The 144,179-nt window shown below is 45.0% G+C and overlaps 1 protein-coding gene, 1 long non-coding RNA gene and 1 pseudogene across 2 annotated transcripts in view; 2 read left to right on the top strand and 1 right to left on the bottom strand.

The window, feature by feature from the left end:
• Positions 1-56,783: 56,783 nt before the first annotated feature.
• Positions 56,784-124,425, top strand: LOC149856300 (uncharacterized). Its single transcript, XR_016438357.1, has 3 exons — positions 56,784-56,911; positions 117,678-121,641; positions 122,967-124,425. It is a non-coding gene; the product is annotated as an uncharacterized LOC149856300 (long non-coding RNA).
• A 14,942-nt stretch (positions 124,426-139,367) lies between these two features.
• On the top strand, positions 139,368-139,596 carry LOC149856299 (U2 spliceosomal RNA; annotated as a pseudogene).
• Positions 139,597-141,055: 1,459 nt separating this feature from the next.
• BOD1 (biorientation of chromosomes in cell division 1) overlaps positions 141,056-144,179 on the bottom strand; it is a 6,062-nt gene continuing 2,938 nt past the window's right edge. The window contains exons 3-4 of the mRNA XM_090020521.1: positions 142,934-143,133; positions 141,056-141,872 (exon numbers count right to left, since the gene is read on the bottom strand). Of these exons, the coding sequence (XP_089876647.1) occupies positions 142,935-143,133 (199 nt within the window). The 3' untranslated portion in view covers positions 141,056-141,872; position 142,934. The remainder of the gene's footprint in view (positions 141,873-142,933; positions 143,134-144,179) is intronic.

Here is a 144,179-nt window from a genome sequence, read left to right as displayed (position 1 = left end):
GTACGTGCCTGTGGTTGTGTGAGGAGTAGGGAGAGGTGGGAAGGGTCTTAGGCCACACATCCTAAATTAATGCTTTTCCAGCATCAAAATATATGATTCCTAGAATATGAGGAATTTGGCAGTCCTATGCCACAAGGGTTGTGGAACCAGCAGAAAGAAGCACTTTTTCTTCATCCCACTAGAGGGTGGGTGCAGTTTGGACAAGGCTATATGGTAACTGGCTGCACTATAACCAGCTTGGCAAACAGCACAGTGGGAATGAGAGCACTAATTTATCAACTAACAGAATGGTGGAGTTGCCAGGAATGGCATTTGGTCCTTAAAAAATATTTAGCTTTGAGATGGACACCAGCATACTTTTTTTCTCCTATAGCTTAAGCGCCCTAGTCTGAAGACACTATGGATTTGCAAAATAAACAAATAAAAGGAATGAGCTAAATGTTTCCACATTCCAGTCATTTAAAACAAAACAAAATTTTGTGTAAGTGATTTTTTCCCCCCCAAGTGATACAAAGTCCCAAGATTGCCATGTTCCATCAGCATCACAGCCATGGAGCATCTGAAGTATTTGTTCCACTGGTACACGAGAAACTGGACAAATTGTATTTTTGATGGTCTTTTCGTTTGATCAGCTAGGAGTGTTGCAAAATCAGGATTTGCAAAAAACAAACCAAACCAAAAGAAAACAGCCTGCAATCACCAGCTCCACTTTGGATAGTTGAATGTCACTTTCCCATAAAACAAAATTCTACAACTGATGATTCATTACTGAGAAAAATGATGAATTACTTTACCACCATTAGAGTCACCTTTCTTTAGGCCTACTTCAGGTAAATTAAGCTAAATGTTATAATTTCCATATTTTATTTTTCCCCTGATCTATTTGTATTGTTAGCTGTGTGGGAAGAGGGGAGGGTGAGAAAAGGATTGCACTCTGGGGGTTGAGAACAGAATCAATAAGACAATGATAAACAGTTCAATTTTTTGATGCTTTAGGTTTGTCCAATAATATATGGAATGGAGACAGAAGAGAAACAAAATTGAGTAAGTGTGTAGAAGTTGCCTCAACAGGAGATGAAGGCAGGTAAGGCAAGGAAAAGGGGTTAGAGCTTCGTGAAGCAGTGAATGATGAAGGGAAAGGAACCTGTGCAATTTTTTCCATAATACCTGAGCCTTTTTTTCTGGGAGGGCCATATAGAAATCAAAACAGTCAAGACAAGATGAAATTAAAAGGCTACATATTTAAAAAGGATAATAGAAGGAGTTACCCTATAGGGCAATGCTGAACTGATTTTTAGAAGCTAATAATGTAGGCTACAGTAAGAATCCAACAATTTAATATTTATAGGAACTAGAGTAATATGTCTACAGCTAAATTAATCTGGATAAAAAGGAAAAAAAATGCTATGACAGGGGCTATCAATCCTCAGGCTTCAGGGCATGCATGGATCGTCAGCTGGTGTCAAGAAGAATTTTTTTATGGAATTGCAGAAAAACATTGCACAATTTTATATAATTGTAGAGTAGCATTGCACAATTGCCTTGGTGCAGAGTATAGTATTGCACAATTGACCTAGGTGCATTATGGTGTTTATTCTTTTTACCTTGCTTTTGAAGTACAGCTACTTCTGGAGGCAGAATGCAAGAGTAAGTTGGATCATTGGATCTGACCTGGCATTGCAATTTTTATGTTTCATTCAGTTTAAAGGATGGCCATAAGTGAAAGCACTGCCAATATAGGGCCACTGCCAGTTTATGAGCAATTGCAATGTGTTGCTGGTTTATCCAACTCTAGCTATTTTTGCTCTTATTGGAACTGAACATGACTTTGGTCTACATATTTGTAAGACTCTCACTTTTGAGGCCAGATTCATGCCTTGTGCAGCTCTAGTGAAGTCAGTGGCAGTGTACCAGGCATGAATTTGTCCCCTTGTATCAAGCAAGCCATTGTGGGGACTCATCAGGATTGAAGCATCTAGGGACTCATGGAATGCTTTCCTCCTGATGGCAGATCATGCTCTGTGTCTTGAGAAAGGTGCTCTACAGCTCTACCAATCCGTTTTCCTTCACGCTAGGTCTCAGGCAGTTATTTGCATCTTATTAAAGAAAAGCAATACAGAGAGCAATCAGCTGGAGCAGCAATTATGTTCCAGTTGGATTTTAAAGATGTGTTTGGCACCTGCCTGTCACCTTCTTGTCTTCAACACAAAAAGAGTTAGTTTAAGATAGATAAGGGATTAACTGGTTATTGGCAATGAGCCCACAGTGGTGGTAAACTGAATTGAAAGGAGAACTGAACTACTAAAGGGTCTTTTTTCACTTCACCCTTTGTGATTTAGGATAGGGATGTATGAACAATTTACCACGGAGTACCAGGGGGTGGGGCTTTACTGCGTATCACCTACTTTGTGGTAATTGCCCACCATATAAGAATATGGGAATGCAACTAGAACCATGAAACTGTTGTCTTGTTCCTCTTGGATGTAACAGAGAGCAATGAAAAGACCTTCTTTAGAGGAGCTTTATATTCTGCACACACCGGGAGAAGGGTTTTCAGAGATAATAGGCCTTTCTTTTTCCATATTTCATTTAACAGAAAGGCAGGTTGAGATTTTAGTTTTTCTTAGGGGGGAAGGGAGATGATGGGAAGGGACACACACACACATCCATCCATCCATCCATTGGCCTAAGGGATGAGTTTATTCAATGATAAAGTGAAGAGGGAGAAGGGAAAGGGTCAAGGATGAAGCCCTCGGGGGCCACTGCTGAAAGCGGATATGTGGACCAGGAGAACCAGCAGAGACTGAAAAGCTGGAGGAGAACAGAGATAATGGAGTCCTGGTGTCTTGAGAAGAGGAGTGTGTCTGGCTGTGTCAAAAACAGCCAGTAGGGTAAGCAAGATGAGGGTGAAAGATGTTGGAGGATGAAAGATGTTCAGTAGGATTAATTGGAAGTCTCTGCTCCTCTCCAAATCTTACCAGATTAAATTCTAATCTCCCTGTTTTACTCATTGAGGGTATAGTCACTCTACCTCTGCAGCACTCCTCAGAGCACCACTGAGAAGCCCAGTCCTGTCCATCTGCTCCTGCTCCTCATGCTACAAACCTGGAAACAAGGCAGTTGATATGCTCAGAGTTCATACCTCCCTGCCCCTCTTGAGCTCTCAGTCTCTAGTATGTTTGAGGGCAGCTGCAGGAGTTGCCTTTAGCTTTACTATATTCTTTCCAGAAGCGATTCCAAGCTTCTCAGCGGTTCACATAGGAAATTTATAGACATGCTCTTAGAGCCAGAATTGAGCTTTACTGCTACTGCTGGCACTTTGCTAAAGGGACTCCTGATTCATGAGTGCAGGTGACAGAATGTGGCCATTAAGGAAGTGAAAAATCACATCTTAAGTTATAGCACAGGTGAAATTGGTCTGCAGGCCAAATTCATTCCTACCACAGCTTCTGTACAGCCATTGGAGCTACATTGGGGAAAAATTTGACCCATAGAAGTTGAATATAAGGATGGACAGAGTGCATGCCATCTTTAAACACAGTCTATTTTATCCCTTTGCACACCTTGTTTATGTAAATTGATTGCAACATCCCCAGACTAGTCTTCTCTTGATCTGGAGGTCATTTTGGCTTTGCATGTATATGGTTTTCAAAGAGGCACCTCAATCAGCCACCAAACAGAGCTGTAGAAATAAGAAAAATAACAATCCATCTTTCTGGAAGCCAGATCAACCTGAAGTGAAATACAGATCTCTGACAGCCATCCAAGAAACTGAAAACAATCAGTCATAAAACAAATGCCTTGAAATCAACAAATCGAGAACCAAAGAAATATCAAGTGAGATTAATTGCTATCAATTGTTCCAAGTTTTATAAAAAGGGGGTAGGGAAGGGAATTAATCTTGCAGACTTTATGCACATTTTTTTTCTAAAGGCAGCAGTTCTCCAAGTCAGTAAAAATGAGGTAATTACATTGCAAAACTCTTTGGATGAGAATGAGTCTCACATTCTAAAATCCTAAGCTACATCTACCCACAGCAGAAAATTGCTGGAAATCAGGAGAATAGCAGCTTGCGTGTTTATTTTTCCTAGAAGAAAACAATTGACTCCACAGAACTCATTTCAGGATGACTGAAAACAGATGGCTTTGGAGACGCTTTGCAGCCCAGAAGCATCAGGCTGATTATGGATTCCTGGGGGCTTGTGTTGTACTTGCCTGCCTCATGCTTAAACAGACAGACAAGCTGACAGGGAAGCAAAAAGCTTTTCAGGAGACAGGAACTCTCAAGCACTCATTTACCATGCGAGAGAGTGGAAAGATGGCTAAATTCTTTCTTCAGTTATGAATATTTATTATTTTATAATGGCCTGAGGGCCTTAGCCCAACCGTGCCTGGCACTGTGTGAGAATGACATTCCCTTCTTTGCAGAATTTATCATTTGCATTTAATTCTGCAGCAGGAAACTAAGCAAGAGGAGGCTGGGGAAGATCCTAAGTAGAACCTACAGAGTAAAGCCGTGGAGATACAGATTAGTGTTGGGAGTGTGTTCTACTGTTTTCCAGATGAGAATAAAGTTCCTTGTTCAGACTCGGATGCTTTCCTAATGTCATTGGACTAGAATGGAGACCACAAACATCCAAGGAAAGGAAACAGGGCTTGAGTTTGTTACAACTCAGAGATTTAGTACAAATCTCATAAATATGACGATGTTGGAGTCCTTCTTCAAATGCATCCTGTAGAACACAGAGAATCTATCCTAAATAACCACCAACATATAACCCTCTTTTTCCAAAACACCCAACCAAGCCCATTATTTTTAAGATAGATTGAGAAGAGAAGTGGATCGAACATTTAAATTCCTCTGCCTTTATCCAGATACTCTTCATATATGCAGAGCTACTGGAATGTCATGTATTTTATATAGTTGTCTTTGTATGTCTATTTTCTGTCCTCATGTGAGGTTTGTTGTTAATAATTCTTAACACTAATTTTTCTCATTCTGCCAAAGCAGATACAACCCATGCTTAGCTGATGAAGATTTTGCACAGTATAGTCCACAATCAATTTCTTCTTCATAAATTCCTCCTTTAATTAGGAATACAACTAGAGGGCCTATACAACACCAGCAAACACTTACATGCATGCTTAATTTCAAGTGCATGAGTTGTCACATTCAAGTCAGTGGGGATGCTTATGTGTTTAAAGTTAAGCATGTTCTTAGGTGTTGTGCTGGAAGTAGGCCCAGGTTCACACAATTTTTTAAAGGTGCTGTTACTCACAAAAATAACTTTAAAGTGACCTTTGAGGTAGGTTCCAAGTCACACTGCTTGACTCACAGGGCAAAAGTGGATTTTTCTAACCAGTAGAGTAACTTGGGGGTGAGCGTTGGTTCAGAGGTGGCACCAAAGTGGTCCATGCTGCTACTGCCACTGCCATCACACATCCCTATTTGGGGAGCTTGCACTGAGGCAGCAGCTGCTTGCACCACCTCCACAACTGCAGCAGCCCCTGTTTTCCAGATCAGGGTGTTTGCTGCCCTCTTCCCTGCCCCTCTATCCACCCAAAATTTAAAGTTGCACCTATGTTTCTAGCTGCCAACACTGCAAGTTCAGCTTGGAATCTGAAAATGGAGCTGTGCTCTTTCAGCCTCTTCCATCCTCCCGAGTTACCTAGAACATTACTGTGGGCAGCTCCCACTCTTGTTTGCAACCCGCATTAACATGCATGAGGATGGCATGAGACTGTCATAGGCTTGGCAGAGGATAACTGAAAACATAATTTGCCCCATGCTGTCCAGGTTGATAAGCCCCAGATCTGAACCTACTGTTTCTTCCTCTGAAATAAGAGCCTATTCTTGTTCTCAGTGAAGTCAGTAACTAAATTCTCATTCTGCATTGCTTAACATTCATCTTATTTTTACTTGTCTCTCCACAAGTTCAGGATTTTCTTCACATTTTCCTTCCTCTCTGTAACAGGGTCTCCATTAAGGCCCTGTTGCTAAGGGAACAGGGGCAGCTGAAAATAATTACCGCACAAGGGGGGGTGGGCCCCGGCCCTTAAGGAGCCGATGGCGACCAGCCTTCAGGGGATAAGAAGAGAAGGAGAAAGAGGGATGTCTTCGGGCATCACAAGAAAAGAGGAATTAAGTGGCTGGAGCGAGGCCCCAGAAAGGAAGATCAGGGAGAAGAAAGCTCAGGACCCAGAAAGGAAGATCAGGGAGAAGAAAGCTCAGGACCCGACCCAGTTTGAACTTACCCGGAGGCTACCAGGATGACGGTGAGTGCTGGGAGAAGGGGAGTCGAGCCGTGGGCAGGAGCCCTAGCTGACCCCAGTACTCTTTCCTGCCATGGCAGGGGGTCGGACTAGATGATCTGCTCAGGTCCCTTCCAACCCTTGAAACTATGAAACTAATGTGAAGAAATAGGCTGACTACATAAAGTTGACGACAGTGGGAGCAACGACTCCTGCCCTGCCCCGAAGAAAGGGGAGAAAACACTGAGGACAGAGAGGGCCAGCCTGAGCTGGAAGGAGCCGTGGAGCCTATACGCCGGCTCTGCTGAGAAAAGCTACAGGCAGTGGCCGCAACAAGCCACTAATTGAATAATTAGCGGCAATGACGGGACTGACGGCAGCCGTAACAACCTGTAAGTAATGAGTAGTGAGATGTGGCGTGGCATAGTGAGATGTGGCGTGGCATCTATTTACTGTATCGCTAGAATGGGGCTGGCCAGGAGGCTGGAGACCCCAAGATTAATCCATTGGACCGTGATCTCCCACAAGGGGAGTTTCTTGTTAACAACAGAGAGCCACTGAATAAAAGCACTAAAAAAAAGTAAATTTTATTCAGCGTGGTACCTCCCATGGGTACACTTCCTTATGTAACAAACACTTCCTCCCTATTTCATTTCTTTAAGAGCCAAGTCGTGGCAGGCGGGAATTACAAGGATAGAGCGGGTACTTGGCAGACCTGCTGACACTCTCATAGTTGCAACTGCTCATGGGAAGAACAGTTGCCTCCAGGGGAAGAAATGGTGCTACTGAGGAGAAAAGGTGGTGCTTGTGCTCTGATTTATTTATGACCAGGGTGAAGCTCCATCTGAACACAGTTTTGGCTAGGAAATCTGTGGTAGGGATTACTACAGTACATGAGGCCCATGGCTATGATTCTGAGCATAATCAGCTGTACTGTCTTTGTAGAACACAGTTGTTTTGATATAGGTGTCGATAGCCCAGTCTTCACCTGTAGATTAACAGCAGGACTTTGAATGTGGGTGTGCAGAGAAATAGCCTGCTGTGTTGGAACTACTTGTTGTTTCCCTTTGCCACACTTTTACCACTCCCACATAGAGTGAGATGCAGTAGTCTAAACTGGAGACAGTAAATAAATGGCTCACAGTTGCAGGATTTTTATGATGGAGGAGACAGATGAATGCCCTCAATCAGTGGTGATGCCAATCATTGTTCAGTTCCTCAAAGTGTTTCCTTCTGCATGTCACTGTTACTTATCTTTTCCCTAGGTTCAGTTTCGGTGGGCTGCCCTGAAACTGCCCGGTTAGTCCTCTCAAGTTTTGGGATACCTGGAGGAGGACAGAGGCTGAGGCACTCGAGAAGCTATAAAACTGTGTCAGCTGCATCTTAGTGGCACTAGAGTCCATGGCTCCTCACAGACTTCTGATCTGTACAGAAGGGAAAAGTGAAAGTATCAGCTCTGGTATAGGTTGCAATGGCAAACAGGCCCGAACAACTTGGGGATGTTCGAAATTTGGGTCAAAACTGCATTTGGAGTCATCTCCTAATAACAGGTGTTTATGTTTCATAAAATTGAAGGTTACTCTGAAATGAACTCTGGACAAAGCTGGAGTGTTTTGGTTGGATGTTGGAAATGCCATAGGCTCATCTATAAAACCCAGTAAAAATATGACATTGTTTTCCCTATGTTAATGTTCCATTGAATAATAATAGTTCGGCTTTCTAGATAGTCCATTTTGTGGCGTTAAATGAACTCCTTGGGTGCTCAAGGTCAATAACCTTTAGCCTCAGCCCACACCCAAGGCAAAGTATAATCACTCACAAACGTGCTCCTTGGCATGTCGTATTGCTTAAGCACACTGCAGGAATGCAGTATATCACCGGATAAATTATTCACCATGATATCACTAGAACTGCAGGTTTGACATTTAATTCCAGTGGGGTACAGACTGTTTCAAAGGGCTGGCCATTAACACTTGCATTTACCAGGAAACCTGGCTGAATGATATACATCTGTTTAAAAATAATAAAAAAGCAAGCCACAAGAAGCCTGAGTGGGATCACATGTTGGTATGTAACTCTGTATCCTTCCCCTGAGCACATTCCCTGCTATATGGACTTTTAGCTTGGCTGAGCTGGACAGTATGCCATGTCTCCTGCCATTGTACTGGATATAGAAACAGGGTCCCACACCTGGTGGCACCTGGTGTGTCTGTAACATAATGAGAAATTGTAATGGACAGGATTTGGAAGTAAACAAGCGTGGATCCAGGGAATCCCAAATTGAGAATCTCTGGGGAGCTTCAAGTAGGAAAATGCTGAAATTTTCAATTTGTGACTTTTAGAAGTTTATTTTTTGAAAAACATTCAAAAAAACCCAACAAAGCAACAACTCAACAACAGCAAAGCATTCAGGAATGAAATGGAACACCTCCCTGGTGAGTCTGTCTAGCCAGGCCAAAGCTGGAATCCTAATTGTATTTTCTGCATCCTTAATCAAGCAAAAGTTATCCTGATCCCACTGAAAGTTTGATTGCATTAAAATAAAGCATCATCTGGACTGTTGTGCCAGAATAAATTGTCAGTGATGAGCCAGATTCCCTTAAAACTTCAATGAAAAGAAGCACCAAAACCCGAGAATGCAAATTTTCATGGGGAGAATTTGCTAGCATTGCCATTGTAAAACACAATACCAAAACAGGATACTTAAGAACATCAGAACTGCCATTTACTGAGTCAGCTCATAGGTCTGTTTTGCCCAGTATCCTGTGTCTCACAGGGGTGGCAGTATGCTAAAAGGGAGAGTAAATAGGGTATGACCAGGATTTTTGCCACTGGTCCTCTCTCACTTTCAGCCTTCAGCATTTGAGGTCTAGGACGTTCTGGTTCAGAGGCTGTATCTCTAACTCCCACGTTTAAGATCTACTGACGCCCTTTTCAATAAGAATTTGTTGAATCCATTTTTTTAATCTGGCTAAATTGTCAGCTTCCACAACACCTGGTGGCAATGAGTTCCACACTTTAATTAAATACTGGGCATGTCTACACGTGTCAATTTAAGGTGCTTTAGCATGATTTAAGATACATTAAGGGTGCATGTCTACGTGTGCATGCCCTTAATGTGCCTTAAAAATGGCAATTTTAGCCTATATGCGCCTAAATTTGATACCTATGAAAGCTTAATGCTGGTAGACATATTATGCCACATTAACACGGTGTGTGGACTGGCCTGGAGACTAACTTTAATCCTGCATTAGCCCACACATACTGCGTTAATGTGCTTTAACACATGCACATGTAGACGTGACTCTAAATCACCTTAATGCACATTAAACTAATGCCATTAAATGTAGGCATGCCTAAATGCACATGTAGACATGGCTGCTATGTGAAAAAGAATTTCCATTTGTTACTTTTAAACTCTCTAGCTACTAGTTTCATTTTGTGACCCCTAGCTCTAGTTCCTCCTCAATAAGTAGGTATACTAGGCTCTTGTGTCAACGTCCTGTCCACAGTGAGATAGGCCAAGTTGCCCTTATCCTCTGCACTTTTGACTCCTGATACTGTAGCAATACTCTTTGTGGCATCATGGTACTCGATTTTCAGATTCCCGGCACATGTTCTTACTCTTATTTTCTAAAGCTTCTTGTTTAAGTCATTTTTCTCCTTTCTCTTCAACTATTTGTACATCAGTAGTTTTCAGCAAGACTATTTTTTGTCTCTTCCTGATTCTTATTCTCTCATTCTCTTCCTCCTCCTCTTCATTTCTACATACAGTTCCTCTCCTGACTCTCCATTCTCTCCCTTTCATTTAGCACCTTCTTGATTCCTTCACTACCATTCCTCTGTTGGCTTTCTCTCCACCTATTCTGGCTTCTTTCTGTCAGGCTAACAGGCCATCATATCTATCAGAGCTTGTTGTCCCTTCTTGCTTGTTGAATGTTAAGGTTTCTGTTCATGCATCTGAGCATAGCTAGCTGGGGATTCTCCATGCATTATGCCCCAACAGACACTTCAGGTCCCAGAAAAAATTCAGACAGAGTCTATTCTGGAGATGAAAGACTTGGTCTGTCCAAGGACCAGAGAGAGAGAGGATAGTCCATATCCTTGATGGAATCATGTCTGCTGATTGCAAGAATTGGTCCTGAAATATTCCTGTTAGGAAGTTGTCTCTCTTTTGCACTGGAGACAGAATATAATACAAAATAAATATGCCACCCATATGTGGCAGTTATGCCCTAAATACTGGTCATGGTTTCAAATGGGACGGCCTTTATCACTGAAGAGAATACAATCCTAGTATTCTAGGACTGAAGTGATCCTAGAGCTGGATAGTGGGGATTCCTAAACACTACTGAAGCCCTGAAGCCCAAAAGCTCCAGTGTATTCAGAGCAAAATGAAGTGAAATATCTTGCTACTGGCTCTGTTCTGGACTCTGCAGTACCGTAGTACATTTCACACCTGTTTCCGAAGCAGTGGAAAGAGTAGAGATGAGCCTGGTGGAGTGCAGAAGAACATGAGCTCACTCTGGAGATCTGAAGAAGCTGTTTGTTAGCAAAATGTAATTCAGACAAATATTTATAGTTACCTCCAAGTGACTTTTTCTAATATGAAATGACTCATTACTTTCCCTTTAACACCATGAAGCATCACACTGACACTAAGAATATTTTTATGAATGCCTTATAAAAGTCGACAAGCCAGAGGGGGAAAAATTAAAAGAAACTTATACAAACTGTGCTTCAACTTAAGAACTAGAACAAAGAAGGTCATATTTGTCATTAGTTCGCAGGCAGGAATAGAGCCAAGAGGGCTGATGAAAGTTAACACAAGACCTGCCTTACTTTATTTCTCCACCTAATAGAAGTTTATTTGGGTGCTGCCAGTGTGACAAATCCCCTTGCAGGCTGTTCTTCTGCTTCTCACCCTTTCTAATTTGTTCAAGTCTCTGCTTCTTTCCATCAGCATATCTGATTTTAGCAGATGGACAGAACAGAATGAGCCACAAGAATCAGGCCTGCCTGATTGCTTTAAGGGAGGAGGGAAATACCCTGTCAAATGGAGTGGAGTGTTGGGATGCTTTTGATTTGTTTAATCGAAATTCTTTTAGAAATTAGATGAAAGGCTGTTGCCATACTTGTGTGTGATCCATAGTTAGTCAGCAGGACAAATGTATTGCCACTTGAAGCCAGAGACGGGATTAGCCAGTAGTAGTTGCTCTCTTTGGATTGAGCTGTAGCTACATTTTATGCATATGTGTCTGTAAGGGACACTAATATTTGTTGCGACTCTTAGCAGTCTCCAATTGTATTTGAGCATGCATATAGAAGTCAATGAAAGTCCATTGACTCTAGAAGGTTTTTAATTAGGATTCAGAGGTCCAGGCATTTTGAATGATACAGTCTGTATGCTGACCCCTAAATTCATCATATCCCTTATAACTGCAAGGGCTGTATTCAGTAAAGTTGGTCAGCCATTAAAATATTTTGACTTTTTAGGGGAAATAAAACCTCCATAAACCTCAGTTTCAAACTGACACAGTGGTATAGAGGTCTGCAAAACCCACCCGATAAGCTGGGTGTATATTTAGCTGGCTTGCCCATGCTGCTGTAGCCCCCCGGCTAGCCATTGAAGTTTAACACTGTTCCCTGGTACATATGAGCCACACCATCCCTTGTTAGAAGGGAAATATGAAAGACTTATTTAGAAGTATCAGGAAGATGCTTTTACAATTCATGTTTATGGTCAAAAGCTGTTCTTGGGTGCATGTGACTCAGTTCTCATTGCAGTGGAAGAGAGTGGCATGTACACATTTAAGGGAAGATTTTGGCTCATGGGGTTTAACAGCCCTGTTTATTAAGGCAGTTACAGGACATCATCATTTCTTTGTCTGTTGCCACATACATTTCAAACAAAGCTGGAAGGCTTGTGCCTCTGCAGAGTTTGAATGGAACCATAGGAGGAAAAAAACCAAACAAACTCCAAAGCCTTTAGTCATTTAAATAGAGAGGAACTGAGAAAACAAGCGAGAGATTTTTGAAAAGTTTGTTCCAGGGTTAAAGTCTGTTTGCTGCGGAGTTAGACTTTCTCCTGCTCTGAAATCATGTAAAAGTTAAACAGTTGGAGTATTTGCTGTAAATTGTTATCCAAGAATCCCAGTGCTCCTGGCTGGCTATGTTTTATCTCTCTGACTTGCTTTATCCTTTTGGATTTAAGGTCATTTTCTAGTTTATGGCATGACATAAATTGATAACAAAACCCCACAGCCTCCAAAGTGACTTAATCGTCTATTTGTTTTCTTTCAAACATTGTGTCTTGTTGAATTATTGAGTCTAAAGTAGTGACCTTGATGTAAACATGTACTTTTGAACCTATATGAGGATCAAAGACAAAGTTAGGCTAAAGAAGGCAAAAGTCAGGAAAAGGGCTGTGTAAAACTGGCATCACAGTGCTCCCTATAATTTTTCCCTGTGATGTGACGTCCAGAGTAAATTTGTTCAGTTCACAAGTTAAAACGGTGGATTTTTATAAACTATGGTGCTACAATCGTAATGGGGCATCTGAAAATCCATGTGTTTTTTTCCCCTGCTTCTGAGATCATCACTGCTAGGAAAGACTGCACAAATGAGCAGGTGGTGGGTTGATGGCACATGAGATAGGACATAGTCTAGCCGGGTTCCTCACTGCTGAGGTTTTAACAGGAGTAGAAGGTTGTTTTGACCAGTTAAAAAAGTAAATAGAACTTAAAGGCAGCAAGAGTTTTGAGAAGGAAAGTGTAATTTGTTCATAGTCCCTTTTATGATCAGGACTAGACTTCAAAAAGGAAGAGAGTGGGATTTCAGCAATCCCAGGCTGTGTTTACTTTCATTGGTTTCTTTGTCAAAGTGAAGAATGTGAGTAGTTGTCTGGTATCATTGCTAAACCGAGGAGCCAGAAAATATATTTACAAACAAAACCAGAACTCTGATTGGCTAATTTGGAGACATTTAAGGACACGTTTTACTGGATATATATTTCTCAGATCTAGTTTGTTCTGATTATTGTCATTCTTACCTGTAAAAACTGATTCATGTCTCTTGACTGAGATCAAAATCCCTGAAAACTGTACATGTTGAGATAAGAATCTGCAGAAAGACGTGAGTTTCAAACAGGGCCTCTAATATCAGGTGCTTTGCTTTCAGGTATTGAACCTGTGATACTCTGGGTGCATGTTCAGATGTGCCTAACATTCATTGACTTGGTTTGGAATGGTGAGAACTCCATGAATCAGACCCGTAGCGTTTCAGGCTGAACACCCAATATGAAGGACTGTTGTAAATATATGGCTTTGCAAATACATAATAAAGTAACTTGGCCAAGGCCAGTTCCTAAGCTGGAGCTAGACTTGGGGTCTGCAGGTCTCTAGAACTCCTGGATTTTAGCCTCTGAACAGTAGCGTGCCCCTTGTTATTTTGTTACAGCAGAAGATTTGTCATGGTCAATGTCATGAAAACGTCCTTTCTTTTAAAACCCAAACATGATGGCGGAAGCAATAAAATCTTGCTGTAGCTCTCATATCTCTTTTATAGGTTCGCTGGCTTTCCAGTGAGTATCTATAAATTTTAAATATTTAAGAAGTTGACTTTCTGGCTAAACAGCAGATAGGGTTTATGAAAAACTGATTCTTCAGCAGCTGTAAATCCCAAACCATAACAAAGAATCTGCTTTTTTCCCCAGCCACATAAGAGTCTTCAAAATGTTAAAAGTATTTTCTGTCTAATTTTATTTGCATGACTACTTTTTCCAGTTGTGGAGTAGGTCAACACTTTGGCTTTTTTTATTCCTAGCTGGTCATATGTTTTTTACATTTTATTTTATTTTGTTTTTTAACAAGAAGGAAGTTGCGTTTGACTTGGCTTCTTTCTAAAAATACATTCTGATCACCATTAAATGAGGTTGGTCACTTGGTGCTTGGACTGCAAAGAAATCTTTTGTTATTCTAAAGGCTTCTGAGAGATGTTTTTGCAGACACGAAATGGAGGATGTGGTGCTTTCAGTGTGCCATGTCAGCAGTAGGGTTAATATTTGGTGTCAGATTCTAACCACACTGATATAATCCCAGGTGTAAATCTCTTTGAGCTAATAAAGTTATTCCACATGTCAATGTGTATGTAACAGCGGAATTTGACTGTTTTTACAGATCCACCTATGGAAAATCCTCCTAATAAAGTAATAGCAAGGAAATCTGGGTGCAAAGGTAATGCAGCACAGTGATCCCTCTTTCATGGAGATTTCCAAGCCTGAAGGTGGTCACAACAAGCCCAGTAGTGCAGCTAACAATGAATGCTTAAACATTTTGCATTACAATAATTTTCTCCTTTACTTGCCCGATAGGGACAGGACTCAGGATTCTGTGCATCCTCAGCTGTTATTGATGGCAGCAATGACATCACTTTAGGTGTTAGTGGAATCCCATCCATTGTCACCATAGCAACACACAGCTACCATCTTGGGTGTTGACAGGCCAGAGACCTTCCAGCTCACTGGTAAAAGTGAGCCATTATCTATGAGAAGGACTTCCTGCTGTTCCTCATTTCTCTTGCCTCTTAACCCTCTGTAGTCTTCACTAGCACCACACATGCTACTATCTGCTGGGCCTTCTTCAGCTATTTTAATGCTTCCTGCACTCTTGTCATTACCGATGCACTGAGTGTGAGTCCATGTTCCCAGCTGCCACTTGGAGTCAATGGCCTTTTCTTGTTTGGGACAGCACCTGTCAGCAAGGCAAGGGACAGACATTCAAAAAGCCTGAGCCTGAATTGATTTAATCTTTGCATGCTAATTTAACCTGGGTAGGCTAAATCAGTTTGTAACTGTACAGACATCCCAGACATGCAGGCACACGCCTACAGTGGCTTAGGCTAGAAGCTGAGGGGCGCTAGAGCAGCCCTCCCTTCCCTTCCACAGTGCTGAGCTGAGGGGGGCATGACCAGCCCCTGACAAGACACTTTGATTAGGGAGGGGCTCCCCTCTCTCCTCACCAGTCTAGCAGGGAATTGATAACACAGTGTTTATCACCCCTAACTCAGTGTTTATAACCCCATTAAGAAAACAACAGAGGGCCATTACTATTTTGATTCTGCCTTTGTCTGGTCTGCCACAGCGCGGACTGTAGCCAGCATGTGGTCTGGTAGCTAATACACAGACACCTCCTAGCAAGGCAGAGGGAAGGGGGGAATTCCTGCTTAGCAGGGAGTGGTGAGGCGGGGTGGGGAGCAGCCTGCAGTGTCTGCCAGAGCTCCAGTTAGGGAACAGAGGGGAGAGGCCAGCCCTGCTGTGGAGCAGAGAGCCCTGTCCAGCCCTGAGAGCATGCCAGGATGCTGGAGGAGTCTGGTTTAACTTAAACCAGGAAGGGATCTGGGACACATTGTATAAACCAGTTTGAGCCAAGCCAGTTAAGTCTGATGTTATATTTAACTAGGCTTATCTCAAACCAGTTTCAGCCATTTTCAGACTGGTTTATGTACACTGAACATCTGTTCCGTTACAGGTTTAAGCCAGTTTCTGATCACTTAAACTGGTTTATGTGTAATGTCTGTCCCTAGCCCAAGGGGCAGGAGGTCAGAATGGAAGGGCAGGCTGGAAGAATCCACTACAAAAGAGCTTATCCAGGAGTCCTGGCATGACTTTTCTTTCTCTGTAGGTATGGCCTCTGGTGTGGAGCAGCGCACCCTTTATTCCTCCTTTAACCTCAGGGAAATGCCTAATCCTGAAAATGTTAAATGCCTTAATGAATGGCAAGTTTCCTAAGGATTAGCTGTGTTGAGACACATTGGATGCTTCGGTGGAATGAAGCCTCTCCCACATTGCAGATACACAGTTACTTGATTAGATATTATGTTTCAGCCTGGGGCTGGGCCCCCATGTCCTCCTTGGTGGCAGTGAAAGGGTTACCTTGGAGGTGGAGGAGTGATACTTTCTGGCACAGAGTGACACATAGCCCAGGCTCTGTCTAGAATTAGCCAGTGCTCGGCTCCAGCTGACTTTGCAGCACTAATGGTCCAGTCATTTGCTTGTAAACATTTTATGGGTCTGTTTTGTTTTAGTTTTATATAAAGCGATTAGCAAAGGGCATCAATTAAGTCATTCTTAAGAGCTTTACAACAACAAAAGAGATTGTAGGGAACAAAAGAGAAGACTGACATTTATTCCGGAGTTAATGTTCCAGTCCCCTCCAATTTATAAATGATGCTTGTTCATGGAGGATTCAAAGTATGGAAGTTGGTACTGAAAACAAACTGGCCGAGTGGACATAATTCTTTTGATGGAAAAATACATTCCCGTTGAGGTTGATAGCTCTGCATGTCCAGCACAAATGGTACTGGTAGAGCAGATTTACGTCATATGTGGTTGCATATGACCCTTTTCCCCCTAGCTCAGCACAGGGTTTAGAACATTTATAAATCATTGGCAGTGGGGCTTGTTGTGGAATAGTAGCACTCTACCTCAGTTTCCAAGTGACTGTTTTTACTATAAAAAGTAGTTGAATTTGGATCAGGCTTAGCTAACACATGAGCCTGAGCTGAGCCTGAGCTAAAATCAACCTTTTTCCTACTGTAGACTTGGGGTAATACTTTGTAGCTTGTCTTTGCTGGTCAAGTAGTAGTCAGTCCCTGCCTAATGGGGAGTCAGAACATTTTCTTTCAGACCATTTAGCATATGCTAGAATACAGCTTGTCTTGACTAGTGCTTTAAGAAGGTGTTGGACTGAGCTAGTTAATACACTCTAACAATATGCCTTTGAATCCTAATACAGATGAAGCCCATGGGAATGCCATAGTTGCCATTCCAATAGACTGGATTCCAATGTTAAACTGCTACGTTTCACTTCTATTCTGCAAGCTGATTTTCTAAAAAGATCAAGTCTTGGTAAAAACTCTGGGCTGGGTTCAGAGGTCATCCAGAATGTGAGTCTTAGGTGGTATAAACTACACTTTCTCACAGACCCACTTAATGACATATGCTTTATCTCTCCCTGGCCCATCTCTTTTGATCCTTACCTATTCTTTGTAAAGGAAGGTACTAGCTTGGCCTTCCTTCGATTCGCTTAGACCTATTACTGCTCGCTTCTGGATTTGGCTTCCTGTACAGTCCTGCACCACATAAAAGAGTTTTTTTAATAACTCAGTGGCTGGATAGTTAAACTGCCCAGTCTCTCAATAATAGAAATATGGAACTGCACATATCAGATTTGATCTTGGGTCCATCTGGGTCTCATTGGCCAAAGCTAAATGACTCAGAGTAAGAATAAAAAAGTTCACAGTCTCTCTTCTGCTGCATTTTGCTATAATTCCAACAGGCTGCAAGGCTAGCTCTTGCCAGAATGACAGACATCACCCTCAAATATCACCCTCCATGGTCCAGTGACCCGTTCAGATATCCTGTACTATGTGATCCTGGTATTACTTACAATTAGATCCCAATGGACATATTTGTACTGCCTCGGGCGTGCTATGGAGTGATGCAGTGGAACATGGAACAGCTGCTCCCTGTGAAATATCCCCTAAAATACATGTGCCAGTAGCCACATGTATTTCATGTGAGGTGCAAGGCAGGTACAAATTAAGTGTGCCATGCTACATTGTGATGCTCCATACCATGGGCCCCAGGCAGTGTGGTATTGCCCAATTAGTAGTAAGATCAGATGAAAATGTGGTAAAGAATTGCTAAATATATTTACAAGAGACAAAGAAGAGTAGTCAAGGTTCCCATTGCAAATAGCAGTGTTTTATATCTGTTTCTCTACAGATTACATTTTTTGTGCATCTTTCGTGTTCCTTTTGGTGGAAATTTATTAAAAAAAAAAAAAAGCTAAGGGGACTAGATGAAAAGGGTCATTTACTATGATTTGTAAGTGCAAAATCATATGACCACCTTGGCTTGGCCTTGGAGATACATTTAAGGGGAAGACAGATCAGCTGACGGACAAAGTTCTCGTATAAAAAAAGAGGGATCATCAATCATTGTTTCATTCACTAACGTTTTTTCCCTCTGCTGGTAGAACTGGGTTGGCATGAAATCTAATCTGCCTATCACAAGGCCAGTGAAAAAGGCAACCTGCAGGGGCCTCACTCTTCTTAGTCCTGCCCTGAGGCAGTGTTACAGCAGACAAGGTGAAATGGTTGAAGAATACCTTCTAGTTCCCTGGAGGTCGCATTCCAGACTGCCACATGATGTGCCTCTTCTCCTTCTCCCCTGCACAAGGCAGCCCCCTCTTGTAAGTGGGAGATGGGAACTGTGGTCTTTGCTCCACCAGCATGTTGTGGGAGGGCTCCACTGATTTTGACTGTGATCAGGAAAAAAGTCAGCCTCCTGTCTTAAATGTGTCCAATATAGCTCTGATTCTTGAGATGAATGTCCAGTTTTACAAGCCACGTTCCTCATGCAGAGAGAGCAGATTGTGCCTGAGGCGCAGAGGTAGAAAGTGCAGAAGTTCAACCAAGCAAAACCTCCCCACAACATGTGTTGAATGTCAGACATTTCGGCCAGACAGTTGAAGCTACCTCCATGCAGTCTCATTTGCTTATAGAGTCAAGTGGTAGCTGACTGACCTTAGGTCTGTTGACAGTGCTGTGGTTGTTATTGCTTTAGCTGCCATAGGCACTGTAACCATGACATTGGTTGGTATAGAACCAGTATAAAGAAAAATGTTATGCTCTGGCAGGCAGCAAAGTTTATTCTTGACTTTCCAAACCCTCTCCACTGTCCAGGGTCCCTTATGCTGGGAGGAATTATAGGAATTTGGAACTTCACATATCAAATTTGATCTTGGGTCCATCTGGGTCTCATTGGCCAAAGCTAAATGACTCAGAGTAAGAATGTCCATTTCAGGATTTCAATAACAAGCTAATTAAGGTCTTGTAAATTCCCTCCTCCCCACAAATGGCAGAAAGAAAACAGATGGCGAGGCTCAGTGGGGACAGGAATCTTCTGATTCCGATTTCCGTTTGTAGGAAGGCATCACTGAAGTCTGGACATGATGTTGGGGGCTTATATACAGCATCGCCAGAAATCTCCTTCTGGGAACTGCTGTCCCTGTCATAAAGAGACATTTTCATCTTGCACCCTAGGAAGTACTTCATTCATCTTTACTCTTCCGTTTACTTGGTCTCTATTTGATATAGAATTAAATTAACACATGTTAATGTGATTATGAATAAGTGAAAGTATTACACTTAGGAAGCCAGTGAAATGTGCAGATCTATAATGGGGAACAACGAGTGAGGCTGCAGTACTTCAGAACAGGAGTGGCGGTTGCAGTGGATGAGTCAACAGTGTAAATGTGTTGGAAAAACCTTACTAACATACTGGGATGTATCAACAAAGCTGTTAGATGCAAGTCACAGGAAGTAATTTTTCCTGTCTATTAATCTGTGGTGAGTCCCCACTTGGAGTACTGTGTCCAGTTTGGACATGGCACTTCAAGGAAGATGTGGACAAACTGGAAAGAGTCCAGCACAAATGGTTGGCAGATTGGCAAACACTACAAAAAAGGAAAGACTGGCTGAATTAGAATGATCTAGTATGGAGAAGAAGAGACTGAGGTGTAATTAGACAGCAGTTTTGAAATCTCAAAACGGTTGTTACAGGGAGGATAGTAATCAGTTGTTCTTTGTCCACAGGAGACAAGACAAGAAGTAAGGAGTGAATGTGAGACCTAGATATTCAAATCTGCTCACTCACAATTTGTGTCTGGGATTCTGATTGCTGGAGCTACTCATGAAGGGTAGTGGTTTAAATGGTACCTGGAACCTGCCCTTACCACAGCTGCACACTCCATTTTAGTAATGGTGCATGTAAATGACATGTGTAGTTTTTAAAAACACTTATCTCCAACTCTGGGCCTGGAAATCCATAAAAGAAGTTGGTAGAGGTCACCACAAATAGCAAGCAGAATTTGGGTGTTTAGTACTCAGTACTATTGGGGTTTAAAAAAGCAAAAGAGGAGACTTGAATTTTCACAAGAGGAATCTCTACAGCAATGATTCTCAACCAGGGTGTTGCAGCACCCTGGGGTGTCTTGAGATCCTTTCAAGAGTACCTTGGAGTGCCATACAATTTTAGCACTGTTAGATGTGTAAACATGATTCTCAAGATAAACCCAGAAATTTCAAATAGGAATCCCCCTGTGCATGTGCGGCAGCAAAACCAAAAGTGCCTTTGGCTTCTTGGTGCTGCTGCTGCGTAACCCCTGGGGCCTTCCACAGTACTCCAAAGGGTACACGTACCCCCAGTTTAAAACTCCTGGTCTACTACACAGTAAAGAGTCTCATGGAGACATGCCCAGTGAAAGGTCTGTCTGGAATAACAGTGCAGATCAATCAGTTTGACCTCTGTCTACTTCCCTGGGCTAACTGCCTCTAGCAACCACAGAGAGGAGGATAATAATGGACACACTAACTCTCATGTGCTTATCTACTTCATTCCTAAGACCACCTACACAAGGGGCCAAAGCTAGGGTTTTCTAATGACATATCTGAAGAATTGAATAATTAAATCTGATATTCTTACCTGATGCATGATAGATTTTGATTTTGACCATGGTTGGTGTGAAACGTAAGAATGAAAGAGGAGTGGGGAAGACATATTTTTATCTATAGTGGTGTGGCTTGCACACATATTTTGTCCTTATAAAAATAACTTCAAAATGGGAGACTGGGACATTTTCCAGGTGTCTTGAAAGAAGGTTGTTAAATACTGAGATGTTAGATGAAGACTTACCTAGGAAGAATGGGAGATGTGATCATGATAGAATGAGGTTTTTCTGATCTCTCCTTCCTGCTTCTGAGAGTGCCAGGAATGCTGCATAAGCAATCTCTCTGCCTCTTCTACTCAGGTCCAAATCTGAAATTGAAGCATGCACAAATGAAAGAAAATCCAACCCCAAGAGAGCTGTTCATGTTTTCACATTTTCTAAACATGTTTAGTTCTAATTCATTCTTACCCTTACCAAAGGGCCCATCTCTACTAAATATCATAGTAAAGCTGAGAAGATTAATTCATAGATTTCATAGATTTCATAGACATTAGGGCTGGAAGGGACCTCGGGAGATCATTGAGTCCAGCCCCCTGCCCAAAGGGCAGGAAGTCAGCTGGAGTCATAGGATCCCAGCAAGATAAGCATCCAATTTACTCTTGAAGGTGTTCAGTGTAGGTGCTTGAACCACCTCCACTGGCAGACTGTTCCGGGCCTGGGGGGCTCGGACAGTAAAGAAATTCTTTCTTATGTCCAGCTTGAAACGGTCTTGCAGGAGTTTGTGACCGTTCGACCTCGTCATCCCTTGGGGCGCTCTGGTGAACAAATGTTCCCCCAGATCCTGGTGGTCACCCCGATAAACTTATAGGTGGCCATCAGGTCACCCCTGAGCCTACGCTTTTCCAGGCTAAAGAGTCCCATGGCTCTCAGCCTGTCATCGTAAGATCTGTTTTCCTGACCTCTGATCATGCACGTGGCTCTCCTCTGGACTCTCTCAAGCTTCTCCACATCCTTTTTGAATTGTGGAGCCCAAAACTGGACGCAGTACTCCAGCTGCAGCCTCACCAAGGCCGAGTACAAGGGGAGAATGACGTCCCGGGATATTTTTAAGAATACAAGAATCCTTTTTAGGGAGGAATGGTTGAATGGTTAGGAACTAACCTGCTACTTGGGAGTTATAGGCCATTCTTCCCTGTGCCACTGACTTTTAGTGGGACCTTGGGCAATTCTCTCAGTTTCTCTGTGTTTCATTTTAATCTCTATAAACTGGGGATAATAGCACTCTCTCTGGCCTACAGCATGTTGTGGGAATACATGTATTATAGAGATTGTGAGAGACGCTGTAGGTACTTTTCTCTGGAGGATATGAATTTAGTATACAGGGTGCTTCACAAACTGTGAAGGGTTGAGTACTCTCCAGTTTCACCAAGATAACTGGCATCTGAAGGTGCTCAGAACCTGTGAAGTGCAAACTACTTATACTAAAGTGCCTGAATGTGGATTGAGATGTCTAGGAGATTGATCCTCTGAGCATCACGGAAATTAGTGGAAAATTGGCCACTGGGCTTCACTGGGAATTGGATCAGACTATATGGACACATCTACACAAGATGCTTAATGTGCGCTAGACATTATCATGTCATGGCAAAAGCCATCTAATGCACTAACGTGCAGTAGAGTTAGTCTACTGTGCATTAAGCATCATGAAAAGACTATGTGCTGGTGCTACTGTGCAATAGCACTGGCTACTGCTCATTATTTAGTACATCATTGTAATAGGGCATCTATGGAGCCTGTCACTATAGAATGGAGCGCGGACGGTCTGCCGATCGGAGGAAGAACCCCCTTTTCTTTATGGGGGAGAAGGAAAATACTAAACAAGTGCAGCACAGGCTGGTTTAGCTTTATTTAGTTCCATTGGGGCTGGTGACAGGGAGCTGTGTTGAAATGGAGCCACCTGGATGGGTTCTGGTGGCCAACCTGGAAGCTAAAAGCCCAGGGAGTGGATGAGTTAGTTTGCCCCAGAGAGGGGATGCCAGCAGGAGCCAGAGCTTGTGCCTGCCACACGAAGGTGTGGCAATTTACCTGACTCCCAGTCAGGGAGTTAGCAGAGGCTGGAAAAGGGAAGAAGATAGCAGAACTTACCTGAAAGTTGAAAGCTGGCATGGGAGTATTGTATGAGGGCTGGATTAGGAGCTTGACTGGTGAGTGCTGCTCTTCTCAGCCTTGGTTGTGAGGAGCAGACAAGAGGGCTTGTGAAAGGGAAACGTTCATGAAGAGTGGGCTTTCCCACAGTGGTGGGGGAGGAGCCATCCATAGGACTCTGTGTTATACTGGCTCAGGCTTACTGATTGTATGTCGATGAACTTGAAAGGAACAGAGCGCAGTGACTCAGACACTTAAAGGGGACACTGGCCCAGGTGAAAGCCTGTGTGTGACCTGAGAGGGATTTAACCCCTGAAGAAAAGGGGAAAAAATAAGAACTGAGCAGAGATTTGGGGAATTGGTGTAAATTAAGGAATCACCCAATTAAATTAAGCATGGGCTGTGCCACAATCAGTGAGCAGTTATTAGAAGCTCATTGAAGCTGAATGAATGTGCTAAGTTAGGACAGGGGTGAAGTTTTGTACTGTTGAACATCTCGTGTGGTAAGGTCAGGATGTAGGGAATGGAGGAGCCCTGTGAAGAGGCTGAAAGCCATAGCCTGGTTGCAGTGAGATCCATTGGGCACACCTTCCAATACTTACTTTCTCTTTTGGAATTTTTTTTAACAACAAAGGCATGGCAGGAGAGTACGAAAGAAGATGATCAGGTATTGGGCAATCTGGCTGCAGCTGATAATACACATTAGCCTCAGACTTCTACATTCACATTAGAGGTACTAAACTTAATGCAGAGTTGTAATGGCACATTAATGCATGTGTAGACATGCCCTATGTCAGGTAACCAGGCTTGGATATTTTGGCATAAAAATAACAGAGCAAGTGATTGGCAAAACCAGGGCTGAAGCTTGCTTTCCATTCCCTATCCCAGACTGCTAGATTCAGTTTTCTCTAGTGCAGAGGCAACTTTCTCTGGGAAGCATGTGCCATCAAGCAAACATATCCTTACTTGCTTTGTCCCTTTATGCATCACACTGCCTCATACAGCATGTTCCTGCAGCAATATTTCCTGCTAGGACACAGACCTTTCTGACTCACAGTAGTGGGGTGACTCTGCAGACAATTTAATATGTTACAATTCCCTCAGTTCCCTCAAACCTAAGGTAATACTGCTCTCACCATTTCTGCTGGTTTACTGGGAAAGTTCACCTCCCTCATGTATTGGTGTAATTGTTACTTAATGTGGTGCCTTTATTTTTGATAATATGAGTGAAGCTACGTATGCTGGTGGAGATACTATCTCCACAAAACCAAGAGGCTCAATTAGGGAAACGTAAAGACTGGGAGGGTACACACAGAAACTTATCACTGTTTACTCTAGCTAAATCTGAGCATAGTTAGGGTTCTTATCCAGTGTAGGCTGAAGTTACTTGAGATCAACTTGATCTCATGCAGTTGAGTAAGTGTGACATTCTGTCCAGCAGGGAGTGGTAGTATAAATCTACAGTTAGGGTCAGATCCTGCTGCCCTACAGGTCAATGGGTCATTGATATAATGGGGACCAGGGGCAGGCTTCTAGCTAGTTCTTTACTCTTTCATATTCCCTTTGACTGCTAGATCTAAGAATATTAAGTCTCTGAAGGAGTCTGAATAACTTTGCATACCATATACTCAATAATCAGGCTGTCCGTCTTTTGCATTTGTAAGATAGATGCTTGTGCAAGAGAGGCACAAAGGAGAAATGTGCATATTCCTTGTTAGTCTTGCTGCTGCTGTCTGAGGGAATGGCTAATCCTACAGAAATTGCATAAATTACGGTATTTGTAAAACTACCCTCCAGTTTGGCTCATAGCTAACTATGGCTGTGACAGCTGACTGGGGAAAGCATAGGTTGCAGTCTTTTATGATGTGGGGCCATTGGCATCTGCTCTGCATATCATTGTAGGAACATAAGGACAGCAAGTGGGCAGTTCAGCAGCTGGGGATGGGAGTTGGGAAGGAACTACAGGAAACCTTCATCTGATGGATATAGCAGAGGAAATGGTGGCATTTTGGCACATTGTTTGCAATTTGGGATGTTACTTCATAATGTATTAACTTGCATCAAATCCGTCTCTGTCATGTCCACACAAGCTCAGTTGCACACTTAAATGTGCACCAGCACACAATCAGAGATTTGCTTATGGAGGGAGATTTTTCTGCAAAGTTGTTCAAGGTCCATGATCAGGAAATACAAGTAACTAGAAAAATATACATGTGCATGCTAGAATACTAGTGCAACAGTATCAGCAGAGAATCGGCGAGCATAGAGGTTAGTGGGAAAGGTCTGGAGATGATTTACGTACCATGGCATCAGCCTTTATGATCAGTTATCACATAATTCAGCATTATTTGGTCTGACAGGGCCATAACATTGGGGATGATTTAAAATACTCTGAAGCCCATCCTGCTGTGATGTAGGAGCGCTGATAGGACGGGATGACCTGAAAACTCTTTCCCAGCACCGCTGGGTTTGTGTTTCCAGTTAGGCTTTTATCAGTTATTTAGGCACTGGTCTGTTTGGTTCTCTGTTTCAATCAGGTCATATTGCTATGTTTTTAATACAGGAACAGACGATATTCCTGCAGTTTGTATTATTCTTATAGGAGCTGAATGAATCATGTCTCATCTGTGTGGACAAGGCCACTTGCGAGTCACGTGGCTGCACTGAGGCCTAGAGTACTCTTAAAGACACAGGGGTTTGATTTGCTAAATGTATTATATGAAAATGCTTATGCAGAAATGATCACAGAATGTTAGATGCAGATTCAGCTGTTTGCATGTTCCCAGTTTGCCTATGCAAAAACTTGCCACTGGCCATGCAGTTTAGAGAATCAGTTCAATATTGCAAGAGACAAGGATTTTTGTGGGTGATATCTTTTACTGGATGGGCTATGTGGTTGGGATAAAGTTAGACAAGCTTTTGAATTCATGGCAACATTTCAGTAATTCCCAGCTGACATAACTAGTAACTATCCCACTGGATAGATATCTAGGAATTTGTGGAAGTGAACCACAATGTACAGGCTATTGCCTCATGTGATATGACTTTGTCTGTGCCTGAGATTAGCACTATCTTTGAATGTTCTGGGACAGCGCTCCCCAAACTATTTTCCAATACGACCCCATTTTAACACTTGAAAATTCAGAGGACTCCAGATGCCAACAAAAACAAACATCAATAAAAGAGCATGATGACAATATTCAGTATATAATTATTAAACTTTTATATTATAGAGCAACATATAATACAGCATATAAATATGAAAATCTATATTTTTAAAGTACTTTTGTAAGAGGATGTGGCTGTGTGTGGGGGCAATAGGGTATGTTGGGGTGTATATGTAGGAAGGTTGTGGGGGCAGGTGTGTGTGTGGGGGGGGTTTGTGAGGGGTGAGAGAGGGTGGGGAGGCATGGGAAGCCCTTCACACTCCCCTCTATGATGGACAGCTCCCACTGCCGGCGGCGGTAGCATCAGCAGCTGGCGGCGGACACTCAGGGTGCTCATGGGTCGTGCAGGCATTGCTGCCTGGTGGTGCAGAGCTCCAGCCAGCACTGCACATGGTGGCAAGGAGCACAGCCAGGCCAGCCTGCCTTTATTTCATGTGCTCCACATGGCTCATGTGCAGCTCCACGCCACTGGGGAAAGCCTCATGCAACCTCATGTGCTACCTTCCCTGCCCCTGCTGTGCAGGTCCTGGGACTCTACCAGAAAGCAGGGATCAGGGCTCCTTTCCACTTGTGGCAGAATCCCTCGACCTGCACAGGGGTTGGGGAAGGCAGCTGTCTCCATCACGTGGGGCTTCCCCCAGTGGTATGGAGCTACACGTGCACTGCATGATGGAGGCAGGCCAGCCTGGCTGCACTCCTTGATACCATGTGCCGTGCTGGCTGCAGCTGTGCGATGCCGGGGAGCAGCGTCTGTTCTGGCTACAAGCGCCCCGAGCGCCCGTTGCCTGCTGCTGCTGCCACCAGCAGTGGGGGCTGTGCACTGGGGAAGGGGGGAGTGTCTGGGGGGTCCCCACACCACCCCACTCTCCCTCACACCCACAGCCTGCACACCAGAGCTCTGCAGTCCTGCCACCCCATAGGCACCGGCTCCACACTGCTGCTGACCCCCCGCTCTTGCTCTGCACTCCTGCCCAGCTCCACCTCCCCCAGCCCCAGCCCCAGCATTTCCCTACCTGGAGCAAGTGGGATGCTGGGGAGGCCAAGCAGGCCCCCCGGTGATTGCAGCAGTGGCAATAGCAACCCTGCCTGGAAGCTGTGGGCTGACTGGGCTGGGCTGGGCCCTTCTGTGCATCAGGATGGGAGTGAGGTGTGTGGGCTGGGCGGGGTACAGTTAGTTGGTGGGCCCCCGTGAGCCAGATGAAAGTGCCTGGCTGGCTGTATTTTGCCCACTCCTGGATTAAAGTGATTTTATTACTTGTGACCCCCTCTGCTGTCTCTGGCTCTGGGGTCCCACTTTTGCCTCCTAATTTGACTTTCAGCTGGTTCCCTTGTCCCTCATATTACATTGTTTTTATAGGCTCAATTCAGCGAGGTAATGGAAGTTGAAGGTATTTAGCTGTTTACAGAACTGAGCCCTAGATGCTACAAAGTGCAAATGTGTCCTCCAAGTTTTGACATTAGCATGGATCTTTTCTCTTTGTGTCTCAGACTGAATTAAAGCCTTTTTTATTCTTTTATTGAGCAATTACTTCCTGTGTTACATAACTCATAAAAGAGCTATAATTCTGAGAGGTAAAATTGTGTTCCAGATGTACCCAGTAGCACAAAAAAGCTAGAGGAAAGAAAGGCAAATGTTGAAAAGAGAGAGAGAGAAAAAATCCTTTAGAATATGTGTACTCTTGGAAAAAATCCACCTGAATTTCATGCTTTACTTTTAAATCAATGTTATTAACTTAATATGTTTTTTCCCATAATTTATGCAATAATATGTCTCTTCCAACTGTCTTAGAATTTCCTTATGCTCCTGGCTTTTAAAGTTTTAAAAATTTGCTTTAAGTTTTGTTACAGATGCTTTTAAAAAAAAACCCTACAGGCCTTTTAGGAATGCAGGAAAATATTTTATTTGAAGTTCTGCTCTCACCTTCAAATGCTTACCTTGGCCAATGCTGTCTGCTTAATGAAATTCAGTAGATTCTATGACACTGGTTTTAATTTTGCAATACTACTTGGTAAGCTGGTAAGTCTTTTTGGTTCCCTTTTTATAATCCTTGCTTTGATGTGGCTGGAGGTGATACGGTTTTATTTCAGGTTTAATTTCAGTCTTGCAGTCACAGATAGGATCAGAGCAGGTGAAGTTGCAAAGAACTGTGTCAGTGACCAACCACCAGTGATCAGGACTTGGAAGCACGTGGTAGAAAGCAAAACTCTAGTCTGTGTGAAGGAGGACTTTTTCTTTTAGTGGACTGCAGGGTATATCAGTCAAGCCAAGAACCTGGAAGACATTAAAAGTAAAAGTGATTGTCAGAGACACTGCCATTTTGAAATATTTTCTAGAATGGAACTGCTGCACTTTTAATCATCAGGGGAAAGGGGCAGGAAGTGTATAGGTATGAAGGTGACATGTTAAATATCCAGAAACAGCACTAATATGAGAGCAGTTCTGAGTTCTTATTTGTTAAGTGTACTGGGAGGATGTGTAGCTATGTAGTGATGGTTTCACTAAAAGTAAAGCAATGGCATCCTCGGAGGGAAATCAAATATCTTCTCATCCTCACACTTGCTCTTTGATTGTTGTCTTAGGTGACTGATTGCTGGGGCTCTTACATGTATTTAATGTTTCTGATGGTATGTGTGCACTCCAAAGCAAAGGTATGATTGCAGATCCTGTAAACATATAGAAAGCTTTCAACCAGCTAGCTTGGGTGCCATTAGAAGTGTGGCTGCATTGGCACAGGCTGCAGCTGTTGAATACTTACCCAGAATCTTTGCTTTGTTTGTGTGGTTGATACTGTAACTCATGCTGCTGTCACTTGCAGCTGAGTTACCTCCTTTAAAACTAGCTCAGCTCTATCTACATGATCTAGGGCAGGGTTGTTTAATTGGCAGCTTGTGGGCCATGTGAGGCCTGGGCTGGGCTGGGCTGGCCACCGCTCTCCTCATTGCTCCACCTACTGCTGCAGGTAGTGCAGCATGGTTCAGCACTGGTGGCAGTGCCAGGGGAGCCCACAGCACAGTGCAGTGCCAGGGGAATACACAGCCAAGGAGGTGGGGGGTGGGGAGAGTCCCTGTCCAGCCATGCCTGTGGTGCAGCACTGGGTGAGGGAGTGGGGACACTGGCCCACATGGTACCAGGGAAGCTTGCAGCTGTGAAAGTAAGAAGGGGTGTGGTTCCCCACATGGTACAGCCCCTGCTGCTAAGAAGTTGTTCTACAGTCTCAGCTCTAGATTGCAGTGTAGACATACATCGGCCTTCATAGTCACCAGGGAGGGTCATGGCCATATTGTTTCAGGTGCTGTACAAGTACCAGAACACATAGTCCTTCCCACAAAGATTGAGCAATCCCTTGTTTATAGGTTGTTTTAGGTGATGTTCCAGCATCTCAGCTTGACCTCTTTATGAGCTGTTTTCCAGGTTGGATTCTGTTCCATCTCTCTTTTGACTCCAGCCTTTTCATCCCTTATGCTAGATTAGACTTTTCCTTTCCTCCATCGATCTATGGCCCTCACCACCATGATATCTGAGCACTCCACAATCATCCACAGATTTTATCCTCACAATGACCCGTGGACATCCACCACCCCCATTTTAAAGACAGTGAACTGAAGCACAAAGTAGATGAATCTGCTTACCTAAGGTTACACACGAAATTCATAGCGGAGGAGCAACTATGCCCTAGGCCGGGGGTGGGCAAAATGCGGCCTGCCAAGCCATTCTATCCGACCCGCAGGGCCCCTAAAAAATTTAGAAAATTAACATTAATCTGCCCTGAGCTGCCTGTCATGTGACCCTTGATAGATTGCTGAAACTCAGTAAGCAGCCCTCTGCCCAAAAAAATTGCCCACCCCTGCCCTTGGCTCTTAAGTCCTAGTTCCTAGCTCTGTCTCTCAGCCTATCCTCCCCACCCACTCTACACTGGTTTTCATAGTTCTTTAAAACCACCTCCACATCCACCCTAATCTGAGATACCTCATCTTGGACTTTGCACGCTGCTTTCTGTGGGTATCTGAACCTTTCCATTAGAGAAGGCAGGGCAGGATGACACACTGACCTCACATTAATATGGTCTCTTTCTACTGGATAGTGGTACAGTATAGTAGACTTCTTCTTCATTCTCATTTCAGGGGGTCACCGTGACATAAGCAGCATTGCTAGTTTTTCCTGTTGTACAACCATGATACAATATTTAGGGTTTTCCTCAAAGCCTCAGCCCCTGGAGTCCTGTGAGAGTTCCCGGTTGAATTCAAAAGGGCTGTTTCTAGCCTTCACTGCTGTGGAGAAAAGTTTAAAGACATGAGCCTGAAAAGCACAGAAACAAGGAGTTGGAATTAGAAGGGACTTTTTGCTGCCTGCTCATTCTAGGAGATCACAGTGCTTCCCGCTGTCAGCTTTGCTGTATAGCAACATGTACACCTGTGGCAGCATACTGTTATTACAACAGTACAATAAGTAAATATTTTTGTTCCATTTGCCTGTGTGTACCAGATCCTTTGTGGGGGGAGAAGATCATGTGATGGGGAGGGAGAAAAGTACATTTGTTTTTGTATTTCATGCTGAGACTCTAGTGTGATCACCCTCCCCCATTTTTGATTTCTCTGCATCCATTGCCCTCTCAAAACCCAGCCAGTGACAGAGAAAATGTTTCTCCAAACTGTTAGTAAAGTGGCAGATATTAGAAAAAAGTCCTGGTTGAAGAGTAGTCCCCATGATTTGTGGTTTCGTATACTGAAAAGCAGGCCAAGGCTGTCTGATTTCATTTCTGTAAAAGAATGTGACTCCAGTTCCTTGCCAGTTTATACCATTCCCCAAGCCGGGCAATAGATAATTTCTCATGGTCCCAAAGCTTTCAACAATACTCCATTATGTTTCATGACTCATAAGTGGGCTGGTGCCCATGGAAAGCCATGTGTCTCAGTGGAAGCAGTACAGCTCCCTGCAGTATGTTTGAGCTGATTTCATAGCCTTCAGACCTAGCACAGTTTATTATACTCATGACTTGCTTACTGTTCTCATTGTTGCTGAGAACGTCTTGCAAGACTAACGGAAATAAAATTAAAGGCCCTGATGCATTTCAGTGGGGAATTAAATGCACAATATACTAAGCAGCAAGTGAGTGCAGAGGGAAACAACATCAAACAAAGGCTAGAATGGGAGTTAGGATCTAATAGCGCCTTGAGGTAAGCAACTGGTATAAGCTGCAGAAGCAGCTGATAGGTAACAAGTTATTAGCTGAACTTATATGGGTACAGTGCTGGCTCATTTGTGTGTCTGGAGCTCCAGGGCAGTTGAACTTGCACATGTCCTTTGTATAAGGTTAGAATAAACTAAATAAAAAATGGTCATGATTATGATTTATGATCTTGGGTTTGATTCTGCAACCTTTACTCAGAGGAGCTGAAAGTATTGAAGCTAAACAGTACTTACACAATTACAGTTATTTATTAGTTGTTTGTGGCAGTCCTTACACTGTTGAGCAGTTTATAAACACTCACAAAGGCACAGTCCATACTTGTAGTCTTGAGCAACAGTTGAAAGTTTATGGCCTTTTGTGTAGGGGCTGATCCTGCTTTCAATGAAGCCAGTGGTAAAACTCCTGTCTGAGCCTTTTCTTTTTCTTTTTGAGAGTAAGTGAGAGAGAATCTGTTTTCTGTTTTGTTGTTGGTACTTAGAGTTTTAATCCTATTTTGATTTGCTAGGTCTTATGTTTCAGCCTTTCAGCCAGTAGGCCATGTGATATATGAAAGGTCTGTTCCAGAGATTCTTGCATAGACTGAAAACTAAACCCCAACCTCAGTTTGGAGGTGTTCAATATGGCTAGTGCTGTCTGTTAGAGTGCTCCATCATATGAAAATCATACTTTTAAAATTTAATCACCTGACACTATTATTACTGTACAAATTACAACAGATTAGTAAGAGTAATAGATTTTTTTTAATGCAATGTACTTTGCACTATGTGCTGTTTACTTTTCTTTTTGATTTTCTCTTGGTTTACACAATGAAAACAAACAAGTCCACCTCACTTACACAAGGCAATCAATTCACTTTGATGGTTTGTAGTCAGAGTCATGTTCAGGTTCTCATGCTCTAACATAATGCTATAATGTCTGTATTGCAAACTTTGTAGCATGAAAGCTTATTTGTTTTAGAAAGACATTTCCTTTTCTTTGGACTTATACATACACACATACACATATGTATGTATGTGAGTGCATGATAGAAGTGTTTCCACGAGCCTTAGATTTTTAAAGTTTTTTTTTAAATCTTGGTACCACATTTATACCAGAAGTGCATAAATAAAGTGGCTTAAAATACACATTCTCGCTGCAATTGCTCTTAGTTACATAATTGCAGATTAACTATTAGCGAAATGGCTCCTACGTTCACTTTCTGGTTTGTCCAATCATTAGCTACTGAAGATATGTATTTATTTAAGAGGGCTGAGTATATTTTGTTCTAGCACAAGGAAGGTGCCTTCTTTAAACAGATCTGTTCCTTTAGCCAGGTTTCATATATTTCATTATTTTTAAAGGCATCCCAGAAGTAATGTTGGACATGTGCTTTGATTTCTTGAATAATTACTGGTTGTTTTTGGTTACTGGTTATTTGTACAGAAGACACAGATTCAAGTTTTAGGAAGCTTTAAGTATGTGTAGATCTGCTGTGGTGCTGCATGATTCATTATTAGCCTGCGGTTAATGATTATGTGGAAGCTATGTGACCCTGTTAACCACAACTACCCCAAACACAACATAATGTAGCCTTGATTGGCATCAGGTAATGGACAGGCTGATATGTCTGAGGTACCACCTTCGGGAGGAATTGAAATTGATTCATTAGCTCAGGTTTCCTGGAGCTTGGTCAACACTTAACGTCTCCTGTCAATTTTAAGTCGGTTACAGTTTGGGAGATAGACCAGGCCTCAGTGGTTGCAGTGTATAGAGGACAGGATGCTTAACTGCTGGGCATTGCTAGAAATTCTCCTTCAGTTCACATGGATGAAGCTGATGCTTTCATGATGGAAGGACCTAGCTCCAGTTCTGAAGAAAAGGATCACAGTAGCTAGCTCTGACAGAAAGCCTAGTAGAAAGCCATGCAACCTCAAAACTCCTTCTCAGAGGAGATTCCTCAGAGTCTCAGCAATTGCTGAGGGAGATGGAGAAGCAGGTCAATCACACCTGAGTTCAGGCATATGACGGGGGGAATGTTTCCAGTGCTGTAGCTAAGCACAAAGGGAGTGGATGGACAGTGAATCTGAACTTGTGCTACAGAGAGCATTGACTTAATGCTTTTTTGATCTTTTGCTAGTTCTGGAGTGGGTTGCCTGTTTCTCCAGCTTCTAGAAGACAAGCTGTGGCAATCCTGTTTTGAACATCATTCTAGTAAGTCTTCCAGCTGCTCTGGAGTTATCCTGGTAATTGGTCCTATGCTCTAGTGTAGGGCTGTCCAGCTGGTGGCCCCCCAGGTCACATGCAGTCCGCAAGGGGTTAATCTGCAGCTCCCAACCCCACCTTGGCCACCACCACCCTCATTGCTCTGACTGCTGCTGCTGCATCCAGGGTCTCCAGGCTGCGGGTCTCCAGCTGCAGCCTTGTGTGGTGCAGCAGTAGTGGGGGAGCTTGCAGCCGGGAGAGGTGAACAGGCCTCTAGTCCCCGCTGATATAGTCCCCAGCTCCTAATAAGTTTCTGGCCTTCTCTAGTTTCTGGCCAGATCTTCAAATTGCCAGATGCTAAAGGGAATGGATTCTTGGGAAGGAAGAGCATTTAGTCTCTCCCATGGCCATACCAGGCTGAGCTCGCCACAACTTGTTTTGCATCAGTCTTCAAAGAGCTATGTGATGACAAGCACCTATTTTGTTACTAGTTAGCTGGGTCAGATCTGATAGCATAATTTGCTAGTGCCTCAGTACAATTAGTTAGAGCCTATATAATAGGGTATGAGGTGTATGAAAAATTACCTTGATGGGTAGATACAGATAATCATCCAGATGCTTATCTGTGCACTTGGGTATAGCTCAATGGTCTCAGGTTACAAAGATTTCTGCTGGCTGAGGATCTGGCAGTATATTTATGCAGTATAATGAAAATGTAAATTTCTACATGAATACTGTGCATTGTAAGAGGTAACAGATATTAAAATCAGGGCAAACAGAGGTTTTTAGAGGGTTTGGGACTTTGAGAATTCACAACTATGTGAGCATAAAGAGAGGACATTACATGTGCAACTGGTTCATTAGATGCATTGCCATGTTGTTCCTTGATATTAATGTGTCATCTTGGTGCTTGTACATGTGAGCTTGCATAAAAAATCCACATGTGCAACTGCTTGTTCCCCCTTTTCTCCCACACTTTTATATTCAGATACAAGTAATCTGAATATGCAACAAAGTATTTATTTGTTCTGACTACTAGTACCACTATGGCAATAAACTAATGTATTGATTTTCCAGTGTTTTCCTGGAAAACCATTGATATGGGATATAGGCATCTTTGACAAGAGAATGATGCTTCTGGCTGAAAAACTGAATACCTCTTTCATGCTTAATGTGAAAAATTTAAAAGACCCTTTAAGAGTCCTGCTCTCTTATTAAAGCTGCAGCGGCCCATGATTTTAGGGCTTGTCTTTGGCATATGGGAGGTTTTTGATGACTGCTTTGCAAAACTCCCACCAGCATCTCTGGGAACAGACACAAAATCTATTTTTCCATTCTTGATTATAATGGCTGGGAATGCTTCAGCCAAGGTATATTGACTTCTTTCACCAACAAATAGCTACTCTTTTCTTCCTGAACAGGTAGAAAAATAAAACTTTGTAAGGCTGTTTTATGGTTCAGTGAGATTTTTTAAATGTGTCTAAAACAAATTACAAAGTACTGTTGTTACATTTTGAAGTTGATGAGCAATCACTTGAATCCTGCCCAGGAAATTTATTTTTGAGTTTAGATTTGAATTCTAGAATAGCACAAAGTAATGTTTAAGCCTTGCTTTTAATAGGATTTTTCTGAAAAGCTTTTTGCTGTTACTACTACCAGTGACGCTGTGCTGGTGAGGCACCATTGTAACAGGGGGGACTGGAAAAGGTTGGTTTTTGCCATTGTGTCCACTAGATCTGCTCTGAACAGGTTTATCCCTTCTCTGTGCTCAAGAGATGCATTGGGTTAACCAGCCCTTTTCAAAACTGGTTTAGTTAACTGGTGCAGTCCCTGAACTGGGTTTCTCAAATCAATTTGATCTCTCTTGTATAAATCTAACTTAAGGCAATATCAGCCACGCTAACTGTTCAGTGGCCAAATGAAGGGGTCATCCCTTTTTGTTAAATGGCCAGTTCTTGATTAGCTGTACTGATTTCAGTTAACTAGAAATAAGCCAGATGTAAACTGATTGAAGTGTACATACAGAGCTGTCCCTTGCGTAGGGCAAATCGGGGTGCCCGCCCCAGGCCCCACGCTTTGGGGAGGCCCCATGGAGCTGGGCGTTGACATGAAGGGGGAGCCATTGGCATGTGCCTAGGGGTGCCACCACTCTGCATCACCACTGCCACATGCTGCTTCCCTGCTCCACCGGCTTCACGTCTGGCTGCTCGCCATGCTCCCCACCCTGCTCCATGCTGGAGATGGTGTGCCATTTGGGGCATGTGTGATCTGTGTGTGGGGTGAGAGCAGACCTTGGACCTGGGTGCCAAATTGCATTGCTGCAGTACTGGCTTAGCCCCGCACTGTAGAAGAAGCACAGAGACCACCCCCACACCAGCACTGGGGAGATCCCAGCCCATGCCCTGCCTTTGCAGGGGTCCCGCACAATGTTAAAGGGGCCCCACACAGGCTGATTTGCCCTGAGCCCTGCACCCCCCTAGGGTCGGCTCTGAATACATATACAGGTGTTGTGTTCATCTGATTACACTAATTCAAATGATTTAGTTATACCAGGGCACCTCTTCTGTATAGACAAGGGCTAAGGTAAGAGTGCTTAAAAGGCAATATTCTGTACTAGCACTTCTGCCATTATTTACCCCCCAGAAAGCAGAACCTGTGATAGTGATAGTGAAAAGGGCTTCGGAGAAACCTAGTCATGCAGGAGCCTAAGTAAAATGCAAAGTTCAGTGCCAAATACTTCTGAAGATGATGCTGGGGAGCATCAGTTACTTAGACACTCCTGAAAATTTGGCTTCAAGCCCTTCTGCAGCATAATTCTCTCGTGACTACAGGCTGTGTAGCTGTCCTGAGCAGTACAGTCCAGCTATCATCTCTGAGGCCTTGTCTGCCCTAAGGAGTATACCTGCTGCTGAGTGGGTGGCAGCCAGTAGACAGGCAAACCAGGGCAGTTAATCCATACATACAGACTGGTGCCAATTTTGTTACATACAATTTCAGCAACTGGGTACAGAATGCTGATTAGAAGAACTCAAGGATTACATGCTAAGGAGGATTTGGCCAGGACATGTGCTATCTCAGGTGGCATGCCCACACTGCTTCTCTGCATTATCTTATTGCCCTGAGCTTCTCAACCACTGATGCGCCGTCTCCATTATCATGAAGCTATCATGGTGGGGAACAAACAAGCGACTGTCACCTGACCCTGCTCCCCACCCCAGAATCATAGATTTCATAGGCATTTGGGCTGGAAGAGACCCCGGAGGATCACTGAGTCCAGCCCCCTGCCCCAAGGGCAGGAAGTCAGCAGGGATCATAGGATCCCAGAAAGATAAGCATCCAAATGTGTCTTGAAGGCGGTCAAAGTGGGTGCCTGAACTGCCTCCGGCGGCAGGCTATTTCAAACCTTGGGGGCTTGGATAGTGAAGTTCTTCCTTATGCCCAGCCTGAATCAGTCACAGTGGTGTTTGTGACCGTTTGACCTTGTTGTCCCTTGGGGGGCTCTGGTGAATAGACGTTCCCCCAAATCCTGATGAGCACCTCTGATAAACTTATAGGTGGCCACCAAATCACCCCTGAGCCTGCAATTTTCCAGGCTGAAGAGTCCCATGGCTCTCAGCCTCTCATCATAAAGTCTGTTTTCCTGACCTCTGATCATGTGCATGGCTCTCCTCTGCACCCTCTCAAGCTTCTCCACATCCGTTTTGAATTGTGGAGCCCAAAACTGGATGCAGTACTCCAGCTGTGGCCTCACCAAGGCCAAGTACAGTGGGAGAATGACGTCCCGGGATTTGCTTGAGAAGCATCTATGGATGCAAACCGGCGTTTTGCTTGCTTTACTAGCCGCAGCATCACACTGAAGGCTCATGTTCCTCTTGTGGTCAACCATGACCCCCAAGTCCCTTTCAGCTGTAGTGCTAACCAGCATAGCACTGCTGAGCCTATAAGGATGCTGCAGGTTTTTCATCCCAGGATGGAGAACCTTGCATTTTTCGGTGTTGAACACCATCAGGTTCTCATCTGTCCATTTCACAAGTCTGTCCAGACCTGTCCGGATCACCCTCCTGTTCTCAGGTGTGGATGCTTTACCCCAGAGTTTGGTGTCATCAGCAAACTTGGCCAGTCCACTTCTGACACCAATGTCCACATCATTAATGAAGATGTTAAACAGTATAGGGCCTAGGACAGAGCCTTGTAGGACCCTACTGATCACAGCGCACCAAGATGATTGGCTGCTGTCTACCACCACCCTCTGGGTCCTACTGCAGAGCCAATTCCCCAGCCAGCGGATCGTGGTGACGTCAAGGCCACAGTTAGCCAGTTTAGCCAAGAGGTGATCGTGGAATACCAGATTGAAGGCTTTTTAAAGTCGAGGTATACAACATCGATCTCTTCCCCCTTGTCCAGGTGATAAGTCACCTGGTCATAAAAGGAAATAAGATTAGTCAAGCAAGACCTACCAGCAACAAATCCATGCTGGGTATCCCTCTGGATATTGCCATCAGGTAGTCTGTTAAGGATGGCCTCTTTGATAATCTTTTCCAAGACCTTCCCCAGGATAGAGGTCAGGCTGATGGGCCCATAGTTTGCCGGATCTACTTTCCTCCCTTTCTTGAAGATTGGCACGACATTGTCCTTCTTCCAATCTTCGGGCACTTCACCAGAGCACCCAGATTTCTCGAAGATCCGTGCCAGGGGCTGAGCTATGATGCTCACCAGCTCCCTGAGTACCCTGGGGTGTAACCCATCAGGGCTGGCTGACTTGAAGGTATCCAGCCTTTCAAGGTGTTCCTTCACAAGGTCAGCTTCGATGGAGGGCAAAGAATCTCCCTCACCCGAGCCTCCCTGACCCATAGTGGGCAGGGCCGTACCATGGGACTGGTGAAAAACTGATGCAAAGTACCCGTTTAGCAAGTTCGCTTTTTCCTAGGCATCAGTTGTCAGTTGCCCCATCTGGTTCAGCAGGGGTCCAATGTTGCCCTTGCTTTTCCTCCGGCTCCCCACATATCTAAAAAAAGACTTTTTATTGTCCTTGATATTTGTAGCTAGCTGGAGTTCCATCGCAGCCTTGGCTTTCCTGATTCGCTCTCTGCAGGTCCAGACCAGAGCAGAGTAGCCCTCCTTGGTGGTGGATCCAGTCCTCCATCCTTTGTAGGTCTTCCTTTTAAGATGCAGGATGTCTGCCATTTCTCTGGAGAGCCAAGGGGGCTGCTGTGCCCTTTTGCTGCCTTTCCTCTGAGACGGGATGGACTTTGCTTGCGCATCCAGGACTGCTCCCTTGAGGAGCAACCACTCATCCTGAACTCCCCTCTCCATTGGGTTGTGCCCTTTTAGGGCCTCTCTGACAAGTCTCCTGAGCTTGTCAAAGTAAGCTTTCCTGAAGTTGAGGACTTCTGTATTACTGACTGATTTGCCAGCTTTGTGGCAGATGGTGAAGGTGATCAGTTCATGATCACTGTCACCCAGCTTCCCTTTGATTGTTAGGTTGCTGATTAGGTCATCCCCGGTTGACAGTACAAGGTTGAGCAGCGCTGTACCTCTTGTTGGCCTGTAGACTTCCTGCTGGAGCAATCAGCTGGAGCAATCCCTTTTTTTGGCCTGTTCTACTCCTGTGGAAGTAGGAGCTGCATCAGGGGTGGAAGGAAATGGACAGAAAGGACAGAATAGATGAACCGTTATATTTTGGTTTTAAAACATTCAGTCACATTGTCAGTTGCCATAAATAGGCCTGGTTTTAAACAGCTGAGAGTCCAGCTCATCTATGTAAGCTCAATCTTTGCTCTTCCCTTCAACATTTATTTTTCCATCTGTGTGGGTGATTATTTTTAACATTATATTAGTGTTGTACTGATGCAGGGGAAATTGACTTTCATTTATCTCCTGGAGTCTTGAGGGAGATGAAGGTTAAAGGTCTTCCTCATCTTTAGATTTATTTGGCTCTCAGGGACTCTCATGGATCCATAACTTCTCCAGCTTCAGGGAACAGGCAGTTCTTGACTGTTTTTGGAAACCCATTTGTAGCAAGTACTTCATCATTTTGACTTTATGATACATGTGTTCAGAGAAATGGAGAGACCCCATTTTAATAGCTTCAAGCTGTTCTAGGTTGACCTACAGAGGTAGGTACTGGCAAAAGCTGCACATATTACTTTAGTTACTGCTGTTTAAAGGACCTGGAGAGTTCAGAGGAAAACAGTGTTTTTCCTTGGACGGGCCTTTTTTGGTGCAAGGGAAGGAGCCCATGAGTGTGTGGGCACTTGTGCATTTGCAACCATCTTTCTTATGGCCAGGTCAGAACATGTAGCCCAAAGTGTCCAAGAGGGTGAAGGAAATAGTCTCCCAAAGAATTTCTCTGATTGGTGCCTTATGATGAGTAAGCTCCTTTTCTGCTTAGTCCATAACAATGGGGAGACTGCAGCAGTCAGCAGGATCAGGCGGTGAGTCTGCGAGCTGCTGTCAGTCTTTCCATAACAAGGCTCTGAAGAACTGTTGGAGTGACAAACATGAGCCCTTCGAATGGCTCAGCTAAAAATAGGACACTCTAAGTAACAGCAGATCCACTCAGCCTGTGGCATGTCTTTTCTATGATGCAACTTGTGCTGCAGTCTGTGGATGAGGCTCCTGCAGCAGCCTTTTTTCCTCCTCCCCCCGCCAAAATATTTTTCCTCTGGGGATGTTGATTTCACCGTCATGGAGGTCTGTGTTGTCATAAGTTAAAAATCATTCCTGCCCAGACACGGTTTTCTTGTTTATCTTCCCAGGGTGCTGTTCTCCCTCTGCAGGCTACAAATGATGTCTGCTGAATTGCAGGGTGGTTATTTCTAGGGTAGAGTATAAGACCCTAGTTGTCATCTCTTTTTTACTAAGCAGAGGCCCAAACCACTGCCTTGGAGTCAAACCACCCAGACCTCAAGCTCTGGGAAAATTAGAATCCAGCCTGACCTGAAACCTTGCAAAAGCCCCTATTCAAAGCCAAACTCCTGTTCAAATTTTGCAGGTAGGGTCTTTCTTCTACTGCATACATCCAGCTTGGAGCAGGTACCTTTGAATGGGATTGTGAGAGTGAAACAAAATATGAATAGCCAGTATGCACGTCTTAGAGAAACACGCTGTTCACTGGAGAAAGAGAATGTAAGTGTACTTCCAGGGGTGGGAAGTCTGGAAACTGGGGCTGTCTTCCAGATTCTGCCACAGATTAGCCCTTATCTCAATGGCAATTTTTTTTTACCTCCCTGACTCTCAGTTTCCCTATCCATAAACTAGGGCTAAGACTGATTATTTGTTAAACCCCAGCCACACTCATCTATCTCCCAGCAGTGGTGTAAGCATCAACTGATGTCTGCAATACTTTTAAAGATTTTGTTGATGAAAGGAGTCATGGACAAGTTAAGTGTTAAACCACTTACAGGGCATGTCTCCTATGAAAAAGTAATTGAGTGGAAGACAGATGGATTTCAAGTAAGAGTATTTATTTAAGACAGACCTTGAAAGAGAATAGTTATATGCTATGCTGTACTTATGAGGGATTTTATATTATATATTTAAAGAGGCCAGATTCCTTGATATTTGACACTGATAATATGCCAAGCTCTGTTTTTCCACTCTCCAAAGAGAAGCCTACCCAGTTGCCTGTTAAGGATACTGGGTAACATATTCCAAAAGGCAATTTCCTATATTAGCAAGTACTATTATTAGTACCTCTTCTAGAGGGCAGTCAAACAATGTAGGCATATATTCCTACAGTATATGTTATTTACTTGCTCAGAGGTACATTTTTAGGGGAAACGGGGCAGTATGACTAGAGGCTACTTCTCCAAATTAGACCTGGGGCATGTCTATAATGCTTTGTAGTGTGCTATTTGTAGGGGGTGCTCAGCACTGCTCTCAGTCTTGGGCATGCTTACTGTGTGCACTTAGCACGTCTACATGGCAGCTAGCTTACTGCTTTTGACATTTGGCAGGTGCAGCAGGAGTGGGTGGCTGGAGGGGGTTTTAATTATAATTAAGAATATCAGTGTTAATAGTGAGGGAACAATATTTGGCTCTCCTGGACTATAGTTGGCTAGTGCTCTTCTCTGTCACAGTTGACCCTAACAGACATGGGTCTAAATGTTACTGTCCATGGCACCCATGATACTGGCTTCCACAGTATTGTGATGGAGATTAGACTCTGTCAGCATAACATCAGCATTGCTGTGCTGTAAATAAATGAGGCTGGCCAGTTGATTTTATGCTACTATTTTTTTTAATTGAAAGAGACAGTTTCAGAATTACTATTTTTAAGACTTGTTTAATGGTCTGTTTAGAAAGCTGCAGGCCAACTCACAAACTTGTAAGGGTGGGTGTGGGCAGGAATATTAGCAGAACAAAGTGGCTGCTTTAGTCAGCCAAGTAGACTTGTGCAAAGAGTCGAGATACCTACGTAAACTAAATGAAGAGTATTTCTCTCACCCGTGACTCAGTGCAGAAATCCAAGCAAAGAAGCTCACTCACCCTTCAGTACAAGAGCCCCTGAAGTTGGGCAGGTTTCAAGAAGTTCACATCCATTCTGTCCTGGCTGCTGGGAATTGAAACAAACGACTTAGGTGGCATGTGTGCTGTGCCAGATAGCCTACCTGATGGGAAGCAGGACTTCTCCCTGCCACATGGAGAGTCAATGGATCAGGAGAAGATGCAAATCTGTAGGTATTTTGGGAGATGTTTTTAAACAGAATGATGATGATATAAATACTGTTGTAGAAGCGGAGGAGACTTGGGAGAGCTAAATCCCAAATGCAAGAAGAGGGCATGGAAGCTAATTACAAAGGGGCAAGGGGCAACTCAGCCATAAGCCAAGCTGGCAAAAATACATGCCAGGAGAGGGGATTGTGAGTGACCCCTAGCTAATGTACCATTGCTTAAATGTTCTTCTAGTTCACAGCTGTCTCATAGCAGAGAAGTGGTCCAGAGGCCAGAGTGCACAAGGGCACTCCACAATCAATCTCTGTCCAATGAGCCTCTCTCTGGTGAAATCAACTCAGCTTTGTCATTCAGATGCCTTTTCCTTTGGTTCGTTTATTAGAATAGCATGTTACTTCCCTTGGAGATTGTTCTAATAAAAGGACTGAATCTCTTGATAGGATTTTGGCTCTGTTCTGGTTTTGGTGAAAGTATGAAATGTCTTAGTCACATCTGTGTCTCACATTGAACCTTTGCAACATACAATGCTGAATAGACAAATGTCATGTCAAATAGCCCACTAAACATACTCCAAGGTTTTGCTTCCAAATACGCTAGCATTAGTTTAACAAATGGTGTATCTTTAGTCTCATTCACATAGATGCAACTCTGGGTGCACACTGTTAAAAATGGGTTAAGAGCAGCTTATCTCAGTTTAGATTAAATCAGTGCCTTACTTGCCTAAGCCAAATCAATATGAACCACTCTTAAACAAAGGTTGCATTGACCAAACAGTTTTTAAAGCAATTTAGTTAAGTTAGTAAAACCTTTGTATGTAGACAAGGCTTATTGCTATAACTTTTTGGGTCAGAAGCCCGATAATATAAGAAACAGCTATAAACACAAACATACCAGCCCAAGGGAATCAGAGGGGATAATATTAGGAAAGATCAAGAAAAGAAACCCTTTCAACTGTGAGATCTATTACATTGTGGAATACTTTCCTAATGAAAATAAAGATATTTCTTGAAACAATTATAATGAAACTGGACAAAGCAGTAGTACATACAATGTTCGGAAAACACTGGTGTTGGCAGAGGTGGGGGAGAAGATGCCTTAATGGATCATTTTTGTTGTTAACTTATTTGATTTGGTGAAACAACTCTTAGGTTTAGACAAGCTGGATTCCAAAATACAAGGTCACTTGGGAACCTAGCTCCTGTTTTTAGCCATTCAGCAAATTAGGAGCCTAAAGCCATACCTATATCACAAGCTTACTGTGCTTGGTGTCCTCCGACACACTGAGCAGGCTGCCTGCTAAATTGAAAGCAGGGTGGTTGTAAGCCTATGTGGCACTGTGAGTAGACCTATTATCACTTGCAGCACTGTAAAGAGGTGCCCACACTGCTTTTGGGCCAGAAAACAGCCCATTATAATCAGCATGGCATGTTTACAAGTACTGTTGATAGGTATAGTTATTTTCTAGTCCAAACGTGGCCTACATTTCTTAGATCTTGAGCCATTTTTGAAAATGGGACTGAGGCTTCTAATTCATTTTACTGTACATTTTTCAAGGGATTCTTCAAGGAATTCAAGATATTCGAGATATTGACAATGGCTTGACTGATTTAGCGACTAGAAGCTGAAAGCTAAAGATTTTCAAAACTGAACAGTGATTTTTGGATGTTGAACTCACATTCTCTGAAAATCAGCATTCGTTGAAGGTGTCTCACGTTGGCTACTTAAAAAGTGAGGCCATAAAACTGCTTGAAAAGTTTGACCTTAAAGTACATTTGAGCATACATTTCCCCAACAGGTTTCAGCCCTTCATTTTCTGTTGGCTTTGATGGGAGTAGCCAAACCACTTTTCATGCCACTTTGAACATGTTCCTTAAGGTACAGGATTCCCTTTAGGTTCTGAACGTGGCTAAAGGAATCACCCATCCTGCCAAAAGGTTATTCCGGCAATTACAGATGGGCCTGTAAAGATCAGCCAGGGGAGGGCGATGTTGAGCCATGGAAGGCCTTCTTCTGGCCTTCAGGGCTGCGGGTGCTGCCTTTTCCATAGAGCATTATTTTCTGGACATTTTTCTAAAGGAAATGTCTTTATTCAGTAAATGTCCTCCTTGCACAGCTGACAGTGGACTGCTCTGGTTTACATGCTCCAATCCACTTCTTCAGCCCATGTATTGTTTTGTTTGTTCAGAGGCTGGGATATAGTCCTTTGTATTTGGAGAGTGGTGGGCCTACATTTGGATCTGGGTTTGAACCTTGGGGTGTTGGGGACCAGGGATGTTTTGGACTCATCTGTGTACAAAAAATAATGGAGTGTGTATATGTATGTTCCTGTACGTGCGTGAAACAATGTGCAACCAGGTTACTCTTTATCTTGTTCCTAGGTATCCAGCCAATCCCTAGTGAGTTTTTTTAGTTTCCTGTAAATATTCATGACCTTTTCCCATTGCCTTTTTCTTTTTGGTTTATTTAGAAATGTTGATGTTGGTCAGCATTTGATCTAGTCTAGTCCCTATTATATAGAGAGACTTTTCCTTATAATGTCTGAAATCTATTCTGTGGCCACTACTGTGATTGAATATTTGCAAGGAAACAAGTACAAACATTAGCTACGAGACTGGGTATCACAAGGAAATCAAAATCTGTACATATTGTACATAAGTTGCATTTGCTTTTGAGAGAAGGGTGACCCTTGCTGTGATCACTTGCATTGAAAGCAACGCCAATGAGAACATTATGAGACTGTTTCAGTACCAAGGCATTTTAATTATCACTCCTGAGGGGGTAGAGGGGAGGAGCCCCTTCATAATCCTTCCCTAGCCAGTGTGCTAGAAGGAACACTATGTTCTTCTGAATATATGGAAATATGTAAGCACAGGGGAAAACCTTTGCTTTCTGGGGCACAAAAAAGGCAGTGATGACTGGTTACAACATGCAGGTTTACGTGGGAAGTCCAGACCAGCTTGTTGGTCTGAGTTTATATGCACATGAAAGTACAAATGTGCTGTTAAGATCCAGCAAGCACCAGTGGAAACCCAGTTCATCTCAGACAACACTATACCAGAGTAACCCCAAACAGCATGTTAACTTTGATGGTGCCCACTGGAACTTGCACAAAGACAACATTAGCAGAGAGGCCATAAACAAACTGAGTAAAAGCTTAGCTAATGCCACACAGAAGAGCTACTAAAAATGGATTAGTGCCTTGAGTTTGCTCTGAGTCATCTTGCAGAAGTATATACAGTGTGTATTTGGCTCCCTAGAGCCAGGCAAACGATTCTTTTTATCAGTCAAACTCCTTTAAAAAGTACATCTGCAGAAATGAAGATTTTAAAGGAAGCCCAATAAATACTGCTTCAGTTCTTAACCAGAAAAATGCCATCCGCAACCTAGCCTGGTAGGTTTCCCAGAAATTGTCCCTTTCCATAAAACATTAGTATGAAACATTGCTTTCATCGATCAGACGCTTGGGCTGCAAGGGACAGATTGTTCAGAGTGATCCCCTTGCTGGCAGCAGAATAACTCCCATGTACTCAGGTGTAAGTCTGAGATCAGAATCCGGACACTAGGCTTCCAAAACCACCACTGTAATAGTGAAACAGTGATGGTCCATAAATCAGCTGAAGAGCTGTTCATGGCTTTGGTCCAGGATACAGTTTAATCAACAATGCCTTCCCCCACCAAGCAATTCCGTGTAGCGTGGGGAACTTGTGTGCTTGACTCAAGACTGTGTGGAATGGGATTTCCGTCACCTCCTCTGTGGTTGTTCACGCATGGAGCCACCTGTCTCTTTGGTGCCTTGCCATGGTGAAAAGGAACTTCTTTCACATGTTCCCGAAAGAAGGAACAGGCTTGCGGGGGAGGGAAGGGGCAGGAAAAGGAGGGAGGTTTCTGACATTTGCAAATGAAAAAGAGAATGCATGTTGCAACAGCCCCAGAAGAGCCAGAATGGACTTAATGTTCCTAAATCTTTATGGTAATTTGCTGCAGGAATTTCCATCTTAACTAAAGACTTGATATTGATGCCCTTATTTGTATGACTTGTACCTGCCAGATCTGACCCTTATAGGACCCATGGCTGGATGCCTACAGGAAGCCTGCAGTCAACAAGGTAATGGCACATAAATTCCCAACAAGATGATATTTCTTTGAAACCTCTTTTCAAAAACGATGAACAGGGCATAATGACTACACATAGCGCCCAGTTCAGGAGTCTGGTGTAGGGTGGGACCTGAGGAGGGAGGCAGGGACTTTCAGCCATATTTACATTACCCTCAGGCTACCCGTGGTTTGGCCCCAGGGATATGGTGAAGTAGCCTCAAGGTTGCTCTAACTTATGGTTGGTTGGTGAGAGAACTGTTTCAGTGGCCTCGTCTTTTCTACAGTGGGATAAAGAGGGGTTAAAGTATAGAGGTACTTTTATGACCAGGATGGCTTAGAACAGACATTATGAGGACCTTTTCCTTCCACTGCCACAAGACCCATTCAGATCAGCTTACACCTCCAGTGTCTGCTGACCTGCATGTGAATTGTGGGTACTGAGCTCTGCTGAAAAGAGGCAGTTTTTACTTATGTACCTAAATACATTTCTAGGTTTGAAAATATTTGCCTTAGAATATTATGAACATGTGAATTATTAGGCTGACAGTTAAAGGGAACAAATCTCATCCTGGAAATTGTTTGTGAATTGTCTTTTTAACCGTTATTGTTTCTACCGCCAGAAGTCCCTTGTTGCTGTTGCTGCTCACTGTCGCTGCTCTGTGATAAAAGGACTGAATGTTTTTGAAGAGTATCGGCAATTGTGACTGCAAGGTTTGCTGGTTCATGCATTGGTCCCTGGCTCCCCGAACAAATATGGGTGTTGGTAGGCAAAATGGCCATTCCCCAGGCTGGTGTGTGAAACACCCATTTGAATGAATGTTCATAAACAGCAGATAACAGAGGGCATGGACATGTTTGGAATTTGAGAAGTGTCCAACACTTGCAATATTTAATCAACTCTGGATGCCAGAGACCGCTCTGATTCCTATTCATCAAGCTGGATGTTTGTAAGATTTGTTGTGCCAAATGCATCCCAGCAAGGCCAAAAGAGAGGAATCTCTGACCCCTCATGTGTTTGCTTCTGCCTCAGAGGGTTCAATCTTTCAAGGGCACCTCTGAAACTATCTGATCTGGCATCTGCTTGCTGGTATCTCCTAAAACAGCTGGATGCAGGTTTCGCCAGACCTGCTCATGAGTAAAGGGCTGGACTTTTGCTGAGTCATTTTTTTTCTCCTTTTCAGAATTCAGCATGCTCTTTTAAGTGAATTTGCTGCTAACAGGGCACTGGATTACAGCTCTGGAGACTGACATGCTCTGCGTGTCCTCTGAGCAAGCAGTGCTCCTGGAATAGTGGCTTCCCCTGCCTGTCTTGACTTGAAAGAACCACCTCTTTGGGTGTGATGTTAGTTCAAGCCTCAGGCTCATTCAGTACTTGTCCCAGATGCCCATTACAGAGGTGATGGGGAGGTGAAGGCTAATGCACAAGACAAGGTGCCAGGATATCTGGGTTCTGTTTCATGTCTTATCAAATGCTCATCATCTAGGACAGTGGTTCTAAAACTTTTGCACCTTACGTCCCATCACCGTTTTGTCAAAAACCCCTGGTCCCACCAGGTTAAAAACAAAACCCCACTTTTTCCAAGAAGTGTATTTCTGCAGAATCTCGAGCCTGCAGGCCCTCTACCTTTCTCAGGAATGCCACTTGTTTTGGATAAGTCCTACCTACACAACCTTCACGTCCTACCAGTGGGCCGCGTCCCACTGATTGAGAAACACTGATCTAGTACATGTCCCTGTGCCTCACTGTCACAGAGAGATCTGTGATACTACTTTGCCTCACAGGGGGTCTAGGGAGACTTAATATTTGTTATACCCTTTGAATTCCTTTAGTGGAAAGTCCTGTAGCTCATAGTATTATGTGGTCACCTGTGTACCATACATTTGATCTTGAAACTGCCAGCACATTTTACCTAGGCCAACAAAATACCATGAGAAGATAAATATGACCTTGGTCCTACTTATACCAGCAGCCTAGTAGAGAGAGAGTCATAGACTTGGGACTGGTCTCTGTGTACGATTGCTGTGGTGGGCCATTAGTTGTGAGGGTTGTTTTGCCAACTCCTTCCTAGAACACTGCTTGTCGACCATTGCCAGTCCTTGCTGGGAATACAGAATCTGTGTGGATGTTTTCTGAATCATACCCCTGATGTCAATTTTGTACATACCTTACATGGTAAGAAAACTCTGTCCTCTGTCCATATTTAAGTGGTGCATGTAATTGCATTCTTGCTGTGGACTTGGCATATGTTTATGCAAATACCACTCATGCACAGAGGGATTTGCATCCCTAGCACGTGTTGCCTGGGGGAGTGTTCCCTGCAGCGCATTCGTCCCTTACTGGGAAATGAATCTTGAATGTCTTTTTGGATGGTTTGAGAAGAACACAGCAATGTAATCATTTGCAGTGAGAGCAAACACCAGATATTATAAGCAGCACTCTCTGGATGACTCAGGGACAAGAATTACAACATGCTGTCTAGTAAGAATTCTAAAGCTTGTCTAACTGAGATTTTCCATTTTATAACTTACCCAAAGCCAAGGGTTGACCTATTAGCCTGCATTATGGCTAGAGGAGCAGCCACAGAACTATGCAACCATGTAGTTTAATGTTAGTCTCAAAGCCAAGCTCAAATAGAGGTTGAAGATGTGAATTAATGGTAACTGGATAATAGGAAGAGGCAATGTGGGAATGTTGGCTTTGGCAGCTTCACTCTAGGCTCCTGGGAAAAGAAGTGAATTGTAGACCATAATGTTCCTGTCTTTCTGGGGTCAGAAAGCCCAGGATTCAACATTTGTAAGACAAAATGTCATCATGGCTGAGAGAGACATTGATTCAGAGATCTCTGTGTACTACAGTTCCAGCTGTTTTTTTGGTCTGCTGAAAAAACTGGGATTAAGAAAACACGTTTTGAGTGGAAAGGCAAATTTTTGGACTTTTTTTTCCAGAATTGACAAGTTGAAAGCATTTCATATTACCTAAAACAAAGCATTTTGCTCAAGCCAACATTTCTTGTTTTATTTTTGAGCTGTTTTCAACTTTTTAAAAGAAATGAAACAAATTTAGAAAAAAAAAAGCATTGCTTTGAATTGAAAAAAAGGCTCTGACTTCTAAAGAATTTTCTCCTCATTTTTTTCCAACTGAAACGCTTCACCAGGATCAATACAAATTTCCAAAATGTTTTGGTTATCTTTAAGCTGCATTTTTTGGCCATAAAAGTGCCAGACAATTTTTCCCCCGGCTCTGTTTAACAAACCTGCTATATTTGTATTGTACCTATCATCATAACATTTAGGTATTGTGTAGATACCAGATAGTCTAAGCAGTATCTAATCTATGGTAGTTAATAAGTCTCCCAACCTTCCTTTGATGCAGGCAAGTATTATTATCCCTACTTATATTTTTATAGATGAGGATATAGAGGCTCTAAAAATCAAGTGATTGACCCAAGGTCTCAAGCATATTAATGCATGAGCAAGCCAGTTACAGGATCCAGGCATGCTGACTTCCAGTCGCATTCCCAGTATACTAGACCAAGTTGTATACATCTGCTCACACACGTGCGCACAGGTGCGCACATATGCACACACATGCACACACAGAGTAAATTGTAGTGCTGTGCAATTACAAAGTTGACTTTGAACCCACTCAGAGATTTGGGGTGGAGATGATTGACCTGTTAATAGTGAACAACTTATAGGATTGGTCTAGTGTTTGCTCAGCTAGGAGCTTATTCAGGGACTGGTCGCTACCCCCACCTCCTTCCTGTGAGAAATGTCCAACTTCCTGTGATGTGTTTGGTAGCCGTGTTGGTTTGGGACAAAAAGAATTTCAGAACTCTAAAACTCTTGGTTCAGGGATCTGAGTTTTAGAGTTTTGCAATTCTTTTTGTCTCAGACCAACATGGCTACCAAACACATCTCTTAAACATGGAAGATGCTGAATTTTGGCCAATTTTGGAATTATAAACTTTATTGCTAAACAACTAAGAAAGATTTTTATACCTCCCTGCCTTTCTGCCATTTGACACCACCAGGGAAGAAATCTTGCCTTATCTGCACAGCAAAGAGCAAGTAACACAAAGGAACTCTCATGGACCCAGAGGAATAGACATCCACCTTCAGTTTCCTCTGTGTAAAATGAAGTTTATTTTTTACCTATTTTCTTAGTTGGTCTGAACCAAGAGTTTTAGAGTTTTGCAATTCTTCTTCCTGTGAGGAAGGCAGAAAACTCTTTGAACTCAGTTTTACCAACCTGATCTGGGTCATGTCCTCACCTTCCACCATGGACTTTGTTATAGAAAGGGGTGGACATGGGAATGTCTTATCTGCCTGTGGATGGAGTGTCTCCAGTAGGTAGGACAAATCAAATTTACTGCTGCTGTTAAGCCTGGCTGCCTGGCACTCTTCAAAGCTGGGGTAATCTGAAGATTGCTATTAAAATCTAATTTTGCCTTTTTCCTTCCCCAGGAAAGCTCACCATGGAAATAATGAGGCTTAGGTTTACTAGATAAATTATTTTTGTAAAACTCTCTTGTGTTACAGTTGAGCAGAATATTCTTCCCTTCTTCTCCTAAGGTATCATGTGACTTGTATGATGTCTGTGCACGGTGGAATAATGGTTTGATTTCATCCCAGAGGTTGCTGATTATTTGTGGTGAGTGTGGAGATTCTTAAATACAAAAGACAGACATTTAATTCAGCTGCATATCATGAGAGTCAAGAAAGTGGTGGAGCTGGACATGTTTAAAACAGCAGGTCCAGATACAGGATCTTCACCCAAGGGTGCTGAGGGAATTGGCAGGGGTCATAGCGGGGCCCCTGGCACGGCTCTATGAGCGCACATGGGGCACTGGCCAGGTACCAGAGAGTTGGAAAAGGGCCAATGTGGTCCCCATTTACAAGAAGGGGAGAAAAGAGGACCCTGGCAATTATAGGCCAGTCAGTCTTACCTTGGTCCTTGGGAAGACCTTTGAGAAAATTATCAAGGAGCACATCTGCAAGGGTCCAGCAAGAGAGGTAATGCTCAGGGGCAACCAACATGGGTTGATTGTGGGTAGGTCCTGCTTGACTAACCTGGTTTCTTTTTATGATCAGGTCGCCTGGACAAGGGTGTTGGGGTGGATGTCATCTTCCTGGACTTTAAGAAGGCCTTTGACACAGTTTCTCACCACATTCTCTTAAAAAAACTTGGTGACTGTGGCACTGGTGCCTACACAGTCAGATGGGTGACAAATTGGCTAGATGGTCGCACCCACAGAATGGTGGTGGATGGGTTGTTTTTGACCTGGAGAGATGTGGGCAGTGGGGCCCCCCAGGGCTTGGTCCTGGGGCCTGTACGGTTCGACATCTTTATCGGCGATCTGGATGTGGAAAGCACGCTGTCCAAATTCATTGATGACACCAAGCTGTGGGGCGAGGTGGGCGCGTTGGAGGGGAGGGACAGAATCCAGCTAGATCTAGGCAGGTTACAGAGGTGGGCAGGGATGAAAATAGGATGAAATTCAGCATGGACAAGTGCAAGGTGCTGCATCTAGGGAGAAGGAACCAGCAACACACCTACAGGTTGGGGAACACCCTTATTGTCAACACGGTGGCAGAAAGGGATTTTGGAGTCATTATTGAATCCAGGATGAACATGAGCCACCAATGCGAGGAAGCAGTCAGTAAGGCTAACCATACCTTGTCCTGCATCTACAGGTGCATCATGAGCAGGTCCAAGGATGTGATCCTCCCCCTTTATGCGGCACTGGTCAGGCCGCAGCTGGAGTACTGCGTCCAGTTCTGGGCACTGCACTTCAAGAAGGATGTGGACAGCATTGAGAGGGTCCAGAGGAGGGCCACTCGCATGATCGAGGGGCAGCAAGGCAAGCCCTACGGGGAGAGGCTGAAGGGCCTGAATTTATTTAGCCTCCACAAAAGAAGGCTGAGAGGGGATCTGGTGCCTGTTTACAAACTCATCAGGGGGGACCAGTGGGAATTGGGGGTGGCTCTGTTCGCCCAGGCACCACCCAGGGTTACTAGGAATAAAGGCCACATTTTTAGGGAGAAGGTTCAGGCTGGATATCAGGAGACATTACTTTACAGTTAGGGCTGCCAGGCTCTGGAATGGGCTCCCAAGAGAGGTGGTGCTCTCTCCTACCTTGGGGGTCTTCATGAGGAGGCTGGATATTTGGCTGGGGTGATGTGATCCCGGCACTCGTTCCTGCTGGGACAGGGGGTCAGACCTAATGATCTGTTTAGGTCCCTTCCAACCCTAAGTACTATGATACTATGAAATGGGTAGAAAAACCCCAAATCTGGTGGAAGGACCTGCATGATAAACTGCCACGGCCCTGAGAGCCCACAACAGTCTTTATGTTTGTGCAGCGGAGAGATGGGTGTAGAAGCTGAGAAGTAGAGTATAGCAAATTCTACTCCAAAACTGGTTGGAGGACTGCTAGAAAATCCTCTCCTGCATGTTTTTTACCTAGGTGCAGAGCATGGCACAGGCATGCAGGGACATGGGAGGGCTCTAGATCTTCCTCGTGAGACATGCAGCCAAATGAGAGGGTGAGCAGTGTGGAAGGTCACACTCTTGCCTAAAGAAGGTATTCTCAGGTCTTTCCGTCCTATGCAGGGATCACTGCTAACGTTCCTTCTGACAAAATGCTAATTCTCCTGTGTGAACTAGTGGAGTCTAAACTTGATGGGCTCATGGCTAGGTCCCAGGAAGATCCCTCAGTCCCCTTGCTTGATTGACTTACAGGTACTTAGCCAGTTATTAGTCCATCCTGGGGAGCCAATGGAGTTGAGCGAGTGCATTGAGCATTATTAGTATAAATTGATTATGGGGCCACCTGGCTTCTGGGTAGGTCATTGATAACTACAAATCCAGATGTGTCCAGATAGAAAGGTCAACTGTTACTGCAGAAAGAAGCCACAGGCTATTTGAGATGGGTTAGAAGGCCCCTCAGGAGAGAAAACAATTCATACAAACTGTGTTAAAAAACTCAGGGTGAAAGAGCCACCTTGAGCAAACAAAGCCATGTGCTGTTTGTACTGTGCCCAAATTTAACTTTGTTTTGAGCTTAATTTTCAGAGCCAAACAGGGCTCATCTGTTTTATTTACTTGTGTAACCTTATTGAGTGTTTGGATATATTTGCTGTTGACCTGGAGTTTTGGATGGGCCACTGCTGGAAATTATTTTTTACAGAAATTGTTTTCTTGCTTCCTAAGGGAAGCAGAAATGTAACCGTTCTCAGAAGGGACAGCTACTGTGATAAAGCAAATAATAATAAATGATGATAGTTGAAATATTGTTGTCAAACCATTTTTTAAAGCAAAAAAAATGGCTTTAGGTCCAATGTGCACATTTTTGTTTTGGTCCAAATTCTGTAATTCATTAATTAGTTCTTTTTAGGTCTTTGTTGCCCATTACAGCATTGAGAGGCTTTCATGTTGAATTCACTGGTACAAGATTGAGCCCAGGAAGGAAAAGAGGCAGTGCTTTTTATGTTTGTCCTTTATTTGTTATCAAGCATCTGCTATTTTTTCATCCTGATATGTGTCAACTTTCCATGGGTATAGTTTCTATTCTGTAACCTGAAATGCCTCATTGTGATCCTTCCTAATTTAATTAATTTAATTTCCTAGTTTCCACTGCAGGAGGAGAATGTACATAATCAAGGAAACTTCTGGCTTCTGATGGGAGAGAGAAAGGGGGTACTTGTGATCGTGAAAATGAAATAGGGATGCTGTGGATTTATGACACCACTCATACAACATAACTAATATTGTCCATGATTCATTGTGCACATGTATACAGTGATGAGAAGGGTCCTCACCAAACATCCTCATTCTCCCCATCTTGGATTATGCATTTGATGCTGTTTCTAGATCAACGAGTACCAGCAGGCCTAGAAACAATTTTCCCTTAACAAACCCTGCTGAGCCACTGGCAGAAGGGCTCCTCACTCAATAGCCAACTGCCTCACCTGATAGAAGACAGTTCTCAGTAGAAAACTGGGTTCTATCCCTGCTGATGTCATAGAGAACAGATCTGGAAGTAACTGGAGCTGCCAAGAATTTTTCACAGAGAAAGAAAGTGCAATGGGGAGGGACAGGCAATGGAAGAATAAAGAAGCAAAGGGTAACCTAGATACTTTCATATCTTAAGGATAAACTTGCAAAATTTTCCAGGGCCTGGGGGGGGGGAGGGGAAGAGCTAAAAAGTGCCCCATGTATTCATAATGGAAAATCAGCACCCTAGATTTACTGTTCTAAAAATCCCGTCCCCAATATGTTCTGGTTGATTTTACTTTTCTCTAAATGGTTTTGGGGCCATTGTTTGTAAGCATGTAGAGATGAGAAACAAACATATAAATACTACCCAGAAAGAGTTAACAAAGTGAATAGCTCCACCACTGATCACCCCCTATCTGATCACCAGCAAGCACATCTTGATGGCTTTGTAGTTAGCTAAATTTTAGCTAATGAAATAAACTTTGCTGTTCTTTGTGAAGGTCACCAAACCATGCACTGGTTCACAACCAAGGCAGGGATGTCCACAACTGGGGATCTTTCACTGAAAATACCCAGCTTTGAGTAACACATCCCACAACTGCTCCAGTATGATGAGGAGGGTGGGCCAGCATGTCAGTGCATTTAGGGTCTAAGAAGAAACAAGCAGCACCGTAAATTGCATCCAAGTGTAGCCAGAGTTGGCTTATCCTCTGCAAGTTAAAAATGTAGTTTTGTTAATTACCAGCTCTGCAACCAGAACCTTGTACTAGATCTGGAAACCAAGCCATGCTGTTCTGCTTTGTACCATACCATTAGATGTAGTAAAGACAGGACCTTAACACTTCAGCTGGCAGGTCTGTTTATTATTCACGAGGTATGACAGAATGCAGCTTACTCTACTACGGCTGGCAGTTCTGGAGCCCTGACAGCAAGAGACTAGACTAGGGCCAAAGGAAGCGGTGCTGGATCTAGGTCAGGTTCAAAGGTGAATTAACATTGTGTACCTTCCTTTATAGGGTCAACCTTGAAGTTGCCCTCAGCCAACCCAAGCCCCATCTTATATCCTGCCATCCTCACTGAAGTTCTTTACAGTGTGCAGCTTAATTACAAAGCTGAGACCTTCTAGCAAGTGTTCTGTAACTATTTGGGTCTCTCTCTGGGGTTGTCTGTCTTTATGGGCAGTAAGCAATGGAAGTGAGGAAGTAAAGAGGAGGTAGTTAGGAACAGGGAGTTGTGTGATTGCTGCTGGAAATCTTCCTGTGATAAGAGGTGAGTGAGGTGGAATTAGCTTTATACCCAAGGTTTAGCAGAACTTCCAGCTGGAGATCAAGTAGCTAGGGATCAAGGTCAGGAGTCAAGTGAGATGAATGGTGGGTACAGGCTTAAAGATGACCTTAATGTCTGCCCTCACTATCAGTTTAGAGAGAACCTAAATTTGGAATTAACAGTACTGAAATAGTAATGTGAAGAGTTCCTTTTAGAATCCCTCCTACTAGAGGTGCACTGGTACATCAGTCCAATATTGGATTGGCACTGATATAAAGAAAATTGACTGTATGCCCCACACATGCACGCAGTCACAGTGCAACACATAGGTGGCGAGGAGCACAGCCTAGCAGCTTGGAGAGCTACGTGCAGCTGGTAAGTCTGTTTTGGTGGAAGGGAAGGGAAGAGGTGTGGTAGATCAAGGCCCCCCATGGTGAGGGAGGGAGTGGGGCTGGAGCAGGCACTGCCCAGCCACGGTGGGCACGTGATGGAGCTGCAGGTTGTCTGGGGGTGTGGGGTGGGGGGTAGGGGGGCAGCTCCTGCCACTGTGTGTACCCCAGGGAGCTAGGGCAGGTGGAGCAGTCATGGGGGGGCTGGGAGAGTGGGCAGGGGCCAGGGTACTCATGGTATAGCCCCCCACACAGCGTGGGACAATGGGGGGGCAACAGGGATCCCCCCCAGCAGCAGCCAGTGAGTTCAGGCTTTTTTTTTTTTTTTTTAAAGAGCCAGGAACTGGGAGACTGGGTGGGGCAGCCATTGAGATCAGGTGGGGGATGGGGCTGATTTGGAGATTTGGCCAATATGGCTGTAGCAGAATCTCCGAATCAGATTCAGCTGAATTGAATCGGGACAGTGATTCAAATCACCAAATTGAATGACTGTTCCCTGAATTGGCTGAATCTGAAGCAAATACTAGCCACTTCTCACAGGCCTAGTGTGTATACTCTTTGACTAGGTATAGACAGTCAGAGAGCCCAAGGCTGAATCGATTCAGCCCTTGCAAGTTACTATAAACTGCACAGATTAAATTGAAACAGAAGTGAACAGACATTTACCTTTGACACAGGAAATGTAGCTACCGTACATGCTCACAGTGTCAGGCCAGAAGCAGGAGGAGGGGGAGGGGAAGGGGAGCGGCTAAAGCACAGCTCTCTGGCTCTGTGTTAACTTTTTTTTCCTGCTACCTCTGAGGTTTCTGGGATTTGTAGTCCAGAATTACAGCAGCCATACTCTGCAGGCTTGTTCATCACTTCCTCTTCCCACTTCCAGGAGCCTGTGGAATTTGTAGTCCACAGCTGCAGCCAGCAGTAAGTTTGATTAGGGGAAGTGGTGTTTAACCCCTCCTCCCTGGCTCCAGACCCCAGCTGGAGTTTGTCTTGGGAGGGGGAGGTAATCCTCCATCTGCAGACTGAGCTGCATCCCCAGGTAGGCTTGTCCCCCACTCCCCTTGTTAGCCAGCCCTCACTCCTCCAGCTGGGGAGCAGAGGGGCAGGGCCATCCCTGCTCTCTGGAGCAGAGGGCACAGCTCAGCCCAAGGCTGGAAAGCATGCTGGGTTGCTGGGGACTGTGATTTAACCTGAACCAGGAAGGGGTCTGGGACAGAAGTTTCATAAACCAGTTTGACTCAAATCAGTTAAGTCTGATACTACATTCAACCAGGTTCATCTTAAACCAGTTTCAGCCATTTTGAAACTAGTTTATGTGCACTGAGCTTTTGTTTTGTTACAGGTTTAAACCAGTTTCTGATCACTTAAACCAGTTTATATGTAACGTCTGTCCCTAGCCTTGGATTTTCTACAGCTTCAATGAGATACACAAGATATTGACAAGATCTAGGGCTGCTCTGACTCTAGACCTTATTCCTGAGAGCCTAGTGACCCTTCATCAAGGAAAGCCACAAGCAGCTCGCTCCCTTGTTCCCACTTGAGAAAAGAGCAATAAATGGTTGCAAAGAGGCCTTTAAGTACTTTTTAAAGAAATGCTGGGAGGGTGTGTGAGATGTATGCTTGCGTGATGAACTATGAGAGTTCACTGGGTCTTAAGACACATCCATGAACATGTCAAGGGCTCTTCACCTGGCAGCCATATGGAGCCATGTGGAGCCAAATGTTGCCCTAGAAGAGGGAGGGTTGAGACAGTTTCCTGGAGTCTCTCCTGTTTATCCTATGATTGTTCTATTTTCAGAACACACATGGGTTGGAATATGATGATGGATTTTGTAAAAGAACTGACAGTGTGAAGGGAGGCTTTCCAGACTGACCAAGGGTCAAGCTTGTCAAACAGTGTCCAGGATTGTACTGCATTATTGGCAACCAAGCCATGCAATGTCCTGATTTGTTAGAAGGATCCCTAGGGAGTGCAGTAGTGGAGCAAGTTGGATTGTAAACCTAAAGGTGTGTGTAGAATATGGTTTGCTCTTCTGTGGACACCATAGCACCCAGGTTTACTTTCCTGCTTTCCAAGGTTGGGCCTATGACACAGCAATCACATGCCATGGCTTCCTGACCAGGCAAGTACCCAGAGAAACCTGTTGGCATGAAGTACAGACTAGAGATGACATCATCTGATGTGCTGGATTGCAGTCCTGACTCCGGTGCCATGTGACTCTGAAAGTGATGCAAGCTGAAGAGTGAACCCTTTCCTTTGCTTCCATTCACTAACTTTCTTCTTTTTTTTTGTTTTTCTCTCCTGTGTTAGTTTTTGTAACCACTTTAAGGTGCAAGTGAGAGTGTGTATGTGTTTTGAAACGATGGCCTGTGTGTATAAACTTATAGTAGGAAGATAGTTAGTCATTTCCTAACCCAAGTCCTAAAGAACCAGCCCCCCCGCCCCCTCCATATCCCAGAACTGTAAAATAGTGTTAACAGAACTGCTCTACTCTGAGAAGGGGAAGAAAGCTGTGGTGACCAACGTATATCGAAAGTGGCTGAATTAGGCCAGGGGGGAATAGTGTAGTTACTTATATAATTTTGTGGGACTATTCCAGGAATTAGGAGCATAAGTGTGATGTTGTTTCAACCTGTATGATTCCTGGAAAATCATTAGCGTGCTTACTTGTAATCCTTGTGATCTTAGCCACAAAAAACCGTTGGTAAAGCAGAGGACCTATCCACCTTTGTGTTAATGGTTTTTCAGGAACTCGAGCAAGATGCAATACACTTAGGTGCCTGATAAGTGAAGCAGTTTTGGCCCAAAGTACGTAGAAACTTTGGAAGAGTCTATGCAGTCCTTCAAGGGTTTGAGTTTCTTGGGTTGTGAGAAATGACTGTGGTCTATTAACCTAATGATTGAGGTGTTACTGTCTCATAACTGTTTCACGTGCACCTACTGGATAAATTAGTGGTGATTCAGTACCACTGTCAATTATCTGATTTACTGATTCAATTTTTGGGTATTCACTTGGTTTGATAAGTAGTATCTATACTTCATGTAATTTTCTAAGAAAAATTCTAACATTTACTGAAAAGCTTAGTGCGCTAGTTTATTACTTTGTAAAGAAACCTAAAAAAACCCATACAATGCTGGTTTTTCATGCAAAACTGTAACTGGATGAGTAATGTAATAAAGGTGCTTACCTCAGGTATTTGAGAGCCACTTGGCTCTGTCTCTAGATTAATACCTTTGTCCTTCACAGTGGTTTGGCTTTGGATATTCAACTGTCAATGTGAAATGGTTTCGATTTGGTGTTTTCTTTTCCCCCCTCGTTTGCTGACAAGATTACTTGCTAGGGCTCAGAAAATGCACAGGCAGCAACAGAACTGGGATTTATCAGAGAGCATTTTCCTTGTGGTGTCATTTCTCTGCTCATAATCACATATTAATATGGCTTTAGGGAATATTGATTTAGATTTGTGGGGTCAGAGAGCAAAGTCCTTTAGTTTTGTTTTTTTCCCCGTCAAGTATGACCTGCACAGGTGAGGACAAATCGGAGAGTTGCCAGTTATAAAAGAAACAGCAAAAGAGATTCAGTTTCAAACAAAAAAGGGAAAATCCTTATCCCAAGTCTCTGGGGTTCACCAGGTATGTAGTTTTATCACTGAAGTAGGCATTATATAAAAAGGCTTTTTTGCATGAGCTTAACCCCTCAGCTAATGGATAGAGCTGTTTCAATTTCACTCAGTCATTCTCACTATGGATTGTATATTCAAGGGAAAATCCTCCCCGCAATACTGGGCATGCCACACTCTTAGCAGACTGACGTTTATTAACTAATACAAAGTTGCAAATGATGTACAAACACAGCTAAACAAAAGAGCCCAGTGTTGAGCCTAAATCAAGGTCCTAAATCAGAAGCCGTGGTGTGACAAACTGCACAATGTTTGCCAGTACTTTTAAAATGGGGCTTTCTTGCCAGGCTGAGAATCCATAGAGCCTGGCCAAAGAAAACAGTGGGAGGGAGCCAGGGTTCTCCCAAGTCTTGGCATGAAATCCACAATAGTAGCTTTGGCTGAGGTCCATGGAATTGAGCACATGCCCCATAAGGTCACTTCAGAACACCATAATTACTTGATATTTACTTCAGTGGGTTTTGCAGACAAAAATAAAAAAGACACTAGTACACTTTAGGGAGCAGTTCACAATCCCAGACTTTTGCCATCTCTATGCCCCTAGTGATAGGAGACCTTGTCTTACGTCCCGCATGCTCTAGGGGGAGAAATGTGAGGTTCCCTTTTATAGGAGCAAGATAGTTGAGTAGTAGTAACACCAGTTACGTTGTGGTAGGGACTGGAAGGGACTTGGGTCACAGTTTCTACTCTAGTCCACGTCAGTAGGGGGTGGGTGCATCATTGCCATCTGATGGCTGTTTGCTGGCCTTTGTGAGCTACGTCAGTGGTCACGGCTCGGTTCATACGAAACATTCCAAAATCTTGGTATCTCGTCAATAGTCTCATCAGAGAGGTCGAAGACTGAATGGGCCATAGGGATCGAAGAATGCCTTGAACCAAAATCTGAGTTTGGAGGAACACACAATTAGGAGTCCAAGCTGATTTCTGAATGTCGGGGCCTGGCCTCGTGCCGGACATGGACTGAAACACAGTCCCTGACAGAAGCCTGCCCAGACTATATGTGGTTGTGATTTGGAGTTTCCAAATCCACAGGTAGATTTTAATTGAAACAGCCCTGTCCATCTCTCAAGAATAATGTTCAGTCATATCTGTGGAGCGCCTTTGCCCAAGGCATTTTTATGCCTTAAGAGAAGACCTCAGTCCCCGGGGCCCTCAGGCTGGCTCTTTGCACCCATAGGCACATTCACATGTCGGTATTTAACTTTTTAAAAAGAAACCACATTTGATTATGCAGCATTCTTGTTTTACACTTCGGCAAGGCCAGACAAAAGCAACATCCTTTAATACTTTAGCATTTTAAGGTGTGTTCAGACAGCAGCGTCCGGCAACCTCATGTTCTTTGGCAGCTCCACTAGTAGCCTCTATTCCTTCTCTGACCTTGTGGAGTAAGAGAGAGGAAATAAAAAAAAAAAAGCAAACTAGAGTCAACTCTGTTCTGTTTATTTTTGTTGACAGCTCCACTTGGGGTTTGTGCGTAGACACGGGATGAAGAGAAAAAACATTTGCCCCTCAGCAGAGTCCTTGAAAAACAATGTCACATCTTAATTGTCTTGGGTTGGCAGTGCATGCATTCCACACACTCTGGAATGTAGAACTAATGAAGACAGAAGTGCAAGAAAACATATAATCAAATCCAGGGCATACCAAGCATAGCACACCACAGAGCACACTCGTCTGAGATCATATGTACTAGAAGCAAAATCCGGTCAGTGAAGCCTGGACGACCAAATATTTCTAGATAGGTATTTTTTAGGCACTGTAAAGCAAAGCCAAACTGCAAAATGTTTTCAAGCTCTGTGTATTGCACTAAATACTTGCAATGGACAGTATTTAGAGAGATCAAGCAGATAGCTCTAAGCATGGTAGAAGAAAACCCAGTGTGTGATTCCAGCATTCGCTTTTGAAGGTGCTTCAGGAGCCATGCATTTGGCACTGCCTTGTGTGCCAGGTGCTTTACGTACATAAAGTGTATATTTATAGGACAGTGATAGAGACTAGAGATCCCAGAGGAGCTCAGAGTGTCATTGTCCTGGATTTTTACAGGCCTAGAGCAAGAGACAGTGCTTGGCCCCCAAAAGCTTACTGCACTGCCCAATATCATCTCATTGCTTCTTTGTCCTCCTTTGTCTGTCTCTCTCCATCTGTCAGACAATTGTATTGAAGTGTTTTGGGGATGAGGAGCATCTTTCTGGTTTACGTTTGTTCAGTGCTGGCACATAGGTCTCAGGCACAGCCTGGCACGGAAGCAATGTAGACATGTCCTTTGTCCCATATTCTGCCTCTGAAATGGAATTGCCTCCCCGTTCGTTTTACCATCTCATGATCACTGTATCAAAAAAGTGGTGAAAGGGGTAAACAATACAAGGCTGTTTCTTATTACTTTAGCTTTCTTTCTGTTGTGTGTGCATGTATTTGTTTTTCATTAAATCCTTTTCTATTAACTCCTTTCAGCTGCCTCATTGTTGTAATGGAGCCCTAATCTGATTTGCTCAGTGGTTCCTTAAAAAGACAAAGAGGAGTTAGGATGCTGGCCAGAGTTCAAGCCCCAGCTCTTGAGACTTCTGTAACCTGAAGCTGGTCACTATCTCTGCTCCCCAACTGTATAAAAAGGTAACAGCACTTTCCTGCCTCACAGGAGAGTAGTGCAGATCAATATGTTAGAGTGTGAGACATGTGGCTATTACTTTTGAGAAGTGTACCTTGCCTTTAATTGTTATGATCAAGAGTTTTTGCCCCTGCTTAGTCCAGCCTCCCTGTCCTGGCCTGTTCTCTGGTTTAGTCCTATCCTCATGTATAGTACTTCAGCCTTGTCATTGTCAGCCAGCCCCTCTCCGTCCCGTGTTTACGAGTTCCTCTTCTGCCCTCTGCTCAGGGTACCAAAATTTTCATGAGCTTTTTTTTTTAATAAAAGGCTAATTGATTTGTTTTAAACTCTGCTTTTTGAACTCTCCCCAACCTCTGCCTGTGCATATGTGACAATTTGTGTTGCTAGTTAACAATAAAAAGCATAATATGGGCCGTCACACCCTCAGAGTGCCCAGATCCCCACATCAACTCTACCCCCTGCTACACAACTCTGCTGTCCCCCGATTCCTCTTCAGTCCCTTCCTTCTCCTTCCTCTGCCCCAGTAAGCTCCTTCTGCAGCAAAGAGGGCAGCTCCAGGTTGCATCGTAAAAGGGTGTCACCAGGATTTCACAAGAGCACTCAAATCAGTGGGAGTCAGGCCTTTGCTTTCACCATCCAGATGCAGGGGAGTGCCCTGAGGCTCAGCATCCCCTCCTTGCACCTGTGGTTCTGCAGGTGCCACTTTCCCAGGTTTGCCAGGTGATCACTGAAATGGTGAAGATGAGTTGCCAGGCATGCATCTCCCTGTCTGTCAGCTACACATCCCTCTCAAATATGACAACTGATGGGGAAGCCATTGGTGGGAACCTGACAAAAGGGTACAGAGGTGTCAGATAAGGAGTAGCATAACATTGGCTTTTGCTTCACTGTGATAAATCAGCAGGTGTTTTCAAGGGGCAAGTGGTTTGAACTGAAAACCTGAAACCCAATTCTTGCATCTCAGGGCTGTCTTAGTAACTATGTGAAGCCTGAGCCTCTTGTGAACTTAGCTCTCGGCTCTGGGCTGCAGCTCAGTACAGTTGTTGAACAGATTCAGGTATCTGCACATCTGTAAATAATGAACGATAGCAATTAAGTGTTCTTTTAAAAAGACAAAGCAGCACATTGAAGGCTGTTGGCAGAAAGCAAAGCCCAGCAGGATTTATCTTAGGGCTGCTGATTTGAACACTCTGCTCTTTAAAAGGGCACCATCACTTAAATTCTCTTGCTGCCAAGCTGTGTGATTTCTTTGTATTGGCCACATCCTGCAGTCCTTGCTCAGGCAAAACTCCCATTAAAATAAAGACTGTCAAATGGCTTTCTTTCCCAGGTTCTTTTTCATTAACACCTCTCTGATACATAACACCTTTGGATCAAAGATCTCCATCCCAGATGGAAAAATGAGGCTCAGAAAAGGCTTGTGTTGCCTGAGATGACACAACCCTTGAGTGACTGAACCAGGAGTAGCATCGCATTCTCCTAATCCTAGGCTTAAACGCTAGAGGTGGCAGTGATTGGGTTTCTGAAAAATACATAGATGCTTGTGTGGGGGATCACTGGCTGGTTTTGTACTCACCGGCCCCTGTCCATTTGTGGCTTTTGAGAAGCCCCACACAGTGATGTTGAATTCAACCCTGTGGATTTGTGAGCATAAACAGCATTTACCTTTTGCCCATTTGGATCCCGGTAGCTTGCCCATCCCAGGACTTGTTTGTTTCGTGCATCTAAACTCTATCGTTATGAAGCAAGAGTGTTTTGGTGCAGTGAGTTCAGAGTCAGACTGTGCCAAAGCTTAATGAGCAATCAGAAAGGTGAAGGAACATTCAAAGTGCTATTTGTCACGGCTCCTGCTCTCCAGGGTGTCCTTTAACCCTCTGAGTACAATGTTAGATTATGCAAGTCCTGTTTTTGTGTTTACTGGAGTGTTTAATTGTCCCTTCACTGACTTGAAGTGCTCAGATTGTTCAAAGACCATTTGGAAAAGGAGAAAAAATACCCAAAACAAGCAGATAAGTGACTAATTTAGACAAAGTTCACACTGATTTCACTTTCTGTTTGGTTTGCGTAACCAGTGTTAATGTGGGTACCTCTTAGCTCTGCAGCAATAGCGATAACTGTACAATAGGTAACTGTTATCTTATGGGGGTTCCTAGATCCTTGAATATCCTTGTATTGCCTGATTGAGCCTTCCTGGGCATCTGTTGCAATTAGGTGACAATAGTTTGCTTGTATGTCTTTAACCTGACCTTATCCAGAGACTCTCAGTCCCTTCCTATAGCTTCTGGAAGTGAGAAGCTTAAGAGACTTTTTGCTTTTGATCACCCAGGAAGAGAAAAGAAGATTGTGCTCAGATTGGATTGTCATTAAAAGAATGACAATGATATCCATCCCCACACACGCTGCCTTTGCCTTCCCATATTTTATCAGCTAGGAGGATTAGATGTGATCATGGTATCCTCAGTGATGGTCTGCAGAATGAGTACTGGAGAGCGCATCTTGCTGTCTCCCAGTGATAGGACAGGTGCATCCCAACAAAATGGGCCCAGTGGCATCCAAGCAGGGGAAACTGCTGCAAGTATGGTTCTGCTCTGTGGATTATGGGAAAGAATCACACTGAACATCCAACATGCAGTTGCACCTGAGTGTTATTTAGGTGGTGCACCTGATCCAGGATTTGCTCTTAAGTGAAGAGAATTATAGGTAGGTGGAGAATTACTGAGCAATCAAACTTCCATCAAGAGAAGCATCTGCTTTGCTCATACCATGGAATTTATACTGAACTAACTTCTAAATGCTGGATAGCAAGGCATGGGCAAGTGAGCCACAAACAGCCAGGAACAGAAGCAAAGAATGCTTTGTTGATTAGGAAGAAGCTATTATGACAGTAACAGTCATTGTGCAGCCAGAAGACACAAGCAGAGATAGTACAAATAAGTGACTAAGCGTTGTGCCTGGACTCTTCATGGATGATGGCCTTAAAAACATGCATCGTGAGAGTTGCTCAAGCACAGCAAAGACTGTCAGAGAAAAGATGGAGGGATGTGTTGGGAATCTGGCAGGGCTGGCTTGCAGGCATTCAGCCCCAGATGGGGAATATCACTGACATCAGGGTGAGAGCTCTTGGCTCCAGTCCAAAGGCAGCTCTCGTTAAGGTGGTTTTGAAGGGCAGGCTTTGTTAGGGCTCTGTGACAGGAAGCATGTAAACTTACACCTGCAAAGAAGTGCTTTCAACATGTGGACTAGTTCAAACCCCATGGAAGCCAATAGGAATCTTTCCACTGACCTTCAGTGGGCCTTGGATTAGATCCATGGTGATTAGTGTAAAGTGACACACAGACCATTTTTGTTGGTCATTTGTTTCATTTCTATGTTTTCCAAGAATACCATTAAGAGAGAGACAAATGAGATTTCATCTCAACCTGGTTCTGTTATCTAACTAGTGTGGGTGGGCAAAATGCGGCTCGGGGGATGGATGAGGCCTGCCAGGCCATCTTATGCAGCCTGTGAGGCCCCTAAAAAATTTAGAAAATTAATATCTATCTGCCCTTGGCCCTATCTGCCCTTGGCCCTGTCATGCGGCCTGTGATGGCTTGCCAAAACTCAGTAAGTGGCCCTCCACCTGAAATAATTGCCTGCCCCTGAACTAGTGGCTGAGTATTGTACTTGGTATCACAGGGATCTCAGCACAGGCTGTAGAGCTGGGTTAGGGCTTTTGCTTTTTACACTGGTTGTTACCCAATGGACCAGGGGCATCACAGAGGAGAGTAGAGGGATCTTTGGAACCATTAATGCACTTGTGATTTACCTGTTTTGAAACATATGTCACAACGCTAACGGTGATCCAGGCTGATTTTTCTGAATTTATACAAGCAGCTGACCAGCCGTGCAGCACTTGAGGAATGGGGGTTTAATGCAAGTTTGGAGCACAGTGTATCAAAGGGGGGTTCAGTTCTGCTTTCCTCCAGTGTGCTTATGTTGGCTTTTCTTCCTAGTCATCCATCTATACTACTCAACCTCTTGAGGCCCAGCCTAGTTTTAAGATCTGTTGACTACGATTCGTTAGCACTGGAACAAGTTACTCAGAGAAACTGTGGAGCGCCATTACCCAGAGAAATGATGGAATCACCATCCTTGGAGGTCTTTTAAGACCTAGCTAGACAAAGCCTTGGCTGGGATGATGTAGTTGGGGATGGTCCTGCTTTGAGCGGAGGGTTGGACTAGATGATCTCCTGAGGTCCCTTACAACCCTAATTTTCTATGATTCTAACCACTGGACGCCCCCTGAATGTAGAGTCCTATGCTATGGTATATCCTTGTCACTCCTTTCTCTCCTTTGCCTATAGGAGGGGCGGGCAATTATTTTGGGCAGAGGGCGGCTTACTGAGTTTTGGCAAGCCATCGAGGGCTGCATGACAGGCAGCCAGGGGCAGATAAATATAAATTTCCTAAATTTTTTAGAGACCCCATGGGCCGGATAGACTGGTCTGGCGGGCCTCATCCGACCCGTGGGCTACATTTTGCACACCTGTGGCCTATAGAGTGTTATAGGACTGAGGATCTAGGTGGTCTGAGGGATTTCAGGGAATCTGAGGGATTCTTGCCCTGTTTTGTCCAACAGATAGATTGATTTGTAACAGTGGCATTCAGTCCTGATTGGGTCAGGAGCTACCTGAGCAGTCAGTGTTAACGAAATTGCGCATGGAGAGAGAGCGAGCGAGCGAGCATTGCATTATTGAGGAACGCTAGAACGCCTTGACATTTTCTGCAAAGGGCTACAGGTGCTAAGTTGAAGAGTCTCTTGTTGCTCACGAGTTACAGTCTGGGTGTCACTGGTTGATAAACTTTTCTTTATTGCTTTTCTGTTGGAGGCCGGGAGAGGGGATATATTCAGCATTTGCTGAGATAGCTGTAGAAAATAGCACCTGTGCAGATGCAGTGCAAGAGCTTAACTGGACATCTGGAAAGCCCTGTTGTTGTTTGGACTATGTAAAAATATTAGGAGCCAATGCTTAACTTCCAGTGAAGGTACCCAAGGCAGAGGGGTGTAGCTGGCCTAAGAAACATAGTAACCTTCAGATTGTCCTTTTAGGGAGTACAGAAAATTGCATTCTCTTGGGTTACTTCCTTCAACATCCCAAACCTGGACCTAGATCAACCAGAGAAGAGACTCCTCATGGGTTTGTCTTAGGATTTACATTATAAGTGCAAGTACAGGTGCTGGGGAGATTATGAAGTGTTGTGTGGATGCCCATAGGGTAAAGTCATGATCAGCAGAGTCCAGTGATGACATCACTAGCAAAACTCAGGGATTTGATTTAAGGTGTTCCCAGTAAAGGGAGAAATGACAAAGCATTTCAGGTAGCTGTGTTATCATCAGGGGAAGATTCATACTGAGAGACCCAAGAAAACAACGAGAAACATTTAGTCAAATATTGCTTTAGAAAATGTATTTGTGATTCTTAAAGACCCCATAATTGGTTTCAAACAAACTTGGTAAAAACTACCTTCTATCAAATTTAAATACAGCAGATATATTACCAGATGTGTTTGTTTCAAGTGGAAGCATTTTTTTACATGCAGCATTTGCAGGTCTGGGCTAGTGAGAATGCAAGACTGGCAAGAAACAATCATGCAACTAAAGGTTTGCATCAGTTGTTTGCAGACTGGGATATCTTGACTTTCCACAATTAACTTGTTCAGGCAGAAGGTAGTCTCTGTGGTGCCACCCTGTCTTAAGCTTCTGCCTGACTTCAGGTTAGCATCTGAGTACCTCTTCTTCAGATAACTGGCTTGTGTATCTAAGAACACCATGCCACGATCACAGCTTAACTCGACATGGCCAAAACACAGAATATATAAAGTTGGGAAAAGAAATGATTAGCAGGCTTAACTGTGGGCTTTGCCACCAGTGTCACCACAGGTGGTGACTCTAAAACACTAATAAAAAGCCTTGTAAACAGCATCAATCCATCCTGAGGATTAGGTAAAGACATTCATGCTAAGCATGTTGGACTTTGAGGGCAGGTCTTTGAAGTTGCCCATCTCCCCTATTCCTATTTGTATGGCAAATGTTAATATTTGATGTTTGCTGAATAACAGCTTCATTTTCACTGTGCAGTTCAAGTTTTATTCCTCCTTAAAGCCTGGCAACACCAAACATAAGAATTCATTTAAAAAAAAAATATTTTCACTCTTTTGCTAAAAGCTGCCCTTGGCTGGGAGAGAGTGGGGTGTATTGACTGCAAAAGAAATGTGTTGTGCTCTGAAAGAACTATTATCACTGCTCACATTGCAGTCACAGAGCTGGGCTACTTCACAGATTCCAAAACCATAATTGCTGGCTGTTGCCTATACTGTGAAACACTTTATTAAGTCTTCAGAGTCATTAAGACTATGTAGGGAATTTATGGGAGCTCAGGTCATATTGCCTGTTTGTTTACATAGCCAAGGGTTGGCCAAAATGTGGCCTGCAGAGCTCTGCAATGAAACCCACCCTCACCAATATATGAATGTGAGACACATGGAAGCCACCAGTTTCACTGTGTACAATGACATCTTCATTGGAGCTGTCTGGAACGTTGCATTCTGGGATATATGTGTGTTCCAATGGGCTACACTTCTGGAATCAGGGTGGACAGGAGCTGGGCAAAGTCCAGAGTTTCTTGATGGACACAGTCAACATCAGTCAAATCCTGGAAGCCTGAATCATTAGCTTCCCACTGACTTCCATGAAAGAAGCACTGACTTTAGACTGGGAAAACACTTTTGGGAATTGATTCCATGTGTTTTAATGGAAGATTGTTTCTTGTGTACTTGGTTCTGGGATACTGGAGAGTTCTGGTATTGTGTAGGCTAGCTGGAAATTTGCTCTTTGACAAACATCATGACACAGCAGGGTATCTCAGAGAGGTACTTTGGACCCAAACTAACTATCAAATCCAATCCTTTATTTTCAGTGAAATTTACACTCCACAAATACAGTGTAGTGCGATGACCCTATCCTCAAAAGATGCTGTCTTCTGTGGCTCATATTAAGTACACCAAATGAGACTGTCACACTGGCCTGTCTAGTCAATAGAGATGGTCACCATGAGCAACTGCTTCCCTACATCAAACTTACTGTTTCTGATAGACTGGTTTTGGGTGGAGTGTGTAGGTATTTGTGTTCCAGAGAGAAGAGGAGGGTGATACTGCTATTGAGAGCAAAAAGGAATTCTTCTGTAGCCCAGGTGTTGGAGACCCATGTTTTAAAAGCTGAAAGATAGGGCATCAGCTGTTCAGATGTGTGTGCATGCATCTTTTAATGCATATAATAATTGTGGCTTTGGTCTGCAAAGAATGCAGTTGTTACAACATTATGGAAGAGGTTACTATAAAGCAACTCAATCTAAACATTGTCTCTGTAACTGTACAGATAGATATTCTCTATATATCTTTTCTGTAACTATTTTAAATCTTCTGGTCTCTGTTTAGTATCATTATTTGTGTTTTCAGCCACAGACTAGATCACTGATTCTCAGCCAGGGTACTATGGCACCCTGGGTTGCTTTGAGATCCTTTCAAGTGTGACACAGGGTGCCATGAAATGTTTGTAAACCTAACAGTACAAACGTGATTCACAAGATAAACCTAGAGATTTCAAATACATTAAACTCAGGAAGACCACAACTCTGGCTTGTAACTGCAAAACTACTTTATTATTTTTCTGTAGTCAGAAATGAGTGATGACTCACACCTGGCTGTGACAGGGGGCCACTCCTGGGGCCGGGTCACAGTACTGGCCTGCCCATCTGTTTAGGGCAGTCTTCCCGGTCTTTCCTGCCATGCCTTTGATGTAATGTAAAATGGTATTATAATAAGTGGGAGGCTGCCCATTTAGACCCCAATGCCTATGACTCCAACCTCCCCATATCATGTATCATGCCTCGCGGATGGCATCCTTGAATTGCTCTATGCTCCACTCAAGGCTGGGCCAAACTCAGTCTCTTGCTAGGCCTCATACAGTTGTCTTTTCTCTTTGCCCCAATGGGCCTCATTCACACCACCTGCTTTCACTGGGCCTTTTACATGCTGCTCCACACAGGACCACACTCAACCTGCCCTGCTCCGTTGAGTGGCTCCTGTAGGACATCAGGCTTCTGTACTTCCACTCCTTGGCCTTCCGGTGCACAGCCTCTTGGGCCCCCTTGTGACCCTCATCTGCACAGTGACCAGCCAGTTTGCCTCACCCTGAGCAGAGTTCTGACCCAAGCCCCTTTCCAGGTAACTCACTCTCTCATTAGAGCCAATTTCTCGTCCCTTTTATCCATGATTCCCACTGAGCCACGTCACTCAGGCCCACTTGTGGCCTCAGGCATCCAAGGACTTACTTGGACCTAACTGCCCCCTTCCTGGGGCTTCCCTCCATGCTACTAAGACTGCCTATTTACTGGGGCCAACTTCACTACTATGCCCATGCTGGGGCCAACAATACTACGTCTCTCCTTGCTGTATGCCTACAAGCTGTTACACCCCACCCCCACCCCTTGCTAGGCTGGGCCTAGGTCTCTCTAGACCTTAGCCTTCTCCCTGGGGCTCAGGATCCCAGTGGGCCTGGAGGAGCCACCTGCCACCCCCATAGTTCCTCCCTTAACTCCAAGCTCTTCCATGAGCAGTAGCTCAGCCAGGTGTCGTTGCACTGGCTGCCAGTAGCAGACTGCTGATTCCTGAGCTAAAATTGAGGCAGCTTAGTTCTCTCCACCAATCACATGGCCCAGCCTGTGGCCATGTGATCTTCTCATCAAGGCTGGCCCATACCTGTCAGTTGCCCTGCTGTCTGCTCTTGCTCTTAAAGTGGCGGGCATTGAAGTTGCTCTACCACGCTGGCATTGTCCAAAAGGTGCTTCAACTCTATCTAGGTGTGTCTTGAGTCTAAAAAGGTTGAGAACTGCTGGACTATGTAGCTGCACCAGAAAAACATCTACCCACCCATTAAAACTATGTGTTTCTGTAAACTAGAAGGGGCAATTGTTGGTCCAATTCCCCATTTTTGGTGCAATTCCCTGGTATCCTTGTTTTAGCACTAATTATACTTAGCACTACTGCTACTGTGCATAGTGTTTTTCCTGTTTGTTATGCTTACAGACCAACGCTCGTGTCAGGCAGGTTAGTAAGTACATTAAGTCCGGCAGGAAATCAGAGCTCAAGGAAATACCAGAGCAAGATTAGAAATCTTCTGCTACTGCTTCTGACTCCCAGACCTTTGCTCTGGCCTCCAGTTTTTCAAAGGCTCGCTTGCATCCTTCCATGTCAAACTAAATCGCTTAACTGACACAAAGCAAGCATCTTCAGGAAAAAAGGCTTTATCTGTCTTGGCTGTTTGCCTTAAACAGCTCTCTGTACAGGAAAGTGAAATACACCATATGCCTCCATTTCCTGATTTGCAGGATATCAAGATATGGCCAGATTTTTATTTATACAGTGGGGTAAGAAATAAAAAGTAGGTTAAACGGAGTTCCAGGAATGTTGTGCCAAAAATTCTGTGCAATTATTGCACCTCATCCCGGTGGTTCCCTGGGCTTTATGAGCAGAATATGTCCATAAGAATGCGATTAGCTACAACAGCACTCCAGGGTAGCCTGGGAATTCCACTCTCAACAAGGAGAGAGGCTGAGCCATGGAAACTCTCTGTTCAGAGGGGAAATCCCTTTTTTTTGGCAAATTATAGCGGTGCACTTGGAATTTCTTTGTCAGGCAAGTGGAATGGAACTGGCCTGGGCTGAATGGCTGGTCTGTGTGATGTCCAAACTCCATTTTTTTCAGGTGCTCATTGCTGAGTTACATGAGCTGATGATTAGCATCTGCACTGTGGGGCTGGAGAGCAGCTGTGGCCATTCTGCTAAGTGCCTGGCTGGAGGGAGCCTGCTGGAGACATATTTCATCCTGCCAAGTTAGGACAGACAGGGGATGTTTCCAGGAACCTCTCATTGTCCACGCTGCTGTCGAAATGGCACCACCTTGGCTTCTGTTTTTGTGAAGGTCGTTGACAGGGATTTTGCCTGGGCAGAGGAGTGAGCAAGGCCGCAGGATTTGATGTTTGCACCACAAGTGTTCTGGTCTCTAAAAGAATTGGGTCCAGATCCTCAGCTAGTGGATGCAGCTCCACTGCAGCCTTTGGAGTTCTCTTGACTGATCCCATCTAACGATGTGGCCCTTGGTGCTCTAGAGGATATCTGTCATGGCAGTATAAGAGGAAGACGGTTGTACCTATTTGATATTCTGGTAAAATCCTTTTCAATCTGCAGTTCCAAGTGGCAGGAATAATTCCAGCAGCTCTGATAAAAGGAATGTTAAACCCTAAACCTGGCAACTGCTGGAGTGGGCTTCCCTTCCCCCCCCTCCACCCAGGGCCCCAGTGTAACATGTGGCTGGATAATGCACGCACGCACATACGCACACACACATTCACAAATGGCTCCGTTCTGTAGGGAAATTTACAGTTTGTATTTGACAGTGACCATCCATTATGGTTCGGTGCAGCTGTTCATGTGAAGACAGCTTTAAACTCTTCCAGAAATTGTTTGCATTCGTCGGCAGCCATTTCCCCTCCGCCCCCTTGCTGGAGCCCAAACATGGGAGGGCACCCCTCACAAATGGCCTTGACCCCCCCTGGCAGGAGTAACATGGAACATGCTGCAATCAGTTGTGCTGCTTGTTGGCCTTTTCTGTTATGGTCATGGATGTGAGAGCTCCTCCCTGTCCCTTACACTCTCTCTCTCTCTCTTGTCCTGGTGCCAGTTATCTTTTAAATATAACCTCAACATCTCCTTTCTCTGAAAGGCTCAATGTTGTGCCCAAGCCCTACACATCTGCCTATGTCCTCACAAACAGTCGTCTACTTCTGAAAAAACAGCCAGCCACAACTCAGCATTGATTTCATGTTAGGTCTTGGCCATCTGCTCTATAATGTGCCTGCATGGGATTGTCTGTCTAATTCAGTTTGCAGGCTTCTTTGTCTGGGTCTGTCTTCCTCTGTATGCCAGGCAGACAGAACTTAACCACAGGCACAGATGTATGTGGTTATATATACACTTGCATGTCCGCACTTACGCGTCCAGACCTAGTCACCAGTTCCAGTTCCACTGACTTTGCTTTCAGTGGGACTTGTGTGCCTAAATCAGGTAGGTGCTTTGGAAAATCCTATCCTTCACTGTCTGGTAGCATGAATTCCAAAATATAGTTTCTTTTCCTCTTTTTTCTCACTCCTGAGCTGTTAACTGTTAGTAAAGTGATTCCACAATGCACATGCAATCTGAGAGGGCAAGCTGATGAAAACACAGGCTACACTGCCAACTTGCTCATCTGATTTCAGACTGGCCCTTCATCTACCATGTAACCTTTGCAGTGGGGGTAGGTGAGGAAGTCCATAAGTTCAATTTGCTCAATATCTTCTCCATTGAAGAGATTCCCCACCCCACGCCATCAGGAGATGAAGTTGTCCTGATTTAGGTATCGATTCATGTTAGGATCAGTTTTGAACATTTAGCATTTCTCACTCTGTAAGAGGAATAATCTGTAACTCTCTGGGTGTGTCCACAGTACTTATGGAAGTACTAAAGCATGTCGCAGTAACTGCCTGTACTGCTCTGTGAGCACAGTGCATGGTTAGATTTTGCTGCTACGTCGCTATAGTGGCACGCTAAAACGGGAGTGCACCGCTATGTCACTGCTGATCACCTGTAGATCCATGTGATTGCTACATACCTGTGGTGTACTATTTGGCGACATAGCACATTACTACATTGCTGTAGGGCGACATGTAAACGCATCCTATGTGTAATATGGACCTCACTGTATAGTAGGATCTGCCTCATAGTCCTCAATCAGTTTATTCTTAGGCACCCCTATGTGGGTGGGTGGAACTATTATCCTCAGGCACCCCTATGTGGGTGGGTGGTACTATTATCCCAGTTGGGCAGCTAGGGAATTGAGGTACAGAGGCCACACAGCTGGAAAGGCAAGTGGAACTGAGTGCTCATCTGTTCTACCACTGGACAGTCCATTTTCTTTGCTGAACTTAACAAGAAAGGGAGGCGCTTATGCAGGCAGAAATAGGAATCAGAGTGAATTTTGAAAGTGTATCTTTAAATGTAAGCATTTAGTCTCTCATGTCCTGGGCTGGCTGTAACCTACATGGTTATATGGATGTCCTGGACTCAAGGAGTCTTGTGGCTACTGTTGCTTGGCATATCCTACAGTAGCATTCAAGAGACAAACATAGTCTGGGTTCCTAAAGACTTACTGTGCTTTGCACAAGTCCGCTGGGTTTGATTCCAAGACCAGTTTATTAACCCCTCAGAAGGAGCATCAGCACCCAGCACTGGTCCCTTCATCCAGTGAAGTAAGCCCTCATGACTCGGAAGGCAGTTGAGGGTGGCAAGGCCAAGGTTGCTCCAGGCTCTGTCTGGGACATCCAAGAATCCTGAGTGGGAAAAATATGGACAGCATATAGGCAAAAAATACACTTAAAAATGTAGAGCAACTCAGCTGTTTATAGCCAGGGGCTTTTACCCAGCTGTTGGTTTCCAATAGAGTATTACGATCAGTAATTGATACCCTAGGATGTCTCTACACAGTCCCTAGAGAAGAATGGCCCAGACAATATTTTTTCCCAACTTTCTGGAAAATTGAGCCCCAGCTGGGGCTAATAAGTGCTTTCATTAAAATACTGAGCTTAATCCAAAGCCGAGAATAATGTCCCCTCTGTGCTGCAGCTCTCCTCAGCCCTGACATGGGCTATGCTTTTTAACAAGAAATGAAAGGAGGATAAATAGACACTTTTCGCTCCAGCATTATAATAGCACCAATGTTAGGTCCCTATGAGGTCAATGTTTTTTTGATTGCACAGTGGAATGTGTTCTTGTTTTTTCCATGCAATGCACTCTTTCCAGAGATGAAGACAGAGGACTGCAGCCAGTGTGCCCCTTGTGGATCTCCTCCTCTTCCCTCATCCATGCCCATGGGTGGTCCAGAAGAAAACGGGGCAAGAAAGCTAGCCTGAGGGCTATGTACATGCCAGGCACATGTTGGCCTGCAAGGCAGAGTCAAAACCATTCCATGATTTTAGCACAAAGGTTTGTTTTGTCCTCCTGGTGCTTCATTTTCCTCCAGCCGCAGCAACGAGATTATTACTAATATTTACTCATGCGGCACTCCTCAGATGGAGAGACCATTTAGAAACCATGTGGCTTTGTCCTTTCAGGTCAGAATGGTGTTCTCCATTCTTACACCATCTGCGTACAAAAAATTCTCCCATCCTCCCTGGCCACGGGCTTTGGGCTACAAAGTTCTGGGAACTAAAAGTGAATCACCAGAGCCCCCTTTCCCCATCTTTGGACACAGAGCCCTGCTTCACTTCCAGAAGCAAGAAACTTCCCTTTGATCATTTCACAGGAGTGAGAAACCAGTTAGGATAAAATCAAGAGTCCCCACAGCCAAGTTCATCCCTTATCCCCTACTCATTTTTCTTTTAAAGGTGATTCTAGCTCTTTTTGATTAGTGCTTCTCTGCTACCACTGAGCTGTGGACAGGAATCAAAGCTGTGAGTCTGGGCTTCTGTGAGAAGGGACATTTTCATGGCATTTCTGGCAGAGATGAGAGCAAGCAATGCCAGCTGGAAATCTCAGGAGAGTTATTTGCAGACCCAACAGTTCAAGAAAATCAAGAAAGAGGGTCCTCTGAAGAGGAAATTATGTGACTCATTGCTGTACTTGGCACCAACGTGCTGGTGCTACTGCAACGAGTACTCTGGGCATGCAGAGGTGGGGGTAGCTAGGCTTTGATAGTTTAGGGCAGTTTTGGGAGAACATTAGAACTTAAGGCTGCTTCTCTGACGTGAACTGAGGTTCAGTTGTTTAGGATTCTTTTACTCCTTGTCTTTTCATCTTGAGATCTAGCTTTCTCCATGCTCCCTGCCTACAAAAGGAAAAGAATCCCAGGTAATTCAAATTACTAACAGTGCAGAGAACCCAGGAAATTCCTCTGAACATACATAGCCCCAGTAGGTACCATCTTGGAAGGCCTGTAATTCACTTATCCTTGTGAATAATTGACTTATTCTTATACTGCAGGTGGCTTCAGTACTCTGTGTTAATCTCATATTCCTTCTAGGATTCCTTCCTAGATTCAGTGATATTTCTTTTTCATCATTTAGTCAACTACGAATTGCAAAGGGACAAACTCTGATACTTCTATTCTAATTCTAAGTAGCACCTTATTCTATAAAGAGCTGTGCTGATTTCAGAGACTGTCCATGAGCAGGGATCCAAGTTTTCCATTTCCTACAGAAAAACAGAAAAAAACCATGGATTTTCCCTTTTAAGAGAGAAACAGATTTTTCATTTTAATGGAGATGGATTTCCACTCATGGATTTTCCACTTTTGCAAAGAGCCCTTTGAAGGCTGACAGCTTTCCAGCCTGCAAGAGCTTCTTGCAAAAAGGGTGGAAAACCCTAAGCTCTGTCCTGAGGGGGAGGGAGAGGAGGAAGCAGCATGGCCTGAGACTCTGTCAGCCAGGGCTTGGCTCAGGCACGCTTTCCCCCTTGGAGACTTTGATGTAAGTAGGGCTTGCAGGGGGCTGGGGGTCAGCTGGGAGAGGGTGGTCAGCTGGGGGGGGTTCAGCTGGGAGGAGGTGGGGGGGTGTGGGTCAGGGATGAGGGCACCAGCAGGGTTGGCAGGGGGCCATGTGGGGTGTGTGCAGGTGTGGGTGATGGCCAGGGCTGGGGGGCATTGGGGACTGTGGGAAGAGCCAGTGGGGTGGGTTGGGTACAGGGCAGGGGTGTGTAGATGGGGGGGCGCTGAGGGAGCAGGGTGGTGTCCACAGGAGACCCAGGTGGAGGGCTGGCTTGGCCTGGCCTGATGGTGCATGAACTGGGAGCTGTGCACTAACAAGCTGGGCAGGAAGACGACCATGGAGGCATGGAGTCGCACACCATCAGGCTGGGTGGGCTCCTGCTTGCCTCCATGGGCAGCTTTCCACTAGAGTGCTGGAAGCCCCACATGGAGCCATGGAGCCCACTTGGTCTGATGGCGTGCAGCTCCCAGTCTACGCAGCATCAAGCTAGGCCAGTTGGCTCCATGCCTCCATGCTGGGCTTTAAACACTCCAGTGGGAAGCCACCCATGGAAGCAAAGAGCCCACTAAGCCCGATGGTGCACAGTTGTTGCCTGTAGTGCCACAATCCACAAATGCTGGTACGGAGACAGTTTGGTCTGGTTCAAAGGCGCACACCAGCAGGCTGGGCCAGCTCTGTGCCAGCATGCGCTGGTCTTGGGTGTCATCCAGAGGCATGTGCCACCGGGGGCCACACCCGTGAGCATCCTAAGGGCCCACTGCTTGCTGCTGCTGAGCTGCCAGTGACGTGGGTTGTGCACCACAAACCCCACACCTGCCCACAAACTTCACATACTCCAATACCCACACCCCCTCCCACAAACCGCACATCCACCCACAAACCCCACATACTCTCATACCCACATCCTCTCCACAAAACCCACTTTCCATCTACTCCCCTTCATAACCCCTCACAAACCCTACACCTGCTCACAACCCCCCCACATCCCTCCACCACACCTTCACAAATCCCACCCCCCACACCCCCCCCCACCCTCCAACCATACAAAGTACCTCCATATATTTCTAAGGAAGGTTCAAATAGTATTACATTTAGTTTAATTTAAAAAGAAAAGAAAGAAAAAGTGATTAATTTTGAGTTTGCCTGTGAACGTGTTGAATTTTTCTGCGCAAAATTCCCTGGGGTATACAGAGTGGTCTCAGCAGGAGCTCTGATTTTCCACAGTGAAAAACCCAACATCAAATGCCAAAATATTTAGGTATTTAAAATATATTTTATTATAGTGATTCAGGCACTGGTAGGCTTCCAAATTGCTTTAAAACTATAAATATATCAATAAAACATTGTATTCAACTGACACCTATATTTATAGTGATCTTTTGTTTTAATCACAGATTTTGGGAATTTTATCAAAGAATTTGTGTGGGGTTTTTTTTCAATCAGAGAATTTGCTATATTTTTAGCAAAGAAAACCAGGATCCCTGTTCACACGTAAGGTAATATTTAACATGGCTAAGAGATATTGAAGTCTGGTTCCAAGTGTCATGATGCCTCAATAAATGATGCAGTTTAAAATCCTAGAAGTACATACCTCCCAGAAGGCACCTTGTAGGGAACTGACTTCATTGCCCTAATATCTAACGCTAGCTCTCCCTTTTCTACTTTATTTCACTGAAGCGTGTTGTCTAATCTCACCATAGATGAGGCATCACAGGCCTGTTTCTTTGTGATATTTTCATTCATCTTACTTTTCATGTCATTTCTTCTTACAAAACAGCACCAAGTAAAACTACTCTGTGCTCTACATTATCATTCTCTTGTGTGTACACATAATTTTTATCACCTTAAATTTTAGAGCTGTATCCACACAAAGATTTTAGAGCTGGGTCAATGGGCTTGACTCCAGTGTCACTTACTCCTATGTAAACCGAGTATAACTTCGCTGAAGTTCATGAGATGAGATGGCAAGCCAGATACAGAAAATGACAAAAAAGCTACATTAAAATCAAAGTTAGAGTTAGAGCTTTGGGAAACTTTTATAAGACAACCAAAAACAGGGTGAAAGATCAAATCTTATATTGCCTAGTACATTGGGTTCCTAGTCCAAAATTAGATTTGCTTTGTGGATCATAACCAATACCTTGAATTACCCCATGGAAGCAGACACATACCAAGCCCAGAGCAGTAATGATATGTGTTCCCAGACATTTATCACACTTGAAAGACAAGTCATTGCCACTGTCTGTAGATTCCCAGAGTCACCCAGGACCATGTATAAAACCTCAGCTGGATTGTTGGGAGACTACATTTTTTTATAACTTTGTCCCTGTTTCTTGGCTATTTTTTGCTTTTACCAGTATCTTTAGTGTAAAAGCTCTTTAGGGCAGGAATGGTCTTTTATCTTTGTCTGTGGACTGCCTGGCTTGGCCCAGTTATGGTTATTCTGAAATATTAAAGCAGAGTAATACTATTTGGTTCTTCCAAAGTCCCACTCGAATATGGAGGAGTGTCCCCTTTGCATTACACCAGGAAATGTGCCCAGAGTATCACTGCTGCAGCTGTGCCCCTACTGCCAGATGAAATCTGTTCTGATACTTAGCCGGCTGGTGGAAGACAAGCTATTCATTTAGACTGCTGTTAACCCTTTGCAAACCAGGGAGCAGCGGCTGAAACAGGAGGAAAGGGTCAGTCTCCCTCGTGGGTTAAGAAGGAGTCATTTGTTTTGGTAGATGTGTTAGCAGCGGGGTCTGTCGGGGTCTTTCTGCAAAGCCTCATGTACACCTGGAGGCCAAATCAAACCTTTGTGCAAACTCTTGCTCCACAAGAAGAAAAAGCAGCTCAGAGGGGAGTTTATGTAAACAAATACACTTTGGCTACTCAAAGTATTGCTTGTGTGTCAGAGAAGTGAGAACCCTGATGTGTTAGGTGCCTAAATGTCTCTTTAGTTAAACACACACATGGGCCACAGGCATGGACTGGTTTCCCTTCCTTTTCACTAGGGACATGGCATTTGGCTGCTGTTGGCCCCTCCATCACAGCTGCCCCTTTGCCCTCCCCCTGGATTCCCGGACGCATTTCAAGTGCTGCCAGAGGTCTGAGAACCTGCTCGTTCTTCCCCCAAACAGGAGCTTTATTCCAGAGTTGCTTGAGGGATCAGGTCATTCTTTGCAAGTTCTTTCTCACAACTGCAATGGCTGGGGTGGATGAAAGGCGTTTGGATGGAGAGGCTGGCTGTTTACTAGGGTGGGCAGCTTTGGGGTTTTGGATTACTCACTAATCCTGTATAATCCTCTCAGATTCCCAAGGCTTTGTTAAAATTAGCCCACTTGTCTTTCGGCTTGCTTACGTTCCTGATACTGAAATGTAACTTTTGTTTGCTAGCAGAATACTTTACTGTGTGCAGCCTAACAGGAGCACCATATAGTACCTCTAAGATACAGTTAAGGAGCAGACTCAGGATTTCAGTGATGTTCTTCCTTCAGGCAGTCCATGTCCATTTTTCTCATTCTGTATGCCCAAAGATTGTTCTTTTTTCTAGCAGTCAGAATGACAGATGCCACCTGGGATCTGCATATGAAGCCATGCTGTTCTGCCTTGTCCCTCATCTTGCCATAGTTTTATCACTAGTGTGTACACTGTACAGGTATCACAGTCCTCTGTTTGCGAGGGGCAGAACTGCTAAACTGTGTGTCATAGGCCCTATTCTGCTCACAGGAAGGGGCAGATCTTTGCTTCCAGGGTCTGTGATTTTGGAGCAGGAGGGTCTGAGTTCTAGTCCCATTGTTGCTGTATAATTCATTGTAGTGGCAGTTTATGGCACAGTCCTAAATGAGAGTGGTTCTTTATTCTCTTGATGATGTATGGGGCTGAATGAGATCTTTCTCCTGGAATTGTCTTGTAGTTATAATGGGAGCATAGTCTTGGATTTAGGAGGTAAATTCTACAGACATGACCCAAACATGTCTATAGAGTAGGTTGACTGAGTGAGGAAGAAGCACTAACTGGTCAAACCAAGCCCGTGGACTTGGACTGGGATCTGAATTTTGCAGTTGTGGCCTGTCGCTAGTTTAAAGTTCAGATCCTATGAAACATTCATTTCTCCTTTCTTTTTTGTGGAAGTGCTTGTCTGGGCTGGATGACTGGCAGCTGTCCTGGCTGCTAGAGTGATCCCATAATCCCATGATGCTCGAGAGCACTGGAAATGAAAAACTGGAAAAGACTGCATTAACAGCTGATAGAGCTCCATGGGGCTGGTTGTGTCAGGCCAGCACAACTGGTACTTCACTGGATTTTCTGAACTGGTCTTGTATGGAAAAATATGAGCAAATTATGCTCTTTGTCAACTTTAATTCACTAAAGATGATCATTTCACAGTCACTTTGTAGACTAATCTATTCCAGGATAAAGTATTTCCTCCCTAGATATGCAAAGAGAAGACCTTATGGCGGAAGAAGACTTATATGTTGTAGCAAAGTCAAAGTAGCTGTTAATAGACATGAGAGAATGAGCCACATGGAGGAAATATAATGATGGGAAGGACCTCAAGATAATTGTTTTAGATAGGCACTTAAAGGTTTGGATGTGTATCTGAACCATCTGATCTTGCAAATGTGGGCTGCAAATCTAAGGAGATGCTCTCTGTCTCTTGCCAGAAGTTTCAAGAATTTCCATCTTGTCAGCAATTTCAGTCATGTTGTCTGGATATGTATTCAGTTTGTTGGTGACTCTGCTGTCTGATTATGTGTAGGGTTAGTTGTGGGAATGTATATTTCTGTGGCGTCAGAACGATGGCTTCATCGTTGATAGTATTTTGTTTTTTACATCACAAAATGGTGACGTTTTTATTTGTGGAAAGTCTACAGATTAAAAAAAAATCAGATCCTTTTGACCGTACAGGGAATGCACATCTTCTTACATTGTCTGAATGAAAAGTTAATGATACGCTGACCTTTCAACTTTTGAACACCTTCATGGGGGTCATTTTCCATACGTAAATGGTGCTGATATGAAACAGTATGCTTGCTTGGTGCTCAGAGGGATGGTCTTTTGCATGAAGCATGTACCCAGAAAACAGGTGGTCTGGGCACTATATGCAGTCCATCACAAGCTGCCTACATGTCTTCTGGCAACTCCTTCCTCCTTTGTGTGCCTCAGTTTCCTTTTAGTTTCCTACAGTAAATGAGTAGCAATAGATGCTATGAGGTTTTGCTAACAGTGCATGTAATGTGCTTTGATATCCTTGTATGGAGACTGCATTAGAAGCTCAAAATATTCCTAATAAGACTAATATTACCACCATCAGAAACTTTCTACTGTACCTGTCCACTTAAGCTTTTTAGGATGCAAAAAATCTTCATGGCTTGGTCAGCTTGCCTTTCTTTTGCCTTTTCCCTAGAGAAATAACCCTCCTTAGATTCATCTTCGTTATAAAAAGAACGAGCTAGGAGATAAAATATTTGAGGTCAGGGATCTGCCCAAGCCTAGCAGCTCATTGATTACAGCACACCAGGTTTTGCAGCTAGTGGTACACTAAAGAACAATACAGCTAATGTCACAGGTGGTCACCTTTGACTACCTGGCCCAGATGACCTTTTACACTGGGTTTGGCCTTTGGCATCAGTCTAGAGGAAGGCTCTAACACATGTGTCTGAAGACTCACCAAGATGCCTTGTGTCTACCCTATGAAAAAGACTGTGACTAAGACAGGGCTGTCTAACATGGTAGCTCTCCCCAGCCTCTTTTCCCTGTTGATTCCAGCCCATGGGTCCACAGAACAACTGCAGCATAGGTTCCCTGCCACCAGCACTACTTTCACCTTGCGAGACTTTGAAACTCACAGTGAACCTAAGCTTCAAAGTTTTCAGGTGGATGAGATTCCAACAGCCCAAGGGTCAAGGGTGCTTTGATTCAAGGCTTTGCTTCAGGCCCGTCTTGAACTGAAACACTTCAGGGAACACCCTTTCTTCATCACAATTTTTTGTGTGTCTGATCTCCCATGAATAGGCTCCACTGCTTCTGCTCTGTGGCTGGGATTTGTCACTATTCATGATAAAAAAGAAGGGTGGGAGATTCTGGAGGGATATTTCCACTCTCCTTGACACAGATGATAGATTGTTTCAGTAGGAGACGGCACAGGAAGGAAGAGAGGGGAGGGGCGGTTGGAAACAGGCTCATCATGAAGACTCTGCATGAGTCTGCTGAAGTGTGTGGCCTGGTTTGTGCAGGATGCAGGCTTTCCTATGGATTCTCCTGAAATGAGGGAACAAACAGTACTCTTGGAGGGTAGCAATGAAAAAGCCCCCTCTTTTAATTCAGGGGTCCATCTCTTTCATGAGAACGGGTCCTTAAAAGCCCCTGTCTCTCTCTAGTAGCTGCAGTCAGATATCCAGCAGTGATGAGCTGGTTTTCTGTGTTTGCTTTATTTGTCATGTTGAGCTGGCAGGGTTGAGTGCTCCAACTGACTGAGCAGCCGAGCTGGCAGCAGGAGCATCCAGACAGTTCCTGAACAGCAGCATTAATGTATGTGCAGGTACAGTATGTAATGAGATTTGAATGCTGGTCTGTGTTCATGTGTGCATGTGTTCCTGGGAAAGTTGTCTGACTGAGTGGTTAATGCATCTCAGTTACACTCAGGTCCCAAGGAACAGCCTTGCAGAAAAATTGAAAATCTGTAAAGAATCCACTTAAGTTGGAAACACCATTTGGTTTCCTTCACCGTGGGACGCTTGTCAATATTGCCCTTTGTTACTATCAGAGGGTTAATGCCTTGGCAGTTGTTTCAGCCTCCAGATGCAGGCCAAGCTTTTTTTGAAAGATGATTTCTTTGCCATTGGGTTAATTGTCAAGTTTCTGCCTGACCTTGCAAGTGTCTTAACAGGAACAGAAAGAAATTAGTGCAAAGGGAACGGTCTTTTGGGGATTTTTTGTTTCCTAGGAATGAATCCGATACATACTTTATTTCTGTGAGGATGTATCATCAGAACTCCCTCCCGCCATGGCTCGGGTTTAGAACTCAGATCCTTTGAGGGGAAAGGATGGTACATTACTATGAATGTTTTGTACTTTTTGGAGTTGGAGGAAATGGAGCACAGAGGAAAGCAACTTGCGTAAGCCAGTTGCGGAGTCAGTCACTGTCATAGTGGAATGGGCATCTTAATTTCCTGACTTGAACTATAACGTGAACCATGCTTCCACTCAGACCTGGAAGGAAAATCTAGGAATCCTGTCTGCACTTCTTGTTTTAAGCTATGAGTGACATGCCTTTCTAGAGCCAAGAATATCATACATTCCTGACTCCCGCCCCACTGCCCACAGTACCCCTTTTAAGTGAAGTGATTGGCTCAAGGCTCCCTGGCAGGTAACCGAACCGACTCCATGTTGTTCTATTCCCATGCATGCCACTAGGAATTTCCTCTGGTACTTTTCAGTTCATTAGCGTGCTGCTGTCTGACACCACAAGCCCTCAGCAGCTGCTTCCACCAGTGCTGTTGCAGTGGCTGTAGCATAGAGAAGGGCACACCTGTTCAGCGCAAACTCCCTGTTCTTTAGGAGCTTTGCAACTCAACTACGGACATCTGCTGTGAGCTGAAAGTTGGCGCTAGAAACATTTGGCCTAGGAATGAATTTATTTACTTTGTACAGGATTTTTGTAATGAAGCCTAGGTTGGAACAGCTCACTGATCTCTTTAGTCCAATATCTTGTCTCTGACAGTAACCCATGCCAGTACTCCATAGGCAAGCGAACAATCCCCACCATACACCTAAGTCATTGATATAATACGTTCCAAAGTAGGGTAAAAAAATACCTTGCAAGCTTCAGCTGATGATCACATTTGCCCTAAAACCTCAGAACCAGCATCATTTTGTGTCTGGTTTCACAATATTTTTCAGGCTGGTTGGAGAAAAAGTTCATGCACTTGTTTAACAGAAGTCATTAAGTGTCTTAAAGTCATAATGGTTGCTTGTAGGTTAAAAAAAAAAAAAAAGCATCACTTTACTTTAAACTTGGTGCATTCCCGTGCAGAGCGTAGCACGTGCCCAGAAGAGACAGTGCGTTAGCTGGACCTGGCTTACCCAGCGTCTGTATAAATCAGGTGCTTTAGTGGGGCTTTTTTGGCTCTTTTATCTAATAGCTGATTGAATCAGCTATTCCCAAGAGGATCTGCTACTCTTCTCAAGAGGATCTGCCACTGGAAGCTTTATCCATGTCTAGTGCTATCTCCTGCCAGCCTGCAAGCATTCGAACTTGGCTAAGCATGCGTGTATGTCACAGGCCATTCCCTTGAGAGACTGTCAGCCAAGTAGATTTGATAGCAGCACAAAAACTCTGCTGCCAGAATTAGATGCGAAGGTTAAAAGTATACGTGTGCCCTCCTGGTGGAAGCTAGAGTGGAGCCGCGACTGATGTGTGGTCACAATATGGGTATGCGAGTATTTGGACTTTGGCTTCTCAGCTAGAGCCAAAATAGATGCCCATGTGATGTCACATCAAATTTTCACAGGGTCAGACCACAGCTACTTCATGGAGATTGAGCTTGACGCAGGACTTGTCATCTGACAGCACGATGCAGTACTCTGCCTCTCTTTTCATGAATTCTCCAAGGTCACTGTGGCTCTGGCTATAACTCTAGAAATACCTTTGCTAGTTTGCTGCATTTCCACAGAGTGGCTTAATGTGGCTGGAGAAGCAGGGGTAAGAATAAGAATGTCTTTGTCATTTTCTGAGAGCCCTCTTGATCCTGTTAGATGCCTGAGCAGCTGTACAGACCAGCACCTCCACTTATAATATTACAAGAGTGGGAGGGATCAAGTAGAAATTAGGGATGCTTCTAAATATGAATCCATCCAACTGTTGCAAAAAACTGTGGTCCGTTTCTTGGAGGCCACTAAAATCACAGACACACACTCATTAGATGGCAGAAAAGGTGTATTTGCAAATAGGGTCAGAGCAGAGTCAAAAACTCAGATTACTCTGAATCCACCAAGGAATTTTTGCAGGCTGTATTTATCTTTTTCCTCCTGGGCACGTGTGCAGAAACAGGAACTCTTACAGCTCATTTCCGTTTCATACAAACATACATGTGGTTACATCACTACATCCATCGCATGTACATTATAATTAACTACTTAAGTATGCAGGGCGGAGAGGTAAATATGCATCAGCTAATCAAGCATGCTCAGAGAATACTATAGGTCACCAAGAGTTTAAACCCCCCCGCTTTCAAGGACACAGTCAGTTGAATTCCAGCTTCTGTAATCTGCATGAGAAAGGCTAGGGAGAAGCTGGGGGAGAGTCTGCGATTTAGTATGAGAAGAGCTGTGGCAAGGCTGGGCAAGGAGAAAAGTCCTTGGCAGTGTTTCTTTCTTATCAGGCGCAAGATGCAAGCTGTGCATTTCTAACAATACTCCATTTCTAACAATATTCCATTTCTAACAGAACCCTGAATGTCACAAGGCCTTCCAAGATCCTCCAGTTTTCCTTTCAATTTGTAAGGCTCATGTGTTATCCTGTCCTGTAAAATGGAGATGATAGCACTTACATACTAGAAAACAAGACACGCATTTCCATAATGCCTTTAGGTCCTTGAGTAAAAGAGCATTGTAGAAGTCTCTCACTCTCATACACATACACAGCAACACTTTCCAAGTTGTGAACCTAAGAATAAGCATATACATTTGTAGCTGATCTCAGTAAATATATAACAGGTCACCATTGACAGCCATTCCGAAAATTAGCTTGGTGGTATCTGCCTAGCCTTACTTTATGTCATTCTGATAATTTGGGGAAACTTATGAATTCTGACCAATGTTATGAAATAATGGTGTTATTGAATGCCTCTTACATGGGATGCTTACTTCAGAGATGCCTAATTAGCTCCACAGTAAAGCATCACTGTCTATACATGTGGAGCTATTAGGCCAGAGTAAACTAATTAACTCTGTCATAAGTTAGTACTGCTTGACACAAGTAGTATTGTATGGCAGAATTATTTACTTCACCACAACGCATGTGTAAAACGTGACTGTGGATGGCTGGGGCATGAGGGTGCTATTGCAGGGGCTGCCTGGTGGCTAGCCCCATGCTGTAGCACCCTTGTGCCCCTCCCAGCCCCTCTGTAGCATGGTGTACCAGGGCAAAGCAGCCCAGCTGACCACCCAGGCTCCCTGCCAACTAGGGCCATGCTGCCCCAGCTCAGCATGTAAAAGCTGTGTCCGGGAGCAATAAACTATGGAATGCATTGCGTCTCACCGATTTCACGTGTAGATGCACCCAGTAGGTAGTAACTTGGCCATAGACTAGGGGTGGGCAAAATGGCAGATCCGGCCAACAGCCAGACTCCATGTCCCAGCAGCCCCAGGGCTGGGGCCGGTTTCCATGGAGACCCCAGTAACAGCCGTGATGTGATAGCACAAGGTCAGGGTTTCCATGGAGATTGGCCCTAGCTGCCTTGGCAAGGCGTGTGTGGCAGGGTATGGAGCTGGTTTGAGGCCAGGCTGGGATCTTACGGCGGTGATGGTGTGGTCTGGAGCTCGGGCAAAGCCGTGACCTGCTGCCTGCACGTCCTGGCCCGGAGCATGCAGGCTGCAGATCGTGGCTCTGCCTTGGCTCTGGACCATGCTGTCACTGCCTAAAAATCCCAGCCTGGCTATGGAGCAGCTCCCCATCCTTCTGCATGCCCTGCCAAAATTCCCCCACACCAGGAAGAAGCTACAGAAACCCCCGTCCTGCACTGTCATAGCACTGCTGCTGCTGGGGTCTCCATGGAAACCAGCCCCAGTCATGCAGGCAGGGGCTGTTGGGAAATGGAGTTCACTGCTGGCTGGATCCAGCCTGTGGGGGCAACAGAAGTTTCAGAGGAAGAAACAGCGGTGCAGGGTTTTGGAGGGAGAAGGAATTTTTTTTTTACTTGGGTCAGCATAGTCAAAAGAAGCTGGCTGCAGGGGGAATTGAGAATGGACTCCACAGGATTGGGCACTAACCCAAATGCTGAAGAACACTTGCCAGGGGTGGAGAAACCAATGCAAGAGTTTTATTGCTTTGCCTGTATATTTCTTGAGTAAAAAAGTGTGAAGAATTTGGCTTAGCTGTTTTTCTTCTAGGCCCATCAAACTCAGCCCACCCACTGTCTGCCCAGAACACAGTTGTTAAGAGTCATCGATTTTTATCTGGATGTGCTCTGTTGTCTCTTCTGAAGGGGGTTGTGGTGGTCTGTGACAGCAGCCTTGTTTGGGGGCTGTCTGCAATCTTTGGTGCAGTCTCCATGTTATGTGCTTTAACTAACGGGCGTCCCTGTGGAGGTAAGCTGGAAACTAGGGCTATGTGAAATTTCACCGGCAGTTTTGTTTTCGACACTGTTTTGACTCATTTTGAGCTTGAAACAGCGAAATTGAAATGAAACAGAGAGCTTTGAAACAGCTTTGAAATGAAACGAGGCAAGTCAAAATGTTTTGAAATGTTCTAAACGTTTCAAGTTTCGAAGCTCAAGCTGCACTGGCCAGCAGGGAAACAGAAACTAAAGTAAGGAGAGGGAGTGGGAAGAGGGACGAAAGGGAGGGGAAGCTGTGCCCTCATTATTGACTGTGTAGCTGGCCAGTGACTGTCATCCTTTCCTGAGGCCCCTTCCAATCTCAGCGCTCGGGGGAGGAAGGGATGGAAAAACTGCATAAAAGGCAGCGTTGTTTGAACTGCCCTGCTTTCTGCCTTGGTGTCAGGTGAGTGAGGGCGCACCTTAACACACACACACCGTGTCACCCACCCATGTCATGGGTTTTGCCTGTCAGCAGCGAGAGGTGCAAGGGTTCTGGGTTCTGCACCTCTTGCTGCTGACAGGCAAAACTCATGCCGTGGGTGCTTGTGCAACTGTGTCTGTCATGGGGCACAGAGGGGTGAAAACTGCAGGCCTGCTAGGCCCTGCTGTGGCCACAAAGCCTCCCAGCTGTCAAGGAGATCAGTGCAGGGCCCCAGCACCCAGATTCTCCTTGCACCTATCTCCTTGACAGCTGGCAGGCTTTGTGGCCACAGCAGGGGCTAGTATGCCTGTAGTTTTGATCATACTGTGGCTTAACACATACACGTGACATGAGTTTTTTGCTTTCAAGACTTTCAGGTGCATTTTCTCTGAAACTCTTGCACGTATCTCCTTGAAACTTGGCAAGCTTCTTGGCCTCAGAAGGGGCTATCATTCCTGCAAGCTTCATCCAAATCAGGCCAAAAATGACAAAGTTATAGGCTGTTTTGAGCTTCCTCATCATAGCCTATGGGCGAAACGTCGAAACAGCGAAACGTGTGACAAACCAAAACGGAACGCTGTTCCATCGAAACGCAAGTCAAAATGGAATGGTGCCGTTTCGCACAGCCCTACTGGACACCCCCGGTGCCCACAGTGCTGCAGCTCAAGGAAAGGGCGTGCTGAAGCACTGGGAGTGTGGGGGAGCTGGGACTAGTTTCTGGGCCTAGCCATTCACACCAGGAGGTGTCTCCTCTCAGAAGAGACTGGGAGACAGAGGGTTTGCACCCAGAAAGTATGCCTAGATTCTGGAAACCAGAGGTCTTGCATGGTTTTTGGTCAAGGTCAGGACGCTTGAAGTGCACATCATGTTAGGACCTTAACCCATATGGCTGGCAAGTAGCCAGAAAAGGGATAATCTTCACAACTAAGTCTGTGACAGTCATCCCCAGAGAGTCCAGTCTCACCTGTTGCACCCTGAGGGGGCAGCTCTGCTCAAAATGGGACGTAGAGCAGAACAGCAGAGGGTGCTGTCAGTTGTACTTGCGGTGCAGGGATACTTGGAATAGCAGGGTTTGTATACAGAGATGTGTGGGATCCAGGCCCAGGGTAGTAGTGTATTGGCAGAGTGGGTGCAGGAGCCAGGACAGGAATAGCAGGGGATTCTTGCTTACAGTCAGGGTCACGGTGCACTAAAACAGCGCTGAGTGCAAACCTGCAGTGTCTGCCCAGCTTAGGTTTGACATCGGTCAGCTCTGTTGGCCCCTCAGTTTTCTGAGTGTAAGAATTCATTTGCAACATGATGGTGATAAAAATAGGGGAAAGGAACTCAAAATACTGGGATGAAATGGCCCCAAATCTTTGTCAGCACCTTGCAGGTATTGTTTTTCTGCTCCCCCTCGGAGTTTTACTGCCTCTTTAAAACAAAGGCTCCCAGTCAGTGCAAGTCTCTCACTACTTACAAGGGATTCTTCATTGTGGTGCCTTTAAAGCATGATTAATTGGTAATGAATGGCACAGATTCCTTGGTACATAGTGATCTGCCTCTAAAATTCAAAAGGGCATGGGGCTATCCGTGTTGCTTCTCTTTCAGTGTCAGGTTGTTAAAAAGGTATTCTTAAGCTTTGTTAAGCAAATGTAAATTTTGGATCCTCCATGAAATGGCCATTGTGGAGTGCCAGTTGTTTACCCCATCTCCCTCTTGTTACCAATACACCTCGAAGCACCTACACAAGAAACTGTCACTCACCCCTTATTGCTGCACTGCTTTGTTTCTGGGCATGAGCATGGGGTCCCTCAATCAGTCCCTTATTTCACTCACTACTTTCAAGGCCCCTCCTTTACCCCCCGCCTTGTTCCTTCTAGCCAAAGAGGTCTGCATAGGACCCTCAGGAGAACAAACCCCTTTGTTACAGGCAATTCTTGAGGATGGGCAGGTCTCTGGATTTCAAATAGGAATCCATTCTGACCTGGTGTGGTCTTTCTGAGTCTTGTCCCACTATTGCTCTATTATTTTTCGGTAGTCAAAAAAAGACAAAGCTAAGAGCTGGCAATTTCCGAGGGGCCCCCTGAGTCTGAGGAGGGGAAGCTTGTGTCTAACAAGGTTGAGAACCACTATACACATCAGCCCAAAGGGTGCCAGGTGCTGAGAACAGAATGGCAGCGCTTTACACAGACCTTGCACACATGTGAATGATAATGAGGGCAGGAAAAACAATGTATTCTGGCTCATCACACAGGGGATGAATATGCTGCTGCTGGGGATGGCTGGAGCAGTGAGAGAAAGAGAGGCAGTTATATCTGGGTCTTCTGCATGATGGGAGGGGATTTTTCTACAGGGCAACAGAGAGGAGCTGTATTATCCTGGCTCTGCAATGTGAAGGAGTAGCGGAGGGTAGGACTGAACATTCAGTTTCTCACAAAAAGGGTTGAGAAGTGCTTTGAATGGAATGGAAAACTAAGGAAATACTTTCTTGAGGAGAAGATACACGATAACGATAAAGAGCTCTTCAATCTAGCAGAAAAAGGCCTAATGAGAACCAGTGGCTAGAAGCTGAAGCCAGACAAATTCCCATTAGAAATAAGGTACACTTCATTCACGGTGTTGTTGAGAGACCGCTGGAATGTGCTAAGGGAAGTGGTGGATTCTTCCCCTGTTGACATCTTCTAATTGAGATGGATGACTTTCTGGAAGATACTGTTTAGCCGAACACAGGGTACGGGATGTATGACAGTGATAACGGGGTGAAAAAACAGCCAGTGTTATACAGGAAATATGGGGAGATGATGTAATAGGCTCTTCTAGCCCCCGTGTCTGTGAATCTATGGATTACAGCCTTGCTTATCTCTGTGTCTGGGATATGATACCCAGCCAGTAGCCAGTCTTCTTTAATGGGAGCTGGGCACCTAACTCCCTTTGGGCTGTTGGAAAATCCCAGCCTTGCTAAGTCCTATTCAGAGACCAACTCTGAAGTCCATGCTTAAATCAAAACTCATGTTGCCTTTTGTTAGGAGGAGCTGAGCATCATTCAGGTTCTCTTAACTGCAGCGGAGGGCTGGCAGTGCCAGGTTTGTCAGTGCTTGTCAGAGGACTATTAGGGAAGTAGGATGATCACCAAACCGATAAAGTTAGGAAATGCCGAGTGACTGGACACACAGTGGTGATGCACCCAAACAGGCTCATGGCAGCCTTGCTAAGGCTGAGTCCAAAGTTCAGAAGAAAAGATAAGGTAAAGCCATGAGAAGGCTGTTCCCAACCTGAAATGCCACTTCTGTCTCTTGGTCTCAGGGCTGGTCAGTACTCTACCTCACCCCTCTGGCCTCCCAGTTCCTTGCTGTGTTTTTAGTTTTGCCCTGGCCTGTAATATCACCCTCTGAACTTGACTCCTCAGATTGTCTAGCAGCCCTTCATAGGGTATTCCCAGTGTCTGAAAACAAGGAGAGCAGCAGCTGGCTGGCACATCCTGGGACAGGCTATTGGGATATATTGCTAGACATGTGGGGAACATAAGCCCACTATCCTCTTTCCTGATGAGTATTAACGTGTATGGTAGCTGGGAAAGGTTTCATCTACTATCTTTCCTGCTCTTTCCAAAAATATTGCTTTTGGGTGCATTCTTTTCATTTAAATCCATATTCTGTTTTGGATAAATCCAGGATATTTCAGAGATAGATAACAGTTATCCATTAAATTGCTACAGTAGAAGGAGGCTGGGGATGTTTCTTCTTGTTGCAAGCAAGGGCTCCTACCCGGTAAGGCCATTTAGGGTTGTGTTACTGAGAACAGGGGACTAAGCAGGAAGGTCACACAGATGAGAGCAAAGAACTGTAAGGAGTCAGGGTGCTGGGGTCACTTTATTAAGAGAGGGGTGGGGGAGTCTTGTTACTGAGACCTCTTGTTACAGAGATGAGGGATCTTGTTGCAGAGAGAACATCCCAGACTGCGGGGGGTGGGTTGTGTTACAGAGAGGAAAGACCTCTCCTTACCAAGCAGGATCCAATTTCTGCTGGCACAGGTTCTCAGTTGTCCCAGATGGACCTCCACCAGGAATCCCTGAACCTCAGAGTAGCATCTTGGGACCACAGGAGACTAAAAAGGCCTTTGAGATTGCTGAGTCTGTCCACCCCTATGGACAGGAATTAGAGCTCCTGCTTGTGGACTCTTCCACTGTTCAGTCATGGGACACTTGACTTTATTGCACTCATCAGTGCCCCATGTTTTCAATTAGCTTCCTGAGCTACATCACACTGCAGGCAAAGGACTGCAGAGACACTTCCAGCCTGTGGGCTGTCACTGTCCCTTAGGGCTAGCTTGCTCTTGCTTTATCTGAGATACTCAGCAGAAGTCCTGGTGAGAACTTTTATAAAAATCATGAGACAAGCCCATCAGGATGATAACAATTGCTTCCTCATCCCAGTCCCCATCCCCTCACCCCTGTCTGGGTTGGGTTCTTTAATTGTACAAAGAAATGTGGCTGTCACACTGTGAAGATATATGGATTATTGTGTTTGGGTTGTAAAAGTAGAACACCCCCCCAAATGAATAATGTGCCTTGAATGCCAACTGTTAATACACTCTAATAAGAACATCTGCAGTGCTCAAGTGGGTGCTGACAGACATGCAAACTGTCCCCCCAGTGCTTTACTGGAAGAGGAATCACATCAGTTTGACTCAGCTCCCCAGCATCTGCATAGCTCATGTGCTTCAGTGGGGCTTTTTGGCACTTTTTTTATCAAATACCTGATTCAATCAACTATTAGATAAAAGTGCTAAAAAGCCCTGCTGAAGTGCACAAGCTATACAGATGCTGGGCAAGCTAGGTCAAACTGATACAGTTCTTCCGGGCATGCGCTGCTCTTGGTGTGGGGGTGTGCTGAGCTGAAATAAAGTGCTGTTTTGTTTTTTTCCCCTCCCATCTGTAAGCACCATAAAAAAGCAAGGAAATCCCTAGAGTAGACAGGCCTGTCTGAGTATTTGTAATGTGTTTAAAAGGGCCTATGAGGCTTGAGCTCAAGTAACTTCTGCCCAATGGGAACTGAGTAATAGCAGCTTTAAGAAGATCCTACACCGTTACTCAACAAAGGAGCAAAAAGGCACAAAGACCAGAAAGGGAGAGGGGAAGAGGTGGAAGAAGAAAGGGGAATGAGGAAGAGAGAAGAAAAGGAGAGTTAAAGAGGACAGTTAATTCATTGCTCTGCCTGTTCTGTTTCTGGGTCACACCTCCTTTATTTCTCTCCCTATCAGGCTGTGCTCCTCAACTTAGCAGGTTCTGAGCTCTTCCCTTCTTTCTTGTTATTTTTTCTTTCATCATGAGCACCCTACATACTATCCTAGAGCTTGATGCATCCTTTCCAGGGGACAAGTTATTCCCATTCATTTCAATGGGAGTAGCTCCTATACTACGGGAAAGAAATAGACTCCAGGGTGCCTATACACAAGCAGTGAGGCTGCTCCAACATGCTGTAATTACTGCATGTTGGGGTAAACTCAGTTAACTGAGTGTGGTAATTACCATGCTCCAGCAGCTTCCAACATCCCATGTATCAGTGTCCCTGCACCTAAAACTGGTGGCAGGGGTGCTTGAACTAAAGTTCATTCTTGGAGCTGCTCTAATTAAAGCACCCTTCCCCCACACACACTCCTGGAACATGTGTATAAATGCCCCAGGAGTCTTATCTTTTGAATTCTCCATGTAACTGAGGAGATTTGGCCCTGTAAACTGAATCCTAATGATAACTGAATTCCTGTAGAGGACAGGAATTTGGTCCTATGACCTACTTCCTGTGTAAGCACATGCAGTATCAAGATGCTTTCAGAGTACAATTTAGTTCCATAAAATCACCCACTATTTCTCTAGCTGCAAGAGTTTTGCAACAGAGGATATATTCATACTGTATCCCACATACTCTTGTCTGTTTGTTGGTGAACTTATGGGTGCTTGTACATGTGATGGGAGTTTAGTTCTCTGGGTTTTATTCTATGCCCGGTAAATTGAGTGATTTTTTTAATTGAAACCCACCAATTAATTTTTTCCATCAGGTTATGGTGAGGGTCCAGATTTTTTTTTTTTGTCTTAGCTGGAGCCTGTCTGCAGGTGGGGGGCAAGCTACTGGAGGCCAAGCCTCCCCTGAACTGTGGGGGCCCCTGGTCCTTCCCTCCATGGTGGTGGCACCCCAGCAGGCTGGGTGCTGTCTCAGCTCAGAGGCAGCACCTAGCCCAATCCAACTGTTCCCCGAATCCGCCCATGGAGCAGCACCTGGCAGGGGTTGCCACCTCTGCGAAGGGAAGGATTGGGGACCCTCACAGCTCAGGGGCTACTTGACCCACTGGCAGCTCATCCCCTGACTGCAGGCAAGGTGGGCAGAATCTGCTGGAAAAAAAAAAGGCTGAGGGCCCTTGCCACTTCTGCCTTCGGCAGGTGTCTGCAGAAGGCAGAAGCAGTGAGGGGCCAGATCCCTTTTTCCTGCAGAGCCTGCCCACCTCTCCTGTGGCTGGAGAGGGGAGGGGGAGGTGAGCTGCCAGCTGCATCATTGCAAGTTGCAACATTGCAAACTAAACTACATTCAGGTGCAATGATGCAATCTTATCTAAAACTCCCCAAACTAGTGCACATGTAATATGTGATGCCATTAAGCCACACAAATGACATTTTCATCACATGTATGTCATGACGACCATCACGTGTACAAGCATCTTATTTGTCTACTAATATGGTTATTACTATACTATCCAGACATCAGTACAATAATCATTGTTGTCTGGAGATGGGACATATTTTCTGTTGCTCCCCTGGTAAAATTACAGTTATTTGGGAGGACTGTTGGAGAAAAATCCTGAAAAGAAGAGGAAGTTTGGCAACTATTTGGTAGCTGTTTTTGTACTAAAGGAAATCAATGCAAAGAGCTTATCATCCTGGGCTCTAAATTGGATGAGGTAACTTTTTTTTCCTCTTGAACAGGATGATGTATTTCAGGAATTCAGACAGATTGTCATCTGTTCTTTGGGAGGTCAGTTTCATTAAAAGATGTGCATGTGTGTGTGTGATTTGGACTCTGGACTCCAAAAATGTTCAGGCAGTTCTAACTCTAGGAGTTTCTGGACTTCAAAAATATTTTAGAAATTACATCTACAATTGTATTTTCCCCCAAAAGAAGGAAAAAAGAATCTTTCTTTTAAGGCTCTGATCTCTAGAGGCTGTGAAGTGCCGGCAAGTTCTCAATGGCAAGTTGTTAGTATGGTGATCAGCTGACACTTGCACAGTGTTCATTACATTGAAGAGCCTTGGAATAAGAGCCCAATTCTTCACTGCCTTGCACCTTGTACAGTCATTTGCACTTGCTAATTTGATGTCACTCCACAGATGGATTTCTCAGCCCCAGTAGGTTCCAAGAAATGTGATCCCAGGGCTTTGAGATGGGCAAAACCTGGCATCGTTCTATTCTTGGTTGATGGAACAGTGCTGGGACAGCTGGGAATTAAGATAACGGATTCAGAAGTCAGAGACATGGCCCCACAGATGGCGAGTCTATGGTAACTAGTTTGGGAAGAACCTCTCAGGGAAAGCTTTGAAAATGACAGCTCCTGGCAGGATCAGACTTGATGGTAAAGTGCAGGAGGACCAGGCTTGGCTAGTGCAATTTCGACCATTGCCAATACAATCTGCCCAAACCTTCTAGCCAAGAGGCCTCAAGCCTCATAGTAGGCTGAAGATGGTATTAAACCTGTCAACACACACTAATCCTTAATGGGATGGAGAATTAATTTCTAATCCAATATCAGATCTGACAAATTCAAGCCAGTGGAAGGATGCAGAAGGATAAAACACCTTATTGGTAGTGTATTATGAGCTCTGCTCAGCCAAATAGACACATTCCCAACTTCGGTAGAATCATTTCTTGACTAACAGGCCTTACTGTTAGTCACCTAATACAGTCCAGTAGGGCTAATGATACTTTATTCGTCTCCCACTTCTTCCAAAGTCTTAAATTACTTAAGCGATGATGAGACTTTCCCTCATTGCAGAAAGTAAATACTATGATCCCCATTTTAAAGGTAAATTGAGGTGCTGGAGCTGGTAGCAGGATCTAGGAATTACAACTGCCAGTGCCCAGTGCAACCTATCCCTTCTCCTGGATTGAAGCCTGGAGAGAATAAAAATCAGCATGTCCATCATGGAATTGTGCAGCTAGCTCCAGTCTGTGATACATGCCACGGCCAACTGTGGAAGAGGACAGACAATCCATGATCATCTCTGGTGTAAAAGTGAGGAGATCTCCTGCATTCTTGGTTCTGTGTTGGGGAAAGCTCGTAAAAAAAGAATACTCTAGAGATGCCATTGAGTACACACTGTAATATGTGCAGAATCTGGCAATGTCAGCAAGCTATAAAACATCTGTGCTAGTTTGCTAGCAGCTGCTCTCAATTTAAAATTTGCCAAAGGTACAAAAACACTGAGCTTAGTTGCACAGCACCTTATGATGATGCCACTTGCCTGAGCTGTGTTTCTCCATTTGCAAAACAAGCTGTAGTATGGTAAAGCGGGGAAGATTGTGCTTAAATGGAACAACTCCTTAGAAGGGACTTTCCAAGCATTTTTCTTTTTCATATGCTAATCAGGACTTAACTGTTTTCACTTGGCACTGAGAAAGTACAGCATGTATTTCAGGTCAGACAAATCATGAAGCTGTAGAGATTAGGGGCCTGCCTTGCTTTTTTGGGACCAGGTTGTCTGGTTCATAATCAAGCTAAACTCCCCTGGGCTTCCAGGGACAGTTTTGTCACCTACTGTAAGATAGCAAGAAAGATAGCAAGATAAGACCCTTGTGCTGAATTTTCTGAGTGCTGCTGAAATAGACAGGATGGAGCAAAATCCGGCTGTGCTTTGCAAGGGCAGCTGGGAATGGGTTGGAAGTAGTAGCAAAATGTTCAAATTGTGGGCTGGTAGGGATGTTGTTTTCTGGTTTGCCTTGATCCTATTTACTATGATGTGAGAGACAGCAGAATCTTTAAAAAGGTTCTGGAAGGGGTTCAGAGCTCCATGCTTATGCCTTCTGGGTAATGATTTCAGCAGCCTGAAGGGCTGCAACTTCAACTACCTGAAGGGAGTTCAGTTTCAAAAAGGACAGAGCTAGACTGTTCTCTTTGGTGGCAGATGACAGAACAAGCAGCAATGGTCTCAAGTTGCAGCAAGGAACGTTTAGGTTAGATATTAGAAAGAATTTTCTCACTAGGAGAGTAGTAAAACACTGGAACAGGTTACCCAGAGAGGTGGTGGAATCTCCGTCCTTGGAGGCGTTTAAGACCCGGCTAGACAAAGCCTTGGGTGAGATGATATTGGGGCTAATCCTTCTCTGAGTAGGGGTTTGGACAAGATGCCCTCCTGAGGTCCCTTCCAACCCTAATTTTCTATGATCCTTTGGTTTTATGACTGGTGCAGACAAAGGGAATTTGATTTACAAGCTGGGTGAAGATATCATAGCATATTCAATACCTGAAACAGATGCTCCCCTCATTTATGCCATGCAAACCCTTAATGAAGAAAGCTGCCTTGGTGCAACTGTGGGCAGAATTTGGCCTTAATCTACTGAATTCTTACTCCTGATTTGGCAAAATTCAGCCTTTGTAACCAAGGAAAGAATTTGGCTTGTGGACTTCAACAAAACAGTGGGGAATTATAAACCAGGGCATGACCTGGTCTTGTCTCCTTACATCACAAGCTGTTCTGGAGTGGTGGTTTTCTGTATGTGCACAGAAGAGGTGAGGCTTTCAAATGTGACATGGAAATGATCTCTCTGGGTGGCAGCAAGAAGCACATGTCTCATGGAGAGAGCATGGTGGAAGTAGGTCAGCTGGTGGAGGCAGGCCCAAGTCCACAGCAGAAGTGCAGGCTGTGTGCCTTTTCAAATATCCTCTGGTTGATTGACTGTCAGCATCCAGTTGACACCCCCCTCTTGTTTACAGTCTCAGTAAGAGCCAGGTCCTGGAGCAGAGAGGCAGAATGCCCATCTTATCAACATACCAGGCAATGAGAAGTTCCGAGTAGCTTGGCAGAAAGGTCTTCTCAGAGTGCCATGTGGGATAAATCATCCTTACCATGACACACACGGCTATTTAGCACTGCACCACATGGTATGGAAAGGTTGGGAGACAGAATGGGAATCCGTAACCACTGCTGCTGCTGACCGTCTCAGGCTTGGAGCCCTGTGACTCTTCCTTCGTTATGTGCCTATGTGTGTTATCTCAGGGAACTGCACGAGTAGTGCTGAGCTCACTGTAGTTGCACAGTTACCTAGGACTTGGCATTGAGAATAGCACAGGAATGGTCCACAAGAAGCAAGATGATGATGCTTTTGGGCCCATCAGGATTGCAGGCTATTTCTAAGGTGAAGTGTTCAGCCCAGACACGTTATAATGCTGCGTATCTTCAGTGTTTTGTTATTTTTGCAGCACTGGGATGGAAGAGCACAGTACTGGGTTGTCCCAGATGTGTGGGAAAGTCATGGAAGAAGCATTAAATCTGCTTGAAAGCTGTTCTAGTGCCTTTTTAAAAATAAAAAATTATTCTTGACCAAACATGGACATTTTCAGAAAAAAACTCACCAGAAGACTTCAATGTTTTTGCTTTTTATGACACAACTTTCTAAATTTAGGGAAGAGTAGATACAAGAAATGCTTGTTGCCACTAACATTTTCTGCACAGAATAACATGATTTTTCTTTTTTTTTTCCCCCAGCTCTAGAACACGTGGCTAATCCTGGAATTGTATTTTGGCAGGTCAGAGAATGAAAAACAGATTTTCTCATATTTTACTTTTAAAATATTAGCCCTAGTTTAATTTGCCATCTCTACTAAGAATCCAGAAGAGATGGGTAAACTGGACAATAATTAATATATTCCCAGGTGATGCTGAAGTAGTAGCACTTACAAAAAACAGCAAGGACAGAGCAATAATGAACTAGAGAGTTCAGTTATATGGATGTGAAATAGAGACTCAATCTTGAAAATTCAAAATGCTCTTACAAAATTAAGAAAAAAATAATTTAAATGTCAGCTTCAGGTCTCCAGTGGACAGGATGACATGGAAAGCAATACAGAAGAAAGTAACCTAGAGTGACATCAGCCTCATATGAAGTAGTAGTGAAGATTTGTCCATTCTCTTACGGAGAAAAAGTAGCAGAAGGGTCAAAAAAAACCCTCTTGGCTTTGCAGGGAAGCCCTCCTACAGAAAAAAGAAGAGACGTACAAACAATGGAAGCTTGGGACAGCCTCTAAGGAAGATTACTTGACAATGGCTTGCACTTGTAGAAACCAGATTGGGCAAGCTAAGGCAGAAACCGAGCTAAAGCTAGCTACCAGAATCAAGGACAACAAGAAGTCCTTCTTTAGTTACATAGGGAGTAAAAGAAAAACTAATGGGAGCGTGGGACCGCTGCTCAATGTCTCAGGACATCTGGTAGGCCTGTGTGAAGCGGCTAGTGTTTGCTTTGGATTTGGATTCAGCCAATTTGGGGGACAGAGATTCAATTTGGTGATTTGAATCACTGTCCCAAATCAATTTGTCTGAATCTCTGAGTCAACCAGTCCAGGCCCATTCACCGCCTGCTTCCCCAGCCCAGCAATGGCTGTCCCACCTGCCCCAGCTCCTGCACTTGGGGGAAAAAAAAGCCCTGACTCACTGCCGGCGGGGCAGAGGGGGAGGGGGGGTGATTTCCACTGCTCCCCCATTGCCCCACACTGCATGGGGAGCTCTGCACGAGTCCCCCGACCCTCCCCCGCTATCCCAGGCCCCCCGTGGCTGAACTTTCCACCGCAGCTCTGGCCCTTAAAAAAAAAAAAAAGAGAAAAACCACACTCGCTATTCCTGCTGGTGGCGGATAATTCCCGTTGCCCCACGTTGCCCTACACCATGTGGGGGGCTCTGCACAAGCCCCCTGAAGCCCCAGGACTGCTGCAGGAGTAGTGAGTCCTGGGGCTTTTCTTGTTTTTTTTTCACAGAGGGCCGGAGCTGGGGTGGGCAAGGTAGCCGTGGGGGGGGAGTGAGGGGGGTTGGGGGGGCTCATGCAGAGCCCCCCATGCAGCATGGGGCAGTGGGAGCAGCTGAAATTGCTCCCCTGCCTGGCAGCACCTGTTGAGTCGGGGCTTTTTTTTAAAGCACTGGGAACTGGGGAGGCCAGGGCAGCCATGTGGGGGCTGAGGGAGTGGGCAGAGGTTAGGTGGGCTGGGGGAGCAGGCAGGGGATGGGGCCTGGCAGGGGTCCACCCATGGTCCCCTCTCCCCCTCCCCAGGCCCTTCTTCCCCACCCCTATTTACCAGCTCAAGTCTGGCTTCAGCTCCCTGCTGCAGCCACTGGGGACTGTCTGAATTGTCGAAGCTCTCCGAATCTTTTCTGAAGATTCGGAGAGCTTTGTATTGATTCGGACCTTTTAATTGGTCCCCCGATTGGATTTGGAGTCGGAGATTTGGCCACCAAATCGGGCTGAATCTCCTCCAAATCGAATCACCACCCGAAGCTTCGCACAGCCCTAATACCTGGTCACTACCACTGAGGAAAAAACCGGAACTCCTAAATGACTACTTTGACTCGGACTTTCACAAGACCAAAGGGAACAACACGCCAGGTGGGGCACAGAATGAGCAGAGCAGGATTGACGCCATTCCCACCATTGCCATAGAACTGGTATACGATCAGTTAAAGAAATTAGATGCATATAAATCAGCAGGACTGGATGAACTCTACCCAAGTGCTGCAAGAGTTGGCTGAAGTAATCGCAGAGCCCCTGGCAAAGGTGTTTCAAAAATCATGGGCCTGTGGAGAAATCCCAGAGGACTAGATGAGGGCCAGTGTTGTGCCCATCTTCAAGAAAGGGAAGCATGAGGACCTGGGAAACTACAGGCCAGTTAGTTTAACCTCTATTCCAGGGAAAATCCTGGAAACATTCATCAAAGAGGCTATATGTGACAGACTTGCAGAAGGCATGATACTGAATGACAGCCGGCATGGCTTCATCGTGGGCAGGTCTCATCTGACCAACCTCATTTCTTTCTACGATCAGGTAACCCGTCACGCAGACGAGAGAAGTGGTTGACATCATATACCTCAACTTCCAGAAATCCTTTGACCTGGTATCTCATGAGGTACTGATTAGAAAACTGGAAGATATCGAGCTCAACTGTGGGACTGTCAAGTGGGTGCGAAACTCATTGCAGGGTAGGACACAGAGAGTCCAAATGAATGGATCGGTGTAATCCTGGTGAGATGTGGGCAGCGGCATACCCCAGGGATTGGTACTTGGCCCAGTGCTGTTCAACATCTTCATCAATGAGCTGGATGAGGGGGTGAAAAGCCCATTGGCCAAGTTCGCAGATGACACCAAGATATGGCGTTGCATGGACACACCTGAAGATAGGCTGCAGATACAAGCAGACCTAGACAGGCTGGCATGTTGAGCAAGAACAGAACCAGATGAGGTTCAATGGAGAGAAATGCAAAGTGCTGCATCTGGGAAGGAAGAAGCCCCAGCCTGTAGGTGTGCTGGGGCATCGCTAACCTGTCCAGCACTACAGATGAAAGGGATATGGGGGTAACAATAGACCCCAGCATGAATATGAACCGGCAATGTGACACAGTAGCTGCTAGGCCCAATAAAACTCTGGCATGCATCAATTGATGCATCTCCAGTAAAACCAAAGAAGTGATTCTCCTGCTCTTGTCAACATTGGTGCAGCCACAGCTGGACCAATGTCTAGTTCTGGACGTAGATCCTTTGGGGTCCCTTCTAGCCCTATGGATACACAAAGACATAAGGTCTCGGAATAAGAGAAATTGGGCCTTCAGCCACATTCTTGGGGTCATGTAAATCAGGGTAGTTTTGTAATAGATCTATGCTGATTACATCAGCAGAGGATCTCTGTAGCTAGGAACAGACACTGTATTTGTCTCTGGACAAATTGTACCTGTGTTTGTCCTGAAACAGAAAAGTCCCAAGATGGCATGTACACACATTGCTCTTCCAATCAGGCTTTGGTGAGAGGCTGAATGCACTGCTGCTTCTCTGCTGTTGATTCAATGAAGCAATCCCAGGATAACTGTTCAGACGCATTTTGCAATGCCCCAGGATAAACTATTAGTACTTCTTATCCCTTGAATATTTACAGGATTTACTAGCCAATTGCCCATCAAGAATGGCGGGCGTGGTGGGGGCTGAGATGGAGTGCAACCACCTAACACCCCATGCTGCCGCTGTTCCTCCTCCTGCAGGGAGCAAACTTATCCCCCACCCTCTGCCCAGTCCTTGGCATGGCTTCAGAATCATGGCGGCATTCCCCCATGCTTGGAGCACTCTGATTGGCTGTTTCTGTCAGCCAATCAGAGTGCGAATAAAGTGTTATGGACAGACAGATTTAGGCTTTTATAATATTAAAATCCTGGACCAACAGACGTGGACATTTGAATGTATATATTTTGTTTCCTAGACAAATGCAACGTGTGTGTGGCCTGTAAGTTGTGGAGTAATCATGCAGTAGAGCCTTGGTCACAAATCTAGATAGATTTTGACAAATTAGAAAGATTTCTGGGGATAGCAATTCAAACGCAGGGGATTGCTTTGTAAGGAGAATTCAGAAGTAACTCTAATTCTGATTGCTAATGAGTCCATCACTGTGGAAGTCGGAAACTCTGGGTAAAAGGCTGTAAATCAGGTGGACATATGAAGTGCAATTCTATTCTGCCTGCTTGAGTCCCTGAAGAACAGTCATGGGAGAGGTGGGTGGGTCCTTCTCCTCCTTGCTGCTCTTTTGTGGCTCAGTTTGCTGCCTGCAGTGCACAGGCAGGGCATAGATTGGGAGGCATAATGGGCTTGTAGAAGCTAAAGGAGCAAAGGCCTCTCATTTTATGGTGACCGCCTGGTCTGGAATCTGGATTTTCAGGCATCTCTGTTCCTTGAATCTGGCAATAAGCAGTTCTGCTCTTGGTTCCAATTTACATATGCTGCTCCCTGGCTCTCGCTAGCCCTCACCCTGCTCCATTGTCTGAAGAGCTCCTTCCTCCTTTTAAGAAGCCCCATGATAACCCCTCAAACATTTGCTGAAGCACATTGCCAACCGTACACGGCAGCCCTCTGTGGTACTAGTTGAGCTCTGTGTATGTCCTCCTCAGTACCCAGCCTCTCCCCCGAGACAGAGATGGTTGCCCTCTAGTGGGCAAAGCAAGCCAGTAAGAGAAAGCAACCTGGCCAGATTATAACTTCAATTACCACGACTAAGGTTATTGATATGCACCGACATCTGAACTCCCGTGAGAGCCGTTAGATAGATATGTTTATTTCTGAGGACTAGATTGCAGGAAATGCCTCGCTGGAGAGGAGCAATAGAACAAAATATTTTCCAAACATATTTTTCATCCAACCCATACAAAATAATTTTCTTCTATGATCAAAGAGAGGCTTGAATATCCCGCTACATAGATTTCCCACCTCCCAGATTAATTGCGGAAGGTGGCTGCTATTTTTCTTGCTATTTTTTGCCCAAGTAAATGTCAGATAATTCACATCTGTAAAACCTTATTTAAAACCAGGGCTGCGCTAATAAAGCTTTTAAAGGGATGCTGTTGGTTAGGGGCCCAAATTCAGATCTTGAGCAAAGAAGAAAAACAAACAGATAAAAATTTTAGTCTAAATACTTTAGATTTAGTTGAAATACATTAAAGAAAAGAAAAATCAGTCAAGGACAGAGACCAGATCCCCATGCAGAGCAAATGAGCCTGACTTGATTGACTTCAGCGGAACTGTGCTGTTTATAACTGGTAGAATTTGACCCTGATTATTTTAGTTTGGATCTAAACCTTCCCCTGTCCCCTTCGCAAAGCAAACATAGCAGCCTTCTGCTATTGCTTGAGAATCAAGAAACGTATATTACCAGTCTATTAAATTGTTCAAGATCAGTGAATTACCCGCATAAGTTATATGTATTGCAGTAGTGTCTCAACCAGATTTGGGGCCTTCTAATGCTAGCTGTTGGGCCCGCTTTAGGACTTTGTTGTTTTTGCCTTGGATAGCTTGAAAAAAATAGGTGATTGCAGTAAGATGTGATCTGACATAGACAGGGAAAAATACAGGTAACAGAGGTAAAGAAGTTTGAGTCTCACTTGCTTTAGTTTGGGAGGGGACCTGGATTGTATTTTTCTGTTCTTGGGGCAGTTCTGACACTGGCCCACCCCTCAGCATAAATTATGACTGCCACTGAACTGCTGTAAATTACTCCAATGGCCAGGAGTGGTTGTGGAAGCTGAGAATCACAGAGGTGCTGTATTTGGGTATGCGCTCCTGTCCTCAGCCCTCCTGCATGCCCCTGAGGCATGAGCAGTGTGCTGTCAGTGGTTGCTCTGGACAGGGAGCATCCTAAAAGCACTGGCTAAGCTAAACCCAGGGCTGTTTTCTACTCCCTGAGTGGCCCAAAGCATTGGATTGAGGGAGCTGATTTTCAATTTGAAAGTCTTTCTAAATAAATAACAGCCTAAATCATGTTGAAGCCAAACTGCAATTGCATGACCATTGCTGTTTCCAGGGACAATAGCAAGTGCTTCTTAAAGAAGTTATGTGATATCATTTTTGAAAACCCCTGTTATTCAGAAACTCCCTGAGACCTTGCAGTAATATCTCTTTCCACTTTTGTCTGGCCCTTTCCCCATATTTTGCATTTCTTGGGTCTCCGCTCTCATTCTCTTCAGGCTGTTGTCACTTTGTTCCCTGCGTTGTTAGGGGTAGTGACGTTTCTTCTCCTGTGTGAGCACGAATATACCTAAAAAAGCTCCTGTTAGCATTACTTTGTCCTCCCTTAATTTCAGCCACCTATTTGTCTTAGGTGATTGTCTGTAGGTGTTCTTAGGAAATACCGTCTTATTACTGTCTATGCAGTTGGGCATAGACCTATCCGACCCACAGATGTTACAGGGGAAAGACCTCTCTTTTCCTCATAGCTGCCTAGCCTGATATCTCCATTATAGGCCCAGTCCTCCTCCATTACCTTCTTTCTGGTAATATGGCAATAAGGCCTCCCATTGTTAGCCTCCTGTCTGGTCAGGACCTTGAAAAGGAACACATTTTAGAAACTTCTAAAATGGTCCCCTGTGGCACCTTTTCTCACCATGTTCATATTGTGATGAGAACTAAACGATTTCTGGTTTGGTTCCTGTGTCAGAAATATGTGTTGCATGCCTTTTTTTCAAGGGTAAAAAATTTCCTTGTTTAGCTCTGAGGGGTCATGAGATCTCTGGCCTTAGCTGGGTTAATAGGCAAAGGCTGAATATTGAGCATATTGACTTAGCCTCAAGCTAATGCAGCTTTGTGCAATAAAGGAGTCATTGCTCTGGTGGTTGACCAGGAGTAAAAAAAAAAATATATGGTGTTTGAAGATGATTGGATGGATGGAAGGGTGGAATATCAGCAGAGGGAGGAATCAATGAACAGGTAAGATGGTCAGAAATACATACGATCTAACTTTGGAGTGTATCACATTTACAACCCACAGAGATGTGGTGTATGGAAGTATAGCCACAGTTTATACATAGGGACCTACTTAATTCATGGTTTCACAGCTTTTGCAGAAATGGCAAAATCCAGGATTCTCTGAAAAATCTGTGAAATCATCAACAACAACAACAAAACTTAATAAAAATCAAATGCTGCCTCCCCAGTGGGAGCCGTTGTCGTTGTTGCTGGGATGAGAAGGCACTGACTGGCGGGGTGGCATGAAGGGCAGCATTCAAGATGGCAGCCACCCCCTTGTTCTTCCCCCCAGCCTCTCTGCCAATCGGAACCGAGGCAGGGCCTGCCATGGACTGCCCGTGAGATTGGCTCTGCGTGCTGTGAATGGGCTGCAAAAACCCTTTGTCTCACCGCGATTTAAGTAGGTCCCTATTTATACATCCATTTAGATAGCTAAAATCATGTGTCTTTTTAGGTACATTATTGAGTGGTGTGTTATAAAGGTTTTCTGAATACCTAAGCATGCTTGGTGTATTTAGTGGCACAGCCAATGCATTCCACATGTGTTTACCTGGGATGCTTACCAAGAGCCAGCCAGTCAATTAGTTACTTAGGTTAACTAAGTAGGTTCAGAATTCAGTGAGTATCCCACTGACCTCAAGTGAACTTTCTCCATGATTACCTAAGAGAACCCATTAGGTCCCATCTATTCTCTCACTGACAGAACCCAGCCCATATCAGGTCCTGGGAGCTTCTTAGTTGGAAATGTAGCTATTAGTGTCACTGCTGGGACACCTACTTCAGCCTCGTCTCTGGAAGGCTTCCAGTCCAGGAGTGGGAAATCCAGCAAAGTTGGCTGAATGCGCCAGATATGAGCACAGGCCTGGAGGTAGATCCTTGACTTAGAGAGAATCTATAGTTGTTGCTATTGCCTTGAGATAAGGCAGGCAGATCCTAGAATTACCTCCAGTTGTGCAGAATTTGACCTTATAAGGCAATCCAGTGTCAGTAGTATTGTGTGCTGGGCTTTGTTCCTTACATCACAGAGTGTATTCTCCACCATACAGTGACTCCAGTACTTCCCCAGTAGCACATGTCAGTGCTGCATCCCCAGGAATGCATTTCAGAAGAATTCATACTTCTCTGTCTGGAGCAAGATGAATCATTTGATAGCTGGACTCTTCAAAATGTTTCCTCACAGCAAGCAGAAAACTTGTTCCTTTAAAGTCCAGTCATGTGGCAAGGTACAGCTGAATTCTCTTCAACAGCAATCTGCAATACAGAGAAGAAGCCTACTGGGAATTTTTTTGTTGTATTTTTACCTGGAGTTTGCTGCACCAAAGGACATTTGGATGCCAAAAGAGAACATTGCTATTCTTTCCTTTTGTGCAGTGACATCCTTGGCATGACAGTGTATCTGGTCTACGGCTTATTCTTGTTTTTATTACCATTCAGATTGTCACTTTCTTCTACATTTGTAACACATCACAATTTCACTGGCCTCAGTAAGGGCCTGAATCTTCTTGTGTCCATTGGAAATAAACAGTGAAAGTCTTTCTACTGACTACAGTGCTGTTGGAGTGAGGCCTTAAAGGAAGAAGAGTATTTGGGGGCTGGAAGCCTTAGGGATACAAGGAAGGAAGGCTTGGACCCTTTGGAAGGTCCAGACATTAATTCCTATCATTCCTGGTAGTATTTGCTGAGGTCCTGTTCTTGTTAACACTACCTCAGATGCATTGTGCTGATTCTCTTTGGGCACATGATCTCCCTGGTGTTTCCTAAGTCAGTGCTCCTGTCTCTCACTGCTGCCCATGTAGGCAGCCTCTGCATCTCTATGAAGTCATGACCATTGCCAGGAAAGCACCAATAGGCTTTACATTAGCTGCTGACAGAGTGTGTCTACACATGCATTTGATCCGGGAGCATGAGTAAACTACTCCTGAGTAAATGCTCCTGGGCAGGTGTCTACATGTTCAGGGAAGTGGGAGCAGATTTGCTCCTGGGGCCCTGCTGCCATGAGGGGGAGCTGGAGGTTCCAGCTGCAGGCACCTGCAGCTAGAGGCCATCTTTAAAAGGCCACTTCTCTGGCCAGAAGTAGCAGGCCCAGGGCACAGGCAGCATGTAGAGGCTCTCTCACCACATTCTGGTATGGCCACTGCTGCTGTGCCTGGACTGGCCTAATGGCTGGCCCTCGGCAGGGGCACCACTGATATACTCCTGGACACCATTCCTGGGACCAGTCACACCTTCCTGGGTCTCAAGCCCCACCACCTCTGGGCCTGCCAAGCCAACCAGTACTGGTGACTGCACATCATCCAGGCCACCTGGACCAAAGAGCGGTGGCTAGAGGCAATCTGTATGACCCAAGCCACCTTCCTGGACCTCCTGAAGTAGCTCTGCCTGTACCTGGAGTGGCAGGGCACCACCATGTAGCAGCCCCTCCCTGTGGGCACCCATCTGGCCATCACCCTGCTCAAGATGCAGGGTGGCCATCACCCACCAGCCTCTGCTGCATTGGCCACCTTCAGTGTATTTGGGCCCTGGTCAAGACTCACACCCCCATCACCTGCCCACCCTGTGGCTACCATGCTGTGGTAGAGCTCGATTGGCTGTGGTAGCAGTTGGGCTGAGGCTCCCCAATGGTGACCCAGAAGTACACCAGGCATGTCCAGGGATGCTGATGCCAGGATGAGCCAGGCTCAGTGGGAGGGGCAGAATGCAGCAGCGGAGTTCAAAACCTGCTTGGACACGGGGTGGAAGTGGAGGTGGCAGCTCCACAGTAGCCACACATTGGAAGGCTGACCCTGGCAGGGGCAAACAGTGGAACCCACAGCAGCAAATGGTTCTCATTGGAGGAGCCGGATCAATTGCTGGAGAGTCAGAACTGGGCTTCAGCAATGATGACTACTGGAGACAGGCCAGGATGACCTACAGACAATAGTGTAGTTGTGAGTACTGAGGAAAGAAAGCTGAATTTCCCTTGCTTCAGTATATGAATAGCGGTGTGAGAAGGACTTGTTAGCTCTTGAGTTGGGGGGAAATGTACCGGCGCAGAGGATTGCATAGACCTTCATGACAGTACTGGGAAGAGACTATTGCAAATTCTGATTAAACATTATTTTCCGGTGTTGTCATCTGAGAGGTGCAAGGTGGGGTGTAGGGGAGGCGGAGCCCTGAAACACGGGACCTTTGGCATCTTTGCGGAGGTTATACGAGGGTAAGGAAGATCAACCTCTCTATTTTTATATGAAATATTAAAGACATGGCAAGCAAGAACTTACAGTGTTTGCACAGACACCCTAGCTGGCAAGCTAACTATGCACTGGAGAACAAATATTCACTCTCTGGGCCAGTGGTTCCACTGGTCATTGAAGGACATGCATGAGAGGTTACATGTCCCTCCTACAACCAGTGGGGCTTCCACTCCATTGTGCTCCCCTTGCCTTCCAGAACTCCAGCCTGCCAGCCATGGTGCAGAGTGGGTGCTTTATGCCAGGTGGTGGTGCTGCCCTTCCTCATCAGGGACCCCACCTATCCACTCCTTCCCTGGCTCGTGGACCTACACAGACCACATTGACTGCTGCCAGGCCCACTTCAACAGGTGCCTGGGCCAGACCCACTCCCTCATGGAGTGTACCTTTTGCCACCTCCAGGGATGCTGGCACACCCTCACTGCCTGTGCTGAGTTGGCTGAGGCCAATGTCCCCAGGGTCATTGTCACAGCCTGCATGCTGCATTACAACTGTGAGGCTCGGGGGGAGCTCTTTCATGAGGCCAGAGTGGAGAAGGCAGAGCGGGCAGAGGATGCTTGGCAGTGGGAGCACCAACTGTGGTGGCAGCAACAGTGGCGGGCCCCCCTGCTCATGCCCCAGGCAAGCAGCACACCTACCAGTGGGGGGCCAGGGAACCAGGTGCAAGAGGTGCTGATAGACCACCTCCTCCTTCATTCTCTGCTGTAGTCTGCCTGGGCAGACTCCTGCCCTGGAGGGCCCTCCTCTCAGTGAAGGGCTTACCATGTGGGTGGGGCTGGCATGCCTGGTAGCTTGGGTAAGTCTCAGTTGGCAGTAAAGTGTGGCTCCTGGTGGAGTCATTGGTTGGAGGGCTGCAGTGTGTGGCTGCCTGGGCAGACGCCCCTTAGGAAAGAGTTGGTGCTGTCGGTGGCCAGTGGTGACATGGCCAGCCATGCCTTGTGGCTGGGGCTGAGGTTGCAGAGCTGACAGGGCAGGCGCTGTACTGGGCTCCTTGAGCTGGTGGAGGAGGCTGGGGGTGGGGAGCTTGGTAGGCTGGGCTGCTGCTGGACTGAGGGCCCCTTCCCTGGTGACATATCACCACAGATGTCAGGCTGAGCAGGGGCTCAATACTGCAAGACACAGTACTGGGCCCATACTGTAAGACACAGCATGGCTGCAGCCTGAGTCCCAGGGAACAAGGATGGCATCCAGTTACTGCATCAAGGGCATAGATTTGCAAGACTCCCTGACCGATGGTTGTGGTCAGTGATGGTGACCCACTGTGCCCTAAGGACCTTGACCTTTATGCAACACTGGTGTACCAACCAGTCATGCCCACGCTCCTGCATTTGGCCTGACAGTCCCTCCTAGACTTTGGCGTTAGAGTGCCCTCCCCATGAAAACTACCTCTGCACCTCTGTTTCACCCCACAGCACCTTCATCATTTTTCTCTGTTGACCAGTTGGGGCCCTGAGAAGCATTATATAAAGTCAGTGATGATGCCATTAGGGCTGCAGCGCCAGCTCTCTGGGCCTCCATGTTGTTGTCCTGGTACTGCTGGGCCTGGGTGGCTTCCTGCAGCACCCAGCACAGGGGCACAGTGCAAGACTAGGAGCTGCACAACAAGGCGATGTCCTGCAGGGTCTGGGCAGGCTGCTGTGGGTTGGCTGCAGCCAGCTGGAGCTAGCCCCAGTGGTCAGAAGCTGGCTGCAGTTGGGCCTGGGTGCTGGCAGACCTGGCAGGAGCCTGCAGCACCCTGCATGGCTGGACGGCATGGCCTTGACAGCTGTATAGCACTGTGGTGCCAGGGAGTGGCACCACAGTGCAGGCAGGCTGGCACAGCTGGCCTGTGCAGGGGGAGCAGTGGCCCCAGGCTTGCTACACATGTGCTCCAGGGCTTAGACTTCCTGCAGGCTTTTAAGCGCCTGGGGCTGGGGCTGCCATAAAGCTGGCCCAGCCCTAGGGCAGGAGAGACTCCCAGCCCTGAGCCTAGTGACGGGGCTGAACGAGAGCAAATTTGCTCCTGGTTGGCATCTACATATGTTATACTGCTTAGTAACTACTTGCGAGTAATTTTGCCACTTGCATTTGCAGGTAGCAAATTTACTCAGGAGTAGCATGGTTTACTGCACAGTAAGCATGTACATGTGTAGATGTGTATGCTTACTGCCCAGTAAGCTGAACTATTGTGCAGTAAAGCATCTTGTGTAGACGCACACACAGAGTACTACAGTCATCACCACTGGCTTTTAAATAAAGCAAGACCAGAAATGAAATAGTTCTTTAGCTTCTATTTGCTCAAGTAATTTTATCTTTAAGCTTCATGATTATTCCCCTGGCAGCTGTCAGTCAGGTACGGAGCCTTGAAACACGTATGGGTGATTGTTTGAACAACTGTGGTCGTAGTCTTTGTGGATGTAGAAATTGCTGCCTGTGAGCCTTTCAGCGGAGTCCATCCTTCCACATCATTGGAGATGTGTAAAAAGGGGTGCCAATCTAGCTTTTAAAGTCTATGGGATTCTTTCTGCCATCTTTAATGGGAATTGCACTGGGTTCTCAATCACCCATGGCCCCCAGTGCAACCCCACCCCACTTTTAAACTATTGTCTTTTTGCTTTTACATGGACAGTCTGTTTTAATTGTTGGTATTACACTGGATTGGAAGTGTGTTATTCATTGCATTGTTATTAGTATTACTTTTGAAAACACCATTAAGAAGTAGCCTTGATGAACTGTCTAGACTTACTGAATGACTTATAGACAGACATAGTTTGAGTACTTTCACACTGATAAAACTGGTATTTTCTAGCCATCTTAAACCTCACAAAAATATTTTTGGAGCTAGAATCACTTGGCATCACTAAGCTCATTAAAGTGGGACAGGCTCATGTAGTACTCTGATAGGAGACTGCTAAGGAGATCACAGGGTGCTTCAGGAAGTGATGGAATTCATTCAGTGATGCCTTTCCATTTGCACAGCCATAAGTGGCTTAGGCAAAATGTAGAGGTTTCAGTTTTCTGGGGCCAACAAGTTTCTTCAAATTTGTCAGTGCTTCGGGTCTGAGATGGTTCTGAACCCATGCCTCAGGTCCAATACTTGAGGACAGCATATAGCAGAAGGTCCTTCCTTTGGCATAACAGGTAAAAGTAAAGTACTGACTGAACTAGAGTTCCCATAGCTTACTTCACATATATATGCTAGCCTTGGGCCTGGCAAGATTCCAAATGAGGCCATTCCATTGTACTGCCCTGAAGTCCTTCTGCAGCTCTCATTCACACTTCTTAATCTCAAGGGCTGTCTTGAGGTCCCTTCCAGTCTTATTGTCTAGGATTTCTCTTGTTGCTGTTAGAGCAGCTGCCCTGATCCACTCCATAGATGCCTTTATAGGGTCTGATTCTGCAAGATTCTGGAGACCACCAACTTCTAGGCTAGGGACAAACATTACACATAAAGCAGTTTAAGTAATCAGAAACTGGTTTAAACCTGTAAGAGAACAGATGTTCAGTGCACATAAACAAATCTGAAAATGGCTGAAACCGGTTTGAGATAAACCTTGTTGAATGTAGTATCAGATTTAACTGATTTGGCTCAAACCAGTTTATGCAATGTCTGTCCCAGACCCCTTGCTAGTTTAAATTAAATCAGACTCCCCCAGCATCCCAGCATGCTCACTGGGCTGGGCAGGGCTCTCTGCTCCACAGAAGGGCTGGCCCCTCCCCTCTGCTACCTGGCTGCAGCTCTGGCAGAGACTGGCAGGCATCTCCTTGGTTTCTGCTCCCCTTCTCCCCTCCCCTCCCCACTCTCTGCTAAGCAGGCATTCCCTCATTCCTCACAGACACCTCTCAGCATTAGGTAGCAGACCTCTGAGCTGTGGCACACTGGAAAAAGGCAGAATCAACAGGTAGCTGGTAATGTCCCTCTGTTGTTTTCTTAATGGGCTGATAAACACTGAGTTAGGGGTGATAAATATTCCCTGTTGGGCTTCTGTGGGGCTGGGGGGGTAGGGGAAATCCCACCCTAATCAGAGTGTCCTGCTGGGACCTGGCCATGCCCCCCCTCAGCTCAGCTCTGGGTAAGGGAAGGGAGGGCTGCTGTAGCAACCCCCCGGCTTCTAGCCTGCTCCACTGCAGGCACGTGCTTACATTTCTGGGATGTCTGTCTGGTTACAAACTGATTTAGCCAAGCCAGGTTAGACTAACCTGCAAAGATTGACTCAATTCAGGCTCAGGCTTTTTGAATGTCTGTCCCTAGCCCTATTGACTTTAGCAAAGATGAAGTTTGTTAGCATCATTCTCATGCCATTTGGCACCTTACAGCCTTGGGCCCCACCTTATAAGAATACTTTGGGATCTTTGAGAGGGAAGATACTGGGGGACCAGCACAATATATATTGGCATGGTTTGCAAAAATGCAGCTTACCTCAGTCAGTGAGTGGAAATGTGGGAGAGCTGACTCTTTGGAAGAAAAAAAAAGAGAGAAAGCTTTGAAGATGCCTCCTTTACTACATACACAGTGCAGAGTAAGTCCTTACCCTGACTGTTTCACATGGGATGGGGACAGCTGAAAATTCTCACACTTTTCTGTTGCTGGATCAGATTCCACTAGTGGAAGGAGGCCAGGGTGTCTCAGTGAAATATCTCAATAGGCCTAGGCCCCTCTTGACATTAGGTCAAATATTCTGGGTCGCATAGTTGAGGTCCTCGTGATGTAACTCAATATTACGATGGATCAAGTGCTCCCTGCCACATGGAGCTAACATGTTCCTGCACTGACATACTCCGTACACTCAGCAGATGCTCAGGGAGAGCTGAGCTTTTAACCGTGCCTGCTCCACAAGGTCCAGGCCATGATGGTAGAGAAAGAGAATCAGCCACCTGAGGCTGCACTTACAAAAGCACTTTTTGCTACTATTTGGGCACTTCTACACAAGATGCTCAATGCGCAGTAGGCTAATTCTAGTGGACTAATCAGTCTACTGCACATTAGCATCACAAAAAAGCATGTGCCAGTGCTACTGTGCAGTAGTGCTGATTATGGCACATTAATGAATATGTAGACATGCCCATTCCAGTCTAAAGAGCGGGGATTGGGAAGTCAGATGAAGAGAAAGAATGTGGAGTTGGGGATGGCCGAGTTTCTTTCAACAGTAGGGAAGACAGGGAGAGGGATTTCGTATTTTTGGAAAATAGCTGGCATTCCTCTTTGTCATGAGGATTTGTTCACATGAGGCTGGAAGGGTAGCTTAAAAATGCATGTCCTGCTGTGTCCAGGAGGAGAAAACAAGTTTGTAGGACTTTCATCTCACCTGGTGCCAGAGTCTGAAATGAAAGCCTGTTAAATGGCTAAGTGTAGGTAGTGAAGAGAGTAAATCTATGTATATTTAGCAGCTGGCAGGAATTCCACTTCAGAGGTTTGATCCTGAACCAAGAATATGAAAAAATCTGACCCTTCTTCCAAAAACAGCTACTTCTCTAACATCTGTGAAAGGTGAAATTGTTGCCAAGCACTGAGCTATTATGATTTGTCTTTTGATTGTTTGAAGTCTCCTTAAGATGGATTTGGTTCTGGTGCTGTACTTCATACCATCTGCTCCAAGTGAGATGATTTCACTGGTTGGGAGACTCCTTTGTTTCATAGAATCATTACATACAATTTGACAAACGTATTATCTTTTTCCCAACAAGAAGCATATTGCAGGCTGAATTCCTTAAGGCGTTGAATGCTTTCAAACAAAGTGGAAAAAAGAGGTTTAGCAGGAAAACCTAATGCTATTTTTACTGCAGAATTGCTCTTTCACCTAATAAAATTCCTAGAACTTTTAAGGCCTTGTGAAACTTTATGGCTACTTAGGTTGGCTCTTATTTTTATATTCATACTATAATTCATATAATTGATAATGACAATGTGGTAAATGTCAGCTGTGTTACTAATACTTGTTTTTTGCAAGGTGAATCCAGAGTTGGTGAAAGGCGGTGAACTGATAGCAGGGAAGACTGATGTGTTATAGTTAATTGCACATGAGTTATTACTACACCACATGCAGTGCAAGCATCCTCTCATTCAGCCCCCCTGCCAATGTGTCTCATACTTGACCTGGAAGGACCATAGTCAAGGATGACTGTTATGGCCCATTCAACTCTCAGGCGCTGTGCTGAGGATTCAAAGAAGAGTTGCAGTTAATGCCAATGGGGAAGGTCTTTTCTGTAACCTGTCCACTAGAAAATGGACCGAGATCAACAAATTGTTTTAGGCACATCATTAAACTGCCACCCAATAGGAATGACTTTTAATTCCTGTCACTCTGGGGTAGGATTGGAGTCCTCAGCTAGCCTGGGTTCTGAGACTTTTTGCCATTCTCCACATATGCCCTTATCAAGTGGTAGGCTCCTGCCCTCTCTTCTCTGGAGTGGGATCCTACAATCAGGCCATTCTCCAGTCGGGTCGTTGGGTTACCCAAGTTGCTAACAATATTACCATAGGGGAGGCTACTGGGATTTGGCCCTGCTAGCGATTCCCTTTGCAGTGGCATTAAGATCTCCTTCGGAACAAAGGAGTATTAACCTATCAGAATACAGACAGCTTTTATGAAGATGGATCAAAACCACAGAGTCTTATATACACTTTTTCTTACTTAAACTTCACTTTTTATCTCTATCTCAGGTAGCTCCTTGCTTGTAACATACTCGCCATGTGTCTGTGTATCAACTTCAGCCAGCTGACAACTCTTTCTTCCCTGTTCTAGCTTGCTCAGACTCCAAGGTTTTACTGTCTCCTTCGATAGGAGGTTTAGGTCTGGGAGCCTGGCAGGGAATAGCAGCTTCTCTGTTGTTTGCTTCAGGAATGCTGGTACCATATTTCTTTGCATACCTGTTTCAAAAAATAGCTTCTGGAAATTGGAGTGAGGATTGTATGTGAGGAAATATGGTAAGAACAGTTTTTGCTGCTAACTGGGTGAAAGCAAAAGTAAGGTCTGCATGCTACCCACAGGGAGCAGAACAATGAGCAGGCTTGGCTCCCTAGCTGCTGTTACTCATTGACTTACTACAAGAAAAGATCTTTTATTTTTCTTCATTCCGCCTTTCTAAAGCCAGGTCTGTATTTTATTTTGGAGCATATTGTATGTAAGAAAATATGGCACTTTTTCTGGGACAGAATCTTATTTGCTTGGTTTCATTCCTGTTGGTTTCTCTGACAAGCCCATTGATTGAACTCTATGCAGCCAAATAAAGCAACATCATAATATCAAACAAGCAACCTGAGGCATGTATAATATTTAGTTAAAAAAAAACAACAAAAAAACCCCCCAACCCCCAGGCTGGAGGAGATGGAGCCCCTGGGACTCCTGCACCCACGCTGCCCCAGCCCACATCATCCCCAGGAAGAGTCTGGTGGCTCCTCCAGAGGCATGCCACCGGACCACCAAGCTTGGGGCAGGGGAGGTCCCGTGGCCCCCCCGATCTTTACACGGGCTAGGGTGGGCTGCAGCTGTGAGCTGGGCTCAGCCTCTGCTTCATGTCTCCATGCCTCGCCGCTGCCACTTTGAAAGCAGCAGATGCTGCCATGTGCATCCCGCCACCGGGCAGGCTGGGCAGCGAGGCATATGGCATATGGCAATGCCCTACCCCACTCTCTCCTGCACTGTGGGGGTCTCGATCTGTCCTCTCCCAAGCCTACGGAAATAAAAAAAAAAACAGATTAAAAGAAACTCACCTGCCTGTGGCTGGGCCGGCTGCTCAGCGTGCCCGTCCCTTCCCCCTGCTGTAGGACCCTGTGGCCGGGCTGCCCTAAGGCAATGCATGCTGCTGCTCTGTTTGGCGGGGGCTGAGCCCCATTAGCCCCTCACTTCCGCTGCCCATGTGCAGGGGGTCCTTTAGCTGTGGGGTCCCCTGTGGCCACAGGTTTCACAGTAGTGTTAGAAATGGAATATTGTTAGAAATGGAGTATTGTTAGAAATGCACAGCTTGCATCTTGCACCCGATAAGAAAGAAACACTGCCAAGGACTTTTTTCCTTTCCCAGCCTTGCCACAGCTTTTCTTATGCTAAATTGCAGACTCTCCCCCAGCTTCTCCCTAGCCTTTCTCATACAGATTACAGAAGCTGGAATGCAACTGACTGTGTCCTTGAAAAGGGGGGGGGTTTGAACTCTTGGTGACCTATAGTAGTTTCTGAGCATGCTTAATTAGCTGATGCATATTTACCTCTCCACCCTGCATACTTAAGTAGTTAATTATACTATACATGCGATGTATGTAGTGATGTAACCACATGTATGCTTGTATGAAACGGAAGTGAGCTGTAAGAGTTCCTGTTTCTGCACACGTGCCCAGGAGGGAGAAGATAAATATTCCCTGCAAAATTCCTTTGTTGGTTCGGAGTAATCTGAGTTCTTGACTCTGCTCTGACCCTATTTGCAAATACACCTTTTGTGCCATCTAATGAGTGTGTGTCTGTGATTTCTGTGGCCTCCAGAGAAACGAACCGCTTTATGCATCAATCTGGCACCCCAGATGGGACGTCTCTGGATCACCTCGGGGCCCAGTGACAAGATCGTCTCTGCTACCATGGGGAGTGCGCACCAAGCCGCCTTTTTGGGCTCGCCCAGGGGGTTTGAGATGTGAGTCGGGGTACCCGAGAGATTAAAGGCTCCTGTGCAAAATTTTTGGTTTCTGAGGATGCCAGACACACATTCCGGCATTCTGATCGAGATCTCTGGGGTATCTGAGTGAGTATACGAATTCCCTTGCCCAATTTGGTCTGGATCCGGGAACAAAAACGTGTTCAATTTACCGGGGGATTTTCGGCCTGGTTTTTGTTGCAAACCATCTGTAACTAGGATCTTTTGGTATTTGGTGTGCGTTGGACACACTTTTGTGGGCATTGGGTGTGGGTTGCTCCCATGTAGAAAACTCGGATGCGCCTTTAGGTTATATATTACAAAACTTCAGTAAATTTGGAAAGCAGGCAGATTATGGAGTGAAGATGAAAAAGGGTGATTTAATTAAGTTTTGTCAACTCGAGTGGCCAACATTTGGGGTCCACTGGACCCCAAAAGGATCCTTTGTAGTAAAAGAAGTGATAGCTATCCATGAAATAGTTATGCAGAACAGATATTGGAATCAATTTCCTTATATTGATTGTTGGTTGTGGGTGGCTCAAAATCAGCCACCTTGGATTAAGAAATGCTTAGTAAAGTCTCATGTGATGGTTGTTAAAGGAAAGACTCAAGGAGGACCGCCTGTACTCCCTGAGTCTAATGAGGGGGGGAATTCTGAATTGGCTGAGTATTGGACCCGCTCTCCGGTCACAACCCTGTCAGGTAGCGAGGATGAATCAGACACCTCCTCGGGATCCAGTCCCTCTGCACCACCGCTCGCTCCCTCCCTCAGGGAAACCACCACCAGCGTATCAAAGCATACCTAATGATTCAGAGCGTGAGCCTCAGCCAAGTGCCCCATCTGAATCAGGGAATAAGGGCTATTATTTGCACAAGACTGTAGAATCACAGCCGGTGCTGAATTGCCCGATGCGAGAGGTTATCGGAGAGGGGGGCAATGCAACTTTTGTCTACACCCCATTTAGTACTTCAGATTTATTTAACTGGAAGAATCAGAGCCCCTCTTTTCGTGAAGACCCTGAAAAGATGAGGGACCTGTTTCGATCTATTGGGCAAACCCATCGACCCACTTGGGCTGATGTCCAGATGATGCTCCAAACCCTCCTGACCCTGGAGGAGAGGAGATTAGTGTTGGGGATGGCAGAGCGCATTGCAGCAGCCAGGGTAGAAGCGGAGAGAGCTGCTGGTCGTACCTTGCGTGATACCTGCCCTGTTGAGGAACCGAGATGGGATAATCGTACTGCAGAAGGAAGAGAGCTGAGTGCACGGTATCTGGGGATTATAGTGGAAGCAATGGGGAAGGCAGTGCCTCGGGTTACTAATCTGTCTAAATTGTATGAAGTGAGACAGGGAAGAGAAGAGGATCCCTCAGCTTTCCTCGGGAGGCTGTATGAGGCGTTCTGCAGGTTTTCGGATTTAGACCCAGAAGCCCCAGATAATCAACGCATGGTAAATCTTATGTTTATTGGTCAATCCGCTGCTGATATTCGTAAGAAGTTACAGAAAACTGAGGGAGGTGCTGGGAAACCAATTTCAGAGCTGGTGGAAATTGCATATAAGGTATATGGGAATCGTGAGCATATGCAGGAGCGCAAGGAGGATAAAAAGGCTCAACGACAGATGGCAGCGCTGGCAGCTGCTATAACTGGAGGTAACCCTGGAAAGGCTGGGATGCAGAAAGGGAAAGGAGAAAGAGTGGGAGCAGATGTTTGTGCTTACTGCAGGGAGAAAGGACACTGGAAGAGGGAATGCCCAAAGTTAAAGGAGAAGAGAGAGGGTGAACCAAGAGGTCACCTCATGCGGGCAGAGGAAAAGGGTGAGGACACAGAATGAAGGGGACAGGGATCTAAGACCACTACCCTTCGGGTTGGAGCCCGAGAAGATCCCATGGTAACCATTAGGGTTGGTGGCAAAAACTTTGAAGCCTTGGTGGATACTGGGGCTACATTTTCAATGATTCCAGAAAACCGCCCCTGTGCTAGGAACTAGTGAACAGCATGTACTTGTGGAAGGGATTGAGGGAACGCAATCCCGACTCCCTGTTTGTAAACCACTCCTCACCAAAGTGGGGGACCATTTGCTTGAGCACTCCTTTGTATATTCTCCAAGCTGCCCAGTTGCACTACTTGGGTGGGACCTACTCACAAAATTGCAAGCTGAGATATTTTTCAGAGACGACCAGATGGTGGTCCAGCTACCTGTCAAGCAGAGCTCGAACTATCAGATGGCTCTCCTGGAGGACCAACGCCCTGTAGTAAGTTCTGAAGATCACATGACTGGAGTAGACCCTTCGGTATGGGCTGATGGAACCCCTGCGCGAGCTAAGTCGGTCTCCCCGGTAAGGATCATACTCAAGTATGGGGAGGGGCCTGTTCAGGTAAAGCAGTATCCACTCAGCCGAGCGGCCAGAGCTGGACTCAAGTCGTTAATAGAGAAATACAAGAAGTGCGGATGGCTAGTGGAAGGGTCCTCACCATATAATACCCCCATTCTTGGAGTGCCGAAGGCAGATGGGGTCTCATACAGACTGGTCCAAGACCTGCAAGCAGTAAATAAGAAGGTCCTTTCAGACCATCCTGTAGTCCCAAACCCTCACACGATTTTGACACAAGTACTGGGGGAAGCTGAAATATTTTCAGTGCTAGATTTGAAAGATGCTTTCTTCTCCATTCCCCTTCACCGAGAGAGTCAGAAATTGTTTGCTTTTGAATGGGAGGATCCAGATACTTTCCATAAAGCCCAACTCATGTGGACAGTTCTTCCACAAGGATTCATAGCAGCCCCCCATATTTTCGGACTTGCCCTTCAGAAGGACTTGGGGGAGTGGAAGGGATCACACCCTGCAGTGACTCTCCTCCAGTTGTGGATGACCTGCTAGTTGCAAGCCCAAACTTGCAACTCTGCGAGGAAGCCACCAGGTCACTGTTAAACACTCTAGGGGAAAAAGGATATAAAGTCTCTAGAGAGAAAGCCCAAATATGTCAGCCTCAAGTTACATTTTTGGGATATAAGCTCTCAAAAGGAGTCAGAGCCCTGAGTGCAGATCGCATACAGGCAATCCAAGGTCTAACCTCACCTAAGTCACCCAAGGAGCTGCGGGCATTCCTAGGGCTAACTGGGTTCTGTCGACTATGGATACCAGATTATGGTGGAAAGGCTAGACCACTGTATGACTCACTGACTAAGGAGAGTCTCACTAAATGGAAATGGAATAAAGAAATGCAGCATGCCTTTGATCTGCTTAAGGCAGCATTAACCCAGCCCCCTGCCCTGGCCATCCCAAATAGTAAAAAGCCATATCGACTGTATGTTCATGAGAATCGAAGGGTCGCATCAGGGGTGCTGACACAGCCATCAGGCCCAACCTGGAAACCCGTGGGATATTACTCAAAGGTTCTAGATCCAGTTGCACTCGGGTGGCCAGCCTGTCTTTGGGCTGTGGCAGCCACAGCAGTGGTTGTTGAAGAAGCCCAGAAGATAGTCATGGGTGCGGATATGGAAATACATACCCCACATGGAGTTCCCCAGATTCTAGGGACTGAGGGAGGAAAGTTTCTCAACCCCTCCAGACAATCACGGTATGAGATATTTTTGCTCTCTAATCCAGGACTTACTTTCAAACATACTACAGCCTTGAACCCTGCAACCTTGCTGCCGGAGCCAGGGAAACCGATGCATGACTGCCTTGAGGTCCTGAATCAAACCACACAGGTGCGGCCTGATCTTGCTGAGGACCCAATTGAAGACCCAGATGCTGAATACTTCGTAGACGGCTCCAGCTCTGTCATCGATGGAAAAAGACGAACAGGATGTGCAATGGTAACCTTGGATAAGGTAGTACGGAGGGAGTCATTGCCGAGCTCATGGTCGGCACAGGCCGCGGAACTCACTGCGCTCACCCGAGCATTACAGCTGGGGACAGGCCAGCGGGTTAATGTATACACTGATTCTTGCTATGCTTTTTCTACGGTCCATGCGCACGGACTATTGTGGAAAGAAAGCCGTTTCATTACGGCTTCTGGGAATAAAATTGCTAACGGCCCCCAGATTATCAAGCTACTAGAGGCACTCCACCAGCCTAAAGAGGTAGCAGTCATTCATGTGCGGGCCCATGGGAAGGCTGCTGAGGAAAAGCATAAGCTTGGAAACGCAAAGGCTGATGCGGCAGCAAAGGAAGCCGCATTTATTGGTGGAGAAGCGGAGGAAGTATCCAGGCAGGCCTTGTCCCCTGCCATATGGCCATACGTCCGGGATTTAGTCCCGCAGTATTCCCCTGAAGAAGATAAATTTGCACAGAAGGCTTGTGCAGAAAAGAACTCCCAGGGGTGGTGGATAGTACCAGGAGGAAAGGTCATGATACCTAGGCCATTGCTTCGGGAAGTGCTGCATCAGCTTCATGCAAGAACCCATATGGGAGGCTTGGCTATGGGTGATCTAGTGATTCGCCAAGCAGTAGCCCCAGGGCTATATGTAGAAGCTCAGTGTATTGCTACCAGGTGCATCACATGCCAGAAAGTAAACCCTTGAAGGAAACCCCCTGTGCCAATGGGAGGTAGACCCTGGGCAGCGTACCCTGGACAAGCATGGCAGATTGATTTTGCCGAGCTCCCACGGTCCGGACATCATGGGTTTTTACTTGTCATGGTAGACCAGCTCTCTGGCTGGGTCGAGGCATGGCCCACCAGGACTGCCACTGTGGCTACAGTAGTGAAGTATTTGTTGCAGGAGATCATTCCCCGGTATTCTCTGCCTGAATCCATCGAGTCGGATCAAGGACAACACTTTGTGGGAAAGGTAGTTCAAGAAGTCGCACAAGCTCTCAAGATCACTTGGAAACTACACACACCATGGAGACCACAGAGTTCAGGACAAGTGGAACGCATGAATAGGACCTTAAATACTCTACTCACCAAAATCTGTATTGAAGCACGCCTTAAGTGGCCTCAAGCATTGCCCCTAGCTCTTACTTGCATTCGAAACTCTCCCCGACCGGGCATTAAATTAACCCCATATGAAATTATGTTTGGCAAGCCCCCTTGAGTCTTACCCCCTGGGATGCGAGAAAATGTAACTTTTGAATTAGGTAATAGTGAGCTTCATATGTATGTTATTGCTTTGCAGTCTGCCTTGTCTTCTCTTCACAGGTATGCAGCCTCCTTTCAGCGTCTGCCTTTAGACGTACCGGTACATGACTTCTGCCCAGGAGACTGGGTCTTGGTGCAGCGGTGGAAAAAGGAACATTTGACTGAGAGGTGGAGTGGCCCTTTCCGGGTACTTCTAACAACCCACACCGCTGTAAAGATTGCTGGCCATGACCATTGGATACACCATACCCGTGTGAAATGACATCCACAAGCGTCAGAGGACACCAACTCCCAGGACGAACTCACTCCGGAAGCTGAGTCGTCCTCGGAACAAGAAGCCAGCAAGTGGAGCTGTGAACCTACTGGTGATCTCCAAGTGCGCCTGAGACGGCTTAATCAAAGTTCAGAAAATTAGACAAGAAAGTTAAAAGAAAAAGTTTAGGCTGTATTTGATCTCAAGAAAGGGAGAATATGGTGGGAATCTTAATATGCCTTGTTGTTATCTATGTAGTAAGAGAAGCAGGATTGAGCAGCCCTAGCCGCCAGCCTATATCCCTGCTTCCCCTAATTGCTCCCCCAGGGACAAATTTGTATGTTGATATGATGGAAAGAATTGCAGGTACCTTCAATCTCACCAACTGCTGGGCCTGTGGGGGACTCCGAGAGGCCGGAGAACAGTGGCCTTGGAGGGCTTTTCCTTTGGCCCCAAAATGGTTGGTAAGTAATAAGAGTTAAGTGATAAGATAAGAGTTAAGTGATAAGAGTTAAGAGTACTGGTCAAGAATGGGATGAGAACCGCAGCTGGGATCTTTCCCAAATGGCATTAGGAGAGTACTGTCACTAGATTGATAACCACCACAGTTGAAGGGATGCAAGTTGCAGCAGTCCCCCTCAAAGCGCAGACTGTAGCAAAAGTCATGGTACTCAGAAAAATTCCTTGTAATTATCTTGATCTGCCTAAATGAAAATGGGGAGCAGAAAGCATCTTGAGTGGGGAATATTGTTAGAAATGGAATATTGTTAGAAATGGAGTATTGTTAGAAATGCACAGCTTGCATCTTGCACCCGATAAGAAAGAAACACTGCCAAGGACTTTTTTCCTTTCCCAGCCTTGCCACAGCTTTTCTTATGCTAAATTGCAGACTCTCCCCCAGCTTCTCCCTAGCCTTTCTCATACAGATTACAGAAGCTGGAATGCAACTGACTGTGTCCTTGAAAAGGGGGGGGGTTTGAACTCTTGGTGACCTATAGTAGTTTCTGAGCATGCTTAATTAGCTGATGCATATTTACCTCTCCACCCTGCATACTTAAGTAGTTAATTATACTATACATGCGATGTATGTAGTGATGTAACCACATGTATGCTTGTATGAAACGGAAGTGAGCTGTAAGAGTTCCTGTTTCTGCACACGTGCCCAGGAGGGAGGAGATAAATATTCCCTGCAAAATTCCTTTGTTGGTTCGGAGTAATCTGAGTTCTTGACTCTGCTCTGACCCTATTTGCAAATACACCTTTTGTGCCATCTAATGAGTGTGTGTCTGTGATTTTTGTGGCCTCCAGAGAAACGAACCGCTTTATGCATCAGTAGGATGGTCTGGCCCTGTCTCTGGATCTTTTCTATGTCAAACTTGTTTCTTTAGGGATCACCCTACCCAGGAAACCCCCACACTCCCTGTGATGTGTGATAATGGCCTAGAAACATTTCCCTGCTTTGGGTTGGCAAGGACTATTCTAAAATGGATTCTTACTAACATCTGTTTCCACAGGAGACAGGACAAGTAGTAATGGGCTTAAGCTGCAGTGATTTAGATTAGATGTCAGGAAGACGTTTCTAGCTGTAAGGGAGCTTAAGGTCAGGAAGGGGTTGCCTAGAGATTGGTGGCTTCTCTACCATTGGAAGTTTTTAAGTGTGAGGATCAAGTTTGGACTAGCAGGGTATGCTGTGGGCTACTTGAAAGAACTGTGTGTGTGTGTCTAGCACAGCACCTACCTGTACCTGTCTTGAGGTAGTGATATTAGTCTCTTTTCTTCTGGGCAGTTGTTTTCAGAGAAGAGTGTTCTGTGTTGCACGGCAAATTGGTAACATCAGGAAATCTGGCTAAGTCTGTATGGGTGTGTAGATAATGTAAGTTGTGATGTACATGCAGTATTTCTTCCCAGCGTAGCTATGCTCAGAGAAGCTGCTGTGTAAAAAATGGCTTTCCCTCACTCCCTGTATTAGATGCACGGTTGTATCTCTTTACTTTTCCGTGCACACAGAATTTTCTAGTACTTTTAGCTGTATGGGCCAGCATAGCTTTGGAGGGCACTGGATTCTCTTCTTATCTTCCATCTTCAATAGCACTGTTGATGAAATACCAGGTTTGGAAACTTTCTTTCTGGTGGACAAACCAGCTAACCTGCCTAGGACACTGGTTCACTTGGAAACTGAGCAAATCTGGCCTAGAGTCCCTGAGATTCAAAGCAACGGCTGTGCTTTCAAAGCAGATTAATCTGAACCACCCAGCAAGCTGCACTGTGACAGCTCAGCTGCAGAATTCATGAATAGCTCAAATGACTAGGCCTGAGCCTGCAGTCCTGAGCAGCCCTGCAATAGCGAAGCAGCATGTGTGCACTTAACAGTAAGGAAAAAAATATTTGGAGGAAGACTTTGGCTTCAGTCTCCAGAAACACTGATATGAATGAGCTTAAAGGATTTTCTTATAGCAAATGGCCTTAGTTGTGCCCTTTCTGTTAAGTGCTTTTTCACCTGTTTTCAGTCCCCTATGCTGGAGGAGTTTCTGTGGCACTGGAATCGTAAGAGAAATGCTAGGATTTTGTGCCTGGGAGTCCTGCTCTCCAAAATAGCTGGCTGTGAGCAGCTGTCAAAGACAGCCAGTTGTGGGACTTCCCATAAATCCAGCCTATGAAAAACCTCCCCAATAAAAGCTCTCCTCTAGCTCATGTGTGTCTGCAGTCACGGGAGCTGGAAGAGGTGAGGGAGGCGGTACAGGTGGGTTACATCATGCGTGCAGTTGTGGAGCAACCCACCTCCCAGGTCACTGCTGCTCAAGGACAACTAATGTCTGCGTGTGAGCTGGGCCCTGGAGGTTCGGATCTCTCTCTCAGGCAGGATCTTCTTTTAAGGAGGCATTTCTGGGCTTATCTGGGTGAACTGACAGGGATTAAGCTGTGCCACGCTCACTTGCTTTTCATGAAGGGCAGCTGATTCAAACTTGTAGCTCCCCCCCCCCCCCCCCCCCCCGGACCTGGCAGTTTTATAGCAATAGCATTACCAAGAGACAGTCAGTGCAGGTGGTGGCTGCTACACAAAGATTGGAAAGGCTGGGACACATCCAGCTTTCCATTATACTAGGTTATACACTAGTGTAGCTAGACCAGAGTCTGAGCTGTCTAGGTCTGCCTCTGCCTGCTCTTGTAAACGGCCCTTTTTAAAGGTCTTGGTCATCTAAAAGTGATATCTGGTCACCTCTGGGTTGCAGAGGTAGAATGAGCCCAGTCTGAGCTGCTAGGGACTAGAGGGAGCTGTACATGAGACTTGACATGATTCCAGTTCAGTGCCCTCAGCTTCGCTTTGCCACGTCCTTTTGTGGAACGGAGGTTGTTAAAACACAGCGAGGACCCTGCAGTTTCTGTATTGAAATCAAGCCTTGTCTGAGAACCACTTGGGACTCAAATCAAATGCTGCTTTCAAAGCAGAATTTTTAATTTCCACATCTAGCCCTTGGGACATGTTGAGGATTTTGCTCAAAAATAAGCTATGAGGATGGGCGGTGCAGACCTCACACTAGCAAAGAAGGGATCAGTGAAGTTCCTATCAACACCAACCTGCTGCACCTGTCGTCAGGCCTGGAGTCAATTAACGTTGGAGAAAGCCACTATACTAATGGTGAAATGGGAGAAGAAGTAGATGTTAGATGGTGAGATTTTACTGGATCAAGAGTGAGGCCAGATTGCTGCCTGTCAGAGCCTTAGGAAGCAAGGTAGGCTTGAAGTGGGCTGTTTACTTGCACTGTTTGGCCCGGGGGGACTGTGATTGCTGTCTGTCATGGGTCACCCTGTAGGGACCATAGGCGTGAAGGAGGGAGCTTAGATGAGTTGTGACTAGAGAAAATGGACGCTGGCTCTGTTGTCAGTTGGGCTGCACAAATGGCCTTTTTTGTTTTTTCTGTTGTGTTAGGCTGAGGATGGTAGGGGGCACTTCAGAGTGATTTGGGACAGAGCTATGGTGACTCTGGCCATGCTGAGAGTTGTTGCTGCTCCCTGAAGGCCTAGAGGGAAACGGGCAGGGAGATGGGATGGTAGCTCACAGGGGGGTATTAGGGAACTGCAGCTAGTTTTTTTGAGCTGATCTTTCTTGGGAAAATAAAGCCGCTCCACTTGAACAGAAGAACAGGGAGCTCTTAAAAGTGTGCTGTAACAGTGGATGATGTGGCTTCTGTCTCCCTGAAAAAACTGCACTGATACATGAAACACTTTTATAGTGACTTTATGTTTTCTTTATAACTCATTTGCATTTTTGGAAATTTGCTACCATCCAATAACAGCCCAGCCCTGCTCAGACCCTGCCCTTGCTGGGCTTGCTGGGACGTAAGCTTGAAATTCTCAGTAAACACCTCCGTAATGGAGGTGACCTTCCCCCCGCCAACTATGTGGAGCATTATGGTGTCTTTCTAGCTGCTGGGACTGGTGCTTACAGCAGGTGATGCTTTCAAGCATTTCTCTGTGAAGGAAAGAACTGAAAATGCAAGCTGAGATGCTCTTTTAGTAGTCCTGAGCAGGGGCCCATGTGAACCCTTCTGATCTCTCTCTGGCTTATCAGTAGTTTGCACTGATGCAGCTTTCTGCTTAACAGAAAACAAAGGATGAACCAAACTCCCCACCCCGCAACAATAACAGTATTGTGGCTAATGCTGCACTGGTGAAAGATGCTGGACTGACATCCACGGAGGCTGCACATACCAGCCACAGTACAAGTTTCTCTAATGGCATCCACTTGCATGAGATCTATTGGTGAAAAAGTACTTAAGAGCAGCCCTGCGGCTCTTTGTCAATACCCATGAAATGCCCCTTCAGATTTTTGTGTTACAATGCAGTATTTTGGCACCATTCTGGGAATACTAAGACCAAATATTTTTTCCATAGGTCTCAATACTGCACTAATGGGGACTCTCAGAGTGCCACAGATAGACTTGGCAGGCTATTGAACTCCCTCAGCACACCACATCTTGGAGAGTTTGCAACTCCACCCTGTGATCCTGGGAGTGGACTTGGAATGGTTGAGTCCCTTTTGCCTTCCAAAGACAGGTGCAGTGATATAGGAGCTCTGTGCTTTCTCCCACCAAGATAGCGGCAGGAGCCCTACTTTCTCACAGGATGCAGAAAGAGTCCGATTTCCTGCAGTAGTTATAGGCAATGGCAGTACTAACTTTGCAGCATCAAGTATTGCCTTAATGGGTGGCCTGAACCTGCTGTATTCTCTTTTCCTACAGTTGTCTGCTGGGGTGGTGTAGACCTGGCAGTCCATCATCTGTACTGTGGTGCCAATTCCTCACCGGTGCATGGGGCAGTTAATCCTCTCATTCATGGTTTTGGCTTGTCTTACTCTCAAGCGATTTCTCACTATATTGGTTGTGCCGGTCCTGTTTCCAAAGCATTCTTTACAACATTGAGAGCTAGAAACTTACTTAAAACTCCCAAGACGTAATCTTATGGCTCCAGTATCTGGACATGGGCACGTAATGTTTTTACCTTTAATCTCTTGTCAGACCAAAACTGGGAAGGTTTTAAAATTAACAAGGTCAAGGTGTGAAACAATTTTGTGTATTTTGGTCCCTGACCACTTGAGCTATTCCATTCCTACTTCTTCCCACGCAGCATTACTTCTTATTTCCCACATTAAATCTGATGAGAAACAAAATTGCTTATTTTTCTTCCTTTGGGTCCTAAAACACGCTTGGGATTTAAGAAGGGGTAGGCTGAGAATCAACTTCATGCCTCCTGAACAGATTCACGTGGGAGACAGCAAAGGCTTGGGATTGTTACCCAAGTTCTGCTGGCTTTTCTAAAGTAGAGCTGACAAATGAAGCAATAGCTTATCTCCCCCTTACGGCCAGAGACAGTATGGCTGCTTTCTGCTAAAGCTACTAAAGGCTCTACAGGCAGTTTGGAGTTTGGTGGCATGTAGTTTTAATTTGACACCATGCAATGTGCTGGGAGGGAGGAAGACTGCAGGGAAAGAGGCAGAGACTTGCTGCCATACATGCACTCTAGCAGGTGCAGAAAGATAAGAAAAGGAGGAGAAAATGTGATTTTATTTATTTATTTTTATTTTATTTTATTTTTTTAAAGCTGACTAATGGTGCTTTCACTGATAGTCATTGAAGGATGTAGAGCTGAAATAGCAGAGATTGAGTTGGATGAAGTCAAAATGAGCTGGCAGCAAAGATGCAGGAACCCTGAAGCTGTAAGGTTTCTCTGACTGTTGCTGCTTCTGTCTTCCCTCTGCTTTGCTGGTTGTGGGTGGGACAGCAGTTGGGATGTACTCCCAACTCCCAAGAATTTCTTGTCACTTGCAGCAGTTGTTTGTGAACTTGTTGGCTCAGATGTCCTGCCTGAGGTGCCCAGGAGGCTGCGGGTGGCACTGGGGTTCACTTCTCCCCAGGCACTGCTAAATGTTGCCATCCCCAGGCTTCTTCCCTGTCTGTGCCCCTGAGTGGGTTACTCCACGCTGAAGGGGTGGCACCAGTGGGCCCAACTCCTACCCCCTTGTTCTCTGAATAATACAGGGGACATGCTAAAGGAAGCCCCATTCTTTGCAAGAGAGTTTCTCCTTGCCATCCCCAGCTATTGGGATTTCAGTGGAGGAGCAGAACTGTAGGGGCAAAGTTTGGTTGAGCTGGGAATGGAAGAGTATGACACTTTTGTGTATCCTGCTTTACAGTCCTCTAGCGTGGTCTTACTTCTCCTACAATTGCATGTGTCAAGTCTTGAAAACCAGATCCATGTAGCTATAGGAAGGAACATTTGTAGCAGTTGTCTCTTCTGAAAAGTGAACACCTGTGTGTCTGCGTGGCCCCTTCCCCACCTTTCTATAACAAGCAATTGAATACAGGTTTCACACCTGATGTCTTTTTGTTCTTTATAGCTGTGCTTAAAATCAGTATTGGGTGTAGATTCAATGTGCTGGGCAGATTCTGGCCTTTCTGGTAGGGATGAGACGGCTGAAAGTCTGTTGGATCTCAGGAGGTGAATTTCATACCAGGTTAAAATGAACTGTATAACTGAAATGCTAGTAAAAAATCCAAATCTTGTCACAAGATCTGGGTGGGTAGGTATGTGCAGAAGTGGCATCTGAAGCAATCTCATTTTAGACCTTGACTGGAGAAATGGTCTCAAGTTGCAGCAAGGGAAGTTTTAGGTTGGTTATTAGGAAAAACTTTCTCATTAGGAGGGTAGTAAAACGTTGGAACAGGTTACCTAAGAGAGGTGGTGGAATCTCTGCCCTTGGGGGGGGTTAAGACCTGGCTAGACATAGCCTTGGCTGGGATGATCTAACTGGGGATGGTTCTGCTTTGAGGGTTTGGACTAGATGACCTCCTGGGGTTCCTTCCAACTCTAATTTTCTATGATTCTATGACTGCTTGAAGAAAAGACATTTGTTAATTTTATAGGCAAGAAATTGAATTCACAAATGCTCTGTCTCTATTCACACTGTCATTTGTGGATCTTACAGAGCAGTAAACCCTGCTTCATCATGAATATTTTAGGGAGCTGCATTCCTGTAACACTTGTATGAAAGGTTACCAAAATATTAGAAAACGCCTATAAAAATGTGTAGCTACAGTAAGATGATGCCTCCAGCGGGCATTTAATAAATACAGTATTCCAGTAATTGGAAATACTGTGCTTCAGGTAAGCATTACCTGAAATCCAGTATCTGTACATGTACAACAAAATCCCTTATGTTTCCAGCTTTGTTTCATAGGCACTGTGCATATGACTATGTGCTATAGAGATCAGAGCAGGATTAGTGGTGGGTGGGAGCAGGAGAATTGGGATGGGATCTTTCTGCAGCTACTCCTGAGTTTAGAGTTTGGGAAGCAGCGGACCTGGGGAGATGAGGCATTGGACACGGGCAGCAGAACTTGGTGAAAGCAAGGGAGGCCAATCTGTTTCTTATCTGGGTTTCCTTTCTGGAATTTCTTCTTTCAGTAAATAAAAGGTTTGAGAGTTTTATCTCAGGGAAAAGATGCTTGTGCATGACTGCTCAAGGTGTTTAAATTCAGCTCCTGTGCAAGCTGGGACAAATACTTGGCACTAAGAATAGCTTCTCAAGTCTGCTCTCACCGAGAGCCAGCTGGAGAAAGTTTAACATAACCCACTTGCCATCACTCTGATACTTTCAGCTCTGCAGTGATGAACACGACCCACTGGCGCTTGAGGTGACCTGTTTATAATGCAGGGTGGAGCAGCTGAAAATGCCACCACCTACTCTTATTTGATACTGTTAATGACCTTCCTTTGGTTGAGGGCAACTAAATGGACTTCATAGAACTCCTCTGGGATTGGGGTATCTCTTTCTCTACATTTTAGTCATAAGGGACATGTGGTAATTCCCTTAAGAGGCAGCCATTGGCTAGGATTTCAGGTGCCACCTGATATACCCACTTGGTTGGGACTGAAAAATACAACTGGTGCATAGTAACACAATCGTCTCTGGCAGATCCATTCCTTTATCAGGGATTGTGTAACTGGGTTCCATTGTTCACTCTGTAGTATCTAATTCTGGAGTCATGCTCTGGCACTGACCACAAGTCTTACAACTCTGCCAATCTGGCTTGTAGGGGATGTGCACTTCACAGTAATTGTGCGTGCCCTGGGGTTGCCATAAGGATTAAGCCTTCAGACCTGCTGGGGCCAAGAACAATTCATTGATATGAAATGCACTGACCCTTGCCTGTGGACACTAGCCAAGGTACCTGGATAGGCCTCAGTTGGCATGATATGCCCATGATATTATGCCAACTGAGGCTTATCCAGGTACCTTGGCTAGTGCACATCCTGGCATAATATCATGCCGACTTCTGTAGCACTTTCCTTCTGAAGATTTCGAGGTGCTTCATGAACATCAATAGTCTTGGTACCTGTGGTAGGTGCGCTTTGTCATGCTATAGATGGTTGATTTCACAGCAATGAAGTAACCTGGTCAGTCTCAAGATGCTGGACAGAGCCAAGTTCTTTTTAGCTTCACCGCCATAATCTACATGACAGATAGTGACTTAGCACATGTGTAGGATTCCCAAATGAGCTGTATAGAAAGTAATACAGGACACTGGGACCAAGATGTGCTGTGTCGACTTGGGGAAAGGAATTTAACTGCGCAAGCTGAAGTTTGTGGCTACAAAGCCAACTCAGACTCCTGTATTGATGCCACAGTTTCTGTTGCCCTAGGCTCCACTGTCCATGTTTTCTCATCATCAGGGAGCATTGCCCTGGTTTCTTGTGTTGCAAGACACTAAAAAAAACTATTTAAAGAGAAGTTGCAAAGCAAATCTCTGTAGATTCAGCCTGGTGATTTGTGCTACAGATCTTCATAACACAGGCAGTGTTCAACACAGGGAAAGTTCAATGAAGGGCTCAAAGCTGGATCAGGCACAGAGGGTCTGGGCTGTACTAAGATTACTGTTCATGTTTGCTCCTCTGCCATTCCAAAGGAGAACTGGGAGGTATGCAAAGGTTTTGGAGGGCAGGGAAGGGATTAAAGTGGGTTCAACTTGATTTATTTGCACAGCTTGGTTAGTGCAGCATAACAACAGCCTCATTCTAGCTTACCCCTCTTTTTTCTATCCCAGGTTTCCATCATGAAGCTTTTTTCTACTCTCAGGCTAATAGGATTCTGCAGAATCTGACCCTGAAGGCAGGGTCTGCTTTTTATCTGTGAATCTCCAAACACTTTGGATAGGAGAACAGTGTTGTCTTTACTTATGGATGGGCAAATGGTGGCTGAGAGATGAAGTGACTTACCCGGCAGGTTAGTTGAAAGCAGGAATAAACCTAATATCTTGGTTCCCACTCTAGTGTCCTATCCACTGAGCCATGCAGACTCCCAAGGGCTTCAGCGTCTGACATTCCTGCATAGCGGAGCAGCCCATTGAGCAGAGAGGCTGGTTTTCCAAGAATGCAACTCACATTTTTTTTCCCTTTAAGTTGCAGCTGGTCCCTAGTGACTCGGCAGAAGGGAATACGTGTGCTTTGGGCAGGGGAAAGCTGAGAAGGCAGAAAATCTTTTAAGCCCCTTCACATTATTAATGTATCAGATGAAGAAATGCAGCAATTTCCTGAGACCTATTAAAGGCATTAATGTATTCATCTGAGAAAGCACATTCAAAGTATTAAGTGACTACCCAAGATGCAGGAACACTATCAGTTAGAACCTGAGAAGCATTGTGGGAAGGAAAAGACCTATTGGATCCAATGAGGCTCATCCTCTTAATGCAGTCTGTACCCTGGCCCCAAGAAAACATCTAATTGCTTCTTGAATTACCTCAGCATCTTAAACTTGTCAACCTTGCCAGACAGCTTGCTGCTGAGGTTACTTGCTCTTTGAGCAAATCCAACAGCACATTGGGTCTTTGGTAAAAGCTAGACAACACAACGGCTGAACTGGAATTAGCAGATCAGGACATTTTCTGGTCTGTACGAGGGGGAGGGAGCAGGACACAATAATGTAGAACTTGTTGCTTCACAAGGGTGGAGGGAAGAATTGCTCAGTACTGACAGTATTCTTCTGGCATTGTAGCAATGAACCTGTACCTCTGCCTGGTTTGTGTTAGTTAATAGTGCTGTGAGCTGAATTCTTAAGACATAATTTAATGGGATGTGCTAATTAGTCCTTGTCTCTTAGGGATGGAAAGAGCTCCCTCCTGTCTTTGCACAGGGCTTAAGTTAACATAAGAATTGCCACACCAGAGCATACCACTGACCTATCGAGACTGGAATCCTGTCTCCAGCAGTTGCCAAGGACAAATGCTTAAATCAAAGGGCATTAATCCCTATAACTCTCTGTACTATGGTGATGGGGAACTTATTAACTTTTCTAAGTCTGTTGGGGACATGACTTATCACTCCTGATGGCCGGCCTGCCTAACCTGTTACATGCAAGGTGCATAAAATAATTGCTTGCCCTGTTTTGTTTTTCCCTTCTATGGTAGTAAAGCTGAACTAACCCTTTAAGTGCTAAACAAGGGTTTTTTTTTCCAGATTATTTTAAGAGCATCCATTAAGTCAGCGCAACCACCCTAGTATGAACTCTTCCTTTTTAAATGAGTTCATTGGGCAGCAATGAAATGCTACACTTACGGGTCTGTGGAGGGACACTGCACTAGTTGAACTGAATCCCTTTTAGGATTGATCTAGTTAAAACGGGCACAGTTCTGTTCACCCAAGCTTCATAAAACTGCCTCCAAGAATTTTTCAAAGGTGGCAGGTGCTCAGATCCTTGCAGCCTTAGGACTACTCATTTACCATTTTTGTCCACACGCGGCTCCTTCCAGATCAGACTTGAATCATAATTCTTCAGAAGGGGAGGCTCATCCAGTTGCTGCCTACGTGATATGGATAGATTCTGCTTTCGCTAATTTAGTACCTACCTCCTGCCGTTCTTGATAGAACAGGAAGTACACAGAGTAGAGTAACAGTAATTGTTTTACATCCCTTCTGTGTTCAATCAATGCATAGGACTACATCCAGTTTTCTACTGAATGTAACCATAAGCTTTGATACCCCACTTGTAACTTGTGAGGGATGTGTGCTCAGACTAGCACTGGGCCTGTCTGCCTAGCACAGGTTGCACAAGAGTGCCTGGAAAGGTCTTAACAAAAGTGCTGCCCTTGAGCTACTGTGGTATGTTGTATGGCTGACTTTGACTGAAGTCTTAAAGGTGCATTTGGCTTTACATCCTAGACAATTCTGACCTCAAGTGGTTTGGGTCTGACTAAGCGTACCATAGCACATGGCTATTTTTCCTCATTGAGCTGTATGCGTCATGAGAGCGGTATGAAATAGGAACTTTGTGTCCTCCCATTAAGGTGCCTGCAGACCTGACTGAAGAGTGCTGCTGGGGGTGACTTGAATTTGTGGTCTGAGTTTGAGAGGCTTGTGTGTTTCACCCACGGCTTGCAGCACAGCTGGCTTATGTTGAGGGCGAATCCTACATACCCCAAGGATCCCTGTGATACAAGGATGATCCAGTTGTTCCCTCATTGCTATCAGCATGATGTAGCTTTTTGTCAGACTGTCATGCCAGTCCTGTCTGCACTGTACAGACTGATGAAACTGTTCACAGAATAAGGACAGACCAATTATCTAATCTTGCTTCTGTACAGAAGAGGCATTGGCACTTATAGTTTCATAGTAGCTAGGGTCAGGAGGGACCTGAACAGATCATCTAGCCTGACCCCCTGGCACAGGCAGGAATGAATGCTGGGTTCACAAGACCCCAGACAGGTGATCATCCAACCTCCAATTTGCCCAAGGTAGGGGCAAGGACCACTTTCCTGGGAAGTCCAGATATTGGCCACCCTAACTGTAAAATATTGCTGTCTTATCTCTAACCTAAACCTATTCTCCATCAGCTTATTACCATTGTTCCTCGTCACCCCAGGTGGTGCAAGTTCACCCAGTAACTTGTACATCAAGCCTGTAACTGCATGGCTCTTGGATACAGAGACATAGAAAGTTAGGATAGGAAGGGACCTCAGGAGGTCATCTAGTCCAACCCCCTGCTCAAAACAGGACCATCCCCAAGTAGATCATCCCAACCAAAACTTTGTCTAGCTGGGTCTTGAAAACCTCCAAGGATGGAGCTTCCACCACCTCTCTCGGTAACCTGTTCCAGTGGTTTACTACCCTCCTAGTGAGAAAATTCTTCCTAATATCTAACCTAAACTTCCCTTGCTGCAACTTGAGACTGCTGCTCCTTGTTCTGTCTTCTCCCACCACTGAGAATAGTCTAGCTCCATCCTTCTTCAAACCCCCCGTCAGGTAGTTGAAGGCTGCTATTAAGTCCCCTCTCAGTCTCCTCTTCTCATAAGTCATGTGTCTCAGCCCCATCACCATTTCTCTTACCCTCCACTGGACTCTCTCCAATTTGTCCACATCTTTTCTGTAGTGGGATGCCCAAAACTGAACACAGTACTCCAGATGTGGCCTCACCAGTGCTGAAGAGAGGAGAATAATCACTTCCCCTGACTTACTGGCAATGCAGCTATCAATGCAGCCCAGTATGCTGTTAGCCTTCTTGGCAACAAGGGCACACTGCTGGCTCATATTCAGCTTCTTGTCCACTGTAACCCCCAGGTCCTTTTCTGCAGAGCTGCTGCCCAGCCAGTCAGACCCCAGGTTGTACTGGTGCATGGGATTGTTCCATCCTAAGTGCAAGACTTTGCACTTGTTCTTGTTGAACATTATGATATTTCTTTTGCCCTATATCTTCAAAGGGAGAATCTGTAGTCTTGGAATAGATTGTGCCAACTGGTTTGGTCTCACTCAGTGCATTCTATAGGGTGCTGTAACAGTTTTGGGGGAAAACCAAGCTTGCAAGTATATTGTAAACAAGAGCTTTATGTCAACTTTGCAGAGTTAAACTCAGGCTAATGTGCTCCTGTCCCTTTTCTCTAATCCTGCCCTTTTTCCCCTTCCCCCTCCACCCCTGCAACCAAGGATGTAGTCTCAGCTACTTCAAACCTGTTTAGATCATGATGCCATTTCCACAGCTAGCAGCTGGCTCCAAGCTCTCAGTTGGACACATGCCTAAAACTGTGCTACTCCTAGGTCTCCTGGCAAAAGCTATAGTTGGATTCTCCTGCACTTTGAGAGCTCCCCAATACAAAAGCATTCATAACATCTGTCTGCATTCTCCTGCTACAGACCAGGAGAAGCTGGCTTGCTAAACTCCCTTAAATCACTTGATCCTGTTTACAGCAGCTGTGGTGAGAACCCAGGTGGAGCTGCAACAATGTACTACAGTAACCCCCCCCCCCACCTCCTCATAAAGAAAGCATTAAGGATGCATGTGATGCTCTTGGTCTGGAAACCTTCCAGCTGACTGCTCACAGGGTGAGAGAGGATGGGCTTGGTGGCTGGAAGGGCCTGAGTAGAGCAGTAAGTGAAAGTTGCTGGGGTACTGTTTACAGCACATTATGCTGCCTCCTGTTCCTGTAAGAGGGTACAGACAAAAGATTACATTGGCTGGGAGAACTAAGTCCCTTCTTTTCTGATGGACTTTTTTAGCTCACAGGAACCATGGATGGAGTCTGCTTTCAGTAATTCAGAAACTCTCCAGCTTGATACAGCAAAAAGACTACAGAACAGCAGACCTGCACTTTTTTTCCATATATCAAATGTGTTTTTCATGGACTGACTCCATACAGCAGCTCTATGCTGCACATGATCTTAAGTCCAACGTAAGATCTTATCACTCCATGCTGCTTATTTAGCAAAATCTTGATAGGTGCTGTGGCTTAGGAAAGGAGCTGACCAAGCCTACAATATCAATCTCATTTGCTATCAGGATTCTAAGGGAACCAACTAGCTTTTCAACACAAGTATCGGTGACTGCAGTAAATGCTGGGGATACAAAACTAACTGGAGGGAACTGGCAAGAAAGCTTCCTAACCACAAAGTCAGAATCCAGGTGCCAGTGTAGAGAACCACTCCTGTAACAGCCCAGACAAGCTGGTATTTTCCCCCTACCCCCACCACAGGCACTTGAGCTTGCCCCTTCAGCAGTGTCTTTTTTCTCATCTGACACTTGTCACAGTAGGCCTATTAAAGCATGAATTGTTCAGCTGAACTGCTATCTTTGTCGTAAGGATGACTCTCTCTCTAGTTCAGTCACGGTGGGCAGTAGAGCCAGACACAGACACAGACTTGGGCTTGGGAATCCTGAGTTCTCTTCCCAATTTGGACACTGATCAACTACAGTCAAATAGTGTGCGTGTATATGTGTGCGTGCATGTGTGCACGCACCCATTGTCCTGTTTTTCCAACCCCGCCCCCCAGCACCTGTCACTGGAATGCACATATTTTGGAGCTCCCCGGGGGGTCGAGCAGTTCAATCTCTCGACATAGGAAAAAATAGTGAGGAAAAGAATCTACCCAATGATGCAGCGAGCATATGACTAGATGTTAAGACAAATAAAATGCACCAGCAGTGATTAAACTCCAGTGAAGCCTTTACAATAAGAATGAAACTTTCGCTCGAGGTAGTCTAGGAATATTGTCTTTTAGACCTCTTACACTAGAGCCCCCAACCCAGCCTACTATTCTTAGAAATATAACTAATCCTGGCAAGGCAGAACAATGTGCAACAGAAATGTATTTAGAACAGTTATTTAGGGTTAAAAATGTGCTTTAGAATATACTATATACCACCTACAGAATATTATTATCGGCTCTCTATTCAGAACCTTGGTGGCAAAAATGCTTGATAATATAACAGCACAAAGTACTGTATTGATTTGAAGGTAAGATGAGTGGTTCCCCTCCCACCCCAATCAATATGCAGGTTTGGGGGGAAGCCCCTCATCTTACATTGGCGTACAAGGAAACCTCACTAAATACAGTATGTCATTAAACTGCTGCCAGAAACAAATATGCTTAGCAATGAGAACCAATTAAGATGATTAAATGCAGCCAGCACAGAGCTGAGCATGACTATAAACAACATGGCCCACATGGGGAAACATACTGATAGGAAATTTTGGGGGTTTGTTTGTTTGTCTTTTTTCTGGGCCTTAAACAGGGGGTGGTGGGATGGCATTCCTTCCATGGGGAACTGGCACCAGGCCTGGAGGTACTGCAGTATCAGACTGGCACCCTCCCCTTGGTGCTAAAAATGCTTGATCTTAGCCAAAACAGTGAGATGCTGATGGGAACCTACCACAGGGACAAGTTAGTGCAACCCATCTAAGACATATATGGTGGTGCCCCTTTTGCTCAGTTCCCCTCAGCACTGACTCTCTTTTTCAAGTCCATAATGAGCCACTACACTGAAGACATTTTGATTTCCTCTTCAGTACCACAGTTGACCTGTGCCTTTCCTTCCCCATTTCCAACAAGTCCTGCTTTTTAATCAGCTGTAAATGTCTAACAAATGTCATTGAATAGGGCCCCAAACAGTTCACCCAGAATTCCTGTTGCTTCTCTCAGCCTGTTGCATATTAATGTGACCCTGCCTTCCAAGAGATGGAGTCAGACCAGGCTGTCCTGTGCCTCATCTGCATGTAAATTTTTGGAGGATCCCAGGACTCGTGACAAGAACACTAGGTTCCAGTCATGCATGGGGGTCTAATTAGCACATGGCTTCTTTGGGGGTGGGGGATCTGGGGTACACAGCAGTGGGGTCACCATGGCTTGAAACATTGTCTCTGCTGGGGCCCTGCCTAATTAACCATATGGTAAATCCATAAGCCTTTTAGCTTTGGACTAGTGTTGTACCTGGCAGGGGAAGCACCATGACCATATAGGTAGGCTCCCCAGGGCAGGTAATTGTCTCTGATATGTTCTCCATTGGAGGTCTATATTGAGCAGATTCTTTTTGGTGTTGGGTGGTGGAACCAGAGCTTGCTCCATCCATTCCATGCATTGACCTGGTATTAAAGTGCTTCCAGGACGGGCGGAAAAAAAAACAGAAAAAAAAAAAGTTTTTTGGCTGGCCTCTTGAAGGCTCAGATCAAGTGTAGAGGCTTCTTAACCTGGCAGGGGAAATTACATGCATCTGTGCTCAAGAAAGCTGCTTTCCTGAACTGCTTTGCAGGAGAACCACACTTCTGGCATGGCTTAGTACTTGCTGAGGTATAGCAACTTTAAACCCAGTTTATGGAAATGGGAGGCTCTTCTCTTGCTTGCTCCGAGGGTCTTATGGCTAAAGGCAAGCAAAACTCAGGGGCATCTGAACCCCAAGCCTCTGGGCTTGGGCCTGCAAGGATGGCTGCCAAAGGATTTGGAAACATCTGAAGCCCCTGGTGTGGGTGGGTGATATTTGCCAGTAGTAAGACCACTAATGGTTCTGGACTCTTGGATTTGGAGTTAGTTTTGGCTATTTTGGCCTTGAATACAAATTAATTTAAAAAAAAAGTCACCAGTTGTAGCAGCATACACAGTGTTTAGAATGACTGAGTTCTGCCTGTTCAATCAACATAGTTTTTGGAACACTTGAATTCTGCTCAATTGATATGATTTGGAACCAAGCTGCCTGATTTGCCCTGGACCACAAAAATATATAAATAAAAAAAGTCTGTACTATATACAAGCAGGTACAGAAGTGCTGCTTAAAAGTGTGTTTATGGAGTGCCTGGGCTAAAAACTAAAGCCGTTTCAAAATAGGTAAACTGCATCAATTCTAGGTGAATTACATCTATGAGCACCTGTAGAAATTTCCCTGTATCAAAATTTGATCAGGTATGTTTTTCTTTCTCTTTTTCCCCCCCCCCCGCCATTTTGTTTCTTACTATCATGTGTTCAGGGACAGTAGGGGAAAGATTGGGGTGGGGGAGGAGAGCGTACGGGGGCTTCCTGACCCCCAGACTTATTTTCCCTGCTGTAGCAGTGAGAATGGGACAAACTGAAGGCAAACCTCCAAAAATTAGATTGTGTATCTGGAAAATTATTCCCCATGTATATAAACTAATTATTGGGGGAGACAGAACATCTTATAATCAGGGTCATCATATATTTGAGTAAATGCAATATTTGTAGCAGGTGCAATGCTTCAATCTCCTGCTAAAAAGATGGTGACATTCTTTGTTTAACTTATGACAACACTATTTAGAAAATGGAATAATTTCAGTCTCCTGTTTTGGTGGACTTTGTTCAGAAGCCCTGAAGAGGACATGCAATCCAGTGAAGCAAGAGATTAAGATTCCTGGGGGACTTTTTGGCTTTCTTTGAGAGGGGACTTGATGAGCTGTTCTAACAGAGCATATCCTGTTGCATGCTAGATTCTAATAAAACTATAAATGCAGGGACAACTATAAGGAGCATAATTTAAACATGGTATCAAGAACCACAGATCTTAAGACCTTTATTCATAACTTTAATCATCTTATGTTCCCAAGGAAAAAAAAAAAAAATCAAGGAGTCCAAGTTAGCTGCTGCTTTTCCCTCAACTCTTTTATTTGAAAAAGACACTTCAAACACTAGTTGCACTCTACTTGGCTCTCCCCATGCATATGAGCAACTTCTAAAGATACCTGAAAAATGTTGTTGGGAGAACTACAGATTTCAGATTCTTCACCCACTGATACCCCTTGCTTCTCTCTACAGTCCCTGAGGGAAGAAGAGCACTGGCTAAGTTGGCTATTGTTCACATAGCAAACTGTAAACCCCTCCTACAGCATGTCAGAAGTTGGTCTCTATCTAAACCTCGGATGGCTGACTCTCTAAAAGCATTCTTTACAGCTTAAAGGCAGGAATGTCCTTTCTAAAACAGGCACTGATTAGTTGCTTTAACTTTCCATCCAGTTCTCAATACTGCATTATGTAGCAGGTGAGCGTGAAGCTCTTACCTGGCCCAAATCAAAGTCCCATAATGACCTTCCAAGAACCATACAGAATGAGCTCAAAGCCTTTACGTAACTGAAAAACTTTCCATTGTACTCTGTCAAACTGCGGTATCCCAGCCATTCCCCTTTCCTAGCCCCTTCAAACAAGAGAACCCCCCCACCCCAGCATGGTCACAAGCACGCATGCTGCTGTCTATTCTAATAAAACAGTCCCATATGTAGACTGTACTTCCATACTCGGGACTCTGGATGCCCATGAGTTTTACTGATACTTCCATCAGGTCTGAAGAAAGTTCCTCTTCACTGGCAGACAACAGTCCTGTGAGAGGTGGACTAAACCCATTGCCAGTCTACCAAATTGTGTATTTTGTAACTGCAAGCTGTTCAGTACCAGGAACACTGCAAGAGAAAAATTACAAGATTGTATCTTTCAAAGTAATTGCATTTGAATAGGTAATATAACATGTTGTACAGCTTCATTTAACTGTGAATTACTTATGAACCTGAATTGAATGTTATTCACAGCCTCTCTTTCTAAGCAGTTTGTTACCCAGTATAGATGTAAAGGACTCTCAATTTGCTAGCAGAAAGTTGTGATTGATTGTGCTAGGTTCTGTTATTCTCATCTTAAGCAAACAACATATTGATGTTGCATGGATTTTTGTTTTAGAGGTAGAACTCACATTCAAACTTTAGAAACATTAGAGACCAATATACAGTAGGCAAATGCTGTAGTTGGAAGGAATCTTAATTTGTCTATTTACAAGTTCAGATTTGAAACTTTGCAACAAGCCATAAGTGTTCCAAAGGCCTGAATAGTCAAATATTAAACATGCAGAGCCTCTAGAGATGGAGTCCATCACCATCTCTGTTTTTACATACAAGTTCTACATAGCCTTGGGGGAAAAGAAAATCCTCAAATTTATTTTAAATTTAAAAAATTAGGCTCAGTCCTTCAGCTGGAACATCAGAGGCAGGTTTAAGCTCATCACAGTTTGGAATGAAGCAGCTTTTCACCTAGAGGATATTACAGCCTCTTCTGCCAGCACTAATGAACATTTTATAACTGAACCTAAGTGAAGGAGCCCCATGACTTCAGGCCTGAAATCCCCAAATTTATTTGAAGGATGAATCAAAATGGTCTTTAAAGCTCTGTAGGTCCCTGTTCACTAGCCAGTACCTGTATCTAAAGCCTTTTGGGTCACTGCTCCAAAGCCAGCCCCAGGACTGGAAACACTGTGCAGATTCTTCCTAGCTTTAGGCAACTTGTGCTTCATCTTGAGGTGTTTAATTCCCATACATGCTCTTTTTTGTAAGCCCTCAACTGGGAGAAGCTCAAATGTCCTATACTAGTAAATGCTGGTGATTTAAGGTATCTTCTATAAAGCGAAGTAGAAAACAAATCTTCCAATTTTGAGCTATGCAAATTACTGCAGTGACAGGATGCAGTGATACAAGACCTTAGGAAGCATCTTGGGATGGAGCAGGAGGATCCTTATTCTCTGGCTCTGGAGGAGGAACTGGCACAGTTTCCTCTTTCTTCTGTGCAGCCAGGAACTCATGAATTGCCTTCTCTATCTGTGGCCTGAAGATGTGGTTTAGTTTTGGATCCACCACCTGAGAAATAATTCTGTCCACTCCAGCTTCCAGCATCCCTGACCTTGGACAAAGACAAAGGAGTCATTCAGCTCCTCTGAAAAAAACTCTCCCCAACCTCTTTCAGGAATTCTCCAGGGCCCTCATGTCAGCAGCAATTAGTGTGAACATGCTGAGAACTGCAGCCCACTCACAGCTCCTTCACAAAGGAGGCCTTCCCTTTACCACACAGAAACCAGAACACTTCTCACCTAGTCTCACCCCACCCCCACGTTTACCCCCACCATTCCTGCAGAAGTCACAACTGACATCTGGTCTCCCAGACTCTGAAATACCATTGGCTAAGAGCCACTCCAGTAGCGCTCCTGCTGAAATGAGGTCAGCACGAAAGTAAAACAAGCTCTGGCACAAACAAGGGAAACCACCGTTTTGAGCAGAGCAGGTGCGAGTACTGAGGTGTTTTGGGCTGACTCGTGGAAGGGACAAGAGGCCTTCACCCCACTCGTCTTACTGTCATGTGTTCCTGACTGCAGCTAGTCTAGACATTGGTAGTAAAAGAAGAAAACCAATGTGTGTGGCACAAACTATAAAGAGTTTCTGAAACTGAAGTGACTTATTGCTTCAGGGGCTACGTCACATTCTTGGATTGTAGGGGCCCAGGCAGCCTGGCGGGCTTAAGTCATGTCTGCAAGAGACCAGGGGAGAGGAAGCTGAGACACTGCCTGGCATCTGGGAAAGCAGCCGAAAGACTTGTACGGCCGTGAGACTGACCACGTACACTGCCATTTAAGGCCATGGACACTGTCACGGTTGAATACAGTTAGCTAAGCCTGCCCCCTACAAAAGCTGGCTACATATGCACGTGTCTTGGAACAGGAGCTCCACTTTATCCTTGCTGCCTTCCTAGGAACTGAGAAGGAAACTCCAAACCCTTCAGGTCTGGCCAATTCCTACTGAAAGAGTGGATCATCAAAGGGCCAGTTCATTGTTAACTATTAATGGGATAAGAGAACTTGAGTACTTTCAAACTGATTGCCAGGACCAATGAAAGTTGTCCTTATTTGCCATTTGATTTGAAACTGCTCATACGAAAAAATTACTGCATTTAAT

This window comes from Crocodylus siamensis, chromosome 10, assembly GCF_052110815.1.
Source record: "Crocodylus siamensis isolate JL-2025a chromosome 10, ASM5211081v1, whole genome shotgun sequence".
Classification (NCBI taxonomy): domain Eukaryota; kingdom Metazoa; phylum Chordata; order Crocodylia; family Crocodylidae; genus Crocodylus; species Crocodylus siamensis.
The sequence above is the reverse complement of the archived record's forward strand: the minus strand, read 5'-3'. Positions and strand labels throughout refer to the sequence as shown.